This window comes from Bidens hawaiensis, unplaced genomic scaffold, assembly GCF_021521415.1.
Source record: "Bidens hawaiensis isolate Kalapana, Puna unplaced genomic scaffold, B.hawaiensis_p1.1 tig00014333_1, whole genome shotgun sequence".
Lineage (NCBI taxonomy): Eukaryota > Viridiplantae > Streptophyta > Magnoliopsida > Asterales > Asteraceae > Bidens > Bidens hawaiensis.
In genome coordinates this window covers 348,356-492,534 of record NW_027492231.1, presented here as the reverse complement: position 1 = coordinate 492,534, position 144,179 = coordinate 348,356, and the positions used below count along the sequence as shown (strand labels likewise).

Sequence of the window (144,179 nt, the reverse complement as noted above, 5' to 3'; positions counted from 1 at the left end):
CATTGTGATGCAAAGTAATGTAATGAAGATCCACTAACACCACCTAAAATTTCAATCCGTATAATCAGTTTAAGACATAATAATAAAATCGATCTATAATTGTTTCACTAAGCTTTTGAGCAAAATGTACGTTACTCCTGTTTTCACATGTTGATATTAAAAATTGATAAATCATAAGTCTTAAACCGATGAGTTGGATCAAATAACGGGTTCAAGTCAAACTATGTTCGGTTCAAGACGGATTTTAAAAAGTATCAAAATGGATTGTCACAAAATGGGATGGTGAAACAAGTCTTTTAAAAAGAGTATCAACAGAGGCCCACCACACAATATTCTTTTTTAATGACTAATGACAATGGAAGAGGAGGTGGTGCGTGGCAAGACTGAGTTGGTGGTGAAGCCAATGATGTATGGTAGTGGTGACAACGGTCGTGGTTCCGACAACAATGGTGGAGGTGGCGGTAGTGATTGTGCGAGCGCTAGGTTTGGTGTTATTTGAGTGCTAGTGTGATGAGAGTCACGTCTGCATGATCGAGCTATAAGTGGCAGCATACAAATTTTAACAGCGGCATATTTTTATCTTTTTTCAAAAACACTACTTAACCTTAACAAACCTCATTAATAAAATGTTATATTTTTGTGTAATGTTAACCTTCACAAACCTCATTAATAAAATATTATATTTGTGTGTAATATTTGTATATGTAAACGTGCGTGGGGTGGTCGGCGTAGAGCCCGTGAGCAAGTTCTTTAGCACTAACCTCCGTCTGCGAACTTCTTCCCACATCGCCACCCCATTGCTCCCATTCGTCCGACGCCACATCACCATAGACCTCACGGCACTCACATCGCATTATGGGTGCTTAGTATATAGAGTAAATTCTCATTTTGGTCCTTATGGTTTTGTCTATTTGATTCTTTCCCTCAAAAAGAATGTTTTATCAAACCAGAACATAGAACATGAGGGTTTAAAGTTTAAACTATATAACCATTTTGTTTCCTGATTGTAACGTGTTAATAATGCTCACACACCTCACATGAGGATTGAGGGGCACACATTTGGATTGTATATTTAATATTTGTATTATATTTATTTTAAATATTTGTATTAAACATAAATTTGTATGTAACTTTTATATATTTTAAATATTTTTATTTAACATAAATTTGTATGTAGCTTTTTATTTCAATAAATGGTATTGTTTATATAAACTATCAGTTTTTATAATCGTTTTGAAAATAAAACATGCTTATATAATTATTTTTCAAAATTGTTATGTTCATAATCATTGATCACGACATTAACATATGCTATAATATATACAGACATATGCGAAACCGTTGTGGCACCCATTCACACTTCCAAAATTGTTGTTGCCTTCAATTAAAAAAAACCAGTGAGTGATTTCTATTAGCTATCTAAACGCGACGTCCCGCCTAAAAAATGTTCACGATGACGTGTTTGGACCGGACATTTTTGAAAGTTTTTGGAATTTAGGAATATGTTGTTGATTGTCCTTTTTTTAAAAAAAAAAATAGACTTTGGGAATTTACTCTCAAATGAATCTATTTGAATTTTTAAGTTTGTGTGTCTAGAAATGAAATTGAAAACAACTTATGATTTATTAATTTTTTTTAAAAACCAATAATATAAAAAAATGTTTGACAATAAAAAAGTCTTTTTCATTTTACCCGATAAGTTTAAAAATCTGTTTTAAAAAAGCCACAAATTTTTGGTTTTATAATGACATTTTGAGAAAGCTAATAACTGCAAGTTATTTTCAAAATCAATTCAAAGATTGTCCCTAAAGGCTCAGTTAAAGAATGCATAAAGAATAGTTAATTGAAAACTTGTCGACTTAACCGATCTCCTTTCGTCATTACATTCAAGAAAATACGTCTGACCAAAACGGTAGTCCGATTCTAGAAGTCTGGAACTCAAGCATCTTTTCCAATTATTTGTACTCTTTAGTTCAAGACCATGATGGTTATTTATCGTCAAAACTATTTAAAGTTAAATTTATTAAAGTGATGTTTGGTTTGTTGAAATTTAATAAAAAACATAATCCAATCTAAATTTATTTGTCTGTTCTTATCAGAATTCATATCTGAATTCAAGAGATAATTTACTTAGTGGGATACAAAATTAGAATAAATTTTCTAAATTTCTTTTTCAAGTAATCAACATTCCTTTCAAGTTTCAATTAAACAAACTCAACTAAATAAGTCATTAAGCTGGAAGCTTCTTATCCTTTACCAATGTCATTGTCGCTAATTCGCTATCATCTTCATTTTCACCGTCAAAGCCACGACCACAACTACCATAATCACCGTTCTCATCACCTTCACAAATCACAAGTCACAACCAACACCATGCAATCATGAATCATCATTGTTGCCACAATGATAACGGTTCAATTGTCGTTATAGCTACGCGCTGGAGGGCTGCCATAACTATAACTTATGTGACAAACTTTCATACCAAATTATAATATATTTATCATCCAAATGCTTCAAAGATTTACGTTAATAGATTTGAACAACTTTTTTACAAGGTTTATTACAAAATTGGAAAATTTTCAATTTTTTTTTTAGAGGTTAATCGAAGTTTTATATAATTTACTATAAAACGATTACAATAAAGTGGCAGGCAAACGGGCAACAAGCTGCGCCGTTTCTTTTACTTCTAAAAGAAGCTGCGCCGTTTCCACTTGCAAGGAAGTGGTACCACTTGTGAGGCGACTTGGTTGATTGCACACTGAACAATTACTTCAAACATAAGGCAAGTTGGTCTTTTGCCGATTAGTATTTGTCCAAAATAGATAATCATTTTTGTAATTAGTTGCATGTGTTCATATTATTCAAGTCAAGTTGAAATAAATCAACATCGTGTCAACATACTGACAAGTTATATTGTGAATGTTACAATATATATATATATATATATATATATATATATATTATACAATTATATATTCTTGTCGGGCAATCGAGTATACAGCCGCAGCAAAGTGGTTGTTCAAGGGGCCGGATGACCCGATCAAGATAGTCAAGCTTCCATGTTTGAAGCCAAGGGTCAAGATGGTGCGTTGTGACCGTTGTCATCTTGGATTGAACAACATATGTGTAGGTGCATTCTTTTTTTATATATTTCTAATAATTTGTTTGTAATTGCATATAACCTCTTGTTCTCTACGTAATTACATACATAACATAAATTTTGCTTGTTGGTGCCATAATTAGTTAGAAATATTTTGGTAATTTAGTTGATGTCTAAACACAATTAATGTATGCATGCGGCTTGATGGCTATTGATGTGTTTCTTTAAGCAATTTTTACTTTTCCGATTTTCCCTGTGCATGGTCGAATCCCTAATGTTGATACGGTTCTTTTTCTTTTACAATGAATTTTATCTCTTTTTTTCTTTTAATATGTGACATTTTTTAGTTCGAGTATCATAACGAACGTAAAAAAAGCGATCGAATTCGCGTCAAGTACCCTCACAACGCCCAGGTTTTACCAACCGAATAAACGTTGTTTGAAATGTGTTGTAACCGAGACCGACCGAATTCTTGTCAAGTCACCACCGCGCCTTTTACCGACCGAATAAATACAGTTTGAAATGCGTCGTAACCGAGATCGACCGAATTTGTGTCGAGTTGTCACCGAAACATCCGGGTTTTGCTGATAACATCACTTTAAACATGTTATTATTTGTATCATAAGTTATACAAGTTTTTTTTTGTTTCTATACCGTAATGAACGTAATCAAACCCGGCAGAATTCACGAATGGTACATAACCATATTTCAGCTGCCCCAGCGCAACGAACATGAGAAAAAATCTAGTTTAATATTTAAGCGTAAAATAAATCAAATCTCATTAATCTATGCTAAACTAGTGTTCTACATTATATTTTGTTTATTAAGAGAATGAATCATAAATGCTCAAAAATTGAATCTAAAACTAATTATGAATTTGTTACAAATAATTCCCCTAAATTACTTAAATGCGGATGAAAACTATAAACTATATTCATATATAGATAAAGTTTATAGATAAAAGTTTACTTGATGAAGAATTTGTGAGTGTTCCAAATTCCAATGTTACAAGATGATGATAATCATAGAATCATCGATAAATATCCTAAATTTTTTTAATTTCTCTTAACAGCATAACTATCCTAATAATCTTTGATATTTTAATAATGTAATAATATCTCATTACTTGGTAAACCAACCAAACCATGTATAATAATAATAATAATTGGAGAATTATCGGATAATATTCACGTACTAATAAAAAAGATTGAGTTTTTATAAAAGAAAAAAATAATAACTTGTAGTTATTATTTCTAATTAACAATCGTGTTGATGATAACAACACATTAAATATCAGTTAATGGACTTGAAGAAACATGGGTCTAAACCCAAATATGTTAGATCTATATTCCACCATGTATAGGTTATGCAATGGGAATTAGATTAACTTCGGTCTAGAACCAAATCACTTCCGACGAATATGACCTGGAAAACAGAACCACCGTGAGCTCGTTACGTAAAGAACAAGATGGGTAGGGGTCTTCCCGTAACCACCCTCCGGCGTTAAAACAATATGATTTGATTTTTTACATATTCATTCATTGTCTGTGGTCTAACACCCTAGCTAATATTATATGATTATAATAATAGCTTGTTCCTTAACCTAGTTATTTTCTAAGTAATTTTATATAATCACGTTTAACGGTTGATCATTCCATGAACTATAGCATTCTTTCAGTTACTGTAAATACAAATAAATAAATATTATTGTTTCTTTATATGTATTTGATTAACGAGTTAGCAAACTCCCGGTTAAACTAACTAGACAGAGACCATCGTGTGTTAAAAAAATCATCTTAGTTAATTGAAAAAACAAACTTTAAAAATGTATGAAGTTATGAGTGGGCTCATATGTATTGAACGAAGACATATCAATGGCCAAAATCATGTGATAAGCGGTCATAGGTGTTTGCTCCAAGCCTCCAACTATCAAAACATGAATTTTAATATTTGAATAGATTAGTCGTTTATGTAGAATTTGAACCCAATGCATTTCAAACCCTTCTCATGATATTAAAAGGCTTTTGCCACAACCCATTGGTGGTTATATATGTAGCTAGCAAGTTAACTTCACTTCTATAAATTTGGCTCAATTTGTCGTATTTTGATTTTATTTATAAAAGAGTGTTTGATATAATAATTTAATTATTCAATCAGCTTCCGCAATGTCCCTTGCAAATTTGGACGTTCCCGCATTCGCAACAGTTGGTCTGAAAGTTTTGGAGAAGTCACGTGGGTTTCCCCCCGTATTCTTTGGTTTGTAGGTTCCCTCGAAATTTCTTCTCGAGTGGAAGTCTGCTTCTTTACGCTTCCCTTTCGCCTAATGACGAGGGTTTGCGTCACTGTCGGATTCTTCCCAATCTTCATCATCCAAATACTCGCAATCATTGCTCATGTTGAGCTGTTGTCGAGTGCTTCTGAATTCATCATTGGCCTGTTGGAGTGAACGTAAACGTTCGTGCAACTCGGCTTGGAATTCTTTCTGACGTGCTTCCGCCCAAGCTTTAACTTGATCTAGTGTTTGTCGGGGAAGCCTCGTCTGTTGTTTCTCCACCTGGGTATCAATGAATCCCAGGGGAGGATTGTTTAATGCACTTGCCCCGGCTTGGGTAACCGGGGTAGTGTTCGTAAAAATCGTGTATTCACCGGTGTTCCCCCCAGTAGCTGGGGTTGTGGTTACCGGAGTTTCTTGGTCACTCGGTGGCCTTGGGATCGGAGTAACTTTAACCATCTTTCCAGAAGTTTGAAAAAACTGAGAAAAAGAATTAGTTCTAGCTTAATGCACGGATGGCGCCAATGAAGAAAACACTAGATCACCCCGGCAGATTAAGGATAATCTTAGGGTTAAGTAGATGTTTCCCCACGAGGGTTAGGCCCGGCAAAGATGGTTATTCTTCTCGACCTGCAAAACAGACACCGTGAGCTCGTCACTGAGAAGGGGGGGGGGGTTCCTCCTTGTGACCACCCTCCGGGGTGAGAATCAGACTAGATTGCTCTGAATATAAGTGTATATAGAGAGAAATAGCTAGAGAGAAGATTATGATACCGTTCCAAGGTGTTGGAGTATTTATAGCCGAAGGTAGGTTTCCAAGCAGGTATGGCCAGCTGTATATAATATTCCTTTTCCACCAACCATGGGCTATGTTCGTGCCACGATGGGTGTTGGTGGGTAGGCAGCGGCTGATAGTGACATTTTGTACTGGAGCGTGCTCCTCCTCGTACTATTGTCGGTGAGCTGTCACCCTGTGATTGGTTCATGGGTCGCTTTTGTCAGATCTTGTCTATTTGTCCATACCTTGGTAGGTATAGTACAAAAGATCTTCTAGAAGCGTACGGACTGGCTCTTTTGGGCGGGAATATTCCCGCCCTGCTCATTCCTTCTTCAGGTGACATTACTGAAGTATTAAGAGTTAGTGCCTTATGCGTGTAGCCTTACTGTTAGTGCGGGTGGCCTTCCTTCTTGGCTTGTACCCACAACTGCGGGGACAGGCAGGGTACTGTACCAAGGGAGGCTTTCCTGCGGGAACAGCTGGCTTACTGCGTGTAAGGTCTTCATCTCTGAGCATGGTGGGTCCTGCGGATCCAGTTGGTCTTTGCGCAGACGTACCTCTTCAAGGTGAGTCTTGCGGGTCCAACTGGGCTTTGCGGGGACCTACCTCTTCAATAATCAAACAATAATTTCCGTGGGTCATGGGTTTCAGCAAACCCGGATAGCCCTTAAAAGAGTTATAACGTCTCCTATTTATTTGTGAAACACTTTTATAATTAAACCATAATTTAATTTCTTTCCTCTACATATTCTCCGTCTCTGGTCTATCATCTCCATTACCGGTTAAATTTCGATTACTACCCACCTTCGTCAACATCTCCTCTCATGCATCAACCACCATCATCACATACATCAACCGCCCTTTTTTCATAAGACAAATATTTGTGTTTATGTTTGTTTGTTTAAAAAAATCAACATGTTTGTGTTCATTTATGTTCATTCGTTAATAATCTAAAAAGCTACACATCTCAACCGAAATAGCCCAAACATTTAAAAATATAATGAAAGTAAAAAAATAATATGTACGTATTAAATCAAAACAAAAAATTACGTTAAAATATATAATAAATAATTATTAAATATAAAATAACATAACAATTAAAAACAAAAATTTAGATTAACCCAACAATACAGGCGCTCAAACTAGTATTATACTAAATTAAGTAATAAGTATATGACCAACCAAAATTCTTAATAATATAAAGGTCCCATCGTTCATGATCCTAATAATATTTTAAGAATAGTCGGCGGTTTTCTTTTTAGTAAAGAGCATCTAGAACTCCACTCGTAAGATTCAGATATCTTGGAATACCAGGGTTCAATTTCTCTTGCAAAATGTAAAATTGAAAATTCTTTCAACATTAAATTGAAAGACCCAAAAAATCATGTTGAGTGGGAATTGGGGAAAGGGGATAATTTTGTCAACCATCCATTAATAATATGTGAGGAGACAAATTTGAATATAACTTTTTTTATTAATGGTCATTTAAATTACTGACATGCTATTGGTTAATCTGATTATCTTCACTTGAATATAATTATCAAACCAATCTTTTTAAAGGCATCGAACCAAAAAGTTAAATGTGATTTTATTTTGCGAATTATATAATAAATATACAACATATTACAAATACTAATTATCAATAACAATTTGCGATATTTTATAAAATTGTTAACTTAAAAATGGATTGACCAGACGGATTGCCACAACTCAGCTGATCCAACTGATTGTTTTTAAATCATCTTCATTTGGGTTATCCGCAAATGGTACGGACCGATTTTATGGTTTAACCAAAATTTTAAAAATCAATCTTTATTTCCCCTCAAAATCCCATTTATTGATTCAATTATATTTCTTGCTCCGCATTTAGTTTATCTAAAACTTCTTTGCAAATCCAAACTACGGATTCCAATCGAGCCTGATGGGCAAAACCTGAAACATAAAATACTCGGGATGGGTATTCGGATATGAGACCTAGTATAGGATTAGTTGTACCCGACCCGATTACCTGAAAATATAAACCTATTTACCCAAATCATATATATAATGAAAAGTTTTAATTTATGGTTTCCATTATTAGCCTTGATCTACTAGCAATTCCTTCAAGTAGTTTTATTATGTGTGAAAATGAAGCTTTTCATTTCGAATATTTAATTGATAATATATATTTTTTAAAAATATTTTTAGGATATAAACTATTAACATATCTTTAGAGATATCTATATTATATTGAAATTCAACATATTTTAAACACTTGAAACTTTTTATAGTGTTATAGTGTCGATGATATATTTTATCATAATTTTATAAAGTATATAAAATTTAGAATGGTAAATAAAAGAAATTAGTTAAAAGTATTAATGGATAATTGAATATACCTTGTATCTAATGAATAATCACTTGACGATTTAGAATGGTAAATAAAAGAAATTAGTTAAAAGTATTAATGGATAATTGAATATACCTGATATCTAATGAATAATCACTTGACGTATAGTCAAAGAGTATTGGGCAGAGTGTAAGACAAAAATTTACAATCGGGTACGTGTATCAAACCCGTTACATTGTCATTCTTAATCTAAACAAGATTAAATTTATAGTTCCATGTTTTATAAAACCATTATAAACTATAAAGCCGTTATGGAATATGAAACTTCTATTTGAAAAGAGTGGTTTGGTCAAAAAGTTTCTTTTATATTTCTAAAAGCTTGAAATGTGCTTTTCGTCTAGAAGCTTTTATATGAGGAGTTTTGTACCGATAAGACTTATCTCGGGTATATTGTAGTTTCTAATGTGAGGTCGAGTGATTGTTTAGGTGTTTTATGACTTTCAGTGTTGATGTTTGACTTTTTTAATAGTATATTTATGATATTCGTCTAGATAATTTTGCAACCTTACCACAAGATAGTAGATTTATGATATTCGCCCCTTAGAATTTTTTTTTTAACAAAAATACCCATGTTTTAAATGAATCCCAGTTTCTCACCAGCGTCATATACTTTTGATTCATTAAAGATTACATCAAAATTGAATAGAATCAGGTAACAAGCTGTGTCGTATGTTTTCTTTATTTTTATTTCTGCTTAAAGTTATTCACTTCTATAATTCATCCGGGGTGTTTATCCACACACATAGTAGACTTTGATTCTGTTGATAATTGCCAAAAGTTAATATTTGTCCGATTCCCACATGTAATCATCATATTTGATATTTCAACTACAAGTTGCATAATGTGGAGCTAGATTCATATTACGTCAAAACTGGGGCTCAGTACATGGCCATGAGGTTTTACTTTTATAAATTTTATGAAATTCATTAATGAACTTAAATACTTTCCTGTACATAAGTTGTATATATATATATGGAACTTGTCTTCAAGCGGCATTTTGACAACATTGTAGCCATTCGTTGATGCAGTCAACATAAGTTTAACCGCTACAACGTATTCAATCAAGCTTGGGAATACATAATAAAGATAAAATTAAGTACTTACACACATCTTTTTTTCTACACTAGCAGATGATCTCTTAAGAATATATGGAATTGTGGGTAAATAACAGATGTTTTGTTTCACGTACATCATAATTTATTTGGTAATGATGCCCAGTTAAGATGTCGATCAACGTACATGTCGATCACCTGATAACACGACATCAATTATATGATTTATTTCTTTGTTATCTTCTTTTTCTGTTTCCATTTCGGTCACTGAATTAGGACCTTCTTGTTCCTATAGTGTATTCCAACCCATATGTCTTTGAGCTTGCAAGATATCCATGCATATACTGGTATACACAAATTAATATCTTTTGTGTACGTATCTATGTATCTTTGTACACTAGCAAAGCAATTAATTAAGACATAGTTAATCTATACTATATATAATACACCAAATAAGGGCAAATTAAGACACTCATTTTAAAGTAATTTACAACACTTAAAACATGAGGTACATGTGTTAGTAAGGGTAAACATGTCATTTAAACACAATCAATTCAACTTACAAGTTTGGTCCATCATCTTTAACCATATTATGTTTTTAATTTAACTTGTAAACTAACTTCCCACCCATAATTTTTAAACAACTATAGCCTTTTCATACGTTAATATTTTTATAAATAAATTGCACCATAAAAACGAGCATTTTATTCTCTTTAATTTGGATATGATATTGTTGTAATTTTTTCATTTTAAATAAATTAATATGTTACGTAGGGGTGTTCAGTGTCGATTTTGATGGTTTTTAAGTTAAACTTGTGAGTCCAACCGTTAATACTGATTTTTTGTCGTCCAAAACCAAACTCAACCATTGAAAGTTGAAACCGAATCGTTGTTAACGGCCTTGTTCCAGTTTGGTTTCACAGTTTAAACTTTAATAATAAATTTAATTTAAAATAATTAATAATTTAAATGCACCATCAATTTTAACTAATAACCAACATAATATGATATTTGAGATGATCATAAATAAAAAATGATAATTTTAGTCACATAAATGGTAAATATTAATGAAAAATCTAGGACGTGAAATAATAACAACAAAGATTACAAAAGGAATCATATTGCAATTACGTTAATTTACAGTTTTTTCTAGTTTCATATGGTTAGTTGGCGATATAAACCACGAACCAGCCAGACGTTCACTACGTTTTGAAAATTTTGAAACCGACCAACAAACCGAAAGTAAAAAAGAAAAAGAAAAAAGTAGTCAAACCAATGACCGATTTAAACGATTTCAAGGTTTTAACCGAACTATAAACACTTATATTTGTACGTGATTAACATGTTCAAACACCCGCTGCATCGCGCGGGCACCCGTCTAGTTAATTATGATACAAAAGTCTTTTCTTCAACAAAGTATTAATTAATTAAGTTTATCTATTATTTAGTTTGCTTATTTTGTTCTAGTTAGGCTTCCTTATTGTTTAGCTTTTCAATTTTTTTGCATTGTTTGCCTATAAATTGTAATTCGTTTGGAGAAAAAATAATAAGATAAAAATTCCGAAAATTATACCAACTTTCGGTTTCTTTTCTCTTCTTGTTTCTTGAAGCCTAACTCATTCAATGGGTCTTTATTGTTTTTATTATATATTTCAGATACATCATTAATAGCGTATAGTACACAACTAATGCTACAAAGTAATTAAAATATATCTGTTAAATTTAGAGGTGTATATATAACCTAATCTTGATTTTATGTGTTGTATTGCATTGTGATGCAAAGTAATGTAATGAAGATCCACTAACCCAACCTAAAATTTCAATCCGTATAATCAGTTTAAGACATAATAATAAAATCGATCTATAATTGTTTCACTAAGCTTTTGAGCAAAATGTACGTTACTCCTGTTTTCACATGTTGATATTAAAAATTGATAAATCATAAGTCTTAAACCGATGAGTTGGATCAAATAACGGGTTCAAGTCAAACTATGTTCGGTTCAAGACGGATTTTAAAAAGTATCAAAATGGATTGTCACAAAATGGGATGGTGAAACAAGTCTTTTAAAAAGAGTATCAATAGAGGCCCACCACACAATATTCTTTTTTAATGACTAATGACAATGGAAGAGGAGGTGGTGCGTGGCAAGACTGAGTTGGTGGTGAAGCCAATGATGTATGGTAGTGGTGACAACGGTCGTGGTTCCGACAACAATGGTGGAGGTGGCGGTAGTGATTGTGCGAGCGCTAGGTTTGGTGTTATTTGAGTGCTAGTGTGATGAGAGTCACGTCTGCATGATCGAGCTATAAGTGGCAGCATACAAATTTTAACAGCGGCATATTTTAATCTTTTTTCAAAAACACTACTTAACCTTAACAAACCTCATTAATAAAATGTTATATTTTTGTGTAATGTTAACCTTCACAAACCTTATTAATAAAATATTATATTTGTGTGTAATATTTGTATATGTAAACGTGCGTGGGGTGGTCGGCGTAGAGCCCGTGAGCAAGTTCTTTAGCACTAACCTCCGTCTGCGAACTTCTTCCCACATCGTCACCCCATTGCTCCCATTCGTCCGACGCCACATCACCATAGACCTCACGGCACTCACATCGCATTATGGGTGCTTAGTATATAGAGTAAATTCTCATTTTGGTCCTTATGGTTTTGTCTATTTGATTCTCTCCCTCAAAAAGAATGTTTTATCAAACCAGAACATAGAACATGAGGGTTTAAAGTTTAAACTATATAACCATTTTGTTTCCTGATTGTAACGTGTTAATAATGCTCACACACCTCACATGAGGATTGAGGGGCACACATTTGGATTGTATATTTAATATTTGTATTATATTTATTTTAAATATTTGTATTAAACATAAATTTGTATGTAACTTTTATATATTTTAAATATTTTTATTTAACATAAATTTGTATGTAGCTTTTTATTTCAATAAATGGTATTGTTTATATAAACTATCAGTTTTTATAATCGTTTTGAAAATAAAACATGCTTATATAATTATTTTTCAAAATTGTTATGTTCATAATCATTGATCACGACATTAACATATGCTATAATATATACAGACATATGCGAAACCGTTGTGGCACCCATTCACACTTCCAAAATTGTTGTTGCCTTCAATTAAAAAAAACCAGTGAGTGATTTCTATTAGCTATCTAAACGCGACGTCCCACCTAAAAATTGTTCACGATGACGTGTTTGGACCGGACATTTTTGAAAGTTTTTGGAATTTAGGAATATGCTGTTGATTGTCCTTTTTTAAAAAAAAAATAGACTTTGGGAATTTACTCTCAAATGAATCTATTTGAATTTTTAAGTTTGTGTGTCTAGAAATGAAATTGAAAACAACTTATGATTTATTAATTTTTTTTAAAAACCAATAATATAAAAAAATGTTTGACAATAAAAAAGTCTTTTTCATTTTACCCGATAAGTTTAAAAATCTGTTTTCAAAAAGCCACAAATTTTTGGTTTTATAATGACATTTTGAGAAAGCTAATAACTGCAAGTTATTTTCAAAATCAATTCAAAGATTGTCCCTAAAGGCTCAGTTAAAGAATGCATAAAGAATAGTTAATTGAAAACTTGTCGACTTAACCGATCTCCTTTCGTCATTACATTCAAGAAAATACGTCTGACCAAAACGGTAGTCCGATTCTAGAAGTCTGGAACTCAACCATCTTTTCCAATTATTTGTACTCTTTAGTTCAAGACCATGATGGTTATTTATCGTCAAAACTATTTAAAGTTAAATTTATTAAAGTGATGTTTGGTTTGTTGAAATTTAATAAAAAACATAATCCAATCTAAATTTATTTGTCTGTTCTTATCAGAATTCATATCTGAATTCAAGAGATAATTTACTTAGTGGGATACAAAATTAGAATAAATTTTCTAAATTTCTTTTTCAAGTAATCAACATTCCTTTCATGTTTCAATTAAACAAACTCAACTAAATAAGTCATTAAGCTGGAAGCTTCTTATCCTTTACCAATGTCATTGTCGCTAATTCGCTATCATCTTCATTTTCACCGTCAAAGCCACGACCACAACTACCATAATCACCGTTCTCATCACCTTCACAAATCACAAGTCACAACCAACACCATGCAATCATGAATCATCATTGTTGCCACAATGATAACGGTTCAATTGTCGTTATCGCTACGCGCTGGAGGGCTGCCATAACTATAACTTATGTGACAAACTTTCATACCAAATTATAATATATTTATCATCCAAATGCTTCAAAGATTTACGTTAATAGATTTGAACAACTTTTTTACAAGGTTTATTACAAAATTGGAAAATTTTCAATTAGCAGTTTCTTTTACTTCTAAAAATATCAGTGGAGCATTAGCCCCTAGAATAATCCACGTACGTAGTGACATAATTAGACAAATTAGTTTTATGCTATTTTTTCTATAGTACTTGGAAACTTCGTTGTAGGCCTCACGGATGTAATCCATTTGGTTATTACAAAGAATTTGCAATGGTTTGTACTTCATTTATGAAGCTGTCGGTGTATATCAAACTATATTTATAGGAGTGGCGGTGGAAGTTTTAACCTGTTTAAGTAAAAAATTATTAATTGAGTTTTAAGTTTTGTGCTTACTGATAAAAATTAAACTTAAACAGATAAGTACAATTGAATCGGTTCAAATGAATTACAAGCAAGACATACAAACAAAACGAACTTAAAGCTTACGCTCATTTAAATCAAACTAGGTATGCGTTGGTTGTGTCGGTGCGACGAGGTATCAGTTAGGTTCATTATGGTAACAACAATAAATTCAACAAATAAATTAGTAAACACCCATAACAATTTTGAAACTCATATAAGTTATGACAAAAAAAACATATTTAAAATGTATTCGGTTGGCAGTAAACATATTTAAGAAAATTAAAGTTAATATCCACAATTATGCCTTAGGGATTGGAAAACTTGGATTTTCTATTGACGACTCAAGTTTGATATCTACCAGTGTCATTTTTGGTGGATTATGGTAATGAAAGATTTGAGCCAGGTTATGAAGTTGTCAGTTCGAATCCCGAACTCACTCGGGTTTTCGTACCACCGTGTGTTACGCCAGAGAGTTATGCCCTTGTGGTGGCACAACGACTGTTAACTGGCAGCCGATGGTATGGTTTCTAGGGAGAACGCTCAAGACAGACTCTTAAATCAGTGTGGGTCCGGTTAAGACAACATAGTCTGACCAGTGACCAGAGTAGGGTAATGAGTCTTTCCAATTTAGACAAAAACGGTGGCTAAATACAGCAAAGTCGGCGTTCTAAAAAAAATTACTATTTAACAAATTCATTTAGCATTTAAAGAAGAATAGAAAAGGCAAGGTTTTTGACCCCGCGTTACCGGGGCGGTCGATTTAAATAGTCAACAATAGACGACAACTGGTAAAGCCACTACGACTCCAACGCCACTAGGGTGGAATCCAACTACGATATATGATTATACTGAAACGTAATTAAAATGAACATGTCCTAACTACATATTCGGAATTTAAAAAAAACATAGTATTTTAAAATTTGTAAGAGAAAATAATATATGCTAAAAATTGATTATCATCATCATCATCGTACTCAATATATCCCACCAATAGCAAAGCTATGGTAGGGTCTGAGGAGGGTAAGATGTAGACAGCCTTACCTCTACCCCATAAGGATAGAGAGGCTGCTTCCTGTGAGACCCCCGGCTCGATAGTAGTTTTGCATCAAGTCTTGGACATAAGGCACATAGCACTCAATCATCGGGACACCGGCCGATCGGTGTATGTACCCTTGTCTTTCGGCTATCAACGCCACTACATGATGCCTGATTAACCGTCCGTCACTTTTAACGTTATTTTCACGAGATTAGTAAAATAACGTCAAAATTAGTGCAATTTCACTTTTGCCCACCCGAGGGTTCACACATATATACATCATATGTGCGCACCGCAAGCAGGGCTTTCATAAAAATTGATTATGAAAATAAAAATTAAAATCAAACTTGAAAATAAAATGAAAATATGGAATTAATCTTGAAAAAAAGAAATAGAGAGGTGTGTAATTTAAAAAATTCGTTAACTACCATTGAAAAAGACTTATACATGTATGAAAAACTAATTGGTTTATTTCATGAATAATGTTTATTATGAGATAACTAATATTTGGTTTTTAATATATATATAACTAGCTGAGTGCCCGCGCAATGCAGTGGGGTGTGCACGTAACTCGACATTGAACGTATAGTATGTGTTAGTACATACGTCATCTGATGACAGTGTGCACGTAGCCCAAAATTTGACACGTAGCTCGTGCAAAGCCAGTTGCGTGTAATCGAAGATTGAACACGCGTAACCGGCCCGGAATGCACGATTCTGACATTAAAACATGATTAACCAACACACGCGTGTAATTCATAACGATTACCGGTGCAAGGCCCTATGTTGAGCGCTTTCTAATATTTGGTTATGTGCGTTACGTGGTGCTGAACACGCGCTTATCGGCCCCGGTACATGTAAACAACGACATCTGCATAACCGGTGACGAAAATCAAGAAGTAAACCCAAAATATACAGTTTTTTCAAATAAATCACTTTTGTAAACCAACCTGTTTTGGCCCTAAACCCGTTCCGACTCAACATCGGTATGACCTGGCCCCTATCTACTCGAACCCGAACCAAATTAACCATTTTTCTTGTATCGACTTGTTCTGATCCTAATCCACTTTTACAAATGACCCTAGCTCACTCGACTCGACCTGTTACCAGTTCTACACGGTAATCGCGTAACATGTTAACTTTTTAAAACCTAAAAACTATAGCAATATCATACACAAATTAAAGAGAATAAAATACTCGTTTTTATGATGTAGTTATTTTAAGAAAAATATTAACGTGTGAAAAGTTATGGCCGTTAAAAAGTCGAGGGGTAATTGGTTTTGAAGTAGGGGGCATATGTGTAACTATTATCTAAGTTTACAAAAAAGTACTGAAGTTGATGGACCAAAATTATAAATATATTTTAAAGGAATGAAAAGACTTAATTACCCTTAATTTTTATATTTTGATGCATTATATGTTGTACAAAAAGCATTGAGTTTGGTACCTCTTAAAATTTAAAAGGTCCCTCACTCATACTTTATATACAGTGTAGATATAGATATAAGAAAAGGAAGAACAAATGGTAAAGTAAACATAACAAACATATTTTTACAACTAAACTATCATTAAAAACATTTCAAATTATGTTTTCATCTCACTTTCTACACACACATGTAAAATAATAATCAATAACATATCTAAAAAATTGCTTTGTGACAGCAAAACATGTTTTTTTCTATATATATATATATATATATATATATATATATATATATATATATATATATATATTTAATTGGATGTGACTATGTACTACTACTGAACCGAGTATTGTCAATTAAAAATCACCAATATAAATATCCGGCGTAATTTTATCGCTAAAGATGTCCGTCATTAAAACATGGTAAAACCCGTCGGTAATTTGTAGGGAATCAGATTACCCAAGCCATGGAACGTCACAAATGTGTTTCCGTTGGTATAGATCTTTATAGACGGATATATTTGTTTATTTGTTTTGAGAAGGTTATAGTTAACATATTAAATGTTTATAAAAATTTTAAAAAGAAGATAAAATATATTGGCATATATTCATACCCGACCCGACCCATATTTTTTTAACCCACCAACGTATACGGCCCTGTACTATTTGCTACCCAAACTTGGGAACACAAAAATGATTAGAATTGATTAAAAAACACTATTGAGTTGTGAACGAGCAACAGATTTTCAAGTCATGTGTTTCAAAGTTAGAAAATTCTTCCACTAAATAATAAGTCTAACGACCTCCTCACCCATTCCAAGTCGTCTTGTAGACCCAACTCAAAACGCTACCAATATTTTTGAGACCATGACCAAGTCAACCCAACCCAACGTATCCAATAGATTACAAATACTTTGAATCCTTTCTTTTATTCTTAACCCCTTTTACCCATTTCTTCAAATTCCTTTACTTCATATACAGATACATATACAAATCATCACATCTACACCATACCATTTTTGTTGTATATGCTCTAAAATCTTTACAAAAAAACCGAAAAAATCGACCACCATTAATGGAGGAAATTGCTTCTTTGATCTTTAAAGGGTGTAACCTAGCCAATGATCTTGAACAAACCCTACCCAACATGACAAGAGAGCCACATGTACTTATTAGTTCATGTGATGAGATCAGTAAGGTTTTCGCTGACGTGAGGGACCAGTTGAGAATGGCTGTGCAGGAGTACGGGCACCATGATAAGCCGCCACCGGCAATGGAGGCCGGTGGCAGCGGATCGGTGTCCGAGTGGCTGAGGAGTTCACATGCTATGAATATGGTGGTGCATGAACAACTGGCTCAACACCAACAACAAAGGTTTGATCAAGCTATTGTTGGCCAAGAATTGGGTGGTGGAAATGTGGAGGTTATGGAGCTAGATGCTGCTCATTCGTTGTTGCAACGAACACGAAGAAGGTACCAAGAAATTATAATTTGAAGACATGTGGTTAATTAATTTTTTATATGTTTAAATCATGCTTTTAATTAAAAACCTTTCAATGAGTTCATATTTGGAGGGAAAGTAAGTTAAGAGTCCACAAAATCTTACATGCATACACTTTTTTGTGTTAATATTTTAAAATGGGTCCTACGTAAGCCCTACATGTCAAAGATGCGAATCTATAAATGCATGCATGATAAAAAAAAAGATTTATATTTATTTAAGATTCAAAAGCTTAAAACACATGAACATGTAAACATGAAAATTGTAATTAGTATTTCCCTTGTAAAATTTGATGAGAACTACACCACCATACCAAGCCTTTTGAGATTCATTGGTTCGATTGGTTGGCTTAGTCTTGAATGGGTAAAAGCCGATAATAGAAGGCAATATCAATAGTTTTGACAATGTTTTCATCGATTTGTTGAAACATACTGTTTTAATTTGTATAATCCAACAGCTAGCACATTAATAAACTAGCAATACCGATTGTTCTCATTAAATTGGTAACACAACCCTTCAATTTTCAAAATGATTATTTGCTAATGTTTGTTTTATTATGATTTTCAAAATGCAGAAAACATGAAGCAGATAGACGAACGATAAGAGTGGCTGCTCCTAGAATGGGGAACACAGAAGTTCCACCGGAAGATGGCTATATTTGGAGAAAATATGGTCAAAAAGAAATTCTAGGTTCTAAATATCCAAGGTATAAGTTAATATATATAAATCCATAAATATCAATGTTTAATTCCAAAAAAGAAAAGTAAAAAAACATAGTCGGGTTTTCCTAATCATATATTCAAATTTTGAGTGTTACACGTCAGATTGAAAGTTTGTTGCCACAAATCTTGAAAGTCCACAATTTCTATTATTGCATTATGGGTTAAGAGCGACCTTTTTAATAGGTTGAATTCAAAGGTTTTGTATACGAGGTGGTCCTCTTGCCACCACATATGTTTAGTTGTTTACCATCCTTTGAATATTCAACATTTCAAATATTTAATTCCATAACTTAATAATAACATTTTAGTCCTTTATATTTCAGGGGATATTTTAGATGTACCCACCAAAAGTTATACAACTGCCCGGCAAAAAAACAAGTCCAAAGACTTGACAATGACCGCTACACTTTTGAAGTAGCATATCGGGGTGATCATACATGTACCATGTCCGCTACCGCGCCGTCTATGCCACCACCGCCACCACCACTGCCAGAGGCGATAACCACCCAATCTCCGCCTATTCATTTAGCTCCAACGGCTTCACAATCACTCCCTCAATGGTTATCCATCGATATCAAAAAGTCGGTTGAAGATCTTTATAGCATTACACATCCTACCATGCAACCCTTCAGGAACCAGACGAATGTTAACGAGGCAGGCCCATCGTCACCGACTCACTATGTTGATTATCCGAGGGTGACGGATCTAGCTGATACCATGTTCAATTCTGGTAGCAGCAGCAACAATAGTATGGAGCTAATTTTTTCTTCTAATGAAGAAAAGAAGGATGGTGGAGAAAACACAAATTAAATACGTTAAAAAAGATAATCAAGGTTTTGTACTTTAGGATGGCTATACATTAACAAATAAATAGGTTATCTTCGGTAAGGTTCTAAGTGGACAAACATATAAGTTTCCTTTCATTATTAATTTGCCACACGTACTATAAATAATTTATGTTTTACATTTTACCCTTTTATTGCAATTTATTTTTTTAGCTTTTTTGTAAATTTGTGTTTAATAAAATATATTGACATGTTTATCTAATTTTCTGAATTGTTTTTTTTAGAATTATGTTTATATATATATATATGTGTGTGTGTGTTTGTGTATAGCTTTAGAACCTGTGTAATGCACCGTAAACCCAAAAGATATACAATTAAACTATAGAAATTAAATAATTAAATTAAAAAAAACTTATATTTTATCAAATTAAATAATTTAATAAGTTCAAATTATATTTTTCAAATGAAATATTTATACGAATATGTGGTGCATTCTCATGCAGTTTTTTCAGGATCACGAAAGAAATACACATAGTGATATAAGTTATAATATTATTTTTTAAAGAAATAGCGAATTCTAAGAAAAAACGATAAGATTTTTCATTATAAATGACATAAAAATATAACATCATATATAAAATTAGCATGAATAAAATACGTTGTTGTATTACATATTTGAAAAAAAGATGGATGAGAAATAAATCCACGTAGGTTGAATGAATACGGGAGAATAAGATTGCTATTCATTCATAGTTTCTTCTTGTTTTTATTTTCTTAGACTTATAAATATCGATTATTAATTTTTACCACAGTTATCTTCTAAACAGAAAAATGTTTATAAATTGATTTAATATAAAAAAAAGGTAAATTTGATTTTATTAAAGATATAAATATTTTATCATACTAACATAAATACCAACATATTTTTAATCTATATAATTTAGGTAATTAGCTGTTTGATATGTTTTGATTACAATATAGTTTGAGCGGGAAAATTTGGCTAAGAATGAATCCCAAGTAACATGTGCCGTAGTTATTTTACTTTATTATAATAGGAAGATAGATATGCATGTATGTATACATACATTAACGAGACAAAATATATGTATAATAGGAGATAGATATGCATGTATGTATACATACATTAACGAGACGAAATATATTTATATATGTATATAACTATATATGAATTTAACGTAATATATGCATTTTCCTATCTTGTGCAATATAGGGCTCAACCAAAACATAAACAAAAAATATCTTAACACTGAATTAAAATAACTGACCCAAACTAATAACTGTTGGAAATATTTATAGTGAGAATAAGTTTTCATTATTATTAGACATTAATATTTATATATATTTATGAGTTATGCAAATAATTATTTCCGGGTTTGTGTTATGTTTGGTAAGAGCATCACAACGAATTAAATCACGCCTAAAACAAAGCTAAGATGAATGAGATATCAATGCTCGTAGTTGTTTGATAGAAATGAATAATATGAATTTTTGGTTTTTTTAGTAGAAATTGTGATTTTCTTAATTACTTTTTGTCATTAATAAATATGGACCTATTGTTTTCACTTATAATTCATGAAATAACTCAAACTAGAGGTTTTGGTTTGTAAATTTGTATCATAATTCATTTGTGGTTAATACACAGGACAGTGAAAACAATGTTGTCATACACCTAAGTTTAGATATGAAACATTTCAAAGCTATGTTGTTTTACATAAAAACCCTAAACGATAAGACTGCAAGTCACAATTTGCATCCATTATTTTCTTGACGAGTTAAATTTCTTCGATTTTCGTAAATTACAATCCCCGGCTTAATCCAAACTATTGTTTTTCGTAAATTCCATCCACTGACTTTGGCAAATCTAAAACTACTTTTCTTGTTTTTCTTCATGAATCTCTCTACTTTCGTTATGTGTATATTTATGTCTCCTGGATGTACAGTTTCATTTTCTGGGTGAAATCATAACATGATTGGTTGTTTATATATTATGAGACTCGTCATGGTAAGAATTTATGATATAAGTGAAAATTAAAAACGAAGTGTATGTGAGTTTTAGTTGCTATAAATTTTAATTTATTAAAAATGAAGAAGTGTAACTAGCCATGGAAATAGTGGAATTAGATTCAAGTTTTACTTCTAATTTTTAGGGTTTTAATTAGAACGACATAATTGGAAAGGTTTCACGTCTAAACTTGGGTACATTGTGATAACACAATATTTACTTTCGCCTATTACAAATCAATATATGGACTTTTGGTATGTATGTGTGTGAATATCAAATGAATTTCAATGTTCATTTTTACTTGAGGGTGAAAAATACCGTCATACGACACAACAGAAATTGGTAGATCGTAGCAAATTGTTGCAATTAAGTAGAGAGAACTCTTACGTTTTTGTTACATGTATATTTAGAAAGGAGCATTCTCTAAATTCGTATTCACCAACTTCATTCCTATGTTTTCACAAACTCAAGAACATCATTAAGACTGGTGCTTTCTCCGACAATACACATATTATTCTGGTTGTTGTGCCCTATGAGATAGACGCACTCGTCTAAAGTGGTGCGCAAAATCTGTTTTATGAGATATGTGATGAACTCGAATCTTCACCCAACGCTAACAAATTTAGTTTGTTTAAGTGTTGCAGTCAAGAACAAACTAGAAGACTCCATGTTGGTTATTTTAGTGTAATTGAGGATTAACTTGTTGAATAGGTTAATCGTAATTTGAATCGAAATAAGTCGGTGAGTGCACACTTATTTAATCTTATTATGATTTAGCAATCCTATTGATATTTAGGGGCTTCACCCTTAAGTAATGAGGGTTCCAAGGGGGCATCGCCTCTTTGACATGGATCCAGGGGCATTGCCTCTAGGAGTGGGGCGCAAGGCTCAGAGCCCCTAGCTTAGTTGACTTGCCAGGTCAGTTTGAAATTCTTTTATTTAGACATAAAATGCTTTATAAAAATGCATTAGAAATTTAATTCTATTAAATTCCATATGCATTTATTAATGTCTAAACAGGAGCGTATCTAATGTATTTTGAAATTCAAAATACATGATAACTACCAACACCCCTATCATTAAAAACAAATGGTTGATTATATGACGTTCTTATGGTTCATTTAAAAACTCTCTCAATATCATACTCGAATTCTCACTTAATTAAATATAAGTTTTATCTTATTAAAATATTTAAAAACTACAAATAGTTTTGATCTGAAAATGTAAATCACAACTCTCAGATATATCTAATAGAACTTATTTTCATTAATTTCCTCAACACTCCACTTAGAAAAGATATAAGAGGTTGAATCATCTTACATTCAAATAAGTTTTATTTTCTTATATTTATTCATTTATGTAAATGGTATGTTTCTATTAAAATTTTCACATGAATAAAGAAAGTATCTTAATTTATTAATTTTATAATTATTTTAAATTAAAGGTTAAAGTTTCTACGATAACCGATGTTTCGGTTTTGGTTTTTTTTATCATCGAACATTACGGTTCATTTTCGGATATGCATCGTTTCAAAAGCGAACCGGACCATGGATCACCGAACTTGCTTAAAACACGTGTTTATTAATTAGTTTATGACCACAAATTATTACAAAAGAAGTTGTTAACATACACTAGCACTAGTAACCAAGAGTGCTTACCACCCAAAATCCCACCACTCAAATAAAACACATGTTAAATCTACTTTCTCTCGAACTCTAAACACAAAGTCAAATTGATGAGGTCACGATACCATACAAATTTACCCCACGCTTTAATCACCAATTAGCTAGGAATCTGGGATATATACCTTGAGAAAACGTAATAGTATCAAGATATATCTTATTATTTTAAAAACCAGACTAATTAGTATGAACATTAAATCGGGAACCGTGAGCGCTGTCATTCTACTCTAGAGAATTTAAACTCACAACCAGGGGCGGATACAGCTTGTAACGACGGTGGGCCGGTGCCCACCGTCCGGCCGCCGGAATGTCGCGTTTGTAGGCACGAGTTAGTATATTATAACTCGCCAATCAGTCTATGCCCACCGTCCGACACCCGTTCGTGCCTACCGTCAGTTATTGTCATCTTTGGATTTACAACGAAGTCTTGATCTGCGGTTGTCCGGAAAAGTTGTGGAAGGTGAAAACAAAAAGATAATGGGGAAGAAGAATTAAATGGCTTTTGTTTGTTTTGAATGCAAACATGAATTACAACCATATATTATTTAATTAAAAGACCTAACATTATTTTATAATATTATTTTTGACGTCTTAACTAATAGTTTACTTTTGTCATTTTATTATTTTTTTAATAATATTAATAGAACTCTACATTTATATTTTACAATTATATTATTTATTAATCTGTTAAAAAATAACATTATTATATGTAAAAATATTATATGTAAAAAGTTCTTTTTTAAAATATAATTTGTTATCCTTCTATTATTATCAATTACTTTCAGTAAGTTCACGAAACACATATAAACAAAAAGTATATTGTGGTTTTTCGACTAAAAGTTTTCGGTTTCATCACCGAAGATCATAAGAGATGGGTCCAAAATTTCAACTTACTTATTATATGTTTATATTATATAAAATATAGAATGTGTTTTAACTTTTAAAGATGGTGTGTAAAAAGACCAAATTTATCTTCAAGTGCTCCAAAAGCTCATTCGGCTCTGAGCCCCCAAAATTGTTGGCCGGCCTTGTTCTCATTGACCCGACCCACTTTAACACAATCAATTTTGTGCCCCTCGTAACGAAAATTTCTGAATCCGCCTCTGCTCACAACCATCGAACAAGGATAAATCAGATGGTTTATTTCTGTGTGTTAGAAAATATTTTGTTGGCTCACAAATCAGGAATGAAATTATGCAATGAAATTCGAATACTAATCTTCTAGATTAGCATGTCTAGTAAAACCTCAATTTGTCGATTAGTATTATTAAATTTCCGAACACAGCATGTATTATTAAAAAAGAAAAAATATTTTGAAGACATGAAACTAATATTATGTTTATTGAACCATGTGTAGTGGTAATGCTTCATCCATGGGTGTTTTTTTGACATGTGATGTCCTAGTCAGCGATAAAGTGTTATAAAGCCCATGCAATCATTACCCATTATATACTTAATTTTATAATAGAGTTAATGGCCATTTTCGTCCCTGTGGTTTGCTATTTTCGCCACTTCAGTCCAAAATTTGTATTTTTGTCAATTTAGTCCTCATAGTTTTAAATATTAGCCAATTACGTCCTATCCGTCTAACGGCATCCAGCTATACCGTTAGTTTAAGGGTATTTTTGTCTTTCTCCTTTTTATTTTGAGTTATTGGTCATTTTCGTCCCTGTGGTTTGATACTTTTGCCAATTCAGTCCAAAGTTTGAAATTTTGTCAATTTAAGTCAGTTTTTTTTTTCTATAACCCTAGAGAACGTTATCCAAGCCCAAAACAAGTCTGCATTTACTCTGTCGACAACAGTAATCATACCCCCCCTCTCGTATTTAGTTCCTAGACGGTTCCTAAACTCTCCCCCATGGTGGAATTCAATGGTAAAGTGGTCAAAGCAATTCCGTGAAACCGAATTGTACGGAAAAAACTAAAAATCGTTTCTTTGATGAATGCATAATATTTAGGGTTTAGAGATTAACATATCATAATGAAATCAGGGTCGTAATCAACTATTATTATACATTAATCAACAAAACAATTTTTAGTTTTTTCTGTATAATTCGGTTTTAGGGAATTACCTTGACTACTTTACCATTGAATTCCACCATGGAGAAGATTTTAGGAAATGTCAAAAAACTAAATATAAGGGGGGGGGGTATGATTACTGTTGTCAACAGAGTAAATGCATACCAGTATTTGAGGTTGCTCGATGGTTTTGGGCTTGAATTATGCTCTTCAGGGTTATAATCCAAAAACATAAAAAATAAAAAAAACTGAATTAAACTGAACATTAAATTGACAAATTTTCAAACTTTGAACTGAATTGGCAAAGATATCAAACCACAAGGACTAAAATGACCATTAACTCAAAATTAAAAGAAGAAAGACAAAAATACCTTTAAACTAACGGCATAGCTGAATGCCGTTAGATGGATGGGACGTAATTGACTAATATTTAAAACTATGATGACTAAATTGACAAAATTAAAAATTTTGGACTGAAGTGGCGAAAGTAGCAAACTACAGGGACGAAAATGGCCATTAACTCTTTATAATATAAATAGTATAAATATTTCATTAGTTAGAGTTTATTGGAGAAAAAATGATTGGTTGAAGAGAACTATGGGTAGGTTTTTTTTCGAGATGGTGAGGGGGGGTGCGGTGTTCCATGGCGGTTTGTGAGAGGCATAGCATTTTCTTACTTCATAAATAAATATTTTATTTTTTCTAGTAACCAAAATTTTACATTATATAGGTTTGAACCCATGACCACCTGTCCTCGTATTACGTACTTTAACCCCCCTGTTACTATACCAAAAGGCAATGGAAAATAATAATAATAATAATAATAATAATATTAAATGGCCTCAAGAATATTTCGTGAAGTTGTTTATTTATAATAATTATAATAATAATAATAATAATAATAATAGACTCGAATATTTAAGGAAATTGCACACACATACTCTCAATGAATTGTAACTACCAGGTTTCAGCATCTTGGCCCTGGTTTGTAACAAAGGGAGGTGTATTTTTTATCTGAATTGGGCCACTTCCAAAATGAAAACTAACTTAAATTTTATTTAGATATTAAAGATTTTTGTCAATACTAACTATTTAAGTTTCTCTTTTGAACGATTAATGAATAAAGTCAGCCATCCAGAGTAACCTCATGATAAAAGGCCACTTTACAAACCCAGGATCAACTCTTAGCCCAAACCCATCATCATCTTCTTTTTCGAGCAGTACCACCGGCGGGAGACTCAGTAGTTGGAGGTAGGGTTTGGTGGGGGAGAGAGTGGAATGGAGTTGGGGTTTGAGTGTTTGACTGTTTGAGAGATATTGCCCGTTAAAGTGATGCTGGTGATGATTGATGAAGAAGAATTTCATGACTCTTGTGTTTTGGGTTTTCATTATAAAGAAAGATGGACAAAATGACATTGAGAGATGGGTATGAATTATATATTTGAGTTGTTATAAGGTGGACGAAACCTCTACACTCTACAAGAATAAAATTGTTTATTTTAGTGTCTACGGATTGCTAAAATAAACTTTTTAGAATAACTATTCAACCAAAGACAAGAACTTTATATATATATCATGCAATTCAATTCTAAATAATAATCAATAAAAGCCCTAATAATTCAATATTAACCAAAACACAAAAACTTTTTAATTCTAAAAAAGATTATGGGCAGTGCGGCATTGCAGGGGAAGGGCAGCGACGGTGAAAGGGGGGTGCGGCGGCGGTGGTACATAGGGGGGGGGGGGGCTATGAGAAAGTGAAGAGTGAAATATTTTAGGGGTTGAGATATGAGATAAGGGTGGGAGACTTTAGAAGTGGTTGGTCTATTTATGCTTTAATTTGTATCGTCGAAATGGAAATGTTTGATAATGTAAAAGAAGTTGATGTAATGGCTAGCTTTCGAAAACCGAAGAGGAGAAATTTATAACCCATGTATTTAGATTTATTTATTATCATGTTTCGTTTACATTGTATATATGAAACACAGTAATAAAACATTTTTTAACGTTACCCCTGAAATTTTTTTTATAGATCCGCCACCACTGTTGGGTTATGTTCAGTTTTGAATAAAACATTGATTGAATTATCTACTTCATTTTTTATATTTGTTCGTTTATATTCGTTTGTTATAATTTGGATATTATTTCTGAAACTGTTCAATCTAGTTAAACTTAAAAGAAAATAGAATCGCTAATGTAACTGATCCATATTAAGAAATTAAATTAGGGTTTGATGATTATATGGTTTCACAAATAAATAAGATGTTATAACCTGTTTAAAAGTTATCCGGTTTTGGTGAGACCTATAACCCGCTTATTTTTTTTACTACAAAATTGTTTCTTCATTATAAACAATATAATCTTTTTTATAAAAAAATTTTATATTAATTTTAGTGTTAACCCTAATTTATAGGATTTGCATATCAAATCTATGGTGAGATTACTATTTAATTTAATGAGATGTTATAACTCGTTTGATAGTTATCTGAGTTTGGTGAGACCCATACTCATGAAATTAGGTCAAACATATGAGAGGCCTCCAAGAAATCCGGCGGCTTGAGAGATTATGAGGAGCGACCACAAAGCTTCTAGAATTTTTATTTATATATATTTAAGATGTTATTATCGCATGTGAAATAAATCCACAAACATGAAAAGAAAATAATAAATGGACTTAAAGTGAAGATACCTACGAAAAAGGGATTCAACTTTCAAACTCATCTTTATCGAAACATTCAAATTCATACATCGATGTCTCTTTCAGTCTTTTCAACCATAGCCGGGGATGATTGTGCGTCCTTACCTGATGAAATATTATTAGATTGGTCTATTTCAAGGGGTCCAATTGTCTGTTTGTAATAGGTAAAGGACTTCTTGGTTCTTTGATGTGTTCTTTGAATTTTAACAACCGAGGACACTTCTAGGAAAAATATGTGATATTAACATGTTTTATTCATTTTCCAATTCTGTTTTAATGATTTGCACCATTGGAACTGATTGTGTGGATATCTTATATAACACACCCAAAATGCAATGGCAATTGATAAAGATAAATCGAATATAAATGAGTCGAGTCATCTAACACATCAAAGAACCATTTTAGAAGCACATAGGTTAGTATAAGAGTGGCATGTTGGCAAAAGTTTACAACGGTTTTATGTTGATGAGGGATTTTTCCTCAACAAAGGTAAATTAATATCGTAACATAATTTAAAAAAATTTATGTAGATAGAGATTTTCACCCAAAAGGTGATTCATAATTTCATATGTTGCTGTTGTATTCTAATATTTTTAGATGATTTCGTCACATGTACTTTTAAGATATCATCTACACGGTCAAGACAAATTGATGAAGCAATGTAACGAATAAAAATGCATGTGCAGCATGTTAATGTCACAAGTGGGATGAGAGCATTATGCCCCTAGCTAATAGTGATGTTTACTAAGAGAGAAATCATATGTCATATATTCAAGTGTAACGCTATTACGCTGCATAGGTCAAGAACATCTATATACGATCTTATGTTGGGACTCAGTTGATACAACACTTCAAATAGTGCTAGCATCTATATAACTGATTGAGCTACTTACATGAACCCAACCTAGCTTTTCTAGCTGGTTTATTTATGTCTTCTCGACTTCTCCTATTTATGTATATGGTTTGTAACTTTAGTTCATGTATATAAATCACCATCAATTAAAAGTAAAAAAAAAAACTAAAAATGAACAACTTCTACAAACAAATTACTGAAGGTTTAAGTTCTTTCTGGTGAGACGGAAATATATGAGAAATAACTTAACAGGATACATAGTCATCCATATATCCGATGATCATTTTTTTATTCTAGAATTACAAATGTTCCTTTTATTAATAACAATAATTCTTGTCGAAGCAGGAAATGAATCTGACCTGATCCATGACGATGTTTCCACGGATTTTCGAGATGAACGAACCACGTCTTGATCTTCTTCTGCGGCTGTGCTTGAGACCTGCAATGGCTTTATGGAGGTGTGGAGGTGACTGCTAAGAAATCCTGAGGAATCTCTTGTTCACAGACACAAAAAAGTGGTGGTGGCTCTTATTGAGCATGACCCTTTAATAAGGAGGTGGAGACCTCCTTATATAGAGAGTCTCATGGCCACCATCATGGTACCCTAATGGGCCTAGCCCAATTAGGGTTACCTCCACAAAACCCCCTCAGCCCAATAACATTGTATTAGTCCATGTAATAAAATAAGCCCAAACATAATAGAATTAGGGTCGTAGAACCGGGTTTTAGTACCATACCCCTACAAGCCCCCCAAGTCCAGCGTTGCTCCTGGGCGCGCAAGCGTCTAGGTGGAGCGCTGGACTTTATAAGGTGTGAGGGGGTTTTTTCCCTTTTCTTTGGCCTTGTCTTTATTGTCTTTTGAGTTTTGGGAGGTTTTCTTCATGATGGTGACATGTTGTAATAAAAGCCTGCGCGCGAGGCGACTTACAAGCTATGAGAATGATAATGAAGCTTGCGCGTGAGGCGTCTTACGAGCTATAATAATAATGAAGCTTGCGCGTGAGGCGACTTACGAGCTATAATAATAACAGCTTGCGCGTGAGGCGACTTACGAGCTATAATAATAACAGCTTGCGCACGAGGCGTCTTATGAGCTGTAATAATAATGAAGCTTGCGCGTGAGGCGACTTACAAGCTATAATAATAATAACAGCTTGCGCGCGAGGCGTCTTATGAGCTGTATGAATAATAAAAGCTTGCGCGCGAGGCGACTTACGAGCTATAATAATGATGAAGCTTGCGCGTGAGGCGACTTACGGGCTATAAGAATAATAAAGCTTGCGCGTGAGGCGACTTACGAGCTATAATAATAACAGCTTGCGCGCGAGGCGTCTTATGAGCTGTAATAATAATGAAGCTTGCGCGTGAGGCGACTTACGAGCTATAATAATAATAACAGCTTGCGCGCGAGGCGTCTTATGAGCTGTATGAATAATAAAAGCTTGCGCGCGAGGCGACTTACGAGCTATAATAATAATGACAGCTTGCGCGCGAGGCGTCTTATGAGCTGTATGAATAATAAAAGCTTGCGCGCGAGGCGACTTACGAGCTATAAGAATAATGACAGCTTGCGCGCGAGGCGTCTTATGAGCTGTATGAATAATAAAGCCTGCGCGCGAGGCGTCTTACGAGCTATAAGAATAATAACAGCTTGCGCGCGAGGCGACTTACGAGCTATAAGAATAATGACAGCTTGCGCGCGAGGCGTCTTAAGAGCTGTATGAATAATAAAGCCTGCGCGCGAGGCGTCTTAAGAGCTGTATGAATAATAAAGCCTGCGCGCGAGGCGTCTTACGAGCTGTATGAATAATAAAGCCTGCGCGCGAGGCGACTTATGAGCTGTATGAATAATAAAGCTTGCGCGCGAGGCGTCTTATGAGCTGTATGAATAATGAAGCTTGCGCGTGAGGCGTCTTACGAGCTATAATAATAATAAAGCTTGCGCGTGAGGCGACTTACGAGCTATAATAATAACAGCTTGCGCGCGAGGCGACTTACGAGCTATAATAATAACAGCTTGCGCGCGAGGCGTCTTATGAGCTGTAATAATAGTGGAGCTTGCGCGTGAGGCGGCTTACGAGCTACTTTTATGTCGCGCGCCACGCGCAGATGTTGCACGCGCGTGCGCGTGGACTTTGGTATGTGTTATGCGCCACGCGCAGATGTTGCATGCTCGTGCGTGTAGACTGTGATATGTGTGAGCATGTGATGCGTAAGCATGTGTAATATGCGTGAGCATATGGTATAAGGATTCCCAACCCTTAAGTTTGGCGCGTAGCCATATGGGATATTATGAGGATTCTCAACCTTGAAGTTTGGCGCGTAGCCATATGGGATATTATGAGGATTCCCAACCTTGAAGTTTGGCGCGTAACCATATGGGACATTATGAGGATTCCCATCCTTTAAGTTTGGCGCGTAGCCATATGGGATATTATGTGGATTCCCAACCTTGAAGTTTGGCGCGTAGCCATATGGGATATTATGAGGATTCCCAACCTTGAAGTTTGGCGCGTAGCCATATGGGATATTATGAGGATTCCCATCCTTTAAGTTTGGCGCGTAGCCATATGGGATATTATGAGGATTCCCAACCTTGAAGTTTGGCGCGTAGCCATATGGGATATTATGAGGATTCCCAACCTTGAAGTTTGGCGCGTGAGGCCTGATGCGCGTATGCACGGCGATGGAGTGGTGACTCGCGAGTGCGCGTGCATGGCGGAGGTCTCTTGCGCAAAACCCAGATGGTGGTTTCCGCGGCGGCACATGCACGGCTGCGGAGTGAGAATCCGCGGGGGCGCGTACATGGCGGCGGAAATCTGGTGATTTCTGGATCTGCAATTTTAGAGTCAGATCTGCAACTTTAGACCTAAAATCCAGGTCTGTAATCTAGACCTAGATCTGTAAATCAGACCTAGATAGATCTGAAGCTCGGAGCAGATTTAAAACCATCACAGACCCGGAGACCTGATCATTTGAATCAGGCCGTTTCCTCTTGCCCAGATCTGGAAGCCTCTTTTTAGATCTATGGATCTTTTTGAGCTTTAATAGAACAAGCCTTGAAGCCTTTTTCTGTAAACTTCCAGATCTGGGTTTTTCCTGGGAGAGATCCGACAGCCAAGATGAAGATCGAAGGGTAGTTCGTTGCCGTCCCACGGATGGCGCCAATGTCGAAGCATGAAATGAATCTGACCTGATCCATGACGATGTTTCCACGGATTTTCGAGATGAACGAACCACGTCTTGATCTTCTTCTGCGACTGTGCTTGAGACCTGCGATGGCTTTATGGAGGTGTGGAGGTGACTGCTAAGAAATCCTGAGGAATCTCTTGTTCACAGACACAAAAAAGTGGTGGTGGCTCTTATTGAGCATGACCCTTTAATAAGGAGGTGGAGACCTCCTTATATAGAGAATCTCATGGCCACCATCATGGTACCCTAATGGGCCTAGCCCAATTAGGGTTACCTCCACAAAACCCCCTCAGCCCAATAACATTGTATTAGTCCATGTAATAAAATAAGCCCAAACATAATAGAATTAGGGTCGTAGAACCGGGTTTTCGTACCATACCCCTACAATTCTCACTACCCATGTATGAAATATGAATCTGCAACCTCTAGCCCAACATTAGCATTCACTTATCATATTTGCTTCATGCTTTTATATGTTTTTCTATAGTATATACATATGACAGACCTTGAGACTCACGTAATTAATGAGTGCCATTGATTACTAGACAAAAGTAGTATTGAAAAGGAGGTAACATTTGTTATTCCCATCCTAATTCCTAAGAAAAGTGTGAGGAACCAAATAATAATAATAATAATAATAATAAATAAATAAATAAATAAAATAAAAAAATGGTACCACTTGTAAACGAAACCACTTGCAAGGAAGTGGTACCACTTGTGAGGCGACTTGGTTGATTGCACACTGAACAATTACTTCAAACATAAGGCAAGTTGGTCTTTTGCCGATTAGTATTTGTCCAAAATAGATAATCATTTTTGTAATTAGTTGCATGTGTTCATATTATTCAAGTCAAGTTGAAATAAATCAACATCGTGTCAACATACTGACAAGTTATATTGTGAATGTTACAATATATATATATATATATTATACAATTATATATTCTTGTCGGGCAATCGAGTATACAGCCGCAGCAAAGTGGTTGTTCAAGGGGCCGGATGACCCGATCAAGATAGTCAAGCTTCCATGTTTGAAGCCAAGGGTCAAGATGGTGCGTTGTGACCGTTGTCATCTTGGATTGAACAACATATGTGTAGGTGCATTCTTTTTTTATATATTTCTAATAATTTGTTTGTAATTGCATATAACCTCTTGTTCTCTACGTAATTACATACATAACATAAATTTTGCTTGTTGGTGCCATAATTAGTTAGAAATATTTTGGTAATTTAGTTGATGTCTAAACACAATTAATGTATGCATGCGGCTTGATGGCTATTGATGTGTTTCTTTAAGCAATTTTTACTTTTCCGATTTTCCCTGTGCATGGTCGAATCCCTAATGTTGATACGGTTCTTTTTCTTTTACAATGAATTTTATCTCTTTTTTTCTTTTAATATGTGACATTTTTTTAGTTCCGAGTATCATAACCAACGTAAAAAAAACGATCGAATTCACGTCAAGTACCCTCACAACGCCCAGGTTTTACCAACCGAATAAACGTTGTTTGAAATGTGTTGTAACCGAGACCGACCGAATTCTTGTCAAGTCACCACCGCGCCTTTTACCGACCGAATAAATACAGTTTGAAATGCGTCGTAACCGAGATCGACCGAATTTGTGTCGAGTTGTCACCGAAACATCCGGGTTTTGCTGATAACATCACTTTAAACATGTTATTATTTGTATCATAAGTTATACAAGTTTTTTTTTGTTTCTATACCGTAATGAACGTAACCAAACCCGGCAGAATTCACGAATGGTACATAACCATATTTCAGCTGCCCCAGCGCAACGAACATGAGAAAAAATCTAGTTTAATATTTAAGCGTAAAATAAATCAAATCTCATTAATCTATGCTAAACTAGTGTTCTACATTATATTTTGTTTATTAAGAGAATGAATCATAAATGCTCAAAAATTGAATCTAAAACTAATTATGAATTTGTTACAAATAATTCCCCTAAATTACTTAAATGCGGATGAAAACTATAAACTATATTCATATATAGATAAAGTTTATAGATAAAGTTTACTTGATGAAGAATTTGTGAGTGTTCCAAATTCCAATGTTACAAGATGATGATAATCATAGAATCATCGATAAATATCTTAAATTTTTTTAATTTCTCTTATCAGCATAACTATCCTAATAATCTTTGATATTTTAATAATGTAATAATATCTCATTACTTGGTAAACCAACCAAACCATGTATAATAATAATAATAATTGGAGAATTATCGGATAATATTCACGTACCAATAAAAAAGATTGAGTTTTTATAAAAGAAAAAAAAATAATAACTTGTAGTTATTATTTCTAATTAACAATCGTGTTGATGATAACAACACATTAAATATCAGTTAATGGACTTGAAGAAACATGGGTCTAAACCCAAATATGTTAGATCTATATTCCACCATGTATAGGTTATGCAATGGGAATTAGATTAACTTCAGTCTAGAACCAAATCACTTCCGACGAATATGACCTGCAAAACAGAACCACCGTGAGCTCGTTACGTAAAGAACAAGATGGGTGGGGGTGGGGGTCTTCCCGTAACCACCCTCCGGCGTTAAAACAATATGATTTGATTTTTTACATATTCATTCATTGTCTGTGGTCTAACACCCTAGCTAATATTATATGATTATAATAATAGCTTGTTCCTTAACCTAGTTATTTTCTAAGTAATTTTATATAATCACGTTTAACTGTTGATCATTCCATGAACTATAGCATTCTTTCAGTTACTGTAAATACAAATAAATAAATATTATTGTTTCTTTATATGTATTTGATTAACGAGTTAGCAAACTCCCGGTTAAACTAACTAGACAGAGACCATCGTGTGTTAAAAAAATCATCTTAGTTAATTGAAAAAACAAACTTTAAAAATGTATGAAGTTATGAGTGGGCTCATATGTATTGAACGAAGACATATCAATGGCCAAAATCATGTGATAAGCGGTCATAGGTGTTTGCTCCAAGCCTCCAACTATCAAAACATGAATTTTAATATTTGAATAGATTAGTCGTTTACGTAGAATTTGAACCCAATACATTTCAAACCCTTCTCATGATGTTAAAAGGCTTTTGCCACAACCCATTGGTGGTTATATATGTAGCTAGCAAGTTAACTTCACTTCTATAAATTTGGCTCAATTTGTCGTATTTTGATTTTATTTATAAAAGAGTGTTTGATATAATAATTTAATTATTCAATCAGTTTTCATTTAAAAAAAATATGTTATATATATCTTTTTTATGTGTATCCTTCGTATATTATGCGGGTACTGTAGATGACCTATGGATGTCTTATGAGAAGATCTTGAATGATCCGCAAGTGTTACTTTATGGATTTACGAGTCTTTTTGCTACTCTACATTTATAGAACTAGATGAGGTGAAGAAAAATATATATTAACATGTTGGAAATCAAAACCAAGAACACAAACATAGGATTTGAATGGAATTATGATGAACTATTTCTGTTTATAAATGATTCTTGGCTCGCCATTTACATAATCCTAACTATCTTTTATATTGAATAACTTTCTAAACATACTAGGACTTTAACCCATTAATTTTACTTTCTTTTAACTTGTTCAATTTAAAATTAACTTTCAACAGTATATCACTATTACGATTTACGATCACAACATGTTAACTTAGACATAAAATGATGATTAGTCTATATTATAATAGCTCTATGCATTATGTCATACACGCCATTTGATTATAATTCGGCCAGCCGTGTAGTTATGGGCCTACGTATATGCATGACATTGGAATGAGCTTATAATAACATTTATTATAGGAACATCTTTTTTTTTCTTAATAGCTAAAGTTAGTATTTTTTTTTTCATCTGTTTAATTTACTTTATGTCTCAAGCGATACTAAAACTTATAATTATTTAATTGTAAGTCATACATCTTTGTTATTAGACCAAGTTATTGGTTGTGTTTTTCTTTTCTTTTTTTGGTATTTATGTAAGGCAATATTTGTGACTTGCGATATCAAATTACGAAAACCGTTATATATTAATGGTCAAGTTAATAATTAAAGCGAGCGGAAAATCCGGATACGAGACGAGAGCTTCGACACGCGTCTAACTTCAACGGGGAGATCTTCTAGTTTATTTATGTTGTGTTAGGCTATAAATATAGACTTGTATGTCATGTTTGTGTGTGTGTTTTGTATGGTGTTTTCACCCACCTAAGGGGAGCTCACCTTGGGTGAGGTCGGTACTTTGTTATCAACGTTATTAATCTTTTAACTGATAACGAGATCGTTTATTTATATCTTATTGTTATATTATTTATGTTCGGTCGTTTGAATTCACCGCACCCGTCTCAAAAACCGTGTCAAGAGCAAAACTGTTCGGTGTTCGTTTTAGGACCTAGAATTTACTTGCTAATACATACAACTCTTAAATAATGGCAACTTTCCAAGAGCATATGATTTTATTAACCTCTTTTGTTTTTATAAAAAAATGAGATTTTTATTTTGTTTGGAAGATTTGAACAACAAATTATACATGTATAACCATATATAAATGCGTATATATGTGAAGTGGAGAGAGAAAAACTTGATAAATAAGGTGATTACCTGGTAAGTATGAAATGAAAAAAAAAATTAGAATGGTGAAAAAGTTAGTATGACAGGATGGTCGCAGGTCGGTTTGCAGCCGATCCCGGTTTGAAAAACCAAAAGAGTTTCTCCCAAATAGTATAACTCATGGTTCCCTGGTTCTCCTCGCATCCTTGAATAAACCTTAATTCTCTTATAACGTGACTTGACACCAGTTGCGCCGCCACAAGAGTCGAAACCTTATGACGTAACACATGCTGAGAAAAACCATGCGTGGCTTGGATTTGAATCGATGACCTTCCGAATAAAGCCTAATTCTTATATTCATTTCCATAACCAAATGATGATGTCCTAGGATCTTTCTTTTTTTGTACTGCTGGAATTTTATAATGCATTGTCTAGCGGAATAAGAGAAAGAAACAATTGCAAAATAATAATAATAATAATAGTAAAACCAAAAGGTTTTGTAACCAATTCACCCATGCAATATTCGGTTTTAACCACCCAGAGACATATATGAACAAGAAATTTAAGCTAATTTTTGGTCTATTTGGAAATTCTTTTGAAGGTTACAAGGCACGAAAGTAAAGAGTAGCAAAATCCAAGCAATCTCGATTTACAAAAATACAAAGTTGTAAGACTTTACAACTTAATTGAAAGTTAACTAAAAAGAAGCTTTGAATAGTTAGCAATTACAACTAAAGACATGAAATTAGCTAGTTTGATATACATCATATATAGTCTGTAAATACTTTGACGAATGGGTTAAAATTAAGTTGTTCTTTGTTTAGATTAAAACAAACTTTCGATGTAGCTTATACTTCAACTAATTTCACATATTATACATATATATTCAAATAGGCACACTAGTCAAAATCACAATACAATGTATTGAATGCACCACTTGTACATAAAAGAAAATCTGAAATGATTGAACTAGTACAATTCAAATACTTTAATAAACAACTTTTCATATATATATATATATATTTACTTTTAAAGCCACTGTATACTCACCACTTTTTTCTTTTTAATAGCAAACCTTTAAAACAATAACTTTCCGGTTAGCAAACCGCTAACTCGGAGAAAAACAATCAATTAAAGACGAGGTTTTTTAATCCCCCGTCCAACCAAACATACATTTAGCGTTACAACTAGTACACTAAAAAAAGACATGGAAATAATGAAATCATATAGTTAACCCATAGTTGTAAATTAGCACTAGTTTTATAACCAAAACCATTGCACACTCATAATTTTAAATCTATGACCCTTATCTTTTTTTCATAAAACATTTAGTTCAATATTTCTTCATATATCCGCATGGATTAAGGTTATTAATTAACCTAAGTTTAGCCTTTAGGACAGGTAATCAATATTATTTATCACACTTCTTCAATTGTACTACTTACAAGACATTATTATATTTTTTGTTTGTAAGGGTGAGGGGTGTGGGGCTTCAACGGGGCCGCTAGAGCCCCTCCGCTCGCGCCCCCAGGCGCTAGCACCACACCACCGGGGCGCGAGAGGGGCGCTATCGGGGCGCGAGCACGAAAAACAAAGCAGGCGCAAGCCTGTTAGCGGGTGAGGATGGGCGTAAAGAGACATGGGAAAGTGTGATCTAGCCGTTGGACATTTAAAATGAGCCGTTGGGCTCTTATTTAATAAAAAAAAAAGTTTTTTCTTCCTATATATAACCCATTTCACATAAAACAATTACCACAACTTCAAAAAAAAAACCCAAAATCAACCCATCTTCCAAACTTTTTTAAAAAAAAATCCGAAAGAGGTTGATCGAAGAAGACCAAGCCGAAGAATAAGAATAATGTTTTTTTTTAGTACTTTTATTTTTATTTTATTTTTAGATATTAATGTGTTTTTTCATTAATGTGTGTTTTTTTAATAATTTATGAGTTTTTTTAATAATACCTTTTTTGAATATATTTATAAAAAAATAAAAAAAAAATCCGCTGAAGCCCCTGCTGGAGCTCCTCCACACCAGGGCCAGGGGCTCCAACGGGGGCTCCAACACCCCCTTATCCAGTTTCTCTCTCTGCCACACGTCATAATATTATTGGCTGGAGCCCCCACTCGCGCCCCCATTAGAGCCCCCCACACCCCTCAGCCTAACATAAACTGATAAAAAACGGTATCATCAAGCATAAAATATATGATAAAGAGGATTCACTGTCGGCATTGTTAACATTAATAATAGATTATATATATAATTTTTGAAAAGAAAGGATCGATGATTTATTACATGATTATTATACATTGTGCATTTGGTGTTGTACACCTCTAACAAGCCTATTCTTGAGGTCACAATATAACTAAAATGCACCTTATACAATAAAACTAAAGGAAATGTCACACTAATCACAATTACATGTATTTACAAAACTTTTGCAATATGATTACTTCTAGACAAGTGATGAGAGACTATAACTCGAACGACATAATCATATATGGATCGATAGGAATGCAGAAGAAGGGTGAATAAGCAGTTGATCGACCACGATACGGTGTGTGGACTAATCTCTATGGCTTTAGTGACTTTAGTGGTGTTGATAACTCAAAAGGGAAGTTGGGTTAATCTTTAAAGTTTGGTTCTTTAAACCAAGATAACCAAATCCGGAACTGATTTGCTATGATGGCATTTACCTTTTGCATTACAAGGTGTACTTTACCATATATGCGACTAATATATTATATGACCTATGAAAACACTCCATCAAATAGAATATCACTAATTAGCAAATCACCATTGTTGAGAAAATCCATATTAAAATAGGCATTTGAGCTAGTGGATGCACAAGAATCTTCATGGTCAAACCTCATGAATGATCCATCTTCATGACATGATCCTAAATCACCCCTCAATACCTCATTCCACCTTAAAGCTGAGGATGAATGGTCATCATTGCCTGATGAAATGTTGTCGGAGACATCCGTACTTTGATCCTTGGACTCAACTGCCTCTTGTTTTACAGTGGGTTCAATGTGAATAGTTGAGGGGCTGTTGGGAAAAAGGTTATGGTTTTTGGAAGCTTCAAAGTCAAGAACAACTTCACGGTGTGTGAGTGTATGATCTGGTGGAGGGCAAGTGTGATGACCAAAATATGTGATGTGGAACATGTTTGATTCATCTTCTTGTTTCTGAACCTGTTTGACTGCTTTGCACCCATGGAAATGTTTGTGTGTGCACCTAAAGTAGCACCTACAACACACAAAATAAATTATCACTATTTGAAAAAATCACAAAAAATATAAACTTTAATTTAGAAAAAAATAAGTGTAAACGATGTTTCTAAACAAACCCATTTTTTGAATATTCGGGCTAACATCGATATATACAAGATCAAACAGATCTTGATCATATCATCGTCACAAGCCCGATAGAGTTTTTGATAAAATTACCTTGGGAATTTGGAGTTGAGGATCTCCTTTTGTCCATATTTCCTCCATGCATAACCATCTTCAATTGTACTACTAATTGTGACCCTAGAATCAACTGTCCTTCTGCAAAAGTTTAATCAAGCAAAAGAAAAAAAAACATCACTAAGTTGTACGATGTACTAAATCAATATAATACCCTAGACAATATATCTAGTAAAAATATTGTTTTCCTAGTTGGTTAATAAAGACATTGTATTGCTAAATGTCATAGATCTTGTGTAGGATCTTTCAAAAACATTTAAGATTTTCACATGTGCAACAAAAACATGTACTTATATTTTCTTTATAGCTTTTTTTCACCTATAGGTAAAAAAAACTTATTCAACACCTTAATAACATCAGCCCAAATACATTTTGGTAACATATACGAATGTAACGTATATTATATATGTTATATGTACCTTCTTTTGTAACAACCTCTTCGTTCCTTAACAATCGGCACCGGTCTCTTCCCGGTGAGAACGTCCAGTATGTGGTTAACCAGAGAACCCAAACCCGTACCCGTACCCGGACTCGCTGGAGCCGCACAAATCTCAGCCGAATCGGAAGAATTCAACATCGATAGACCACCGGAGAAAGATTCGAGTATCTCGGTCAGTAGATCTTTAACCGGAACCGACCCGTCAACATTAACTTTCCTGCGAAGTAGTTTCTGCAGTCTGGTTGCAGAATCTCTTCCCTTAATTAGGGTTTCAATCAATCTCTCCTTGTTTTCTTCCATTTCTGATAATATTATTATTATAGGATTGAGTGTAAAGTGATACTAACTGACAGCTAGCTAGCTGCTTTATATATGCATATTAAATATAAATAATAAAGTGATACTAACTGACAGCTAGCTAGCTGCTTTATATATGCATATAAATATAAATAATAATATAAAGAAATTAGTGTGCAACCTAGAGAGAGAAAGTGTGTAACCTAGAGAGAGAAAGTGAGGTGGTAAACATGAAGGAGCTAGGAAGTATCTTATTAATCTCCACGAAATTTCAAGGTAAAGGTAAAAGTCTAGAACACTAGTATCATGACGTCATGTTAAAACACCATGACGTCATCTTGGTGCCTGATTTTTGCTCTTTGTTTTATCCAAGAAAGTGGGTATTGTACGGATGGGTTACCATAAAAGATCCGGCCCACGTTTAGTTGTGGCAGTTTTGGAAATAACAAGAAATTCGTGTCTGACAATTTAACTGTTTTCTTTTTGGGTACAATATTGATACATGCAATGACAAGATGGTTGGACCCATTCATTTAACTTGCATTCAAGTTTCTATCTACCATTTTTCTTTTCTCACGTTTTGTCTTTATTTGCAGCAATACTTAAACTAGCTCACAATCAATAATATTAATTTATTATATAAATTATATAATCATACCAAGGAAAATTTTAAAACTATAATTATATGATAAGTAATTATAAATATTTGAGCATTGTTTTGGATGAGTTTTAAGATCGGGCATCGACTAATCAAATTAAGTAACTTTTTTATATACATTAAAAATTACCCTTTTTATATTAAAGACATGTGGACGCTTACTTGTTCCTTGTCTATATATATCATTTCACTTTTGTTCCATTGGCTGAGGGGTGTGGAGCGCTAGAAAGGGCGCAAGAGGCCAGCCGCTCGCGCCCCGGGGCGCGAGCACCACACCACCGAGGCGCGAGAGGGGCGCGAGAGGGGCGCGAGCGCGGAAAAAGAGGCAGGCGCAAGGGGGTTAGCGGGATCTGTGGGGCGTAAATGGGCTTGGGAATGGTGAAAAGAGCCGTTGGAATGGTGAAAATGAGCCGTTGGCTCTTTATTTAATAAAAAAAAAATTTTTTTACTATATATATATCTATATCAAATACAAACCAACAACAATATAAAACATACAATTTTCTCTCAATTAAACCTATATCAAACCCAAACCAACACCAATATCACATACCAATATCACATACCAATATCACATGGCTGGAAATTGGTACCCAAACCTAGATTCAGATTACAGTTACGACGATTTATGGTCGGCACCGGACCAAGCGATGTTTTATTCGGGGTCGCAACAACCATCCGGCTTTCAAGCATCCAACATACAACCGTCTCCTAACTTTGTAGTTCCGGAGACACAAGAACCAGAAGGTGAAGCTGCGGGACAAAGAAGACGCGTCCACCGGAAAAAACAAGTTGCAACGGACGGGTCGGGTTCGGCTTCGACCGGAAGGACGAAACGGAAAATCACTCCGTGGTCATCGGATGAGAAGGAAGCCCTGTGTCGGGCTTGGATAGTCAGCTCTGAGGATCGGCGTTGCGGTAATTGTTTTAACGTTTTTAAAAATGATTTTTAATAAAAAAGTTAAATAAAAAAGTTAAATGACTTACAAATTTATTTATGCATTTTGCAGCGGACTACCAAAAGAGCAAGGTCTTTTGGACAAAGGTTAGGGAGACGTTCTATTCGCTCGTTGGGAGTCGCGAGCGGAACGCCGATATGATTTCGGGTCGGTGGACCGAAATCAGAAAATTTGTCGGCTTGTTTACTAATCTGTTCAACAGGAACGCCGGTCGTATGAGACCAAGTGGCAGTGACGATTTGGCGGTTTATAATTTCACTGTCGAAGAGTGGAAGCAGGAGTGCCTGCGGAGGTATGGGACGGTGAAGACGTGGGACGATGTAAAGGTGTGGGAGAGGTTGAGAAGGTGTTCTAAGTGGGTTGAGCTGGTGGCGCCGGACGTTGATGCGGAAGTAGGGCCGAAACGGACTAAAACTAGTTCGTCTGGAGCGTACAGCACTTCCGCCGGGTCGGATTGCCGGGTTGGATTCGACCTAAACGTTGCGGGGGAGGAAACGTCTTCACCGCCGAGGAGGCGGCCATTGGGAAGGGACGCCAGGGGCAAAAAACCGGCTGAGGGGGAAGCCGTAAACATCAACGATCTTGTTGAATCCCTCAATAAATTCAACAAAACCATGGAGGTGGTCTCTAATGACAAAAAGGAAAAAAAAAGAATGAGAGATTTGGAATTCCTTACAAGAGACTTCAGTAACCTAAATCCGGTCGACCAAATGCTGATGGAAAAACAAAAGGAACGTATCCGGAAGAGGTTGATCGAAGAAGACCAAGCCGAAGAATAAGAATAATGTTTTTTTTTAGTACTTTAATTTTTTTTTAGATATTAATGTGTTTTTTTAATTAATGTGTGTTTTTTTAAATAATTTTTGAGTTTTTTTAATAATACGTTTTTTAATACATTTATAAAAAAATAAAAAAAAAAACCGCTCGCGCCCCTCTCGCGCCCCTCCACACCATGTCCCGGGGCGCGAGCACCACTACCAACACCCATCTTATCAAGTTTCTCTCTCTGCCACACGTCACAATATTATTGGTTGGCGCCCCCACTCGCGCCCCCTCTCGCGCCCCCCACACCCCTCAGCCTTAGCTGTAACCTATCAAAACAATATGATTTGATTTTTTACATATTCATTCGTTGTCTGTGGTCTAACACCCTAGCTAATATTATATGATTATAATAATAGCTTGTTCCTTAACCTAGTTAATTTCTAAGTAATTTTATATAATCACGTTTAACTGTTGATCATTCCATGAACTATAGCATTCTTTCAGTTACTGTAAATACAAATAAATAAATATTATTGTTTCTTTATATGTATTTGATTAACGAGTTAGCAAACTCCCGGTTAAACTAACTAGACAGAGACCATCGTGTGTTAAAAAAATCATCTTAGTTAATTGAAAAAACAAACTTTAAAAATGTATGAAGTTATGAGTGGGCTCATATGTATTGAACGAAGACATATCAATGGCCAAAATCATGTGATAAGCGGTCATAGGTGTTTGCTCCAAGCCTCCAACCATCAAAACATGACTTTTAATATTTGAATAGATTAGTCGTTTATGTAGGATTTGAACCCAACACATTTCAAACCCTTCTCATGATGTTAAAAGGCTTTTGCCACAACCCATTGGTGGTTATATATGTAGCTAGCAAGTTAACTTCACTTCTATAAATTTGGCACAATTTGTCGTATTTTGATTTTATTTATAAAAGAGTGTTTGATATAATAATTTAATTATTCAATCAGTTTTCATTTAAAAAAAATATGTTATATATATGTTTCTTTTTCCAATTATCAGTACTTTGAATGATTCTTCCCTTTATATATTTGAATCTATGTTTTTAAATTTAAATGTGATCGTTCTATCCTAAGTTCTAGAATGAAGGATGATTATAACGTGGAAAGTTCGAAGAAACATCATATGTTTAAGACTTTAGGGCCATCATCTACTTCCACAAAGTAAAATCAAGTAAACAATATTTTACACTGTATGGCCACTAGTACGCCCCGATTCTAACTATTAGAAAACTGTAATTTATTAACGTCTTTTTAAAAAGTAAAAGTGAGTATTATTCTGAGAAAAGTAATCAAATTTTCGTTCTTAGGGTTTGGAAATGATGTATATGGACGATTTCCAGATTTTATTTTTTAAGAACTCCTAAAAATGGTGTGATATAAGGGAATGGTAAATAATATTATATAAAATAAAAATAATATAAAATTAGTTTTAAGTCCAGAGTAGTGATGGTCTGAGCATTCGATTTGACACTTTAATGTTCTCGGTATACTTATTTGTTCAATGATGTTTAGTTCAATCGTTGATTAGGCCCTTTGAAGCTATCATTATTTGGCTCAAATTAACTTTAAACGTTAAAGTTATTTTCTACTAATTAACTACTTTATTCGGTGTGATTCGAAACGATTTTGTTTCAACTTTCAACATGATGCTTGGTTCTTCAGGCGTTCTTAAGGTAGTTGAGAGCCAATTAATAATGGCATAGTGGATGAGTTTATAAAATAACAAGTCATATATATATATTATGTTAACTTAAAAGAGTTTTAAAATGGTAGTATTAGATTTAGAAAATAACAAGTTAAGAGAAGCCATTTCCGGTTGGGGTATAAAATAATAGGTCAAGAGTTATATTAAATTCTTTATTTGTGTTTGCCATGGCTCTTTATTTTCCTGCAGCCAAATAAAGTTTCATGGTTGGTGAGTTATTTGTATTCTTATAGTTACAAATCATTAATTTGGTTTTGTACGGTTTTAATTTCTTCTCTTGGCGGTTGGATTTTTTGACTTTTGTTCTTCAACTCCGGTTGTTATTTCACGGAAATTAACAAGCTTCATGCAAATTATTTGTAATGAAAAAGAAAAGGAAAGAAAGAAATAAGACGTCACTAAAAGACAGAAGCGTAGGATATAAAGATATGGCATGAATAATTGTAGATATTTCTATTTTTAAAAAAATCATATTACTACTTAAAACGAATTTTACAAGGTGTTTATCATACATTTGCATATTAAAAGGTAAATTACTTTCTAATTTTTTTTTTTGAATGGCCTACTAATTAAGAAAGAAAAAAAATGAAGCTTCTGATAACTAGTATTTTGGATATGGAAATTAGCAGGGATTTTTCATCATTCTAGATGTTCACTCGTTGCCTAAATCGTTAAACCCCCATACTTGAACATCTAGATACGTGGGAGGTGAATTTTTTTTAATTCTTTATTTTCTCTTCTCATAAACAGAACAATGAAATTGGAAACACCAAATAGATTAAAAAAAAGAAAAGAAAAAGAGGAGGGGGGGGGGAGTGGGTTTGATGTTCACAAGTGTTCATATTTTATACAAGTTAGTACACCTATACAACCTATTATCTTATATTTTTAACAAGTGCTTTTTAAAATATCGATGTTCGTGCGAAGCAACGGGCGTTTAAACACAAACACGGGTAATCATATAACTATAATTGGTGTTCATAGTTCAGTTTGAAACCTTAAAAACGTTTTAACCGGTCATTTGTTAGGATTCACGTTGATTTTTTCTTTAACTTACGGTTTCAATTTTTAACGGTTCAACTTCGCTGTTTGATAACCAAAATTTAAATTTCCTAACGATTTGGCTCAAAGGTTTAGCTTAAAAACATTCAAAACCGAAACGTGAAAATCCATACGTAATATGTTTTTTAATAGAAAAAAATTACAATAATATCATACTTAAATTAAAAAGAATAAACTAGTCGTTTTTATAGTGTAACTTTTCTTAAATATATATATTAATGTGTAAAAAAGTTATGATAATTTAAACATTATAGGAGAGAAATTGGTTTAAAGTTAAAATAAAAAGTAATACATAGTTAAAAAAGATGTTGGAGAAAACTTGCAACAATCTTTTAATATATAGTTAAAGATGTTGGTGAAAAATTTATAGAGTATGGTTAACGTAAAAAAAACAATAGTTTTTTTAGAAGCATAACAATAGATCTAGTCCTTTAGATTTAAGCTCTAGTGGTTGAGAATAATAGTTTATAAAAACTGTATAATTTCCTGGGTACATGGTACATTGTCCTATTTTAGTATTGTACGTGCTTAATTTTAAAACATTCTTACATTTCTCACAAAACAATTATTTTTTATTTGAACCATCTTCAAAATTGTAAACATATTAAATGAACGTGAGATTATTTTACTTGAAAGACTATATTACTAATTTTCAATATGCATTATAGTTGTACCTTGTGCTAAACATTTTATAAATTATTTAGAAACTGAGGTGTCTTAATTTTTCCCATCCATAGTTACCTAATTCACGTTTCGTTTCGGTATGGGTACGGGGTTCGCTAAGGTTAACGTATTCGATACAGAAGGATGTAACTTCATTTCGGTACGAACCGGTACGGTGTACCATGTGGTTCGGAAGGGTAGGCTCATTATAGTGTACTAGTTCGAAAGGGGGCTGACTCATTATAGTGTAATGTAATTACAATATAGTGTAATTACATAATTACACTACGTTGTAGTTACACAATTACACTACTTGATTCTCACAGTTAGCATGTTAATATAATTTATACGTTAACTTTCCCCTATGCATGGAAATGAAAAATTAAAAATCAGGTTTTGCAACTCAAAAGAGAGTAGCGCGCAACACAATTTGTTGCTCAATTGCCTTTTATTTCGATATAAATATTATTTTTATTTTGATATTCAAATAAATAATTTCAGGATAAAATGCTAAACTTTGTAATAATAAAATCTGAAAAAAGCCTTCAAATTTTCATTTAAAGAAAACAGAACCAAAATATAAAACCGTAATGAACAACTTTCATCAAACTAAACCATAATTAAATACATGTGTAGGCATTAAAGTATTGCATTACTTAATTGTATTATGAGCGAACGGCCCATCAACCCAACCACAATTGATATGTTGAAAACCTTGACCATGATGATTGAAACAAAGGAACGATAATTGCTAGTCCAATCCAAACCTTGATCATGACTGAAATTGAACAGACCGAACCTCATCAAACAGGTTCTTGTCCAAACCATACCCTAGTCTAACATTCTAATCCACATTCTAAATTGTTTGAAATCTTATTGAAGTTTGAACAATCTTAACCACATTCTAGTCAATGATGCATGTCACTTTCTTTCTCCATTACATTTGCATGTTCACACTTCATACTTTCATATACTAATCTTTGACCGAATATATTATTTGGAAAGAATCAATAATATTGTTCTTTGAACTTTGACTAGTTAGTAACTTCATTCTTATCAAAATTATGACGAATTGAAGGTGTTTTGATTTACTTACATTTACACACAAGTTCCTATATTTTATAACCTAGCTTATAAAAAAGAATTATCCTAAAAATTCAGAATGTACGTGTATGCATGTTAAGAATGAATTTATTATGTTAGGCTTATGTTATGGTCATTTGTAGATGAAAAATTAAACGGCTTAGTTGTCTCACTTGACAAATAAAACAGAGTGTATGAAAGGAATAATTCGACATGATAACATTCTTAAGGTTATTGAATATTGATTCAAGTGGCTAATGATTTAAGCTCCAAAACCTCACAAAACGTTTTTACTTTAGCTATCCATCGATCTGGTAAGTTGCCACAGAAAAGTGGTTAAAAATAAAATTCAAGCCAACTCATTGTGCTAGTTGGATAGACCATTGGAGTTTGTAGGTCCGAGTCCAAACGTCTGACTAAAAAAAAGTAAAATATGATTGGTTCACAAAATTGAATCATACCACCACTACTAGAAAAACACCTTTAACGACATGCAATGCGCGTCATTAAAGGGAACAGATGACACGCAAATGCGTGTCGTTGAAGCCCCAGTCATAAATAGAATATGACAAGCATCCGCGTGTCATAATTTATGACATGCATTAATGACACGTGTTTATGACATGCTCTTACGACTCCCATATACGACTTACATTTATGCGTGTCATCGTATTATTTGTTTTTAAATACTTTTTTTTGCATAATTACTAATTTTTATATTAATGACGATAATTAAATTTTCATGGCAAACAACCGAATATATAAATAGCAAAACTATTAATTTCATTTCACAATTAAACATCTCAAGTCAAAATATTACAAATATTCACAAGTTAACAAAATTTTGATTTAATAGTAAATAAAATACATCACCGGAAAACAAATTGTGCTACATAACTCGACCATTCTACTCGACTTCCATCAAATCCTCCTCCGTGTATTCATGTTTGCCTCTCCCCAACCTGAGAAGAACATTAAACCAAGATATGTTAAGAAATTTGGTCATGTTAAAACAAATTGGGTCAAGACAAACCAATATAAACATAATCAAACCCGATACTCAACTGGCCCGTTTTGCTACCTCAATGCCATAGAACTATCATTAATTCGTTTTTTACTTGAGTGTTGGTTTTGAAATCCTGCCATGATCCATGCATGAGAAATTATCCCCAGTGTTGAATACCATGGCTTCCAAAACTGCAAAAAAACTATAAAAAAAATGGTTAGCAGCAAAAACAACAATTAACCAAGAAGACATTTTCCTATATACTACTTCTAACAATTCTATGTTTTTAATAACTTTAAGTTTCTAACTAGTATAAACATCATAATACTATATATCACTGTATCACACTTCTTTTGGATATTATATAATAAGTATTTAGTATTTTAGTTCTAATGTAGGTAAACAGGTATGGATCGGGCTCGGTTAATCAAGAATGTATTACCTAAAACCATACCCATCCCAAACCCGCAAATAATATTATAATTAATAATCTAATTCCCGGTCCCATGTCATAAATATTTCGGGCTTTTCCACCGTCCCTAATCTAGTTACAAGCAATGTTTTAGTGTTTTGTCATAATATTATTTTAGATATTTGACAAATATTCAAGCACTTGCTGAAAATTTGTGCATGCTCACAGATGCAGGCTTCAAGACATATATTTAACCCGCAAACCCACCCGTTTAGCACCACCAAATAACTACATAACTTTCACTGAAACTTTTAAGAAAATAACTGTTGATGCATTTATTTGAGACAAACATATTGTATTCGATACAGAAGGATGTAACTTCATTTCGGTACGAACCGGTACGGTGTACCATGTGGTTCGGAAGGGTAGGCTCATTATAGTGTACTAGTTCGAAAGGGGGCTGACTCATTATAGTGTAATGTAATTACAATATAGTGTAATTACATAATTACACTACGTTGTAGTTACACAATTACACTACTTGATTCTCACAGTTAGCATGTTAATATAATTTATACGTTAACTTTCCCCTATGCATGGAAATGAAAAATTAAAAATCAGGTTTTGCAACTCAAAAGAGAGTAGCGCGCAACACAATTTGTTGCTCAATTGCCTTTTATTTCGATATAAATATTATTTTTATTTTGATATTCAAATAAATAATTTCAGGATAAAATGCTAAACTTTGTAATAATAAAATCTGAAAAAAGCCTTCAAATTTTCATTTAAAGAAAACAGAACCAAAATATAAAACCGTAATGAACAACTTTCATCAAACTAAACCATAATTAAATACATGTGTAGGCATTAAAGTATTGCATTACTTAATTGTATTATGAGCGAACGGCCCATCAACCCAACCACAATTGATATGTTGAAAACCTTGACCATGATGATTGAAACAAAGGAACGATAATTGCTAGTCCAATCCAAACCTTGATCATGACTGAAATTGAACAGACCGAACCTCATCAAACAGGTTCTTGTCCAAACCATACCCTAGTCTAACATTCTAATCCACATTCTAAATTGTTTGAAATCTTATTGAAGTTTGAACAATCTTAACCACATTCTAGTCAATGATGCATGTCACTTTCTTTCTCCATTACATTTGCATGTTCACACTTCATACTTTCATATACTAATCTTTGACCGAATATATTATTTGGAAAGAATCAATAATATTGTTCTTTGAACTTTGACTAGTTAGTAACTTCATTCTTATCAAAATTATGACGAATTGAAGGTGTTTTGATTTACTTACATTTACACACAAGTTCCTATATTTTATAACCTAGCTTATAAAAAAGAATTATCCTAAAAATTCAGAATGTACGTGTATGCATGTTAAGAATGAATTTATTATGTTAGGCTTATGTTATGGTCATTTGTAGATGAAAAATTAAACGGCTTAGTTGTCTCACTTGACAAATAAAACAGAGTGTATGAAAGGAATAATTCGACATGATAACATTCTTAAGGTTATTGAATATTGATTCAAGTGGCTAATGATTTAAGCTCCAAAACCTCACAAAACGTTGTTACTTTAGCTATCCATCGATCTGGTAAGTTGCCACAGAAAAGTGGTTAAAAATAAAATTCAAGCCAACTCATTGTGCTAGTTGGATAGACCATTGGAGTTTGTAGGTCCGAGTCCAAACGTCTGACTAAAAAAAAGTAAAATATGATTGGTTCACAAAATTGAATCATACCACCACTACTAGAAAAACACCTTTAACGACATGCAATGCGCGTCATTAAAGGGTACAGATGACACGCAAATGCGTGTCGTTGAAGCCCCAGTCATAAATAGAATATGACATGCATCCGCGTGTCATAATTTATGACATGCATTAATGACACGTGTTTATGACATGGTCTTACGACTCCCATATACGACTTACATTTATGCGTGTCATCGTATTATTTGTTTTTAAATACTTTTTTTTGCATAATTACTAATTTTTATATTAATGACGATAATTAAATTTTCATGGCAAACAACCGAATATATAAATAGCAAAACTATTAATTTCATTTCACAATTAAACATCTCAAGTCAAAATATTACAAATATTCACAAGTTAACAAAATTTTGATTTAATAGTAAATAAAATACATCACCGGAAAACAAATTGTGCTACATAACTCGACCATTCTACTCGACTTCCATCAAATCCTCCTCCGTGTATTCATGTTTGCCTCTCCCCAACCTGAGAAGAACATTAAACCAAGATATGTTAAGAAATTTGGTCATGTTAAAACAAATTGGGTCAAGACAAACCAATATAAACATAATCAAACCCGATACTCAACTGGCCCGTTTTGCTACCTCAATGCCATAGAACTATCATTAATTCGTTTTTTACTTGAGTGTTGGTTTTGAAATCCTGCCATGATCCATGCATGAGAAATTATCCCCAGTGTTGAATACCATGGCTTCCAAAACTGCAAAAAAACTATAAAAAAAATGGTTAGCAGCAAAAACAACAATTAACCAAGAAGACATTTTCCTATATACTACTTCTAACAATTCTATGTTTTTAATAACTTTAAGTTTCTAACTAGTATAAACATCATAATACTATATATCACTGTATCACACTTCTTTTGGATATTATATAATAAGTATTTAGTATTTTAGTTCTAATGTAGGTAAACAGGTATTGATCGGGCTCGGTTAATCAAGAATGTATTACCTAAAACCATACCCATCCCAAACCCGCAAATAATATTATAATTAATAATCTAATTCCCGGTCCCATGTCATAAATATTTCGGGCTTTTCCACTGTCCCTAATCTAGTTACAAGCAATGTTTTAGTGTTTTGTCATAATATTATTTTAGATATTTGACAAATATTCAAGCACTTGCTGAAAATTTGTGCATGCTCACAGATGCAGGCTTCAAGACATATATTTAACCCGCAAACCCACCCGTTTAGCACCACCAAATAACTACATAACTTTCACTGAAACTTTTAAGAAAATAACTGTTGATGCATTTATTTGAGACAAACATAATTTATAAAAGTAGCTAGTAAGTACCTGTTGTCATAGAGCTCAAGTTGGAACAAGAACTATTACAGTAGTTGAAATCTCCATTATTAGATAATGTTGAAGGCGCGCTTCTCAAAACAAAGTTTAGCTGCAGAACAACTACGTGAGAGCGGTTTTAACATAATTTGAAAAGAAAAATAAGACAACTCCTTTGAAAAATAGAGAGAAAAGTTTAACATAAATTAAGCTAATTACAAAGTAACCTTATAGTATGTTTGTTGCTTTCCATTATCCCTATCAATTGTATCTAAAACAAGACTACCCGTTACATATATTTGCTGCTCTTTTTCCACATGCTGAGAAGCTACATGTCCCTTTTCATCCCAAAATGTCAAATTGATCCTGGAAATACACATAAATGTTCATAATCATAAAAACCAACCGTTTGTCTCTATGTTTTTTGTTTAATCCAATTTTTTGGTTCCAGTTTAAGTAACAAAAAAACGAACCAAAACAACTAAACCCAATTTAAAACAATACTGCTTGTTTAAAGAACCAGTTTTTCAATTCAATTTCGGATAAGCAAAAACCGAACACAAAAACCAATTTCAACCAACTTACACGAAACTAATAGATAGTGTAGCCCAAATACTTTATTAAATAACAAAGAAAATTAGGCTCAAAGTATTTATTCTAACCCATATTTTTCAGCGGAAAATTATAATTTGATGTGCATATTGTTTGAAACAGTTATTGGTGCTATATCCTGTTAGAGCTCGTTAGGGATAGTAATTATCATAACACACTGAAAATAAACGGTTTTCTAATCTAAATAGTTACTAAACAATAGCAAAATCAGATAAGAATTCATCTTACAATATTAACAATTAGAAGCCAGAACAATCGATAAGTATATACAGAGATTAGAGTAAACTAATTAAATATGCTTATTTAGGTAGTTATTATCAGTTAATGATAAATCAAAAGAAATAAAAAAGATTGATAATGTGAAGGTTCAACTTCAATAATCATAATGACATCTCAAACACTTAATCTGAAAATAAGTCAGATACACGAAAACAAGATCCAGAAATAAAATTGAAAATGTTTAAAATTTATAAATCAAGTGTAAACAAATGATCTGAATAGGAGAAATCTTACGAATTAGAGTGACCTGCTCCAGAAATTAGAAAGCAACAACGAAAACCCTAGAATTTGGGGATTTTATTAGCAGCGATGGCATGAGATCTGTCACCAGGTTTGTTGTGCGGATTTAATCGATTGTCCAGAGGCGAAAGCGGCAGCGAAGGTGGTCGCTGGTGATGGTGATCGACAGCGAGAAGCGATTTTTGAATTAGGGATCTTGAGAAGTGGGCGGGGTGCTGGGAGGGTTCAGGAGAATGAGAGATCAGTTGATAAATGTGATATGGATAAGGTTTGATAAATATATTTTAAATCATAAGATGACATGCATAACTTTATATATTTATTTATGACACTGAATTAATGACGTATTTTTAAATACGTGTCATAAATTTTTCAAAATTTTAAAAATATGACGTTTTTTAATGACATGCGCATTTGCATGTCATAAATCCTCGCGTGTCATAGTGTACATGTCATTAAAGGTGTTTTTTCTAGTAGTGCACCGAAGTTCAAGGGTCATGGTCTAGCCTGTATATGTCCTATGTATAACAATTATCAGTTACCATATTTTTTATCTACACCATTCCATCATTCCATGTACTTTGGCTTTGTTTTTGAAATTTCAAAAATCATGAATTGTGGTAATTTGGTTAAAAAGTTACTTTTGATTACAAGAACTGGCCAAATTATCAACCCTCAAGTAAACTTTTTCAAAACTTGTAATGTCTTTATGTTTTATGAAAATTTACCCGTCCTTATCCATGTTACATCAAGTTATGCTACATAATTGATAACTAAAATATCCCGTCAAATTATACACATAATTGGAAAACATTTACTTACATGCATAAATTTACCTAAAAATTTTTAAAGGTACATATCGCAACACATGAACCATAGTTTCAAATTATACACATAGTTTCAAATTTGCAATTTTCTTCCTTATGGTTTCATTTCACTTGCAATATTTAAACCCGGATTTATTAATCTTGTTAAGTCTTGTCGTTAACCCATTTGCATGCCCCTCATGTGACGATCAATTTTGTCTTTTTTTCTCTCCAAATAAACCTCAACCCTGATTTGCAACCCCCTCACGTGAGGGGCTGGGGTGTATTTGGGGAAAAAGGGAAAAAAGAAGGAACAAAATTGCCCCTCACGTGAAGGGCACACTGATGGGTCACGTGAAGGGCACTTAATGAGATTAGGGAATTCGAGTTTAATTGCAAGTAAAATGAAACCATAGGAAAGATAATTGTAAACTTAAAACCATTAGACTAAAACCGCATATTTGGACAAACCACAAGGACGAAAACCGCAGTTCACTGAAATAAGTATTATAATAAAGAAATAGTGAAAAGACATGTCTACCCCTGACTTAACGATAAAATTTAACGGGGTTAGTGATTTGGATGTAATTGGCAAGAACTGGGAAACATGGAGGGTCCATATGCAAAAATAAACCTTTTGGACTAAATTCGCATTATTTGCCAAATCACAAGGACTAAAATGGCACTTTACTCAAACTAGTTTTATACCCGTCCGGTGGACGGGTTGTTTAAAGTAAAGAATAAGCGTTTCCAAGTCAACCCGGTTGGCCTGTTTAAAAGTGAAAAAAGAAAAGGTGAGTTTCTTCAATCTAACCCGCTTTGAATTAAAAATTTCAAACTATAAACTGTCATAATGAAATGATTTCTCCATATCAACGACATTTCTTGTTTTTTATTTTCAAAAGTCATAAAACTTTAATTTTTTTCAATTAATTTATATTAAACTATGCTCTTAATTTAGAGAATGGTAGATTTTATTTTCCACCCCCATGAAATGAAAAAACGACAATAAAATGAACCATCCTTTTTATTGTAAATAACATAAAATTAAATCGAATTAGAATTTATAATTTCTGGTTACAATAGTTTACATATTTTGAAAATATAAAACAATTGTCAAAAACCATCTTTAGTTTAGATTAAGTTCATTGACAAAATTTGGTGGAGAGGAACTCAGCCTTCGAACAACTTCACATATATAAGGCCTGCAGATCAGGAGGCAAACAACATTAAAATAAGAGATGATTAGAATATTTTGTTACTTTTTTATATTAATCAACAATTAATACATAAGATGTGAATTTAATTTAAGAATACTTACCGGAATTGAAATCCGCCTATCATGAAATACGATATCAGATCCAAGGAACATATCAATTATTGTAGCACTTTTCACCTGAAATTCACAACATAATAGATAATATACTTACCAAAACATAATTACAAATGTATTAAACAAACTTAAAATTAATATGATAGTCGTTTTCAATTCCGAGTTCTAACTTTCTGATCTTTTCCGAGTTCTAACTTACCACCTGAACTCGGAAGTAAAACTTAAAATGCATTAATATACTTACCAAGGAACATATCAATTCCGAGTTCTAACTTTCTGGTTTTTGGCAGCGTTTCACTCCCTGCGTCGGTTCACACGCCCAATGCCGAGTGGGCGCCCGACGCTGATTACGCGTCTGACTCGGAAGTAAAACTGAAATGTAGAATAATTATCAGAAAACATTTTTAAAACCAACTATTTTGACCAAAAGCTATCCTTACCTAAACCAAAATTGCCCCTTTTGAATCGGTCCGTTGAGAACCATTACCTAGCCTGACCCGCCCAGCCCATTTTGTTTGGCATAAATACATGGAATGAAAAACAACATAATTCAAATGTGATACCTTGCAATCTTGTGTGGTTGGTAGGAGCACACAAAAGAATTTGCAAGTGATACTCAAGAGAGGATGTAGTCATGTTTCCATCAATTTGCAAATGATACCCAAAAGAGGATGTATTCATGTTTCCATCAACTTGAGCTTAAGGAGGTTCATTTGTAAGAAAGATACATGGCCATTATATTGAAGAACATCTTTGTTTTCATCATAAGCATCCTTGAAAACTGCAATTATCATATTTACTATCATTTAGAAAGAAAAACAAAACAAAATAATTGGAAAAAAGTTAACAGAAAAATATATTTACCTCGCTAACGAAGGAACCATATAAACTAAAAAATTTTCCGGTTTACATGAGGCCAAGGTGTTTGCCACAAAACTTAACATTATCGCCTGCAAATTAAAAAAAAGGTTGAATTTTTAATCATACATGATAACCGAACTTCTAAATCTTTAAAAAATATACAAGATTATACCTCTCATGGGCATCACGAAGCTGCTTGTTCATCTTATTATAGCTTTCAAAATTAGCAGTTGGAACAGCAAGCTGATTACTCCACTTGTCAAAATAAGTTGTAAATTAGGAAGGGACAATAGTATATTCAACAATAATCACAAGTCCTTACATTTCAAAATCAGGGTATAATAGTAAAATCTTCACGGACTGCGGGGTTTTATCAGTAGCATGAACCGGATGTGATTTATGTACATGCCTCAATATCCTAGCTTTTTCTTTCCATGTTACAAGTCATCACATGTCAGTTATAATTTGCAAAAACAACACGCCTTGAACTAAATAACCCATAGGAGCTTTTTATCGAACACATGGTGGGCATAAAATAGGCATTTAGGAATTACACACCAACACATGTTGTTATCTGATTACGGAAACACACGCAGATGAAATGAAAACAAACTCATCCAATCACTAATCCCAATGGAGATATGATCAACAAAATTCACTAGGAAAACTTGGTGTCAGCGATGGCTAACCGAGAATTGTAATCACAAACTCTGTTTTGATACAAATTGGAAAGCAAAAGTGAAAATACATAAACCTAATAGAATCCAAATTTCGAATTAATAATTGGCATTACCTGTAGCCATGAGAGAAAATGGTTGAGGCAGAGAGAAATGAACGATGATGGGATTCAACTTCAAGCGAAATAGGCTAACCACAACTGCGTTCAGTTGGAGGGAGAAATCGGAGGAAACCAAAACCCTCCACAATCGCTGCTTCTACAAGGTTTTAATGGGTCCAGATTTGTCCTCAGGATGATCAGACGGTGTGCATTTAACATTGGATTGCTAGCTTAGGGTTTGTTGTGGTTTCCTTTGAAGGTAAATCTCATCCTGGTTTTTTAACAGGGTTCCTCGTTAGTATCATATGTATATGCCGTGAAATAATAGCATTAGATGCATTTATAAAAAGGAAAATTGGTTTTAAACAATCCCAACTGTAGCATATTGGTAAATATTCATCCCAACTTTACACTTGCCTGCTGGCAGTACCAACTACCTGTGCATTTGTTTTTAAAGGGCCGCGACTAACGGATCCGTTAGTCTTTGTCTGACGTGGCCATCCCAGTTGGCAAAATCTTGATTACGTGGAACGCGACGTGGCGGCTGACTGTGTATTATTATTATTATTATTATTATTATTATTATTATTATTATTATTATTATTATTATTCTTCTTCTTCTTCTTCTTGGTCCAGTACCCCACCCCCACCCCTCGTTTCCCGGCGAGCCACCACAACCACCCCTCCCGGCGAGCCACCACCACAACCACCCTATCAGACACAATCTCTTCATTCTCTCCATTATCAGACACCAAACCAAACAAAACCTCTTCACCTTTCAACATTTCCCCCCAAATCCACCTGATACGAAACCAACGGCTCGACCGGCTTCGGGTGACCAAACTCAGTAACCCTAACTTCTACCCGCTTCAAAATCGCAATGTAATCAACCCACGACGTTAATTTCACTCCAGTTTTCAAATCATGAGTCATAATCGAAACACTGCTAACCCTAGAAGACGAAATTGTGCATAAATTTGAACCAAACTCGACATTAACGAGCTGGGTTTCATCCAATTGTTCAAAAGATACATTTTTAGCTAATTTGGAAGCAAACCCAGATGGGATTATTACCAGTGAGATACGATTGCCGATCTTGAACGTGAAGTTGGCTGAAAACGACGTCGTTGTGGTGGTGGCTCGCGGGGAGGGGTGGTTGTGGTGGCTCGCCGGGAAACGAGGGGTGGTGGTGGGGTACTGGACCAAGAAGAAGAAGAAGAAGAAGAAGAAGAATAATAATAATAATAATACACAGTCAGTCGCCACGTCGCGTTCCACGTAATCAAGTTTTTGCCAACTGGGATGGCCACGTCAGACAAAGACTAACGGAGTTAACATCCGTTAGTCGCGGCCCGTTAAAAACAAATGCACAGGTAGTTGGTACCGCCAGCAGGCAAGTGTAAAATTGGAATGGATATTTACCAATAGGTCATAGTTGGGATTATTTAAAACCAATTTTCCTAATAAAAATTATGTTGTTTATATAGCTAAAGATAAATACTGACTAGAACATAAACGGTAGACCTTAATAGGGGTACGTGTTTGTTATTGACAAGGACAGAGGACAATGATGGATGATTAGTAATGTCATGGACAGACAAGACAAGGTGACGATGACTAGCAATGTATTTTCAATCTTTTTGTTTGTTCATTTTTAGATATACACGGAACAGGTCTCAATATAATTGTTATGCTACTTCTTATCTAATTATTCTTAATCTAAACCAATAATTAGGCAACATGGTTATGCAAATAAAGAGTCTGATTAAGATGCTAAGAAAAATAAAACATATGGGCGTCCACATGGACCACATGTTCACTTGAATGTTATGCTTTCTATTGGGCTTATTCAGGCCTTAGTTATATCATATATGGGCTTTTTCTGTAAATTTTTTTAAGTCTTCTTCATATTTTCATCTTCCAATATAATTAGTTTACCGTTTCTCCCCGTCAGAATTAATTTATAGACGTGTAAAAATTCAGGGTACGAGACCGGATATGAAAATGGTTTGTAACCCGGAATTAAACCCCACTAAGAACCGGTTTGACAAGAACCGGAACAAGTTCTAACTCGAATCGTAGTGTTGAACCCAGATTCGGGAGCCCCTATGCGGAAATCGGTTCGAAACTAACTAAAACCGTAATGGATAAAACATCTAGTTAAAAGCCAAAACTGGTTTGAAATAAAATCAAACTTTTTCCACTTGCAAAACCGGTGTGGGGAAAAGTAGTTTTGTGCTACATTTATCTATGATACCGGATTTCAAATCTTGCAATGTGTAGGAATATGTGGCTAATAGGAATAGTTAGGAGCTGCTCTAAAAGATAAATGTATATAAATTACGAGTTCCGTTTAAAAACTACTAATCCGTTAGTAACTATATACTGCTCTGTATTCATATGTATTGTTTTGAAAGTAATATATAAGATGACCATGTAACCACATACGTGAGTAATAAGAGTAATTTGACCCCACTTTATGACCATTACATCCTCACGTTCCCAACACAGGGCCGACCCATAGGGGTGGCGGGGAGGTCGACGGTCACATGCCCGACACCATTTTGTTTTAAAAAGCATTATATTTATTTATATTAAAAGCAATATGTATATTTAATGTTTAAACTCAATTACATGACCACTAGCTTGGTCTAGACGTGCACAAATCGGGTTCAACTGGAAAACCCGAACCGGTTCGGAACCGGTTTTTTCACACCGAGTTGTAAAATGGCACCGGTTCCAATCAAGAACCGGTTCGGTTCCCGACCCGAACCGATGCCCAGATATGCTAACTTTTAGGAACCGGGTAGGGTATGAACCGGAACCGGTTTTTACGTAAAAACCGGTTCCACCGGTTTTTTTTTGAAATTTAAATATTATAGCCGTTAGGAACCGGTTCCAACGGCTATATAGCCGTTTTTGACCGTTGGAACCGGTTTTTTAACTATAAATAGGTTATTTTTTTACTCTAAATAGCAAGGTTTGTTTGTGTACTTGTTAAACCACTCCCAAAACTATAAAACACACTCCAAACCACAATTAACCTTAAACCGACAACAAATGGCTACTAATGATGACGTTGTTATGGTGATCGAAACAACAAGATGCCCCGATGTTTGGGTTCATTACGATTTGTGTCTCATGACCGACTCACATGAGTTGGCACGTTGCAAATATTGCTCGAAGTTTCTTAAAGCAGGGTCCAACTCGACGTTACGAAAACATACGAATAAGTATTGTCGAGAGAAAAGAAGTTTGGTTGCTAAAAAAACGGAAGTGGGAGAGTCGTCCGGCTCTACAACCCAAAAATAAGTATTCCCGGATTAAAACAACGGACTTTGTATTTTAAGTTTTAGTTGTTATGTTTAGTATCGTTTATGTTTTAATAATATTTGTAATAGTTATTTTTTAAATAAATAAAATGTTCGTCGTTATTAAAAAAGTAACAAAAAATTAATCATGAGTAACAAAAGTAATTATAATAAAACAAATCAAAACTAAATATTAGTTGAACAAGTTACAAATAATTTTACTAAAACAAATAATTACAACTCTTTTTCGTCTTCATTCTCGTCTTCACCCTCGTCTTCGTTATCGGAAGAAACCCCGTCATCCGCCTCCTCATCATGAATATGACGCTCTATTGATATTTCGTCTTCAAAGTTCGCCTTGTGTTGTACATGATCCACCGCATCCAAATGGTCCTTTAGGCAAATGCAAACCTCTAGAGACTCGTGAGTTAGTTTTGTTCTTCACATAGATAACACCCTCCCACTAATAGAAAAAACCGATTCGGAAGCAACCGTTGAGGCTTGTACGGAAAGCAAATCACGAGCCATGGCGGATAGAATGAGAAATTCGTTTTGTTTACCTTGCCACCAAGCCAACAAATCAATATTGCGAATTTCGTCGACCGTTGCGCCCTCAACATAGTTTGCTCCACTATATCGACCAAGTTCGCTAGTTGGTGTGTTTCCTCTTTGCCTCTTAGATGTCGATTCACGAATCCCATTCATCAAGTTTATAAGTGGGTCATTGCACGGCCTACTAGTTGTTGTTTTTTTCACAAAAGACGATCTCGTGCTTGGACAATACATTTGAAAATAATGGTCATAAAGGTCTTGAAGGTTTTTGTTGAACTTTTCCTTCGCTTCCGTCGACAACTTCGGGTCGATCTCGTGCATACCTAAGTTGTCGAATATTTCCTCAATCGTTGTTTCAACCCCATTAACATTCCAATAGGGGTTTAATGCGGCGGCACAAGTAAAGACCGGCGGTATGTTTTCAAAATATTTTATGAACTTTTCTTTCATCGCCGCAACAATATTTTCGAAGAGTTTGTTATTCTCCGCAAAGCTTTTAAAAACACAAGACATATAGTACAATTCTTGCAAAACCCAACAACTAGTAGGGTAATAGACTTCCGATAATTTTGTTGTTGACTTTTTGAACACGTCAAGATACTCCAACAAATAACCGACTTGGACCCAAACACTTTCCGGAAACATATCGGCCTCGCGTTCTTCAACAAGATTGTTATGAAAAGCTTGTAAAGTTTGGCGTTGGGCAAAAGCACACTTTAACATATGACAAGTTGAGTTCCAACGGGTTGGAACGTCCCAATTCGGCCTCAAATACTTTCTTTCAACCGACTTGCAATAGTTCTTATATTCAAGATGTCTTCTTTTACCACTTTTGAAGACATCTTGTAATATAAGTCTAAAGTACTTTAAATCATCACAAATGTTTTCATTGTCAAGACCTATTTGAACAACCAAGTTGATGATATGTGCAACACATCGAACATGAAAAAAATCCCCGAAACAAGGTGGTGAATATTTAATGATAAATTTTTCAGCCGACTTAGTATTGTTTGAAGCGTTGTCAAACGAAATCGAAAATATTTTATTTCTCAAGTTGTAAGTCGTTATAACTTCATCAAGTAATTCAAACAATTTTTCGGCGGTATGTGGGAACGGGAAGTTTTCAAAAGCGATGGTGCGTTTCATCAATTGTCATGTCACCGGATCAACCCAATGAGCGGTGACACATATGTATGATTCGGGCAACCCGTGTGGTGCCGACCAAACATCGGTAGTTAAACTAACAATGGCTTCTAAAGAATGAAAAGACTCGATTAACTCTTTTTTAGCACACTCCCACAACCTGATACAATGACGTCTTAAGGTAGTACGACTTACATGTGTGTATCTCGGTTGTAGAGTTTCGCGAATCAACGACGTCAACTCCGGGTCATCAAAGTGGTTAAACGGCAAAGTTCGTTAGGCAAACCTCGTTGAATAACGAACTTTGCCATTCTATCTTGAACTTGAGTCCTGTTGTAACGAAATAGTGTACCATCTTTACCCAAGTCAATTTGATCGGTCGCGCCAATCCCTTTCAACGCCTTGCAATATGGCTTCTCGATGTGTTTTCTCAAAGTAGAGTTGGAATCGTGCTTTAATATTGAACCACATAGTTTGCAATGAGCCTTTTGATAACCTTCGTCATCCACAATCAAACCCCAATTCTTCCATATGTCTTGGTTGCGGTTATGGTTGACTACCGTAACAACCCTTGGGTCCTCCGTAACAGGAACGGGGGCAACAAAAACACTCTTCTTAGCCTTCTTGTTAGTTTTTTTGATGGGTGCCATAATAATATTTAGTTGGATGGTCGGGTAACGGAACGGGTTTGCTAAAGGAGTAGTATTTTAGTTTGTTTTTGAGTTTGGTGGTGAAACAAGTGGTGGAAAACAAGTTATATATAGGTTTGGGCATCAAAAACCGGTTCCAACGGCTATATTACCGTTGGAACCGGTTCCAACGGATCTATTGTCTCAAAAACCGGTTCCAACGGCTATATTACCGTTGGAACCGGTTCCAACGGCTAATTGGTGTCTAAAAAACCGGTTCCAACGGCTATATTACCGTTGGAACCGGTTCCAACGGCTAGTTTGACTTTGTTTGACTCTTCAAAAAAAACCCGTTGGAACCGGTTTTTCCGGGTACGAACCGAACCGGTTCCAATTAAGAACCGGGTAGGAACCAGGTTGGAACTGATACTGATATACAAATAGGAGAACCGGGTACGATTTTCGGGTACAAAAATACCCAAACCGGGTATTGTACCAACCGGGTTGGAACTGGAACCGGTTCCGGTTCGGTTCCACCATTTAGGTTCCGGAACCGGTTTTTTTGTGCACGTCTAGCTTGATCTAGTGGCAAAGAAGCATTGCTCTCAACCAAAAAGTTACGGTTATAGTCTCATTTGAGACATGTTTAATATTTAATTGTTTAAACCAATAAAATACTCCTTTTAAATTAAGGCCAAAAAAAAAAATTCGCCTTCGGACCAAAACTTTTTTTGCTTTCTCGGAGCCAGGTCTGTCCCAACATTAATGCCCAACAACAAATTATCTCTTTACCGTCGCCATTTTGAAGCCCCAGCGTGATTTTGGAGGCTTTGAAGCCCTGCCATCTCACTTTGCGAGGGCCCTTCATGTCCCACAACGACCTGTCTTACAAGCCAAATTTAAGGGCGCAAACAAGCCGGGCTATTCAAGATCGGCTTGTGTAAAAGCTTGATCGAGTTGAGTTTAATCGAGCCCGAGCTCGAACCTAAAAGTAAGCATCTTCCCTAAGTTTCACTTATTTAGCTCGATCGGCCCGTGAGCTTAATCGAGTCTGTCATTTATATAACCTTGTTAGTAATTAATTTATATATATAACTATTAATTCATGTAACTCAGACCAGACTTGTTTGCACCTGGTCAAAATCCTACACATTGTTCATCTATCTCGCTCATCCACCGCACGATCAAATTTTCACACAGATCAATCAACGGTCATGATCTCTTTACTATATCTATACGGCCCACATTAAAACACCTCTCTGGAGTTTTCTCTATTCCACCACCATGGAGACGGAGCTCAAACAACTGTTCGAGACGGCCAAGAAAGCCGCCGAAGACGCGGCGGTTGACGGCGGTCAGTTGGAATCATTGCCGGCAGAAGATCGATGCATTGATGCCTTAAACACCCTCAAAAAATTCCCTGTTAATTATCAAGTTCTTGTTTCCACTCAGGTTCATTTCGATTTCGATTTCTGGGTTTTTATTATAATTTAATGAATTTGTATTATTGATCATAATCTTGTGTTATGGGTTCGAATTTGTGTGATTTTGATTTTGGGTTCTGGGTTTTGAATATTATTATTGTTATTATTATTATTATTATTATTATTATTTGTGATTGGTAAATAAGATTATGAAATTGTTAAATGGGGTATGGAATTCAAGGTTGAACATTTTAGTAAGAAACTGGTGTTATTAGTATCCTAATTTGAATATTGGCTTATTTATTTTGCTTATGTTGATTAACGAAGTACTTATTTAGATAGTGTGCATGGTTAGTGGTTAATGTGATGCTGTATTCGCGTACACGTTCTAAATGGTATGTTATGTACGCGTTAACGTGTTAACGTGACGTGCTTTGTTATTTTGAATAATGTTGTTTCAGGTTTACTGTCGAAGGCATGAGGTGAATAATGTGACGTTTAGGTTCTGTGTTGCGTTTGTCTTTGTTTAACTTTAGGCTTCAAGATACATTACTTATAAGTTATTTAGATTTATGTAAGCTTATGGAAGTAAAACGTTGTTGTTGACCTGCGTCGAAATTAGACATTACAGTTTGAAAAATTACACAAATGCCGTTGTTTCAGGTGGGAAAGCGGCTCCGTCAACTAACGAAACACCCTAGAAAGAAGATCCAGTCATTGGCTACTGAGCTAGTTGAAATTTGGAAAAACATAATAGTTGAAGAAACATTAAAGAATAAGAAAAATGGAAGCTTGGAAGCAAAACAATCTTTAAAGCCCGTGCACGTGCTTGGAGCCGATACATCCAACAAGAAAGTAGAGAGAGTCAACTCCATCAAGGTTGAAAAGCGCGTCACGTCATCATCTTCAGACAAAAAAGTTCATGTTGTCAAAGCCGATAAGCGGGAAGATGTTAAAGTGGGCCCACCAAAACTTACTTCCCTTGTTTATTGTAAAGATCCAGTACGAGACAAGATTCGCGAGATTCTTTCCGAGGCATTATGCAAAGTCTCGGGAGAGGTTGAGGATGGGTTAAGGGATGAAGCGGAAGCTTCCGACCCGTTCCGTGTTGTGGTTTCAGTGGAGTCTGCAATGTATGAAAAGTGGGGGCGATCCAACGGTGCGCAGAAGTTTAAATACCGATCTATAATGTTCAATATCAAGGATCCGAAAAACCCGGATTTTAGAAGGAAAGTGTTGCTTGGGCATGTGAAGCCCGAAAGGATTTTGGAGTTGACACCTGAAGAGATGGCGAGTACCGAGAGACAGATGGAGAATGTGAAGATTAAGGAGAAAGCTTTGTTTGATTGTGAACGTGGGGGCCCACCGAAGGCTACGACCGATCAGTTTAAGTGTGGTCGGTGTGGGAAACGGAAGTGCACTTATTATCAGCTGCAGACTCGGAGTGCGGATGAACCGATGACCACGTTTGTAACTTGTGTAAACTGTGATAATCATTGGAAATTCTGTTAAGAAATCGCGAGCTTGTAAGGTTCAGATAGAATCAAGTTTCAAACTGCTATAGTTTTTTATTTTTATTTTTATTTTTAGGTTTTCAGAAAGATTTGTTTGTTGATCATAGTTAGATTTAGATGTTTATATTGTAACAGCTTTTTATATTTGAAGCATTTAGTAATATGCTTTTTTAACTTTGATTCTGTTTATGTTGCTTGCTATGTTTCTTTCTAGTTATGTAGCAGTGTGTTTTGATGTAGAAACTTTTCTACAGAATTTATGTTGTGAAACTTGATATAGTCTACCTTTATTCGACGCAGCGGTCATGACCATCATCAAATACTATGGTTGCTTTTAATCACTCCTTTTCTGTTTAAATCTATATAATTCTTCTTAGGGATTTGGCAAAGCCAAAGATCAATCACCAAGGTTCTGAAGGTTTACCGTTTATGTATATGTGTTCAATCTCAACATGCAGTTTCATTGTTTCGCTGCTTCACGTTGTTCCAATACTAATAATTGGGTTTTCCAAGTTTTAAACAGTAAAATTGCAGTATCATTCAAGATGTCTTTACGATCTACGATCACAATATGATTTTGAATTTAGATGATTATGTTTTATGCAACTTGAACAAGCAAGCAACAACTATAAGCGAACACCCAATCTTTTAAAGTACTATAAGGTATTCAACCATCTTTTCATTCTACACTTGTTAGCTTTTGAACAATGGTTCGCAAACGGGAATCTTTTTCTACATTTGGGATCCGGGGTAGTAAATTCTCAAAAGTAGCAGAATCAGGCATAAAACCTCGGTTTATCATTTCTTCAAGAAATATCTCAGCCTCTCCACACTCGTTTTTCTTCAATAACTCTTGAACAGTGACATTGTACGTGACCCTATCTGGCAAACAGCCATTCCCTTCCATCTTTCCAAGCAATTCTTTACCTTTACCCAATAACCCTTCTTGGAAATATATACCTATCATCACATTATAGGTCCTAACATTAGGTTTCAATCCTTTCAGTAAAAGTTCATCAAACAGATCCATAGCCAAGTTGGGCTTCCCACATTTGCTGCAACCATAAATCAATACATTATACAAACCTACATCATTCTTCATTTCATTACTATCCAGCAAACGGAAGAGAGTCAATGCATCAAAACACTGGAGTTTTTACACATTCCACGGAACAAGATACGGTAAGTGCATATATCGGGAACCTGGCCCATTGCTTGCATCTTGTTAAACAGTTCTCTAGCAGCAGCAGGATTTCCCGATTCAAACAAACCTTGTATCAAGCTACTGTAAGTTATAACATCAGGAATCAAACCCTTGTTTTGGATTTCTTGAAAAAGATGTCTAGCCTTATCAATTTGCTTCTTCTTACAGTATCCATTTATCAGGCTGCTATATGTGATGATGCCGGGCACAATATCCCTCTCCACCATGCCGTCAAGAACTTTCTCTGCTTCATCCATTTCCCCACGTAAACAGTATCCATCGATTAGTGCACTATAAGTGATTACATTTGGACGTAGACCTCTTTGTACCATTGCTTGAACAGCAAGCTCTGCATCTTTTACACAACCTTGCTTGCAAAAGGAATCTACCAGGATAGTAAAGGTAACGACTCCAGGAGATACACCTTCCTTGTCCATATCCATCAACATTTTTGCAGCTTCCGTCTCTCGACCAAAGTTACATAGACCCTGAATCAAACAGCTGTAAGTGATAACATTTGCACGGACACCCTTTCTAGTCATTTCGGCAAATAGTTGTAATGCATGATCAACCATTTTGTCTTTACAAAGGCTATCAATGACTGCAGTGTACTGTTCCACCCATGGTTTACACGAGCCTGCTTCCATGAACTTGAGTAAATCAAGGGCCTTGATAGTGTTAGCTGCTTTACAAAGCCCATTAATAACGGTTCCATACATAATCTGATTAGGCTGACAGAGTTTGTGTGTAAGCAGTTTCTTGAACAAGTTAAGGGCTTGAGAAACGCGATCAGCAAGAACAAGCCCATGAAGGAGAGTGGTATAGGTTGCCAGATCAGGTGGAAGACCTTGCTTGAAGAGGGTTGCTAGTAAGGCGAAGCCATAATCAACTTGATTGAGGCGACAATGGCAGTTAATAGAGATGTTGATGGTATAGATATTAGGAGGAATACCCATCAGCTTCATTTGGTTAAGGAGCATAAGCGCGGTGGAATAGTGTTTCATCTTTACAATAGGAGCAATGAGCTTAGTAAATTCGACAACGGAAGGTGGAGGTTTTGTTTGAAGCATTTCATCCAACACTTGGAGTGCATCATCCAACTTCACCTTGGAAGCATTTTGGAGATTCAGAATTCTTTGTGTGGAATGAGAGGTGCGTAGTATGCTTGTGAAGCATTTCATCAGGCAGAAAATAGAGTGTTGCAGGTAGTGAATTACGTGGATAGAAGATGAATGAATGAATGAATGTTTCAAACCCTAATTAATAATTATTATTCATCGACTGGAACCAAAAGCTCTGTATTACCAACCAACATGTTGAAAATCAATTCTACTACATTATCATTCATTTACAGGAGATGACAAGTGGTGGAGAGACGGGGTAGTTTTGGTCATTTTTAAAAATTTAACTAATCAATTTTCGATTCTGTAACAATATCAGTACCCATTTTATGAGAGTTTTCGAAATCGGTAACTTGTGTACCCGTTAAATGAACCAAAAAGACCACTTACATTAAATGACAAGAGGTTTTGATCATAAAAGTTCCTAATCTTCTTGTTAACACTTTGAAACACTTCATATAAATCCATTAAATTATATTAAAAATAGTTCCAATTACAATAAAGAGGCAGGTAAGCGGACAACAAGCTGCGCCGTCACCCCCTTTTGAATGGCAAAACCGATCCTACTGAAAACAAAGTTATCGTTCTTCGGCATCGATGAGTTACTGTGCACGACCCGCTGAACTCTTTTTAGAAACGCAACAACATCGGGGGCAAGAGACCCAAATGTGTCAAAAGCAAAAGGAATGAAGGCGTGTTGATTCTCCACACACGCCTTCTCGTGCTTAGCAATTTTTCCTGCTTCTGCCTTTAGCACGGCATGCCTAGCAATAAACCCGGTGTCCCTAAGCCCGACAAGAGGGGACACCCTAGTAAGGTCCACACAAGCATGTTTCCCCCCGCCCATCCAAACACAAGAATGTCCGCTAGTCGGAGAGTAGACCTTCCTTCACGTGGATCCGACAAGAAATTCACAGGAGCCTCTTTTCTTGCCGAGATTCCCGCCCGTTTTAACACATCACAAAGGACATCTCTGACCAAATCATGTCTATATTTGAACCCAGGGAGTTCTTTGCAATGAATCGTGTGTTCACCAAAATTATCTAAACAAACCTTACGACAGACCGGGCATGCTCATCAACTGGGAACAGTGGGATCATTAAACGATATTTAAGAATGGCTCGGTACTCCACTGCTAACATGTGCTGGCCTAACCCTTCGATTGGGGTAACAGTCAAAAAGTCTTGAGCATGAGGAGCCTGAAGACATTCTAATACCGCTCTTTGACGAGAGGACATGCCAAACTTTTCTCCCAAACTTTGGACGGTTTTACTATAAAGGGCACTCGCCAAAGCATTTTGGGCTTTAAGGGGGGCGGGGGGCGGTGTCCTTATTAGCGAACCCGCCAAAATCAAAATCGGGAATAGAGTTGTGCAAATAATCCATCGCACACCCAAAATCAGAATCCAACCCATCACCACTACAATCACGCAAAATGTGGTCCTGTAACTTCCAAGATTGTACTCTCGAGGCGACGAAAGCATAGGTGGAAACATCCTCAGCTGAATATAACCCTAAACCACTTTATGGATAGGGAGAGAGACTAGTCTCCATTGAAAATCCCCAAAAAACGGACCCCCACATACCACAATATCCTCAATCGCCGCCTGAAGCCCTTTGTCAAAAACAGAGACAGCTTTCTTAACAAACATAGGCTGACATGTTCGGAGTCCAAACAACAATTTAGCCACCCCCATACATGAGCGAAGCAAGAGAAGCTCACATTGAGGGTCACGCAGACGAGTAAGACATCTCATTAGTTCCACGGCTCTTGAAGCTCTGGTAATGGCCAAACTACTGATAAACCCAGCATCCCGGCTAACCGCACATCCATGGAGTTTTTCCCCTAACTCCGGTCTCCTAATCCCTATAGGGAATAAACCTACTTTTGCCTTTACCCCATTGCACGACGGCCAGTATACTTCTGTCTTTTTAATATTAAGCTCAAGCTCTAAACTTGGCCCCTTAGATATAATTATATCCAAGGCTTTAGCCACTTCAATGACGTCTCCTATAATCGTGCCATCATCTAAGTACCATGCATGGAAAAGTAACTTGCAACCATCTCGTACTTGATGAATGAGGGGGTGTAAAGCTAAAGCAAAGAGAAGGGGTCCTAAAGGATCGCCTTGTTGAACCCCAGTAGTTGACTGGATACAATCATTCCCTACATATAGCCTTGCAGGTTGCCCGTAAAGAAAATTAACCCATAGGGAAATAGATGGGCATCTGGCACGAACTTCCTGCAGGAGGGTGGTCCTATCCACCAGGTTGAAGGCATTAGAAAAATCTACTGTAAGCAAAGCCAACGACCCATCCGAGTGGAACATATTAAGAAATCTATTCGCGCTATGAAGCACCGCCTCCGCTCCACTCGGGACCCCCACCCCGAATTGAAAATCACCAAGGTATTTTGCCATCTCTTTCCCAACACTCCTCATAGCCACTTTGGATACAAGTCTTCTCCAAATCGCGCCAACAACAATAGGCCTAACCCCATTGTCGGGCTTAAGCAGTGGCGTTAGAGGGGCCGAGGCCACAAACTCCGCCAAAGAAACAGGGCATCTCCCCCCTAACCACAAGTTAACCACCTCAGTGATAACCTTAAGCAACCCCACGGCAATCGCGGATCCTTCCCCACATAGGGCATCCAAAATATGTTGGGCCCTAAGCCCATCTCTACCACATGAAGTCCCTTTAGAAAACGATTTAATACACCCTAGGACACTTTCAACGTCCACAACCAAAGGGGCCACCGAGAGTAAGGAATCAGGCAAGGCGGGCGGGGGCAAGACGAGATGCTTATCAAGCAACGCTTTCATAGTAGCGTCACCAAGAGGAGCAACACCCGAAGAGCACAAAACTTTAACTGCGGCCGTGAAGTGCCCATCGACAACTTTCCGAATACATTGCTTAGCATTGAGGCCCTCCCTCGAATGATCACCCCCGAAGGAGCCCTCATCGGCTCTGGAGCCCATATCCATCGGTTGGTTAAAGAGCGATTGGATAAGATCAAAACATCCGCTTCCATCACCCCAACTTGCTAGGGCCTGCCGAATAGAATGGCATTGTAAGGATTTCCTATTCCCCGACCTACGCTCCTGTCGGTTGGAAGGCTTGACAACTTGTAATGTGCAACGGGGTAATATCAAAAGTTTAACCCACGCTTCAATGGACTCTGGTCTAGACACCACCTTGCACAATGAAGCAGATAAGACATGGGCAAATGCCATGCGACAGCTAGAAGGGATGATTTTAACTGTCTTTACCGGAAGTGCGAAAATACGGTCAAGGAGGGTCGCGTCCAAAACTATCCCACCCAAAGGAGCTACATCTATCGCAAGTTGTGGCTTAGGGATCCCGACAATGAAGTCTTCCACCCCTCCCGTATCACCTTTGAACTTGATAACTTTGTCTACATGGTGACAATGCCGATTGAGGGCCTGTAAAGACATGCACTCACCGCACAACCATAGTTTTTTGCAACCTTTAGAGCATCTGTCAACGCAACAAAAAGCGCACAATCCTCGGATACCGCATCCCGCATAGTGCATTTTTTGTCATCCGAATATAGGTGTAACCGCTTTATATGTGCCCCTAACCTTTGGATCCCCTTGGACCCAACCAATCCATCCGGGCAGCAATGGAATCCTCTAAACGGGCACGGCCAATAGCCCGTGCCCACCTCCCCCGATGGGGCTCCGTTGACAATCCGAGCCCTAGTCATAACCCCACAAGACGAAAGACCAACAAACAAACTCGAGCTGAGTTTGGAAGTAAAAACCCGAACTAAGAGGCGAAAGGAGAGCAACCCACAGTTGCTCTCCCCTCCGTAAACCCGAAAAAACCGATTAACTCATTGAGACATTTTATCGAACACCTGGTGGGCAGACCGAAAACCTTGATCGGGTGTTGATGTAGAAGCTGATCTAGCTGTGGTGCTGAAATCGTGAGAGAGGGAGGGTGAAGCTGGGTTGACGGTTGACGGCGGTGGTGCAGGCGTGCAGCAACACGACGGCAGGTGCTCGTGACCGGTGGAAGCTGCAACGGACTGCCGGAATTGAACGGTGGTTTGAGGCGGCGGTGGTGGCTGGGTGGTTTCTATTTATAATTCATAACCCTTTTGGACCTATATTACGATGTCAGATGGATGCGGAGGACGACGACGACGGAACTCGGTGTCCGGCGGTAGACGGAATCCAGAGAGCAACAAACTAAACTGGGTGGTTTCTATCTATAATTAATAAAATAGGAAGTACCATTGGAAATCTTTGTAGATAAAATCATCATGCTCACCATACCGCCATGTTGACTAACGGCACAAAGCAATATTATATTCAAATCTTGTCTTCTACTGTTCCAAGCATTTTTTTTAACTCCGCTAACTATAAACTTTTTAGTTTATTATTTTATGTCCTAAGCCTGGGTAACTCAGTAAGGGATGGAGGTTTATATGTTAAAAATGTTCTCGTACCCGATTCACATGTGTCCGATTAACATGTATAAACTCGGATACCCTAAAACCGTTTGTTATTACTTATTAGGGTTGGGTATTGTTACACCTTTAAAAATCAAAAACCCAAATAACAAGAACGGTGCCCGCTTTTAATTAGTTTTAACTTTTTTTTAAAAACATTGGGTCATAAATGCTAATTTGTTCAAGAAACAAACAAACAAACTCTTTTAAATGTCTTCTAGGTTTTTATTTAAAATAAAAAGTAATACACTAATGTATTCTTTTAACATTTTAAATATTTTTGTAATTTTTTTCGCATTTTTTTTATAAATTTAGTAATATATTCTTTATTCGTTCTTACAACCATTATGAAAGTGAAATTGTTCATTCTACACCGGTATTTTGAAAGTAAAATCTTTATTTTTGTTGAATTTTTTATAGGACAATTTGCTTGATGACAGGATGGTTTTATGCAACTACGAATGTTGGTATTTTGACTTTACAAAGTCAAGCTCGAACTTGAGGTGCAAGTTCTTCATTTTACTCTTGGTGACAAACTGAATGGCTTTGTTCAACTATGAATGTTGATTTTGGAAAGTCAAACTAGAATAACTGCAAATTATAATTTTTTTGTTAATTTTTACAATACTGAATATATTTCAAAACTATTAATAAGTTTATCTTGAATGTTATTATTATGTTTAGCCTATTGATATTCACCTCCTCGAGTGTGTTCGCTTTAATAACCAAGAAATGGATAATATTTTAAGCCATTTGACCAAATGAATGGTATTTAAACAAAGTATGAGATTGAGAACTGGAAATTGACTAGAGCTGCTGTTATGAAGAAGATATGCAGCAACATAATCTGAAAGTCAACAGGTAGGGATGAGTTAAAATTAAATGACAATTAAGAAAGTGAACAATTCTGTGTTCAGAATATATTCTCACATCTTTTTTTCTACACTTGTTAGCTTTTGAAGGATAGTTTGTAAACGAGAATCTTTACCAACATTAGGGATCCGCATGAGTAAGTTCTCTAAAGTACCACAATCAGGCATAAAACCTCGAATAATCATTTCTTCAAGAAAACTCTCAGCCTCTTGACACTCGTTTTTCTTCAACAGCTCCCGAGCAATAATATTGTATGTGAAGCTATTTGGCGAACAACCATTCCCTTCCATCTTTCTAAGCAATTCTTTACCTTTATCCAATAACCCTTCTTGGATATATAGACATATCATCACATTATAGGTCCTAACATTAGGTTTCAATCTTTTCAGTAAAAGTTCATCAAACAGATCCATAGCCAAGTTGGGTTTCCCACATTTTCTACAACCATCAATCAATATATTATACAACACTACATCATTCTTCATTTCATTAATTTCCAGCAAACGGAAGAGAGTCAATGCATCAGAACATAGGGAGTTTTTGCACATTCCATGCAACAAGATTCGATAGGTGCATATATTGGGAGGAATTTGGCGGCCCTTTGTTTGCATCTTGTTGAAGAGTTCTCTAGCTTCTGCAGGATTCCCTGACTCAAACAAACCTTGTAACATGGTGCTATAAGTAATAACATCAGGAATCAAACCCTTGTTTTGGATTTCTTGAAAAAGATGCCTAGCCTTGTCAATTTGCTTCTTCTTACAATATCCATTTATCAAGCTGTTATATGTGAAGATGTCAGGCATAATATCCTTGTTCATCATGCCATCAAGAACTTTCTCTGCCTCTTCCATTTCACCACGTAAACAATATCCATCGATTAGTGCATTGTAAGTGATTACATTTGGATGTAGACCTCTTTGTACCATTGCTTGAACAGCAAGCTCTGCATCTTTTGCAGATCCTTGCTTGCAAAAGGAATCTACCAATATATTAAATGTATCAACTCCTGGAGACACTCCTTCCTTGTCCATATCCATCAACAGTTTTGCAGCTTCTGTCTCTCGATCAAAGTTACATAGACCCTGAATCAAACAGTTGTAAGTGATAACATTTGCACGGACACCCTTTTCAGTCATTTCAGCAAATAGTTGTAATGCATCGTCAACCATTCGATCTTTGCATAAGCTATCAATGACTGAAGTGTACTGTTCTACCCGAGGTTTACAAGAGCCTCCTGATTCCATGAACCTGAGTAATTGAAGGGCCTTGGTAGTGTTAGCTGCTTTACAAAGCCCATTAATAATGGTTCCGAACATAACCTCATTAGGCTGACAGAGTTTCTGTGTAACGAGTTTTTTGAATAACTCGACAGCTTCAAAGACCCGATCAGCAAGAACAAGGCCATGAAGGAGAGTGGTATAGGTGGCTGGATCAGGTGGATGACCTTGCTTGAAGAGGGTTGCTAGTAATGCAAAAGCATAAGGAAGTTGATTAAGGCGGCAAAGACAGTTAATAGAGATGGTCATTGTATAGATATTAGGAGGTATACCCATGAGATTAATTTTCTTAAAAAGTGAAAGGGCAGTGGAATAATGTTTCATCTTGACAATAACATTAATGAGCTGATTAAACTGGATGGTGGAAGGTGGAGGCTTTCTTAGAAGCATTTCATCGAACACTTGGAGTGCATCTTCTACCTTATTTGCTCCTGAGCCATTTTGGAGATGCAGGATTCTTGCATTGAGATTGTAGGGTGAAGCAGAGTAATAACGAGACCCAATTCTTGTAAAGCAGCTCATCATCATCCTGAAACCTTCACTTTCATGTATCAAAAACCAACCATTTGAATGAGCACTAACTGATAAAGCCACAGTAATACATGAAGGAAATTGATCATGATAGGTACATATAATTTCATCAATCTTTAAAAAGGTGTTTTGAGATACTATTTTCCTCTCTACCTATATACATATATCTTTTTTCATGAAATACAATACATCTTTAATACTTGATAATAAAACTCTTGATGAATTTATTATGTTTGATGCTTAAAATTGTCTTAGGTAAATAACTTGTATCACCATGGGTAGATGAACACAAACGTGAATCACCCTGGGTATGTGAATATTAATGTGCATCATCGTGGATAGCTAGATAGGTGAATATAACCGTGAGTATAATAATAACAATAATAACATGTATTATCGCGGGTATGTGAACATAAACGAATCACAATATGTGAATAATAACATGTATTTGTCGCGGGTAGGTGAACATAAACACGAATGACCATGGGTGTGTGAATAATAACATGTATTATTATGGGAATATTAGTATATATGTGAACATCAATGCGAATCATTGTTTGTAGCCTTGTAGGTGAATAAAGTGAATCATCGTTGGTAGGTGAATAATAAAGTGAATCGTGAATCAAGTAATTGTAAAAATGAGGATACATCTATAAACACACAATAGATTATCATGATGGTTATGATATAAAGCTTGGTTTATTGGGTTATAACTTTATAATACACTAACCCTGTTCTTGAATTTTTTTTAAGTAGGGAAATGAAAGGAAAGGAAAACTAAGGATAGTTAAAACATGGGTGTTCTTGAGTTTTTTTTAGAATTGAAAGGAAAGGAGTACGAGGAGTTAGGATGGATTAAATTGATGTTTTTTTCCAAAAAATTATCCTCCCAAAAATGGGATGATTATTAAGGATAAGTTTTCTCCCAATAAGTTATCATTTCCTTTCCTCCAATTTCCTTCCAACACAAAAACACACCTATTAAAAAAAATTTCCTTCCCATCCCTTCCCTTTCTTATCCTTCTCTCTCCTTGGTTAAAAAACTCAAGAACAAGGCGTAATTGTATTTTATTATTGAGATTACTCTATAGAATAGTAATCAAGTTTTGAAATTGTTTCAATTAGGTCACCCATAAAATCTTTTGTTTCAATTATGCCACTAAAGTTTTTTTTTGTTCTAATCCTATATATTTTACATGGATTACAGGTTTTATAGGTTTTTTTATGTTTAAGTAGTTTAACATTGTAAAATATTTTTTTAAGTGACAACACTAGTAAAAATTGAGAAACAAAATTTAACTGTGAAAAAATGCAAAAAAATAAATAAATAAAAAATAAAATTTTCAAGTTTTTTTTTGTTGCAATTTTCTAGATTATTACTATTTTTTACATTTTTCGCAAAAACAAAGAAAAACTGGAATATTGCAAAAAAAAAGATTTTCTTTAAAAATTTTCCAGTTTTTTCTTTTTTTAATTTTTCAGTTTTTTTTTTTTTATATTTTTCATGGTTTTTTTTTTGTTGCAATTTTCCAAATTATTAGTATTTTTTGTAATTTTTCACAATTTAAAATTTATTTTCTCAATATTTAAAAAATGTTTTACAATGTCAAACTACTTAAAAATAAAAAAAAAACTGCATAACCTGCTATCCAGGTAAAATATCTAAGATTATACCAAAAAAAAAAATTTAATGATCTGATTGGAACAAAAGATTTTATGATTGACCTGAAACAGTTTCAAAACTTTATTACCATTCTATAGAGTTGCCCCTTTATTATTCACCTATACCACATGAAAGAATCATAACAAATAGGAAATTAATTAACAATAGAATTCTTATCTAAAAACAATACAATATTTCAAACGTTTCATTCTTAACTATACATATGTGCTAAAGTAGTTATGGAATTGGAAATGTCATGACTGGGCGGCACATAATAGTCCATCTTGTCACTAGCGACCCATAAGTTATTTTAAGGGCCGATAGGTGGCCTAACACTAACTTTGAGAGGTGCGAAAGCAGTTCATCTTTTTTGGGATCAATAAAAATTATACTCCCTCCTTCACATTTTAAATGTCCATTTTTCCATTTTTGGTTGTCCCAATTTAACTGTCATTTCTATACATATAAATTCAATTTTCAATTGTGTCCTTACTATTACATACTAGATGTTTCATTTTACAAAACAATTATTACATTAAATGACATTATTGTCATTTTACAGCTCATAAAATAAAATGATATTATTACATCAAATATTATTGTGTGTTTTGGGTCCCATAACATTTAAAATGAGACGAAGGAAGTAGTAATTCTTTATTGATCAAGTTTAGGTTCCATTCTCATTATGCAGTTTCTTTATTTTACTGCTTCCAGATGTTCCAATGCCTACAAGACAGTTCATTTCAAGTTGGTGATTGTAATACTACTGTACATCTTTGCATCTTCTATGATTCGAATTAAGGATTTAACATACTAGATCGGTTGGGTTCTGAATAGGTAGGTCCCAGCAGAGCCCAGTTGGACCCGCAAGACTCACCTTGAAGAGGGACGTCTGCGCAAAGACCAACTGGATCCGCAGGACCCACCATGCTCAGAGAGATGAAGACCTTACGCATAGTACGCTAGCTGTTCCCGCAGGAAAAGCCTCCCAATGGTAAAGTACCCCGCCTGTTCCCGCAGCTGCGGATACAAGCCATCAGGGAAGGCTACCCGCACTAATAGTAAGGCTACACGCACAAGGCACTAACTCTTAATACTTCAGCAATGTCACCTGAAGAAGGAATGAGCAAGGCGGGAATACTCCCGCCCAAATGAGCCAGTCCATACGCTTCTGGAAGATCTTTTGTACTATACCTGCCAAGGTATGGACAAAATAGACAATATCTGACCAAAGCAGCCCATGAACCAATCACAGGGTGACAGCTCACCGACAACAGTATGAGGAGGAGCACGCTCTAGTACAAAATGTCACTATCAGCCGCTGCCTACCCACCAACTCCCATCGTGGCACGTACACAGCCCATGGTTGGTGAAAAAGGAATTTTATACAGCTGGCCATGTCACTATCAGCCGCTGCCTACTCACCAACTCCCATCGTGGCATGTGCGTAGCCTGTAGTTGGTGGAAAAAGAATATTATACAGCTGGCCGTACCTGCTTGGAAACCTACATTCGGCTATAAATACTCCAACACCTTGGAACGGTATCATTATCTATTATCTTATATCATCTTATATCATCTGATATTATCTTATCTAGCTATTTCTCTTAATATACACTTATATTCAGAGCAATCTAGTCTGATTCTCACGCCGGAGGGTGTTCACAAGGAGGAACCCCCCCCCTTCTCAGTGACGAGCTCACGGTGTCTGTTTTGCAGGTCATCGGAAGAATAACCATCTTTGCCGGACCTAACCCTCGTGGGAAACATCTACTTAACCCTAAGATTATCCGTAATCTGCCAGGGTCACTTAGTGTTTCTTCATTGGCGCCATCCGTGCATAAAAGCTAGAACTAATTCTTTTTCAGTTTTTTCAAAACCTCTGGAAAGATGGTTAAGGTTACTCCGATGCCAAGGCCAACGAGTGATCAAGAAACTCCGGTAACCACAACCCCAGCTACTGGGGGAACACCGGCGAGTACACAATTTTTACGAACACTACCCCGGTTACCCAAGCGGGGGCAAGTGCAGTAAACAATCCTCCCCTGGGATTCATTGATACCTAGTTGGAGAAACAACAAACGAGGCTCCCCCGCCAAACACTTGATGAAGTTAAAGCGTGGGCAGAAGCACGTCAGAAAGAATTCCAAGCTGAGTTGGATGAACGTTTACGTTCACTCCAACAGGCTAATGACGAGTTCGGAAACACTCGACAACAGCTCAACATGAGTAATGAGTGCGAGTATGATGAAGATTGGGAAGAATCTGACAGTGACGCAAACCCGCGCCATAGGGCGAAAGGGAAGCGTAAACAAGCAGATTTCCACAGAATAAATTTTGGAGAAACCTTTAAACCAAAAAACGCGGGTGGAAACCCACGTGACTTCTCTAAAACCTTCAGACCAACTGTTGCAAATGCGGGAACCTCCAAATTTGCAAGGGACATTGCGGAAGCAATTGCCCCGAAAAGTGCCAAACAAATGTCCAACATAGGCACATATGATGGTATATCTGACCTAGACGATCATTTGAACAGATTCATAGTGGGGGCAACCGTCAGCAATTGGACGGAACCCACGTGGTGTTACATGTTCCAAATGACGCTTGTTGGGGCAGCCAGAGCGTGGTTTGACCGTCTATCGGTCCACCACATCTACGATTGGGCAGACTTCCAGCAGAAGTTCAGCCAACACTTCAGTCAACAAAGAAAGTATACCGAAGGGCAATGGACGATCCTCAACTGCATCCGAGAGGAAGATGAGTCTTTACTAAACTTCATCACGCGCTTCAATTCAAAGAAGCTAAGTCTGGGCACTATTAGCGAAGATCTTGTTCGCGCTGCTTTCATCCAGGGCGCGGAAGACCCAGAGCTCATCCGCACCTTGACGGGTAAAGATGGCATGCCATCCACATGGGATGCCATCATGACAGCAGCTAAACGCTTCGCGGAAACGGAAAAGCAACTGGGTAGAGATCTTCCCCAGAGCACAAACCTCTACACTCAAAAAACAAGAGAAAACAACGTCCTTACCGCCCGACAAAACAAAAAGAGGAAGCTTGGTATTTGGCAGTCAAGGGTAAACTTTGACACCTCATCCGGCTCTCACCCTCGGTTAGGCGGAAGGGATAACATGCAGTTGTCGAACCGGAACTCCAGATGGACGCCACTCACCAAAAGCGTCACCGAGATATTTGCCACCGAAAGGCTCCCATGGCCAGAGGCTCCAATAATCCGACAGCGTCTAAACGCTGATCAAAGCAAATCCTGTGACTTCCACAGGACAAAAGGCCACACCACGGAGGAATGCGTATCCTTGAAGGACGTCGTCAAAGCATTCGTCAAAGATGGGAAACTCACTCACCTCGTGGCGTAATGGACGCTAAGCAGGCTAATGCGTGTAGAACCCCAGTTGGGGAAAACACGGATGAAATTGCAGCTTCAATGTTGGAGGCTACATACTGCGTAAACAACGAGATTCCGAACCAGGTGCATATCGGCTCGAAAGGCTCGATGACACCCCCATCCCAAGAACATGGAAGGGAGCTCAATTACACAGGCTGCATGTAGATCAAATCCAAACTTGAAAAGAAAAGGCTTAGAGCCACTTCTAATGGAAATGATTCTCCTTATCACATTGACGCTGATAGTCTTACATTTACTTATGATCTGACCACACTGATATGCCGGTATTCACCGCATAAATAAGTGGGAAAGTAAGTCGTTGCGTGTGGAAGGCGGCAAAACCCGCATAAACACAAAAAACGGGAAAAATTTCTAAGGAAAAGATGAGGAAAACCTTCACGCAGGTCAGTTATGGGTGAAGTTCGGTCATCCCACTAAATGAAAGTGACGGTCCTACCCGCACAATCATGATAGAGGAAACCGAACATTAACCTATTGACAACCACGCGTCGAAAGGTTAACTTATTCAAAACACTTAGAAAATTTCTAAAAAGATGAGGAAAACCTTCACGCATGTCAGTTATAGGTAAAGTTTGGTCATCCCACTAAATGTAAGTGACGGTCCTACCCGCACAATCATGATAGAGGAAACTGAACATTAACCTATTGACAACCACGCGTCGAAAGGTTAACTTATTCAAAACACTTGGAAAATTGCTAAGTTAAACTAAAGTATGCATGAGCGAATCATATATTGTTTATGAGGCAAAACAAGTGCCAAATTAAACTATAATATGCATGAGCAAGTCATATAACGTTTATAAAGCAAGTCATTAAGTGAAAGTGACGGTCCTACCCGCACAAACATTTATATTTCATAAAAAAATCAAACATTACAAGAATGGCCAGGTATCTACCCGCCTACAGAAATGTAAATCTATCCTAACGGTGGGAAGGGATCTCAAGGTTCAAACTTCAGGACCACTCCCTCCAAACCCACTTGAACCCGCACCATCAGTTGGCTGTAGCGGTTCAAGGAAAGCCTTGAGAATAGTTAGCCCATCATCAGCAGCAGCAATTTCGTTCACCTTCTCCACCACCGGATGCGGGAAGGCAGCATACTGGTTCACTGCTTGGTCGTAAGCAGCTTCAGTGTCCACGTCATAAAGAGGGAAGTTGGAAGGCGGGATGCCCTTCTCAACAAACCCCAGACCAAGCAGGAAACCATCCTTTTCCCCATCCTCATGGGAAGCGTTGAGGGCTGCGCTCATGGCATCGTCATAAGATGTGTTCGTGAAGTTCCGATGCACAACCTACAAAAAAAAATATGTATCAAAAACTTTTATAAGTATAAAGAAAAGCGTAAAGATATTATGAAGCTACGCATACCTGCGACAACGCTTCTCGTAGAAGCCACTCCCGAGTGACCAGAGCCTCCTGGAGGGCAGCTTGAGCTTTATCACGGGCGCGTTCGGCTTCGTTTTTAGTAAGGTTGGCAAGCAACACATCTTTAGATTCAAAAAGATTCAAAGATTCAAAAATAAGAGGGAATATACCCCCTTACCTTGGAAAGCGAGAAACCATAAGACGAGTGCGGGTACAGTGTCAAGGCGAAACCCTTCACATACTTAGCACTTGCAGGGAATCAAAGCTAACAAGATACCTTGGGAAACAAGAAATCGTAAGACAAGTGCGGGTACAGTGTCAAGGCGAAACCCTTCACATACTTAGTACTTGCAGGGAATTGAAGCCAAGAAGGATCTTATGGACCGTGCTTGCGGAAAGGGAAATAACACCTCCGCATAGCGGGAACGTTGAGAACTAGCTTGTTTGAAACTTCAAGGCGGAATTGGTGGTTTAACATAACTGATCACTATGTCCAAAACTACCAAAACCTCGTGAAGAATCTATGCAAGTGAAACTCAACGCTCCCGACGTGCGAAGGGGTTAAACACCTACCCGCATCATAACCAAAGATCAGGCAGAAAAGTCGGGAATTTCTGCGAGTGACATTAGGAAAACCGCGGGAAGAATCCCCACGGAAAACCTTAAAACTAAAAACCCTTTTCAAAACCCCTTGCTTAAGTCCAAAAGTTCACCTCACTTATTAACAATTCATGAGAAGAACAATGGACTGGGGGGACTTGAAGAGGTAGGTCCAAAAGTTCACCTTAAAACTAAAAACCCTTTTCAAAACCCCTTGATCAAGTTTAGGTTCCATTCTCATTATGCGGTTTCTTTATTTTACTGCTTCCAGATGTTCCAATGCCTACAAGACAGATCATTTCAAGTTGGTGATTGTAATACTACTGTACATTTTTGCATCTTCTATGATTCGAATTAAGGATTTAACATACTAGATCGGTTGGGTTCGGTTTTATTTGGTTTTGTTGAGGTTCATAACCTAAACTGAACCGAAACATTCAGTTTTTAAAAATGTTAAAACAAGCATCCCAAATATTTAAATACAAAGCTTCATCAATGCCTATAGGGCAGTTCATTTCAAGTTGATGAGTGCAATATTAAAGTACGTTAGTATCATCTAACAAGATGTATTTTGAGATCTAAAATCAACATGTACTATGTAAGTTAAACAAGCAAGAAAGTAACAACTATAAGAAAACCCCCAAACTGGAGTTACAGAGGTTCAGGATATAAACCCAGATGTCATATTAGATATTCTCCCATCTTTTCTTTTTCATTTTTTTTTCTGTATTTGTTAGCTTTTGAAGGATAGTTCGCAAACGAGAATCCTTTTCAACATTTGGGATGCGAGAAAGTAAGTACTCAAAAGTAGCATGATTAGCCATAAAACCTTCTTGAGTTGGGTTTCGAACCTGAGACCATAAGATCTCAAGCTTTAACCATCATCCTGTGTCATTGGACCAAAAGGCCAACTGCGGTGCTAATATGAACTTAGTAAAATTTTTAGTATGGATAAATTTTAGTGAGAATTGTGTTTGAAAATCACAACATATAATAAATTTTTCAATAAATATTGAGCAAAGTATCAAATTCATAATCAAATATGTAACTGGGATTACCCATGCATCTCATGTTGTCATCCTTGCAACCATGGGGTCACTTTCGACATTCATGTAATCTAGTCGTTAGGTGTATCATACAGTTTACACATTCTCATACAAAATAATCAAATGTGTCAGTCTTTAAAATCATTTTATTTGTCATTATTTTTTAACATGTCTTTTCAATAAGATCAGATGTGCGTCTCAGTGTACATTCATAGTGATCCTATGATATATTTTTATTTTTACCAAAATATAACACCTTTCATTCTTTATTTCTAATCTACTCGTTGAATGTTTTTGATAATCCGTGTGATGTACCATGTAAATTTATCAGCGTGAAACATGTAAACACTGCTTATCACCAATACCGCATCCTTAAGTCACCTCAAGTTTGACTTTCTCAGTCAACATTGGATTTTGGACCTTCTAAAGAGTCATATATAAATTCTTTTTCAAGTACCCATGTCAAATTCTATGTTTGTATGACATACATGAATGTTAGGGTGCACTTTTCTTACTAGACAAACTAATTCGTTAGTCAGTCAAATAAGAAACATTTAGAACTTTTTCTTAGAACTGCTTTTATTATAAGCTAGAGACTAGCAAAAGCTAGAACAGAACTAGAAAACGGTACATGGCAGAACTTTTTAAACAACAAAGAGTTACATAAATTTTATGTCCACCAAAACCTCTTAATCATCATCATCGTACTCAGTATATCCCACCAATAGCAATGCTATGGTAGGGTCTGAGGAGGGTAAGATGTAGACAACCTTACCTCTACCCCATTGGGATAGAGAGGCTGCTTCCGATGAGACCCCCGGCTCGATAGTAGTTTTGCATCAAGCCTTGGACATAAGGCACATAGCACTCAATCATCGGGACACCGGCTGATTGGTGCATGTGCCCTTGTCTTTCGGCTATCAACGCCACCACATGATGCCTGATTAACCTTCCCCCACTTTTAACGTTATTTTCACGAGATTAGTAAAATACGTCAAAATTAGTGCAATTTTACTTTTGCCCACCCGAGAGTTCACACATATATACATTATATGCGTGCACCGCCAGCAGGGCATACTCACACCTTGTCTATCTACACTTGTTAGTGTTTGAACGATGTTCATTGCATAAATTTCAAGAAGTTATTAGGTTCTAATCTACTTGTTGAATGTGTTTGCTAACATGTATGATGTATCAAGTAATTTGATCAGCAAGATTGTTTTCCCATCTTAACAGTTAACACTGCTTATCTTGCATCACACATCCTTAAGTCACCTAAAGTTTGACTTTCTCAGTCAACATTGGTCATTTGACCTTGTAAGTTAAAACCTTGTTTAAGCACCAAGTTAAAATCTATGTTTTTTATGACATACATGTCTGCGGGTGCAGTTTTCATACTAGACACCTAGTTAGCTAAACATTAATATGGCAACAAAAAACCTAATGGCAAAAGTTACATAACCTCCATGTCCACCAAAGCCACTGAATGGGGCACACATTAATGCCAACCATCTATGAAAAATCACAGAAATTTTCCCGTTTTATTTATTTATCTATTATTTTATTTTGTGTGTTTATTAGTAACAGAAGATATTGAATTCTCCATTTTGACAAATTTGCAAAAAACGGAATCTCTAAAGTTTTCAGTTTCCTTTAAATGTAGAATAACATATATTATACTTTTAGTTTTCTCTCATCTTTTTTCTTCTGCACTTGTTAGCTTTTGAATGATAGTTCGCATACGAGAATCTTGTCCTACACTTGGAATTAGCTGTAGCACCATCGAGAAAGTAGAAGCATCAGGCAGGAAGCCTCGGTTGGTCATTTCTTCAAGAAGAATCTCACCCTCTTCAATCTCGTTTTTCTTCAATAACTCTTGAACAATGACATTGTATGTGACACTATCTGGCAAACAACCATCCTCTTCCATCTTTCTTACCAATTCTTTACCTTTAACCAAAAACCCTTCTTGGAAATACACACGTATCATCACTGTGTATGTCTTTACATTCGGTTTCAATCCTTTAAATACAAGCTCATTAAACAGTTCCATAGCCAACTTAGGCTTCCCACATTTTCTACAACCATCAATCAGTATAGTATACAACCATGTATCTTTCCTCAGTTCTTTGTTCCCCAGCGAACGAAAAAGAACCAAGGCATCAGAACACTGACCATTATCAAACATTCCATGGAACAAGATACGATAGGTGCATGTATTGGGAGGAATTTGGCCCTTTGTTTGCATCTTGTTAAACAGTTCTCTAGCGGCTGCTGGATGCGCTGATTCAAACAAACCTTGTAACATGGTATTGTAAGTAACTACATCAGGAATCAAACCCTTGTCTTGGATTTCTTGAAAAAGATGCCTAGCCTTATCAATTTCCTTCTTCTTACAATATCCATTTATCAAGTTGCTATATGTGAAGATATCGGGCATAATATCCTTCTTCATCATGTCATCGAGAACTTTCTCTGCTTCATCCATTTCACGACGTAAACAGTATCCATCGATCAGTGCATTATAAGTGATTACATCTGGGTGTAGACCTCTTTGTACCATTGCTTGAACAGCAAGCTCTGCATCTTTTACACAACCTTGCTTGCAAAAGGAATTCACCAAAGTATTGAAGGTAACAACTGATGGAGGTATTCCTTCGTCCTCCATACCCATTAACATTTTTGCAGCTTCCTTCTCTCGACCAAAGTTACACAGACCCTGAATCAAACAGTTGTAAGTGATAACATCTGCACGGACACCCTTTTCAGTCATTTCAGTAAATAGTTGAAGTGCATGATCAACCATACGATCTTTGCAGAGGCTATCAATGACTGTGTTGTAATGTTGTACACGAGGTTTACATGAGCTTCCTGATTCCATGAACCTGAGAAGTTCAAGGGCCTTGGTAGTGTTAGCTGCTTTACAAAGCCCATTAATAATGGTTGCATATGTAAATTGATCAGGGTCACAGAGCTTATCTCTAATAAGTTTCTTGAACAAGTCAAGGGCTTCAGAAACGCGATCAGCAAGAACAAGGCCATGAACGAGAGTGTTATAGGTGGCCACATTAGGTGTATGACCCTGCTTGAAGACGATTGCTAGTAAGGCGAAAGCATAAGGAACCTGATGAAGGCGACAATGACAGTTAATAGAGATGGTGATGGCATAAAGATCAGAAGGAATACCCATCAGCCTTATTCTCTTATAAAGCGAAAGGGCAGTGGAATAATGCTTCATCTTGACAATAACATTAATGAGCTGATTAAACCGGATGATGGAAGGTGGAGGCTTTCTTTGATGCATTTCATCGAACACTTGGAGTGGAGATTCACATTGGAAGCATATTTGAGGTATAGAATTCTTCGACTGAAATCATAGGGTGAAGCAGAAGCAGTGGAGTAGTAACAACGCAGTTGAATTCTTGTACAGTTCATCCTGAAAGAAAGTTTAAGTTTAAATTTAAAGTCAGCAGTAAAAAGAGTGTTCTCGTATAACTAACTATATGCTAAAAAGAGTAAAAAGTCATCTTAAAAGCAACATATACTATACCAAACAACTCTAAACAAAAAATTAAATAAATTAGCAATATAGATTATGATATAAAAAATAAGAAAAACTCAAAATGGGACCACTCGTTTAACTTGTATAAAAAATTAACATTATTTTATAATATTTTATATGACACCAACCCTAACACAAAAATATAAATTTGTGAACGTCCAAAATAGTGTTTGACACTCAGGGCCGGCTCATAGGGGTGGCGGGGTGGTCGACGGCCACAGATCCGATACCACGTTAGGCCCGAATTTTTTTTTTAAATATATTTGTATTTATAAAAAACAATATGTATATATATAATATTTTAACTTAATTACATGACCACTAGTTTAATCTAGTGGCAAATGAGTATTACTTTCAACAATGGGTTCAAGTCTCATTTAAGACATTTTTAATCTTATTTCCAAAAGTGTCCTTGCAACATGAAAACCAAAATGAGAAGTGAGATCTTGGCTATTCAATCTTGACATTGACTGTTTTGACCTTTTGAGTCAATGTGTTCGTAAATATGAAATCTCAAATTTCCCAAACCGAAATCAATCTAGAACTAATTAATTCCAAAACCACCCTTGGCCGCGGAAAAGCCAAATGTTAGGTGAATGCATACAGAGTCAATAATATATAACATGGCAGCCACTATAATATATCAGCAATGCAATTTGAATCCATAAGGGTACTAGAGACATTTAATAATTATTGTTGTAAAATAGATAAACAAGAATGTTGGACTTATGGAATAACATGGCATTCTGTTTTTCATAATATACGTTTCTTTAAAGGGAAAATTAATTTAAATGGCCATTTTGGTGAAGACATGTAAACTCCTATATGTTCAAACATTTTTATCTTTTTCACCAAGCAAGTGGCTCACAAAATCAATTAGTTTCGTTGGAATTAAAAAGCCCATTGTTTCTGGAACGTTAGTACATCTATGGCCTGTGTAGAAGGGGTGCAATTGTTACGTGGTCGACATCTTTACTATTCATATATGGTGTAAAAATATTTACCAACAACAATTTTAAGAGGTTACCAGAAGAAATTCACATCAAATAGCAAATTTGACTGTTGGTAGGTTAACGATAGCTCATAGGTCAACGAACCCTCGGACCCCTAGCAAGTCATTGGAGTCGTTGATTATGTCTTTAGGAGTTAAATACACATATATACATGGGCGTAGGCGGCATTAGGAGAACGGGTTCGGCCGAACCCATACAAAATTTGGTTTTAGTGTTATATATTAGTGAATTTTGACATCAAATCCGTAGAAATTTCAACACCGTACCCGTAGATTACCCAAATCTAATTGATAAACAATTGGTCGTCCGTCCCTCGAAGTTTTTCGAACCCATATCGTAACATATGATTTTTAATAATATTGATGTGTAAGATTACGTGTTACATGGGTCATGTCATTCATGATTCTATGATTGAAATAACTCATTCATTTTTATCCAAGGAGAACCTTTTTTTATCACATTTTTATTTCCACCTAAAATCCCCGCGGAGAACCTGGTGTTTAGTGTTTAAACTGAAGTGTTCCAGTTTCAGTTACAAAACCATTTGATTGAACATTAAAAGAAGCCGGAGTTGCTTGCTAACTTTGCATTAAGGGGGTGTTTGGGATTCCTTATTTCACCTCCTTATAACTTTTTATTAAATTAATAAGTTACAAAAGTGTAAGTTATGAAACTTTTCCTCTCACGATATAAGCAATCCCAAACACCTTATTACTTTTCAAAAAGTTAATAAGTTCTATGTTGATAAAAATAAGCAATTCCAAACACCCCCTTAAACCATTAGTCTAGTCATGATTGCAAGTGAATTTTAAAATAATGTAACATATGTTTATAGGATAAAATATCCCTCTTTATATATACAAACACGTTTACTATTTATTCAAAACAATAATTCTCGTGCCGTGATTAAAATAATTATATATAAAAAAAAGATTAGAAAGAACATTGAAACCTTATCTCAAATGACACAAGAGGTGTATTGTATGTATAGCACTATAGGTCTATAGCCAACTTTAATACGGTGGATTGGTTTGCTATAAATGAGTAGGTCCCATCAAATTGTTTGTCTTATGCTTGACTCACATACACATATACATACATATATACGCTTATATACATGCATGTGTATATGTGTGTGACGAGAGTGTATTTGCCCGTTAAATACAAGAGGTTCTTAGGCAAAGGCTTTTATACAACACGTATATTTCAGAAGAGTGGTAGTTTTCTAAACCTAGAATGCGTTTCGTTGGCCGGTTAAAAAAATCCGTTAGATTTGTAATTTTGGTTTTCTTTCCCTAGGGTTTTCATATTATCGAAGCAAACAATAAAAGAAGAGTAGTTTCATCCGTTGTGTGCACGTTTTCCCACCTTATAGTTTTTAATTTTATAATATCATGATTTTATATAAGAACCTTTAATGAAAACTAACAAATCGCACCATTTGTTGACTATTTAACACAAAACACCTCTACATTCCTTAACTACTTCATGCAAGACTCCACGTATATGTATATTATGATAAATTAATATTAGTAACATATTATAAAGCACGGGCTATTCTTCTGGGTATTAATTTATTACTTAGTTATTGTTAATCTAATCAAAAGACATCATGTTTATTACTTTTGCTTTTGATCTGAACTAATTTTAAGTATTTATATATCTAATAATGTAGCACACATACATTTACGGCTTAATTACTTATTAAGTTCTATAGGCCGGTGATCGAGTTTGGTGGTAAAAACATAAATTGCATTCGTTACTTTATTTTACGGCATTCGGCCTTTGGTTAAATAATAACAAAAAGAAAAAAAAATACTACTATATCGTATAACACTTTAATACTAGAATAAAGTTCAAAGCTCGCGTCCACTTTTAGGTGAGGATTTGTACAAGTGAGATTTGATGGAACATGGCCGTCATTTTCTTTTAAGGCATCATTTTTCGGATACCTCGATCTTAACAGTATATCGTTGTAACCAACGATCCTTTGCTTAAGTGCGTGGTTGAGGCGAGACACACTCAAAAAATTTAATTTGAAAAGTGGGTTCGAGGTTGGGTCAGAGGGTCTTCTCACCTATGATTGGTTTCTCCTGAGGGCGTTCTCTGGTACTCGAGTAACGGATATGATCGGATGGGTCAGTGTCCCCTCAGTGCTCCAAATTAGCTGTAAGAAAAATAGAAAGAATAAACCAACTTATGGTGTAGGATATCATCCCCAAGATTCATTGTGTTTGAGTACTCGGTCCCTAGGAAACTTTATCATTTAACACGTTTCAAAGAACGCTATTTAAGTGATATTTTCATTACTTGTTGGTTCGTATATAGGAAGCACCAAATTAATAGTTTTCAATAATAGTATTTTCTTCATTCAAAGTACGAGTTCATTTCTTTAGGTAAAAGAAAGGGTAAAACTTTTAAGTTCCATTATCTCCTTTTGAGTTGATTGTTAATTGTATATATTTTATGTTTCTAGATCTTTGCTAAGCATTTAAGCAATCGGAATAATATTATTCTTGTGTTTAGAAATATGTATGAACAAAATTCTATGTTTGAAAAGGAGAAAAAAAGAAAGAACGTTGCATATGAAAGGAAATCAAGGGAAACATTTGACCTATTGTCTTGGGTGGCACGTGTTCTAGATGTTTGTATGGCATCATCATAACATAAGCAAGCTGTCATATTTGTCGTGCCACATGGCATGATGTCACTGGCCAAGTTATCAACCAAGTCATCATATGGCCCACGTGTTAATGAAGCTGCGACTTGGACCACAAGCATATTTCTAGAAACTTTTGTATCAATATCATTAAATAGTAATAGAAGAGGTTGCATTTTTTAATTTATACAAAACTAACACCTAACCGATTGATTGATGAGTACGGTTGCACTGAAATAAATAGGACAATGATAAGCTCAAGAACAAAATCATAACGATGCAAAATATAACCTTAAAATGGTCTTGGCGTCTATGATAACTTTAACAAAAAGTCTTAAAAAGGGCTAAGGTTTGAACGGCATACCCAACATCCACGTGATTGGTATATTATATCGAAGGGCTAACACCGAATCTGTAAGAGTGACACTGAATGTTAACAAATTCATCTTTCATACACCCATCAACCTTACTAATTAAATTTTCTCTTTATTACTAATGTCTATCTAATTTAGTAGATATCGTCATCAACATGTTCTGCTAATATGATAGCGATCACAAGTTCATCTCACTGAGGTGCAAGTGGTCACCAATTCGTCTTGTATATAGTATATACTATACTACTTGTATAGGTTTTAGAATTTCTTTTGTTAAATTATCAAATAATGTATTTTTTAACTATATTTTTATTAAACTAAACAATCGGGTAAATACAACCAACTTTTTGTTTTTGTTTTTATAATTATACGTCTTTTATATATGACTCGTAGGTATTGACATAAGTGATTCAATCAACGTTGATACTCAATTATGTTTTTCTGACAATTAAATCGTCGAAAAATATAATCAAAAAGTTTTTGAGTGAAAGATGAGAATTTTACTTTGTGCCTTTGTTTTATAGGACTTCAGCATGTGAGAGCAATGTGATTTATGAGTTATTTTTATTTAATTAAAATAATGTTTTAAAACGGTACCGTATCGATCAATTTTTGATTTAAAAGTCCCACGACAAGATTCTTGGTTTATACTTTTGATCTGGAAGGATTTTATATATTTTTTAGGATTATAATAAAAACAAAGGTTGTGATCCTAGTAGGCTACGTGGCACAACGTTAGTGGTTGAGGGCTGCCGTGGTCATTAGGAAGTAGAATTAGGACGATACAAGTGTACCCCACATTACAGCTAGACGTCAATGCGATTGACTTTGACCTATACTCACAAATAATCTAACGAACATTTTTTAGCTTAAAAAATAATAAATCATGAATTTCAACTAATACACAAATAATAATAATAATAATAACAATTATTATTAAGGTCTGTTAGCATGAATTCTTTTACGAAGTTTACACAATTATAAAATTTATTGTAATTGGATCCTTTTATTTAAAACGAAAACATATATAAATGAGTTTTAAAATTACCATCCGATGTATCTAATTTGTTAAAACTTACTAAACTACACAACCATCCGGGGATGGGGTGCTACTCTCATATACATTAAATTCCATCAATTGTACACCATCTAACTGTCATGTCATTTATATTCTTAACTACTCTAAAACACCTTAATACAACAATTATCTCAAGTACCCTAAAACCGTTATTCTTTCTCTCTTTTTTATAAAAATATATTAAAAAGATGGTGAATGATTGGTTGGGGGCTCACTTGCACTTACCCATCCACTATGCTAAAGCGGTGAAGGATACCCGATTGTTGAAGCCACACACCCTACCCGAATAGCTGATGGCCACTTATCCGTGAAAGGTAAGGTACTCATAAGGGTACCCGAATGGTGTCCCCTCCCCTTTACTACCAACAACACTGGTTCCAAACACAACCCAATGTCCCAAACACACAACAAAAAACTAACTGGTACTACTACTAAGATGTCAATAATGTATTGTATGACACGTGTACTTCGATGATTTTTTTTTCGTAAAAACTAATTAACAGTTAATAGGCGTTTGTCTACGCAACTTTTAGAAGTTACAAAGTGTTGGAATTAAGTTGAGTAATTGTATAAAATATGTAAGACATGTTTTGTTAATAAGCTTGTTTAAGAAAGTAAAATGTTCCAAAGTATTACTAGGACAAAACTAAGCATATCTATACGAGTACTTAATTAAATCTATCCGTTAACACTCATACCATTTGATGTTATGTATTTAAGATAGAACCCATCCTTAGGCCATCCTCAGAATCCAGAGGAATTTTGTGGACTGTGGGAGTAAAAAATGGGACTTCAATCACTGTCGATCTCATTCGAAGTCAAACATAAACCAGGCTAGAAATAGCTCGAGTTTGGCTCGACGTGGTCAAATTCTTCCAATAGATGGAAACTAATATTTACAGGAAGTGTGAATGATTGGATTTACTTACATTGGCGATGTGAGAAAACCTTAAAAAGAAATAAAATAGGAGAAAAGATAGAATGCGTGAAAATAACCTCTGCCTTTAAATCATTTTTCCAACTACACTTATAAAACGTTGATGTATTGTAAATGGATGTTTAAACTATATTATTTAAATTTTAGATAATTTTTTGTAAAAAGTTCAAGCTTCCCTATAGATTAGGTCATGGGTGGTCGCGCGCCTCACTTCTCCCTTGGGCCGGTACTACCCGTCTTATTGAACATTGTAAGTGTGATAACATTGTTTATATAATAAATTGTTATGTAATAAAGTAAAAGAGGTGATTATATAACTTCAAATTTTACAAGTGTTTATTGGGTTGTGTTACGGTTTTCTTGGTTTGTCATTTTCTTTGATTACAATAGAAAATTTGATCAAATTCAAGTTGTCAAAAACCAAACCGAAAATCAAGTTCAAATTAAGTTTGGATTTTAAACCAAAAACCAGATTTTAACGCAAGAAAACAAAATATTTAATAATAAAATAGGCTATGGGTTTCTGAGTTATGACGAATGCACCTTATTCTTATAATTAAATCATATATATGTGTGACTTACATTTACATGATTTGAACTTTTAATCTCCAAGTTAGATAATAAGTGCCAAATATACCACACATTTATTTATTTATTTTTATTTTATTTTTTTATATAACTAACACTTCTAGTTCTATAAGTAATACTGACAAAATTCTCCATTTCAAGATTCAAACCAATGACCTTTCTTTAAAAAAAAACTTTTAAAAAAACCTCCATGGTCACCCACCAAGGTGTTGATGGTATATTAGACTTTTATTTATTTATTATTTTTTAGAGCGATAACTTTCTTGTATTTAAGCTACCGCACTCTCTAAATTTAGAGAGCCCTGTTGCCCCACTATGTTCAGACTATGTTGTCTTAACCGAGCTCACATTGGCTTTAGAATTTGGTTTAGGCGTCCCCCCTTGGGAAATCATACCGTTGGCTGTCACTTGACAATCATTATGCCGCTACAAGAGCTGAACTCTATGACGTAACACACGGTGAGACAAAAACCCAGATGAGCTCGGATTTCAAACGACCAACCTTACACAACATTTATTGTCATAATCTATAAAAATAACACAAGTGAAGATCAAACTTAAATCCACACTAAAGAACACAAGTCTTCTTTTACTAAGCTACAGTTAGATATCAAACTTTTATTAAATCATAAAATTATATTTAATCATATTATATCTTTTGTTAATTTAATATTGAAGAATTTATGTAATTTGATGTAGTTGTTTGGTTGTTATGCAGCTTTAAATGATTCACCGCCGACTTCATCCTCTCTCTCTGTCTCATAATTCTAGAGAGAGAGAGAGAGACATAATAATATTCACCAGTCCAGCAGAAGACTTCTCTGAAGCTTTCATACTCATTTCTTCTTCATTACCATCAAAACTTCATCTTCTTTTCATATAGACATATATAACACATCTCTGCAGATCATGGAATTCATGTTCACATGAACAACAACAACATCATTTATATAACAAAGTTAAATTCAGGTACTTCAACTTCACTCTATTTTATTAATACCCACTTCTTGATTTAATCATATGTTTCAAAATTTTGATTTTTTTTAAATAAAAATGAGATTTTTCTCCAAACCCAGTTCTTGATTTAACTGGTTTTGGATCTTTTGACAAAAAGGGCAAGAATATATGATTCCAATTTCCAGAAATGAATTCACAGTTTCAAGATTTTTTTATCCTTTTTGAGTGGGTGCTTCTTTTTATTTTTTATCCAATTTTTTGCATGAAAAAACAACTTTTTAGTAGGTTAAATTAAAAATTGAGCTGAAAGTTTATAGCTTTCATCAAGAACTTAATTATTGGTTAGTGGTTCTTGATCAAGATCTTGATAAATCTTCATTATCATCACTATTTGACCAAGAAAAAGTCAAAACGTGTGATTGAATACCATTTAATTGTTACCTGACATAGATTTCTTTTTTCTTTTTTTATTCATTGTTTCATTCATGAACCATTAAAAGAGAGACATTTTTTTCAATTTAAAGTCAGAAGTTAGAATCAATATTTGACAACCAAAGTCAAATAACAAGTCTTTACTAATTAGTATTTGTTGATATGAACTTTTCTTAGTTTGATTCAATATTTGTTCAAATAATTTCAGGTTTTCATAAGTGATTTAACATTTCTTAATTATGTCCGATAAGATAAACATTTCTTAAGGCTGTCTACATCTTACCCTCCTCAGACCCTACCATAGCATTGCTATTGGTGGGATATACTGAGTACGATGATGATGATGATGATGATGAAGAAGATAAACACCAAACCGCGATTTGTTCGCTGCCCAAAATGCCTGAATGTTCTGCGCGAGCCGCCTGATGTCCCGGTGTACAAATGTGGAGGCTGTAATGCAACACTTCAAGGTTCTAAAATATTACTAATTCTGTTTTCTTTCATTGAAACATTTTGTATGTTTTTTGTTACTTGCTTTAACAATTTAATTTATTAATGCAGCAAAGAAGCGGAATAACAGTACAGTTAACACCACATCACACAAACCGGACGATGATTCGTCAGGAAAATCGAAGGTGGATCAAGTGTTTAGTGATCAAATTCCAGAAGCTGGCAGCAGCTCAAATCAACGGTTGCTGGTTAAATCTACGGATGAATCAGATCAAAACCGTGATTATGATGCGGCTAACATAGCTAAAAACGGTTCGATTGATGCACCGAAACAGAAATTAAAGCAAGTTTATGATGATCATGAAGCCAGCAACAGCAGCAGCTTAATCCAACAATCAGTAGTTAATTCGATTGATGAACCACATCGAATCGTTCATAATGACCCTCGTAGCTCGACTGAGCTTTCTGGTAACGAGGATCCCGAGTCATCGCCTGAAGCCACAGGTCATATCAGAATAGATCAAGAACTTAAACAAAATACAAAACCAGATAATACCGATCTCGAGCAGCTTTCTGATAATAAAGAAACATGTAGCGGCTTATTGATTGTTAATTCAAATTCAATCAATAACAGTTATCACAATGAAGATCCAGAGTCATCACCGGATGCAATAGTCGATAACAGAATCGATGAAGATTACATTGATAATGATGACAGTGATCAGGTGTTTTTAAGCTGTAGACGCGAGACTGACTTTGAAGACAGCAGCAGTGAATTTGAAGAAGCTTTAGTTAATAAAAGGATTGTTAGGGATTCTGATGGCGGCTCGAAGTCGAGCTTTAAAAGCTTGACTGCTAAGAAAATGCTTGATACAAAGCTTAAAAAACCGATGCGTCTGGATGAAAACGACGAGTTATCAGAAGATGACAATGCAGATATGCATCGTCGTCGAATATTCAATCATATTAGCTCGATAGAGACTACGAAAACCGAACGTTTTGGTGGATATGAGAGCAGTGTATCCTCTTTTAACAACCGAGCGGGTAAAGTCAAGCACCGATCGACTGATATTCGATCATATTACGGTTTGAATGAGTTTCATCAAAACCGCAGGCATCGTTCTCATATATCAATCAATCAATCATGCCCAGTAAAATCCCACCGACAGCAAAGCTATAAGTAGGGTCTGGGGAGGGTGGGATGTAGGCACACCGTACCTCTATCCAAAGGAATAAAGAGGTGGCTTCCAGAGAGACCCTCGGCTCTAAGTACATGTGTATGAAGCAAAATAAAGGAAATCAAAGTTTAACAGTTATATAAAAACTACTACTAATTATAATAATATTAATAATAAGATCACAGTTTAACAGCTATATAAAAGCTAATAATAATTATAATATTAATAATAATATATGTAAGGGAAATACCGTTATGGTATGTGACCTAAATAAGTTAAGTCTAAGCCCTAACGAATTCAATTCTCTCTAAAAAACCTTAACTTTAATTCTACTTCTCCACGAATTCCTATCCTCAACCATTTCCTCGGAGAGGTTTAGGTCTATCAAATCATGCCTAATCCTCTCATCCCAAGTCAATTTCGGTCGTCCTCTACCCCTCCTCCCCTCTATAGTAATGTTTTCTACGGATCTAACAGGATTCGTCGTCTGTCTTCTCTTTACATGTCCAAACCATCTCAATCTCCACTCTCTTATCTTGTCTGCTATGTTCGCCACCCCTAATCTCTCGCGAAACACAACGTTTCTTATTCGGTCTAGCCTTGTGTGCCCACACATCCAACGTAGCATTCTCATTTCTGCTACCTCCATCTTCCGCACTTGTGCCTTCTTGATGGCCCAACAATCTGTTCCATATAGCATTGCAGGTCTAACTGCCACCCTATAGAATTTTCCCTTTAGTTTAGTCGGGAAACACTTGTCGCACAATATACCTGTGGCTGCTTTCTATCTACACCATCCTACCTGAACTCGGTGGGTCACATCACTGTCTAATTCCCCATCGCTCTGTACAAATGATCCTAAATACTTGAACTTCGTTACCTGCGGGACCACCTGCCCTTCAGTTGTGATCTGTGCGTCTTCATTGTCGTTTATCCCACCAAAATCACAGTGGAGGTACTCCGTCTTAGATCGGCTAATCTTTAAACCTTTTGTCTCTAAGGTTGTTCGCCACTCCTCAAGCCTCATGTTTAGATCTTGTTTTTTCTCAGCAAGTAACACAATATCGTCTGCGAACATCATGCACCACGGGAGAGTCCCCTGAATCGACTTTGACAACTCATCCAAGACTACTGCAAAAAGAAACGGGCTCAACGCTGACCCCTGGTGAAGACCTACCTCTACAGGAAAGAAATCAGTATCCCCCACTGGCGCACGGACACTTGTTAAACAGGCATCGTTCTCATATGATATCAAAAAAACCCCAAGTCGGAGAGAATAGAGTTGTTGAAGAAGGTTAAAGAGCTTCAAGATCAGCTCGAGAGAACGAATATGTCGAATCATGTTTTGAACAATCCGGGAAGGTTTGGCCAGCGAATGGCGTTTTCGGGTGAAACAACCTGCGTGAACAGACGACTAGACGGCGGCACGTGCCACCATTGCTGTCCACAAGACCGTCGTTTCTCGGCCCAGCTTCCCCGCTCACATGTTTGTTGTAACGGGCCTCGTTACACCTCTGGCCCGTACTACAGCCCGCGGGTTTCGATACCTTCTAGCCCGATACACAACTTTACAGAGTCTGAGTTCTCGGCACCTGATGATTACCGACACCGAAACGACATCACCAAATCGTTTCATTCCCCGAAGAAGAAACGATATGTCCGGCCCATTGCAAACGGGTCACCATGGATCACTTGTTACCGGTGCTTGAACCTTCTTGAGCTGCCTCAAAGCTTCCTTGTTTTCCACAAAAGATATCATAGTTTAAGATGTCGAGCTTGTATGAAGGTACTCAACTTCACACTATTAAACGGGACGCATGTTAGTCGGTACTACCCGGAAGAAACGATTGCAGCCCCACCAAGCAGTGAGGTGGAAGACTATATTGACTTAAACGGGTCACGGGCCGAGCCCGTTTCGTGTTCAGACCGTTCGTTTCAAAATAGTTACTCTACAGAAACAGACAGAAATTTTTGGGAGTTTAGTGAGGAAAGAAGAAAGGCGACTATGTCGAGGGACCCGTCGGGCTCAAGTCAACCGTCTTGTTCAAAGGTATCGGGGCCAAGAAAGATGACATCAGAGATCGAGGCTGTGCACAGGCCCAACGGGTCACCATTGCATCGGCTCATGGGGTATGCGTCACCGAGTAAGGTCATAAGAGGTAGTGATGGAGTAAAGTTTTGAGAAGAGAAAGTTATGTTATAGTGTGTACAGTTATAATGTTGTATCCATTTGTTTTATATGGTTTTGCTGGTAAGCATGGTTGATTATTGATAAATATATATAGAATTTTGTATATTGTGTTATGAACTTATGATTGATTGCGAACCCGTGAAGCGCGCTTAGATATAAAAACATTTTAAAAACTATGTTTAAATGTTTTAAAATAACTAATCTATAATTTACATTAGTTATATTGACCTTAAGAGTGGATTATCACACCTAACACATGGATGAATGTTGATTGATGCCAATTTTTTTGTTTCTTTAGTTTCTACTTGTACAGGTCAAACCTACACAATGTCACTATTCAAGTCATATACAATTAACATTTTTTCACAACAAAGTTATAGAGATTTAAGCAAAGTTTACATGATTCATTTCCAATTTAAATCATATTAAATACCGCGATATAAATTGTAATTATTTTTTTTTAACCTTGAATCTACTTCAAAAGTTTTAACTAAAAGAAACAAGAATCATGGTGTTAGTAAAATTACGCACTTTAACAACAATCACTTATGTTTCATGTGTAAAGATTTGAGTAAATACACAAAATAACATCACACCTCATTTTATCCACATGCTTTTCTGAAAATTAGCTATGAAAATTGTCAATGTTTTTACTCCTTTAGCATCAGTAATCTGAAGTTACAATGAAAATTAAACGGTCAACGTGAATGTGATGAGCAAGCGTTGTTATACCTTAATCAGATTGCAGCCTTGCATAGAAACAACTTGCATAAGGCATTGGCCATGTTGATTATTGATAAATACATACAGAATTTTGTATGTGGAAATGACTACACTATAATAATAATAATAATAATAATAATAATAATAATCCACCATCTAACCTTACTCGTAGCAACATATAAGGGTGAGCATGGCTTGTTTGGTAACTTTGGTTATTGGCTATAAGCCTAACCGATGTTTCAGTTTTTAAAATTTCATAAATGATCAATTTGGTTAATTTGGTTAACCATCGGCTTATGATAGGGATGAGCACGGTACTGTACCGAAAATACCGATCCCGAAATAATCAATTCTTGGTACCAATAGCACTACCGAAATATTCGGTTCGGTACCGGTATTGTAGGTCAAATTTTGGGAAATACCGGTACCATACAAATCTCGAAACTCAAAACGTTGGTACCGATTTTGATACCGCTATCGAATTTACAAGCAAATTATAATTAATAAGAATTAGCAACTACTGACCAAAATTTTATGGTATTCTATAAAAAAACAATAATAATAATAAAAAAATAAAAATGTTAGTTTCTGAATGTTTTTTTTGTGTCCAGATATGTTTTTTTAGTCGGGGGTTTCTTTAAAAACAGTTTCTCTTTCACGTGAGATATAGTCGGTTTGTCCACTACTTATCCTCTAATTTCCATATTCTGCTAATAGCTTTGCTTTAAGTGATATTTCGCTGGGTATGGTTGTTATAACTTGTTTTTGATGACATTTGACTACTTTAAAATATTAATATATTATATACACTTGTTAACAAACCCAATGAACACGGACAATTAAACAAACAAACAAGGTCTCTGGTTCATGTTCGTTTATATCCGTTTGCTACTAAATATCATGGGTTGTTGTTAGTTCAACTGGTGTTCTCCCCCAATTCTTCTACGCCCTAAATCAATTTTGAAGGTTCAATCAATTCAAAAAAACAGAGTTTGAATCGTATGTTTGAGATGAGTCTTCGTATCTTACCTTGAAAGTTGCAGACTTGAATTTGAAACTATTTGCTTTGCTTGCCAGATGAACTGCACAAGACCTCTCCGTCTTTATTACTCCACATATCATTTTAATCAAAGATTTTTTTCTCTCAAAAACACTCCTGCAGTCACTAAGGTTGATGATGCACTCCAAGTGTTCAATGAAATGCTTCTAAGAAAACCTCCGCCTTCCATCATCCGGTTTAATCAGCTCATTAATGTTATTGTCAAGATGAAGCAATATTCCACCGCCCTTTCACTTTTTAAGAGAATTAATCTCTTGGGTATTCCTACTGATATCTATACAATCAACATCTCGATTAACTGTCATTGCCGCCTTAATCAACATCCGGTTTACTAACGTTCGAGTTTTAACGGCCATATAAACAGCATTTTATATATTTTATTTGTTTTAACGCTTGCGTCTTAAGATTTCGAGTAACGTGACGGCAATATAAGCATATCTGACCAGTACATGCGCAACATGCCGGGTAATTTACTAGTTTGCAATAAAAAGAAAATATAGATTGATTTGTTTGTGGATGTCGTTATTTACCAAGATACAATTAAGACAATGTTTTCTTTGTCATTATAAAGTTTTGCAAACATAAAAGAGATATTTTGAAAGGAATAAAATATGTGTTAGTAAATATAAATGGTTCGTTACTTATATGAGAAGTGACATGTCAGATGATACCAAATACAAACTTAGTGAGTGAATTAAAATGTACTTCCTCCGTCCCATTATAAGTGTTCACATTTTCTTTTTTATTTGTCCCATTACAAATGTCTACTTTCAAAATTTATTAGTTAATTTTCAAGTTTACCCCTAGACACACACAGCTAATGTTAATAAACAATATTGATAGACCCACTTTACAAGAATATTATTGTCATTTGGTAAAAAAAAGTAATCATTCAATCGATCTTATTGTGTTTTTCAAACCTAAACACTTATAAAATGGGACGGAGGGAGTAATACACAAGAAAGAGATATATCATTCAACGTGAGAGATCAACATGAAAATGTACAAGCCAATAAAATATGACTTTCAGTGGGTGTTAAAAAGTAGGTTTCCAAAGACTTGATCTTCATTCATGTTCATGTATGTATGTGCTTATTCACCTTTGTCATCACAATTACATGGCGGAACGGATGATGAACTGCTGCATAAGATTTATTGGACTTCGTTCTCACTACTCCACTGCTTCACCTTCATCCTATGATTTCAATCAAAGAATTCTGCACCTCAAAAATGCTTCCAATGTGAAGTTGGATGATGCACTCCAAGTGTTTGATGAAATGCTTCTAAGAAAACCAACACCTTCCATCATCCAGTTTAATCAGCTCATTAATGTTATTGTCAAGATGAAACATTATTCCACTGCTCTTTCGCTTTATAAGAGAATTAAGGTCATGGGTATTCCTAGTGATATGTATTCAATGACCATCTCTATTAACTGTCATTGCCGCCTTAATCAAGTTGATTATGCTTTCTCCTTACTAGCAACCCTCTTCAAGCAAGGTCATCCACCTGATCCGGCCACCTATAACACTCTCCTTCATGGCCTTGTTCTTGCTGATCGCGTTTCTGAAGCTATTAAGTTGTTCAAGAAACTGATTACAGAGAAACTTTGTCAGCCTAATCAGATTATGTATGGAGTAGTTATTAATGGGCTTTGTAAAGCAGGTAACACTACCAAGGCCCTTCAATTACTCAGGCTCATGGAAGCAGGCTCTTGCAAACCCCGTGTACAACATTACAGCACAGTCATTGATAGCCTCTGCAAAGATCGTATGGTTGATGATGCACTACAACTATTAACTGAAATGACTGAAAAGGGTGTCCGCGCAGATGTTATCACTTACAACTGTTTGATACAAGGTCTATGTAACTTTGGTCGAGAGGCAGAAGCTGCAAAATTGTTAATGGATATGGACAAGGAAGGAGTATCTCCATCAGTCGTTACCTTCAATACTTTGGTGAATTCCTTTTGCAAGCAAGGTTGTGTAAAAGATGCAGAGCTTGCTGTTCAAGCAATGGTACGGAGAGGAATGCTTCCAAATGTAATAACTTATAATGCACTAATCGATGGATATTGTTTACGTGGTGAAATAGATGAAGCAGAGAATGTTCTTGATGGTATGATGGAGAGGGATATTGTGCCCAACATCATCACATATAACAGCCTTATAAATGGATATTGTAAGAAGAAGAGAATCAACAACGCCATGAATCTTTTTCAAGAAATCCAAGACAAGGGTTTGATTCCTGATGTTATCACTTACAATAGCATGTTACAAGGTTTTTTTGAATCAAGGCATCCTGCAATGGCTATAGAACTCTTTAAGAAGATGCAAGCAAAGGGCCAGAATCCCAATATATGCACCTACCGTATCTTGTTATGTGGAATGTGTGATAACGGTCAGTATTCTGATGCATTGGCTCACTTTCGTTCATTGGGAAACGAAGAACTACTAAAAGATGTAAGGTTGTATACAATATTGATTGATGGTTGTAGAAAATGTGGGAAACCTAAGTTGGCTATGGATCTGTTTGATGAACTTATATTAAAAGGATTGAGACCGAATGTTAAGACCTATACTGTGATGATACGCGTATATTGCCAGGAAGGGTTATTGGGTAAAGGCAAAGAATTGCTTAGAGAAATGGTAGATGATGGTTGTTTGCCGGATAGTGTCACGTACAATGTCATTGTTCAAGAGTTGTGTAAGAAAAACGAGTGTCAAGAGGCTGCAATTTTTCTTGAAGAAATGATTAGCCAAGGTTTCTTCCCCGATGCGTCCACTTTTTCAATGGTGTTAGACCTTATACCAAACATCGGACAAGACTCTTGTTTGCGAACAGTCGTTCAAAAGCTGACAAGTATAGACAGAAAAGATGGCAGAATACCTTTTTAACAACTCGGTTTGTTTCCTATACTTGTCAAAATCCAGCTTGTTTATGTTGCAGAAAACACAATTGTCTAAATCTGTCTACTGAATATTATGTTCTGCAACTTGGTGTCATAGATGGTTGTCGTACAATCTGACAGATGGAAGACATGAACATTATTATGTAACTCTTCATTGTTTAACAAGTTTTAAGTGACGGTGTTTTATCCAAAAAAAATTTATTTATAAATTAGTAATATAACAAATATGATTACAAAATATTTAAAGTTAAACTTACAAATAACTGGTTTGTTGATAAAAGAATTATAATGTTTGAGCATTTGAGAACACACTCTTTCCTTTTTAGTTCACTTTTACCAGTCGTTGGAGATTATAAAAATAAACCAAAATTAACCCCCAAACGGCCAAACATGTTGAGCATGTCTTGACCTAGTCAGAAAGTTTGACCAATTCCAGGTTTGTTCCTAACCCATGTAAAGCCCCGATTTTAGAACCTCGGACCAGGCCTGGTAGTTATATCATTAAACGGTTGAATTTTATAATCCTTCACTTATATATTTCATGTCACTCTTTCAAAAATGTTAGGTTAGTAATAGGTTTAGCTAAAGAAGGTCAAGCTGTAATAGTGTAGGGGCGTAACAAACGCAGCTGTTAATCCAACTACTTAAACACCTGTGTGGCTGTGTAAATGCACTAATGCAGTTTTAATTTTAAACTATATGAAATATGAAAAACAAAACATTTTTACACCATAATTTGACCAAAAAGTTGCTCTTCATGTTTCAGTTTGTTTTCCGTCTTCAGTTTTTGCAAAACCTGACAAAATAAGCAGGTCAAGTAAGAGGACTAACAAGTGATACCGGGTTGAGTCGTTTCAAAAAAAAATTCAACTTTGTGGGTCAAAATGACTTCTGACCAAAATAGATTCAAACTAAAACCGTTCGTTTAAAAAGAAAATTTATCAAATAAATAACATTAATAGTTATAGTAAATATAGCTAACATAGAACCAATGGAATTGCAGATCACATATTTTCTAAACCAGAAGAGTTTGTTGTCTTTAATTCAAAGCTAGATACCTGTGTATAGTTTCTTCACTTAAGATAACAAATGTATTGCATAAAATAATAAAGATAGCTGAAATACCGCTTTCACAAATAGTTTCTTCAATAAGTAAAATTATTGCTTGAAAAATCATAATAAAAGTAGAAGCAACTAGCTACCACCTTATGAAACTTTAAAAGGTAAAAATAGGACGCCTTCGGTTTCCAACAACAAACGCTTGACGAAGTTGCTTGTATCCTGACATGTAATGTTCCAGTGAGAAAGATAACTGCCTTATTGCTTCCCTTTTCTCTTCTGCTCTAACCGACATAACTTCCCTCTGCATGTCCACCTCACTTTCCAATTCGGTCACTTTAAGTTTCAGTTCATTTATAACCTTTTGTGCGTTGTCAAATGACGAAAGTACCCTCTCGTGCTCAAGCTGTAATGAATTCAAACGGGTCTCTAGTTCTCGGACTAAATCTTCCTGACAACTTTTCTCAGCTCGAAGGGTATCAAGCTGAGCTGTCAGTCCATCTTTCTCTAACTTCAAACCATCCAAGTTTTTATTCAAATCGTCGACTGACTGACTTTTTTCCATTATCTCCATTTGCAGCCTTTCAATATCAGCCTTGTGTGTGCTTTTGAGTAGTGAAATTTCATACATTGACTGGTCAATCTTTGTGTTTAGCTCTGTGATTTGATCATCACGCACCGAAATATCGGCTGCAGATACAGATACTTCTTCTTGCAATTCTAGATTAGTTTTTTGTGCAGAATCAAGTTCACGCATCAGTTTTGAGATTTCATTTTCTGCTGTTAATAGTTTCTTTCTAGATGCATCTAACTCATCTCCCATTGTTTTGATTTGAAGATTAGAGTCAGATATTACAAGTTTAAGGTCAGAAACTTGTTTCTCTAACTCAATCGCCTTCGTTTTCTCCATTTCAAAATGGGAATTTTGAGTTTTGATGTCTGATTCATTTTCTTGGATCTTTTGTTTCAAATTAGTGTTTTCGTGAGATAAAGTTTGAAACTTTTTGTTCAAGGAAACCAGCTCATCTTCTAAAGTTGAAATCTTTTGAAGTAAAACGGTTGTTTGCTTGCTGTCTTTGACTTTCAATGAATCTTCACCACCATTGACTGGTGAAATCAGAAGCTTGTTGGTAGAGATGAAAGATTCTGAATCAGAATCTGACGATATTGAGAAGGAAGACTCGGAGCCATCTCTTCTAGAAGCATAAGAACCGCCACCACACGAGCTCAAGACATCAAAACCGATAGGTGTTCTGAATTTTTGTGTGTTGCTCATCTGATCAGGTGTAAACATTTGAGTAACTTGAGGAGAGCTTGAATCAGATACATCAAGATGCTGCTTTTTGATCAACTGAACATGTTGGTTAACCAACACACCATGCATGCGCAATAACTCTGTTACGTGCGTTGACAATTTAGACTTTTTGTCGTCATAAACTTCAGCTGTCATTTCAGAGAAGTTCCCATCTTGTTCTATCAGCTTAAGGATTTCTTTGGCACATTGCTCGAACCCTAGTTGTCAAGAAATTTCAAGCTCAATTAGAGTAAAGAATGAAGTATTATGTCTGTAAATGAATGAACTAATGAAGTAAGATGCCCAAGTTCACTGATGTCTGATTTATTTATTTCATACTCATTTTGAAACTATTATTTTAATTTACCATATGCCAAAATATATGAAAAATGTCTAAACCAATAAACCCTCACCTTGGACATTTTCTTCAAGAGATATAGAAATTGCAGGATTAATCTGACTGCCATCCCCTGTCACCAGTGCTTTTGATTCAACGCCCTCCATATAACCAGACTAACTGCCCTGCAATGAATATCATACAAATGATACAATAATGTTAACAAGATTATATAATTATATGATTGTGTGATGTTTTAAGTCAACAGTTCACACACAAATGCAAGAACATAGAAACAACATGAGAAAAACTTCTGAACTTATCGGTTCAGAATCAGAACCTTTATCTTTTTAAACATTTTTTTCAGTATCACCTGACTACTTGAATGATGGTTGTTGCTATAGATTGACTAATCAAAGTATCTAAGTCACGCAAAAGCAAAGTTTGAAAAATCACGGCTAGGCACTCATTAAATCGTCAATTAACCAGCCTTCGGGGGTGTTTGGGAAATTTTATTTTAGCTCCTTATAGCCTATAACTTATGGGTTATAAGTTATAAGGTTTTTGGGAAAGTTAAGCTTTCTGAGTGTATAAGTATAAGTTACAACTTTGTAACTTATGACTTATATAAGTTATAAAAAGGTTAAAATAGGAATCCCAAACACCCCCTTCGACGTTGGGAAATCCAACACTTTAATTGGTCAAATTTTAGACAAAATTGGTGAAACTTTGGTCAAAATTGAAAATTTATATTATATACATATATGCAAAAAAAACATGTAAAATTCCAATCCGATTAAGCGCTTGTCAGTAGCCCACCGCCTGACCAGCGCCTATTGAGTTCTACAACACGGTTCGCCATAAGTCCATAACAAATAACTGGCCGAACTATAGCCAACACATGCACACATGAAAAGCAAACTAGACAAACTGGTTTAAGCTTTTTGAATCCACTGCAAGTTCTAGATCTCGTACAACACAATAAACAAAGCCAATAAAGAACACAAACCATACACCAGATTTATTTGATCATCAAGTCATTCGAATCGGTACTAACCCTAACTAACATATGAGATAATGATAATAACAAAACACAACAGTCACTTCTGAATTGATTACGTCTGTTCAGTATTCAAATCGGACTCGAAACACCCGAAATTCAAAACCGGAAGTAATCGAATTTCGAATCAGATACGAATTAAAAACAAGAGCCAAAATTAAACACAGATTTAACTAGCCTTACACGAAAACTGAACTCGCTGCAACCGATCAACAACACTTGCAAAAAAACAAACTATTAAAAGCTTATAGAGTTTAAAATTTAACAAATGGTTACAAACTTATAATAAAATAAAATGAAGACAAGTAGAAATGTGTGATATAGAGGATCCGAACATCAAGAAAATTGCGGATTTTAGGGACCGGATGTTACCCGCCTTTTGGCCGTTTGAATTTGAAGTCACTGAAATACCCCTCTGGTTTTTAAAATTATTAGAGGATTAAGGGTGAGAAGTGAGGGGTAGTTATGGTATTTCAGTTGAAGACAGCTAAGTGACATCAATAATTGAATGGCCCACTAGTGATTTGGGCCGCTCAATGCGTATATTTCGAAATTTTGGAATTTGTAAAGCGGGAAGAAATGTTTTTTAATATTAGTGGTAATTATTTTTCCTATTTTGTGATTGTGATTTAATGATTAAATATATATTTGTGAATATTTTGTGCAAATGAAATAAATACATGGATCAAAACAAATTATATTTTGTGATTTTGTAACGACTAGAAATCATCAAATAAAGATTGACATAATAAATCACTAAATTGATTTTTATTTTTTAATGGCTAAGTTTATTGATGAGATTAAAATATCTAGACTAGCAAGTTGCTACGCTAGACACAACATTACACCTTGATGGCTTGATACTAGTAAACCGATGCAACAATTAACTAAAGAAAAAGCACAATAATTCTCCCAAATCAAACTTGTGAATTTTCTTTTATTATTCATCCAAAGGTCTCTTAATGTTATCTTTTAGGTGCTGTTTGTTTTTTCAAAGGTAAAATGTTTTCAGTCTGCGAACCACATCTTCAAACATATGTAGCAGAAGAGGTGGACCAAACGTTTGCAGTTTGCAACTAAAAGACTGTTTTTTAACGTCTGCAAACTGCTAAAAAACTGAAATTTAAACTGAAACTTAAATTAAAAAGGTCTTCAATATCGAAATTTAAATAATAGTTAACAACATCAAAATAATATATATAACTTGCGCTGTAAATTGCAGCCTCTAATTATCATATCATCATCAAACAACTGTATTGACATGTTAATTCAAAAATTATAATATATATAACAATGTAAAAATAATATCAAATAACTACCGTGATGATGCAAAGGGTAAAGCAGGTGCAGCTTGAATTCCAACTTTTTGATTCAATTCAATCGGCCAATCTTCAGCATTCCGAGCGGACCCAGTTGCAATCCTTCGGATCGGTGTCACCTTCCTGGAGCGGCAACACCGAACCAAATTCTTCCGCCAGAGAAGTACCGGATCCACCTCCGGCCGCCGCAGCCGCAATCCAAACGCCGACGGATTAGAGAGGAGTGCGGCAGTGGAGGAGTGCGGTGGCTGTGAGGCTGTGGAGCGCGGTGGTGGAGGAGTGCGGTGGGTGTGCGGCTGTGGAGTGCGGTGGTGGAGGAGTGCAGCTGTGAGTGGAACAGCGGCTGCGAGTGGAGTGCGGCGGTGGAGTGGAGGCCGCCGGCGGGGTTGCGGCTGCGGAGGAGTGGGGTGTGGAATGGAGGGTTGGAGATGATTAGGGTTTGGCTTTGGTTGGAGCATGATGAAGGAAATGAAGGAAACAAGAAGAAGGGGGAGAAGAGGTGAGAAGTAACAAGAATAACACTTCTAAGAACAGAGGACGCGAAGAGGTTTTTTAATGAAATGTCTTCAAGAAAACAAACACAATGCAGACTACAACGTCTGCGCGTGATCTACGCGGCGCAGACAAGAGTGGTTTGGAAGAGCTTTTGAGGAAAAACAAACAGCCCCATTGTGACTTTTTTATTTTTGAATACCATCTCATTTTATTTTTTTATAGACGTCAACATATCGTGAGTATTATCGATTGGATGACTCTTATTATCGATTGGATGACTCTTGCTTTCATCTTATATTGGATGATGATGAGGTGATACTTCAGAAGGTCTTATGTCAACACGGAACCTCTTCAGCTTCTAGGTCCCAAAGCTTCGTTTTTAGCAGGATTGGCTTTGCTATTCAAAAGGGGTTGCGACGCAGCTTGTTGCCCGTTTGCCTGCCACTTTATTGTAATTGATTTATAGTAAATTATATAAAATGAAAAAAAAAATATGATTTGTGTTAAAAATTGATTATATTATAATATGAAGTTGGTTTTAATTCGATGTAATTTATAGTGTGCATTTGATATGGTATTATCATTGTGCTTTAAAACTCAAATTAAAAATAAAATTTTTTGGTGAAAGTTGTGAAGAAATTTAAATACCGTCAAATTAGAAAAAAAAAGTAGTGAAGATTTTTAATAAAGTATTAGTACTTTATTGTGTTGAATTAAACAAATATGGCATACCTATTAACATTATGTATTTTACTTAAGGTTGCCTTCACCAAAACATGGCTAGTTGTGAAATTCCCTCTATATAATATGTTTTTATGTAATTATTACTTATTTCGTCTCATTATAAGTGTTAATGTTTGAAAAACACAAATTTTTAGGTGGATTGAATGATTACTTTTTTTTTTGTCAAATGACAATAATGCATTTGAAAAATGGGTTCATCAATATTATTTATTAATTTTAGTTGTGTGTGTTTAAGGGTAAACTTAAAAATTAACTAATTAATTTTGAAATTGGACACCTGTAATAAGACAAATAAAAAAAATATGGACACTTATAATGGGACGAATGGAGTACTTATTTTTAATTAAAATTAGAAACAAAAAAACTAAGAAATTTATAGATTGTTTTTTAAGTTTATTACATTTCTTATCTCCTATTCATAGTCAATTTGGGAAAAGCAAAATTATTTTTAAATATATTTATTACACGAATATTTATTTATAACATGATTTATTTTGTCTTGGTCATATATAACATATATTATATAAATAAATAATACATTATATAGATATTATTGTATTTAAATATGTAATAGACTCGTTTAGACTCGCGATAATGATAAACTCGACTATTCGAGTCTCCTTATTAAATGAATTTGTGATTTTAACAAACTGTTTTCATGTAGCTTTGACGTTTGACTTATTCATACTCCATAGACACCTTTGATAGTGAACTATTTTTATTCAAAATATGTCGATTTACGTGTGAACATTTATAATCAAGATTATTGTGAATCTTCGCATGCAAGTCAAATTTTGGCATGAAAATTACGAGGAATGAGGAAAAATTATATTAAAGTTATAAAGATATAAAAAAATAAAATAAACTTTTTTAAAGGATAGTGAAACATCATTATTCCAAATTGAGAGTTACGGTTACGATATAGGGATTGTGTGCAATCGTCAATGAACTAATAAAATTATAGTATACATAAACTTTATACATTCAAAAGATCAATAAAACTTTGTAATTGGTACACGTACATGATCAAAATTTTCAAACCAACTAATAATTTAAAAATGGTCATACATCCTTTAATCCTTACGTTTGTAACATCTAATTCTTTAAAGAGTTAAAGAATTATTTTCATACATATAGTTTGTTATTTTGCTTTGATTATATAATGTGTCAAAGAGCTACTATTATCATACTTGGATTTTTGAACAAAATAATGGCTAAAATGAACCCGGATATCTTGAATTTACTGGAAAAAAATTGGTAATCAAGAACAAAAGGCTAAAAATTATGTTATGCATGTCATGGTTGATTTTCATTTTCTACCATGTATTTTAGTGACCTTTTTACTTGCTATATGCAATATGTAATGTCTCTTTTAGTTTGTTATGTATCTAAAACTAATCCAAATATTCAGTTACAATAAATTCAAAACAAGGTACTATAGTTGTGTAATCAAACAAACCATAGGTATAAAAATAACACTTAACTATGAAATTACCAATTAACAAACGGGACTAGAAAAAAAATATACTGAAATGACATTTTTTGAAGTGTCAATTATCCATTATCCAGTTGCAATAAATTCAAAATTGGTACAAAAATTACGTAATTAAGTAAACCACAAGTATGAAAATGTTAATTTAACTCTTCTTTAATTCGATTCACAGTTTGGATTCTGTACGAATATATAGTTAATGCTGATCAGTATGCACTCGTGGAGAGTAGACAAGCGAAGGTGGCTGAACCACATGATATCCATAGTATAGTGGTTCCTGGAAAACACTAAAATCCACACACAACACAACCATACAACCTTCTAGCTATGTGCGGCAGCAGTTGGACCACGTACGTACACTGTTCTATAGATTCCCAATGCCCATATTGCTCTTTCTTTTTAACTACTCTTCTCTGCCACGGCCACCTTCCACTATGCATGCATGCAAGGTTAAAAATAACTTTTGTAATCGTTATCTCAATGGTTAAAGGCAGCACTATGACCTTTTGAGTTACATGCACCAAGTCTTAACCATCTTATAACTACTCTTTTTTAACAACAATTTCTCCGAGTCTATATCTATATCTAAATCTTACAGGATTACAACCGTCCCAGTTATCTACGTTAATTGTCCGTTTTTAATTTGATGAGTATTATAAGAAGGGAAAACCTTTAAATCCAACTTTTCTAAAATATGCATCACTACTAAAGTTTTCAAGATAAACATTAACCAAAAACGCACGTACTTCACTTGGACACCTGATATTGACAAATACTCTTTGCAGGGCCGGCTTTGAGAAAGAAAAACAAATTTTGGACCGAAGGCGAAATTTTTTTTGCACCTTAAGTAAAAAGAGTCTTTAATGTGCTCAACTGCTCACGATCAGCTAGCTAGCTGGTAGGTGTAGCTGGTCTCGACGTCCTCCTGGGGCCTGATTTCACAGAGACCCGAAATTTCAAATATATATTTAGAAAGTTTTAAAACAAAAACAAACAATTAAACCCATGTATCATTTTTTTTAAATGCACTTTTTCCTTAAAAAAAATAAATAACATATAAACATAGCCCAATAATCTAATGCACGGCACACATTTAGGTAGCCGGTTACACAAAAGAGCCCAATAAACATTTAAAATTTTAAACTAAGTAGTAATTTCACAATTTGGTATTTCAATTTGACTTGACTTCAGTGGGAATCAAAATTCGAACTTGAATTGTCGTTAGATGGTTGAAGCAAACGGACTCGAAGAATGCTAGGATAGTCTTACGATTTGTTTAACTTTGTTTATTGCTACAATAACTTTACTATTATCGACATAGATGCTTTATAAAGTCTCAATTATTAGACCTTGTTTAGGACATTCAAAATCTCACATACGGACATATGTCGTGACACAGCAGGATTAACCCAACTGACCGTCGTTTAATATGTGGATATGATTCTAGAATAATATACACTTTTTAACAAACCGTTTTCAGATGTTAGTTATTAAAGTCGACATATATATGACTTTAAAATATTAATTGTAAATTCAAATCGCCATATATGACTAAGATATTTAATAATTCATAGAAAGTATAGAAGAGTGAATACATAAAACTCAATTATATGTCGGGTAGTGGTGTAGGTGAATTTGTAATTATTAATCTCAACCACTATACCTATTGTGTTACCTTTCTTCTTTATACTTCTTTTACTTTTTATCTAATTGATAACCATCAGTCCATCACAATAACACTATCATCAATATAAAAATTATAGTTAATATTTATAAAATGTTTCTTACGTCCTAAAATTTCGACTCAGCTTAAACAATTGTGTCTTTTTTTCTCTTTTTATATATGTATTTTAAATCTACTAAACTTTATTTAAGTTATTCAATGCATCTAGTGATTTATATTATAATAATGATCCAATTTATTTAAAAGTTAATTACTTACTTGGATGCTTCATCTGGTTTGCTCGAATTATAGGCATATTGCCCACCTTTCTAAAATTACAAGTATGCTACTCAATAGTTTGTAACACGTTAATTACACTAATACTCCCTAACGTGGACAGACAAACTAACGGTCACTCGAGTAATTAAGTCTTTATTTATATATATACTAAGGAAATACAAATATAGAAAGAAGAAAGAGGGTTATAAAATGGGTGTAGTTTTGTACATATATCATGTATGTTTGTATGTATGCTATAATTGGGGTGTTTACTATATATTTCATATTTTGGACCACAACTTTACGTGTGCTGATCAAGTTAAGGTTAGTATACGTAATATTCTTCCTACCCACATGTGGTCCATATGTTTGCGTGTTATGAGTCACTTCTAATTAATTTGGGCTTATTCATAAATAGATTATGTTCATAAAATATAAATCAAGAATATTTTACCATACCTACAAAAAGTCAAAAACCCATAAAAACTTCATTTACAAATAAAGATTGTCAGAAAAAGTGGTAAGCATACAACTGTTTTTGATATTAGTGCAATGGTAACATGGATGGTGATACCCTTGGGGCATATATACCAATATAAATGCTCAAAAAGATGAAAGAAAGTGAATATAGGATGGCAGATAAAGAGTCAAATAAGCCACACTTTGTGTTCATCCATGGTGTGGGTGGTGGAAGCTGGTGTTGGTACAAGATTAAATGTCTTTTGACCAACTCTAGCTACAACGTCACGTGTATAGACTTGAAAGGCGCTGGGATCGACACCTCTGATCCCAATAAGATCCTCTCTTTTGATTATTACAATAAGCCACTTATTGACTTCTTGTCATCATTGCCTGACCATGATCAAGTGGTTTTGGTCGGCATAGTGCGGGAGGTCTAAGCGTGACGGATGCTAGTCACAAATTTCTTGAGAAAATTTGCCTTGCGATTTATATCGCCGCCACCATGTTAAAACACGGATTTTTGACTCAACAAGATATTGAAGATGTAAGTTACTTGTTTTTTCTTTGATAGTTATTCGTCCATCCTAAAAGCATCGTTTCACATATATATATATATATATATATATATATAACTTTGTTAGGGCGTCCCTGATGTATCCGAGTTTGGAGAGGTTTATGATTACGAATTCGGATTAGGCCCCGATGAACCTCCCACCAGTGCAATTGTCAAACAAGAATTACAACGAAAACTTATCTACAATATGAGTCCTTTAGAGGTACGTGTACGTTATAATTAATAAGCTTTACCTATATAAATAATTGAATAAAATTTGTTACATTTAATTAATGATTTCTAGGACGTTACGTTGGCTGCAATGCTACTAAGACCAACACCGGTTTATGCATTACAAAGAGCCAGGTTCAAAGAAGGAACCGAGGGTGTTGAAAAGGTGCCTCGTGTATACATCAAGACGGTGTATGATAGAGTTGTTAAACCCGAGCAACAAGATAGGATGATTGCAAAATGGGCACCTTCAAATGTATATGTTATAGAAAGTGACCATAGTCCAAATTTATCTAATCCTTTTGTGTTGTGTGGCATATTAATAATGCTTATGTATCTACGGGTCATACTTGTACTTGTACCGAGAAGATCTGATACGGTTATAGTTTAGTTCTCTTGTATCATGTCTTGTACACAATAAAAACAATTTTTGAAAATGGGAATCACAGGAAGTCCCTTTTTGTGGCACATTGTATACATACAAGCCTCATGCGTGCACACATATAGAAATCTAAATATAGAATAAAAATAGAAAGTGATTCTTTTATCCTAAAGTTCAGTTATTAACAAGACTTGATTAGACTATAAAAAAATTACTAAATAAATAAATAGAACGCTACAAATGACCAGAAAAAATGAACATTGCCAACTCCTAGGAGCCAAAAGACACAAACGGATGTCAAAAGGCACAAACGAACGTCAAAAGGCACAAACGGAGTCCAACATGTACAAACGGAGCCAAAAGGCACAAATAGATGTCAAAAGGCATAAACGAAGCCCAAAATGCATGAATGAAACCTAAAATGCACAAATTGATTCCAAAAGGTACAACCGAATCCTAAAAGGTACGAATGAAAACGAAAGGCACAAACGGGGCCCAAAAAGCAGAAAGAGACGTAAAAAGGCACAAACGGATCCCAAAAAACACAAATGGAACCCAAAAGGCACAAACAGGCCGGAAAGACACAAACGAGTCCCAAAAAGTACAAACATAGCCCAAAGGCACAAACAAATGTCAAAATGCACAAACAGAGCCCAAAAGGCACAAACAAATCCTAAAAGGCACGAGTGGATCCCAAAAAGCACAAACGTGGCCCCAAAAAACAGAATTAGTCATAATAAGACACAAACGGGGCCAAAAAGGCACAAAGAGGCGTAAAAAGGCACAAACGGAGCTCACAAGGCACAAACAAAGCCTAAAATGCACAAATGGGTCCCAAAAGGCCTAAACGGAAGTCAAAATGTACAAACGGAGCCCCGAAGACACAAATGGAGCCAAAAAGACACAAAATAGCCCAAAAAGTACAAACGGGGCCCAAAAGGCATAGATAGTATGTTGTGCAATTACAACGTCGTGTAGAAGTTGCTTTACGCAAACAAATTGTGCAATTATTATAATGCGTGCATACTATTAACGATGCATCTAAAATCACCTTTCATTTCATGTACCAATACACCCTCGTCTGTAAATATACATTCCGCCACCTAAATACTTTACAAATACTTGGTATAGAAACCGAGATTTAAATATACATATGTTGTACGCATGCTTGTTTGAAAAAAATATTATAATTAATAGTCAAGTAGCCATGATCGTACACATCAATAGGTATTACGTTTGACCTGAGTTATGCGTTGTACAAGTTGGTATACATATATGTTTTTTTTTTAGTTTGACCAACTAAATTTTCGTGAAATCTTAATCAAGTCAATGCTCTAAATATTACTCCATGAAAGTCAGCCATTGACCCAGGTGAAGTGAAGGACCAAAAGAGCACAAGCTTTTAAAGTCAATTTTTTTCAATTTGGTAAAGATATTATTTTTTTAAACTGAGTGTCATTGCTTAAAAATCAGCTTGGCTGTAAACAAGCTGGATCAGGCTCGGTTTGTAAACATTTGAGTTGATGCTTAAGTGCTTAACCATGGCTTACCTCGGATCAACTTGTTTAAGTTATGTTAAACTTTATTTTAATCTTAGTTTAAATATAATATATTTTGTTATTGTAGCTTGTTTTAATCTTGAAATGTTGTCCTACATTTATTATATCTTTTTAAGGATTATATGTAATTTTATGTTTATTTCCCTTTAAAATGCCTTTTTACAAGGCATATTGGTAGAGTCAATACTCCTAGTCAAAATTGTATTGAGTTATGGTTGTTAAGATAGTTCAAAATCTCAAGCATAGTCGCTTGAAAGCGACTTGGTGGGAAACGAGCTAGATTGGATTGATTTGTAATCGATCCGAGTTCAAGCATAAATCCGGTTCGGCTTGTCAACAACCTTACTGCTGACCCTAACAATCCACCAACTCAAATATATTTGATAATACAATCGGTCTATCAATTCTGTTATTTGAGTAATGTAATCTAAGAAATAACAAACTGGCCTATTAGCTCAGTTGGTTAGAGCGTCGTGCTAATAACGCGAAGGTCGCAGGTTAGAGTCCTGCATGGGCTAAGTTTAATTTTTTAGCAATATTACTTGAAAATTAAACGATTCATACTTTTTGTAACATAAGATTATGCAATAACATTTACTCAAATATAACTTAAATGAAGGAAGAGTATATATAAATAGGAACTAGTTTTTATCCCCCGTATTACGGGGGTTGTTTTATATTGTTTGTTTAAATATTTATTTATTTTTTGAATTTATATTTTTTTATTGTATGAAAATTAATAATATACTTATGGTTTGATGATAAATTGTTTCACAAATAAATGAGACGTTATAACCCGGTTTAAAAGCTATATGATTTTGATGAGATCCAAGACCCGTTAATTTTTTTTACTATAAAATTGGTTTTTTAATTATAAATAATATGTATGAAAGTTAATAATATACATATGGTTTGATGAGACCCAACACCCGTTTATTTTTTTACTATCAAACTGGTTTTTTAATTTAAATAATATATATATATATATATCTTTTTTAAAATAAATAAGATATTAATTTTTATTATATCCTATTTTATAGGATTTTTACATCAATAATTGGGTGAGAATAAATTTTAATTCAATGAGATGTTATAACCCGTTTAAGGAATATCTGGGTTTGGTAAGACCCATAACCATGAATTCGGGTCAAATGCATGAGAATCCTCCATTTAAAAATCAAGCAAATCTGATAACTCTAAAAAATGGGGAGTGACCACATCACGACACGTAGGATTTTTATGTTTTCGTTTATATATATTATTATAGATATTATACAACCAAATTTCAAACCAACAAAACTGAAAATCCTAACAATAACATAACAACTTAATTTCATCAACTACCAACCCAACCCAACCCAACCCAACCCAACCCAAACCAATTATTCACGGAGTTTGCGCATTCGATCCTTTAGACCGATTATCCTCCGAAGAATACCTATGTTCGGAAGAATCCGACGAGCGCAAGTCACCAATCATTTTAACAACATCATCCATAGACGGTCTCATATCAGGAACCCGAGCCACACACGCCAGCCCAATCTGAAGCATCTGCACCATCTCTTCTTCAACATGCAGGTGCTTCGTAGCTAGGAGCCGAAGATGCACATGGGGTTAATGGGATCCCACATAAGAATGCATTCCCTGAAAATGAAGAAACTGGAAAGTTTTGAAGGGAAGACGGTATTGACCCGTTAAGCGAATTATGACTAACGTTTAAAAGCCGAAGCCTAGTAATGTTTAGCTCAGGAACATGTCCTGTAAACGAGTTGAACTGGAGGTTTAACGAAGTCAAACGGGTCAAATTGGTCAGCGTTCGAGGGATGTTTCCGGAAAACGAGTTAAACGAGAGGTCTAATATGCTTAACTGAGGTGAAAGAGGGGTAGAAATGTCACCCGAAAAGTTATTGTTTTGAAGGTAAAGAAACTGGAGAGAAGGAATGGAGAGTATATCATTCGGAAGCGACCAGTTAAGGAAATTGGATCTTAGACTTAATATTCTAAGAGCATCTAGTTTTCCTATGCTGTTTTGAGGAATCGGGCCGAATAGCCCGTGACCAGGGAGATGAATGGCGATAACGCGTGTTCCTTCATTGTTGCATGTGATTCCAACCCATGAAGTGCATATGGGAATTGTGGAATTCCAGTTAAGTTTTCTTACGTGTGGGACCGACGAAGCGAATTGTTGAAGAGCCCGCGCATCAGAGCGGATGTCACCAATTGCCACATAAAGATTTTGCAGTTGGAAGATAATAGTACCAATTGCTAAAATATGTAATATAATTGAGTTCTTCATTGTGCATATATGTAACTACATAAAGATGAACTTAGCTCTAAGCTCTACTACATCTTGGCTGAAAAACAAAACAAAAAATTCTTTTTAACATATTATATTAAGCAAATGAAATTTATATGCAATCATTAATTTAAAACAAATAGACAAAAGACTGCAATGAAATGGTTGTTACCTTCAAGAACTGAAAAATAGAAGCTTCAAACTTTGGTAGAAGATAGCTCCTACTGTGAACAAGTACTTGCTTTTTTTTTCAAATGGGAAAAAAGTAGAGAACAATTATTTAAGCTTTAGCTTTACATTAAAAAGTGCAAACTTTAATTTTCCAAGAATAAACAAACTTAAAGAAATAAAGAATCATTTTCAATGAAAAAGATAAAGGTAGTTTAAGTTTAGATCTTTCTCATCCATTCAACTAATAATTAAGTCTGATAGATTAACAAGCAAGAAATGAACAGAGAGAACAGAACATACTGAAAATTAAGACGTAATAATAATAATAAAAATAAACTTTATAAAGTAAATCAAACAAGAAAAGAGAATAATAAACAGAGAGAATCTGAAAGCCTTAAGAAAAGAAGAATCACTGAGGAAAGAAAAAGCAAAAGGTCACTAAATTCTTAGTCATAAAGAAAACAATATTATTATATTATTTTCAAGAATCCAATGCATACTCTTTGTTACAATAAAGGGTAAGCTTACTTAACAATATTAACACTACTGTCTATACAATATTTGTATGATGAATTGACTTCACAGCTAAAATCATGCTATATCAACACACCGGGACAAAAAGTGGACACACCAGGCGTGCATGTTTCATTGGGACCAAATATGGAAACAAAGCTGCTGACAGACAAATAACTGTCATCATTTGGTCATGTCCTATGTTTTGTAAATTAATCAAGTAGTTGTGAAATATATATCATAACATCATATTAAGTATTAATAGCATCAACTCAGCCTACTCATTATACAAAGTGCTAGTGATCAGGCTACCATGAGATCTCCTAAAAGCTTGCCAGTCTGGCCTCATCATGGTTCTCTTATTTTGTGCCATTTTTAGCTCCAGTTTGATCCAACCAAATGATGTTGTGTTGCTATGAGTCATGTGATCTTATATCTGATAGCAAGCATATAGAGATTACTAATATAGTTAAACTTATAACACCAAGTACAGTGTGAAGAGAACAATGTAAAGTTACAAGAAGTTAAATTATGCACGCAGTACAACTGGTAACGAGAATACATTATGTAGGGGTGTGAGCGAGCCAAGCCACTCGTGAGGTACTGGAGATCGACTCATTAAAAGCTTGAATCAAGCCGAGCTTAAATGAGCTCGAGCCTAAAAATAAACATGTTAAATTAACGAGCACGAGCTTCATTGTCGAGATCGATCCGGCTCGTGAGCCTAAACGAGCTTAACATTTATATTATTTTTTATTTAATATATTAGATATTTAAAAATAATAAATTATTTATCATTATATATAAAACTATGAGAAAAAATAATAATATTATATATAAAATATATACAAAAAGAAATATTAATATAAAAAAATAATAAACGATAGAGCCTCAGCCAAGATCGAAAAACTACTAATGAGCCTAGCATGTGATCTGCTCGGCTTGGTTTGTTTACACCATGCAGTTGCCTTCCAATAAAGTTAGGGATCTGCATTCCGAACAAATTGACCTTGATAAGCCTCCATAGTTATATTATGCACACATTCACTGGTAGATTGGAAACAAATCAGTATCAAATTATAAATATTATTACTCTAGTTGTTTTTTTTCCAGTAATTACGAAAATGTCACCGCCTACACGTGCTATTAGTTCTAATTTTGTTGGACTTAACTACGAAACAAATCTTTGTTTCTTCTGATCTCGAAAACAACGAACATTGACAATATCAATGGCACTTCTATATATGCATACAACAATTAATTAACATACTCTTAATCATCTCTACATGTAATGACAATATCAATTGCAACTTTCAGTACCTCATTCGTCGGATCAATCAGAGACGTAAACAACGTCAAATCTACATTATGCAGCAATCTATCGAATACTTCTACTACATTTGCTACTCTTTACTTTCCTGGTCATAAAACAACAAGGCGGTCGAAAGCCGTGTCTGCAAAGTTTAAGGGGAGAGAAGAAGCTGGCGGAGATGATAGAGAGCAAAGTGACGGAAGCGAAGGAGGTGTGTGCGGGAGATGAAGGCTCGGATGAGTGTAAGGTGGCGTGGGACGAGGTGGAGGAAATTAGTCAGGCGAAAGCGCATTTACGAGTGAAGTTAGAGCATGAAGAGGATCCATTAGAAGCGTTTTTCTCCGGGAACCCGGAGACGGAAGAGTGTATGGTTTGTGATGATGATTGATTGATGATCGGAGAAGTGCAACGTTGGTAAACCGGCGGGAAGGTTTATGTGTTTGACTTTTGGTTGACTTTTTCTCTTTGGTTTTTGAATATGTATCCTTTGTTAAATAAATAAATGTATAATTAAAACTTTGTTTGCAAATTTCAGAAAATAATAGTAAAAAGAAATTATAAATTTTTTTTATTTTCAATGATATGGGTAGCAATGACAAATTTACGCGTCATTAAAAGACTTCTTGTAAACCATAAGCGACCTACATTGATTTGGTATTTTAGGCTATAGGGCTATAGGCCATGTATGTATATGCTCGTTGAGAAGCACTCAAGGATCAAGGGTATGACATGCTCGTATAGCCTGTGCGTTTGATTAATGTTTGTGCATGTAGTGAAATCCGTTTTTCAAGAATGCGCATATTTGTACAACCATAAGTAGTCATATTTGAACGAAAAGTTACATTTTTGTTCAACTCATTATCTAAAATATATTATATCTTTAAATGAATAAAGATAATGTTACTTAAATCGAAAACCAATAAGCTACCCTTGTCAGCTACAAGGAAAATACAAAAAAAATGTTCGTGTGAATTTGGACTCGATCATTGACCGAAGATTGGGGAAGAGCAAACCTGCGGTAATCTATTTTACATGCAAGTTGTAACATGATTCAACCTAAACCCGATTTGGCTCGTTAACACGCTAGATACACTCATGGAGCTAGCTTTCTTTTCTTTTATTTTTTGTTTTTTACTCATTTTAGCATTATATACATAACATTCTTGATATTTATACCAGTTAAGTGACATAATATAGAACTTCTTGTTCTAAAAAAATTACAATTTTCGTTTAATACATTGTTGAAAAGTCATGTTAGCACTTGATTCTTGCCTGATATTTGTTCATTTTCATACAAACTAACAAAGAGCTCTACCATACTGCATATTTTGTTTAATACATTGTTGAAAAGCCATGTTAGCATTTGATTCTTTTCCAGAAATTGTTCAATTTCATACAAACTAACAAATGTTGTCAACCAAATCTGTAATGCAGCCAACTTCATACTTATTTTTACCTGTTTCTCAAGAGTCGGGCTAACCGACTCAAAAGCCGATATTCCAATATACCCTAACAAGCAACAACATTTGTGACTCTATTCAATCCGGCCTTTGTTCCAATTACAATGGTACGAAGTATGAACAGCTGGTTGTAAAGAAAACATCAAAAAACAACAAATCGGGTTGGAAAAAAGGGATCACTATGAGCCCTCTCTTTCAATCTTTTCAAGTTCTTCACGGTGTTTTCTCTCGGCGTCCTCGAGTTCTCTTTCTGCATCTTCTCTGTCCTCTTTGATGTCACGTGCTTCAAATTCTTTAGCTGCTGCCATTGCTTTAACCACGGGATCTCTTAGTTCTGATATCAACCCACCACCGACTTTGTATTCTTCTTCATCTCCGATCAGGAATATCCGCTGATCGGGCCCACTTGCCATTGGAATGTCAACTGATAGCAACTTCATATCATACTGCCAAAAGCAGTAGAAACTAGTTACAACATGAACAATTAATAATTACTTCTTGTAAATAATATAAATTAATAATAATATATGTTCAAAATGTATTACAGAGAATGGGAAGAAGAAAAGAAGAAATCACCAAAACTGCCTTTCTTACCATGAAAATTACCCTCTAGCCTTCAACTTCTCTTTTCAACAAAATGACCATTGAATGAATTTTCAAATACAGTACATTAAAAGAAAAATCAATTAATATAATATTTACTTGTACTTATTTGCTTTTAACATTATTAAGAAACAATAAACCAAGTAATTCTCACTACATATACTCATGTAATAAAACAATTTATAAAATCTAATTAATCTTCATTATTTTTCATGCAACTTAATGACGTACTTAAAAGAGTGATATGTAACTAGCTTGTTCTTTATTACGTCAATTTAGCTTCGTTAATAAATTTTGAATTGTACTTCAATTCACGAATATTAACTAAATCTTCTTATACTTATGCAATATAAAAAAATGTTACCATTTTAAAGCTAGTATCTAAAAAAAATTTAATAGAATATAGAAACTCGTATATTATCGTATCATATTTAGTTTAACTAGTGAGATTATGAAGCTAACTACCTGAAAGAGAATGTGAAGTCAGAGAATTAAATAAAATAAAATATAATAAGATACGAGCTTTAAATCCATCAGTTTTTTCAATATTGGTTTTAAAAACATATGTTTTTCAAAATTTCATAAGTATATGAAGAATAGGTTATATATCCATGAATCAAAATCCAATTCAAAGTTCATCATATAGCCTAAACTGACACTATAAAAAGAAATTAAATAGTTAGTTGCATATCACTCTTTTAAGTATGCTAGCATACTAACAATATACACATCATTAACAATAATAATATAAATGTCACTAACTTTTAAGAAAACTAATGAAGGTATTTTATATTCTAATCTAAACTATTTTATTATATGAGTATACAGAGTAACAACTAATTCAAAGGCACATGTAACACAACTAGAAAGATTTAGGAAAAGTAATCAAAGGCATTAAAATGTTTAAAACCACAACTAAGCACTAACCTGGCCTTTTTTGTTCTTGACTTCAACACTGACTAAACCTTTCATTTCTGCACCTCGTATCGGAAAAATAAGAAAACACCTTTTGCTTCTGAGACCTGCTTTAAAGTTTTTCAATGTTATACCACCACCTGACATAACATATGCTCTTAGATCCGATCCAGTTAGTGGAGCACCCATGATTTCAAGAATGTCTGCTGATGTGTTAAGTTTTCTCATTGCCATTCGGTAAACCTTGTCAGGGTTTATTGTGAATCTTGAACGAAGATATAATCCCTTAAGAAACGCAAAAAATAAGGTCAAACAACTCTTCATTACATAGCGTATTGGAAGGATATTTTAATAAACTTTAACGAGTCATAATAGGAGCCTATAACAATTATGCACCGAAGCAAGCCACCTTATAAAGTAACTATGGTTGGCAATTTTGACCAGAACGGATAAATATGGATTAATTTGTGGGTAAAGACGAGCAGACGTAGAAATAAAAAAAAGGAGTGGGCTGAATTAAATAAAAAAGAATGGGTGGTTTTTATCTACGTGACTACGTCAAAAAAGCCATCGGCTTCCATCCATCTCGTCTCCCTCCAACACAGTCGCTCAACACCCCTTCAACTCTATAATTAACCGTGTTTTCTTTTTGGTTGTTTCTAGATCAATGTGGTTTTAGGGTTCTTATTGTTCATTTAAATCCACAATAAAATAAAATTAAACAACGATGGAGAATTAAACAACTTCATGTTCTCCATGGCTGGTAGTAATGGAATCAACACAAATGAACCCAAAGAATTTTTTTGTTTACGGATTTGAGTTTTATGCCCCCTTTTCTTCGTCACATTCGTCCCAAAAAAGATTAAATTCTTGTGTTGATTCTTTAAGTTTTCTAAAGGAATCATAAGGTCTCAATGACGAAAACAGCTTTGTCGTTGTTCAAAATCATACAAAGAACCTAGTAATTTTGTTTAAATTTTTGTAGTTTTTTTTTCTGTTGCTTTTCTAAAATTGATTTCTAAGGTTTTCTAGTTTCTACTGATTTTCTTTGCTTCATTTAAATCATAAAAACTATCCCTTTTTTTTTGTAAAATTTTGTTTTTATATTTGAGTGAGATTTCTTTCAATTATTGTGTTTGCATTGTAATGATTTTGTGGATGCCAAACATTCCTTGAATCTAACTATCTGAATCTTAAAATTTCATTATCTAATACTATATAGTCAAAGTTTAAAATTCATTGATTTAAAGAACAGTATCCAGTTGAATATAAACATAGGTTGTATTATCTTGACATTATTATGACAACTATACACATTCGCCTTTCTCTAAGCTTATTATACTATGGTCTAAATCATGGACCGTTTTAACACGAACCTATATTGATGAGAACTCGTTCTGACCAAAATTAAACTGAACCCTTTTGTTTTGGCCTATTCTGACCAGAATCCACCCTGAACCAAACCCATTTTGACCCGCCAGGTGCCACCACCCAAAGCTAAAAGTAACTGAGCAAGAATACCAAAACTAATGATGACCTTTCTCAAAAGCGTTTTAAGTTTAAGATTGAGTGTCACTGCGACAATGTGGAGAGAGGTTCGGTTGCAATTTTCTTTGAACATTAAAAATTTATTAAACTTCTAATCAATGAGGGAATACATGACTCCTTCGTATAGATAATATGCTAAGTACTTACCATTAAATTCACACGCGTATGATAGATACATGAAATTTAAGCTTAAGATTGAGTGCAATTTTTTTTACACCATTCTCAAAGTCCGATCCTCACGCTATATATGTCTAACGGACTGACCTATAACGGGCTGAGTGCTAGACAAATAAACTCAAATAGTGTTTAATGCCTAATTGCAGTATTGCACAAATAATATCATCAATCAACAATGAAACCGAAACTCACAGCAAACGCGACGATAGCGGTTGAAAGCGCAAGATACCCATATTTCGCCATCCCCTCAGACAACCCAACAAAAGTATTAGCAATCCCAAACATAATCCTCCAAAGCAAAATACACACAAACACCCCACCAGCACCCACCAACACCAAACTATTCCTCCTCCAAAACGCATCAACCTGCAACCCGACCGCCTGCTTATACCGCCCGAACGCATTCGTCACAGCCTTCGTAGGCTCCTTCATCCTACCCTTCAACAACCCCACATCCAATTTCCCCAATTTCGAACCCTCAGTCGAAATGCACCTAAACCCTAGAAAAACCCTAGATAGATTCGTTTCAGTTAGTGGGTGTTGATGAATCTTGGAATTGATTGAGGGGAATTTGTGGGTTTCGTGTGGTGATGGAATCCGTGGGGTTAATTTAGGGTTTGATGAGCGAATTTGACGAATTTGATGGTGAAGGTATCGAATAAAGACTTTGGAAGATGAAGGTTTTGACATGGTTTAGATTCAGGAATGCACAAACTCGAAGAAGAGATCAAAGGAATCAGATCAAAATGGGTTGATCGATTGCTTGATTGACCTTACTTGATTAGTCCACGGAGAAGTTGATTATATTATATAGACATACAAATACACTGGCTAGTGACTGTGTACTGTGTAGTGTGATATGAGTTTGTTGGGTCCTGTTATTTTTGGGCTATAGAATTTTGTCTTTGCCATACTAGAGGCCCAATTATGATTACAGAGGGTGTAAACGAGCTGACCCTGAGCTTCCTTAGCTTCAGCTCGGCTTGTTTTGAGCTTTTTTTTTTCTAAAGCCCTAAATCGGCTCGTAAGCTGTTTCTTTAAGTTTGGGCTTAGCTCATTAGTTATATATGATTTGATTTCTTTTGAGAACCACTTTGAGTTTTAAGAACTCGAATAAACTTAACGTAACAAATTTTTTTTTGAATTTTTTTACACATGTGTAATACGTAAGTGTAAGTGATGTACAAAAAATTACGGTATTTTTTACACACCGAATCAACTTTTTACACATGTGTAACTAACGTTTAAACTTGTGTAGTTATCAAAAATACTTACTCTCTCTTCTGCTTCATTTTTTAATTAAATTTAATCTCAGCCACATATTTCATATCATTTAATTAAATGTGTGGTTCAAAATTGAGTTCTTAAAGTTTTTAAAACTCACCATGGTTCTCAAAATACCCCTCCCCAGTTATATATTAATTAATTTATATATGTTTTTAGTATTCTCTATGTACTTTGAGAAAAACCTTAAACGAGCTTAAACTCGGATACAACTCGTGTGGTACATTAAAACTCCAAAGAAACCACACTCAAACTTCTATTAAACAGTATAGTTCGAGTTTAGCAAACAATAACTTTAAAGTAAGCATCAATAGTGGTCTTTTTTAAGTCGTATGTGATTAATGTGAAGAAGATGACAAGTGACGCGGAGAAGAGAAAACTGGTTAATTGGGACTTCCACTCTCTTATGGATTATGTGAGATTTGGAGAGAGAGAGAGAGAGAGAGAGGAGCATTTTTAGGTGTTTATGAAATATGTTTGGGTGTTGCTTACGTGGATCCATTCGTCCTCACATCCATATCAAATGCTTCTAGATTAAGTGACAAAACCAAAACCTTTTAGTTAGAGGATCGTCATTAAGGTTTTCTTCTCTTTCTACTAAAACGAAGAGGTTAAACTCATGTTTTTTTTTTAACGAACTTTTGTGTCAGACAAACTTTGATGACTGCAGGGTCAATAGACCCTCTTTGATCCTCCCCTGGTTTCGCACTTTCGCCCATGTCTAGATGTACGATGAGCATGCTATATAACTACATATTAAAAGCTTAATTTCCTTAAGTAAAAAACCAAAAAAAAGTCGACAATAATGACATTATTTTCTAGCCTACATTTTTTTTGTCAGTTTCCTTCTAATGTAGTGTGTTTAGAATACTCAGCTATCAAAATATATAAGTTTAACCAATTTAATATGTATATGAGACTTACCGTTTGTTTTTTTAGAGATTTAAGTCTGAATCTGAATACCACATCTGAATGTTAAGAGGTGGTTCAAATGTCTGAAATCTGAATCATTAAGAGGTGGAGGCTAGAGACGAACCTCTAGTCGTCGGAGATGGAGCATAGTCTCCGGGTTAGAAGTTAATGGAGGCCGGAGACAAACGTATGTTTTTTTGGGTTAAGATGTTTTCAGACCCACTAAAAGCTCTTACTGGTTCAGATGCTATTAAGACGCTGAACCTCTTAATGCCAGAAAAAAACAAACAGCCCCACGTCTGATTACGTCTGACCGAATCAGACGTTTTCCTCTATTCAGAGAAAAGAGGCAAAAACAAACAGGGCCTTAAAAGTTAAAAGTTCGGAGGGCCCATAATGAATTGCCGAGGAAGCCCACACTATAAGGTTACCGGACGTGGGCCCAAAATCTAGGCCGATTATTTTGATCAATTTTTTTTCTTTGATTATTTTGATCAATTTACTTGTAACAATCGATCACACCATGAAGATTAAGGGGGTTCAATCCCTTGCTTGGAGAGCAACTAATCTTACCTAAGGTTAATGATTCACATTCGTTGCTTGGAAGACAACTTCTCTTATGTGGGATTAAACAAGACAATCCACTTAAAATGAGCCGATGGCCTCTTAGTCTAATGGCATAATGTTTAATGCTTATTCTTACAAAATTGACACGGGTTTGAATCATAATATAGGTGAATTTTAAGAATAAATTTTAAGGGAGGTGTTTTTGTCAAAAGCTCAAACCAAGTTGAGTTCATCAAACTCGTCTAAAAATAAGTTTGTTTAGCAAACAAACTTGCACCTGAGCTTTATGTAAAAATTCTAGGCTGACATACCTAAACAAATATGTTACTTGTATAAATACAATATTTTATCTAATATAACTATTTTGCATGAGAAAAATAACTATGTGTGTATTTATGATAAAAATAACATATTATATTATTTGTAAAATAATTAAATTTTAAATAAATAAAGAAACATGTCTATTTGCACCTCCACATGTTTTCTTGTATGAACTTCAATTTAATTATTTTAAAGTCTAGTTAATATCGTTTTTTGTTGAGCGTTATAAAACGTTGTTTTTAGAAAAACCGGTTTATAGTTTCTTCTTTCTTTCTTGTGACTTCTTTCACTCTAGCATATTGTAGCGAATGTTCGTAATCAAAAGTGAAATTTTAACTTATCAAGGGAACCATCTATTTGATGAATCTTGGCGCTTAAGGAATTGTAGATGTTATATTTTCTTTATCTATACTTTGTTTGATATGAATTTGAACAAGTTATGTATGGCTTTAAATGTTGTCTAGGTTTTTTTAGTGTTGAAGAGGTAGGTCTCCGCAAAGCCCAGTTGGACCCGCAAGACACACCTTGAAGAGGTATGTCTGCGCAAAGACTAACTGGTCCCGCAGGACCAACCATGCTCAGAGAGATGAAGACCTTACACGCAGTAAGCCAGCTGTTCCCGCAGGAAAGCCTCCCTTGGTACAGTACCCTGCCTGTTCCCGCAGCTATGGGTACAAGCCAAGAAGGAAGGCTACCCGCACTAACGGTAAGGCTACACGCATAAGGCACTAACTCATACTTCAGCAATGTCACCTGAAGAATGAATGAGCAAGGCGGGAATATTCCCGCCCAAAAGAGCCAGTCCGTACGCTTCTGGAAGATCTTTTGTACTATACCTGCCAATGTATGGACAAAATAGACAAGATCTGACCAAAGCAGCCCATGAACCAATCACAGGGTGACAGCTCACCGACAATAGTACGAGGAGGAGCACTCTCTAGTACAAAATGTCACTATCAGCCGCTGCCTACCCACCAACTCCCATCGTGGCACGTACATAGCCCGTAGTTGGTGGAAAAGGAATAGTACACAGCCGGCCATGTCACTATCAGCCGCTGCCTACCCACCAACTCCCATCGTGACACGTACATAGCCCGTAGTTGGTGGAAAAGGAATATTATACAGCTTGCCGTACCTGCTTGGAAACCTACCTTCGGCTATAAATACTCCAACACCTTGGAACGGTATGATCATCTTATCTCCTCTCTAGCTATTTCTCTCAATATACACTTATATTCAGAGCAATATAGTCTGATTCTCACGCCGGAGGGTGGTCACAAGGAGGAACCCCCCCCTTCTCAGTGACGAGCTCACGGTGTCTGTTTTGCAGGTCGAGAAGAATAACCATCTTTGCCGAACCTAACCCTCATGGGAAACACCTACTTAACCCTAAGATTATCCATAATCTGCCCGGGTCACTTAGTGTTTCTTCAAGTGCCATATTAAATAAGTTGTGTTGCTTGCAACGATAAACAACGTATTAATAAATGCTGACAGTTATGAGAATTCATTTCACACATGTTAATATAATACGGAGTATGTTAGGTTGTACAAATATGAAGTAACTTACTCATGTGGCACTCCTAACTTCCTAATAAGTTCGGGTGTCTTTTCTTCCTAATTTCTTTCTTCCATTATATGCAGTTGTATAATTCAATTCTGGAAACATTAAGCCAGACAAGTATATCTAAATGAAAGTTATATGTCAATTCCGGTTGCTATTATAAGTGTTTTTTTAACGACGAATTGTTATCATTTGGAAGACTTGAATCCAAGACTTCCACACTCTTAATTGTTTTGAAGGCTTTGCCTTTAGCAATAAGTCAACAACCCCATCGATGGTTGCTATTATAAGTAGCACTTATTTTCCTTTCTAGTCAAGAGGTTTATATTTATATATTATTTAATAATACAAAATTACCATCTTTTTTCGTACAATCTAACTATGTTGCAGTATATAATATATATAAACTACCGTTATGAAATGTTTTTCACATTTTGGTTCTCATTATCCTCGCACGTTGTTAAGTGTAGGCATGCAACCGAACCGAATTTGGCTTGATATCATTTAAGCCTTAGATTGATTATAAGTTATCTCACAATTCTTAGTATCTACCTAAGTTATGTATATAATGTTTCAAATTTTTGTAATTAATAAATGAAGATGTACCATGCTAACTATTTTATTAAAACAATTCAATCTTGGGATTAACATTAACTTATATATGATAGGGTTCATATATAAACACCTTATATTTTGTAAAGCATGTTTTCTAAAAATATAAAATTTTATAACTTTGTTTTGTTTTAAAGTTAGTAAACCTTAAATATGCTTAGGAATCTTCATATGATTGAAAAGTGTCGACATAATGACAATCAAGTTGGCCATCTTTCTAATCAAGCAATGCCCCATCTTAATTATTAATTACAACAAGGTAAAATGCACATCAAAAACTGCATACGACGTTGCAACCACTTCATTTTGGCCTTTGTGTTCATGTAACCACTATTTTTATTTAATGAAATGAAGTACTATATGCTGGCCCTCAATAATTGTCTGTTTTGTGATAAAATGACATATTTATACTATTATCTTTGTAAAAAGTATGATTGATGATAACAAACTATAAGTTTTATACTAATCTAAATCTAAATATTACTAATTTGTGATAAAATTACTTATTTGTTCTTTCAACCTTTTATTGTTAGGTAATTATTTATCTTGAGTTTTTAAGCTAATAAAATGACGACTTTAGATACTCATAGAGCATGTTTGAGATTTAGTTTGAAAAATGTTTATTGACTTATTGGATTTTTCAAAAAGTCATTTTGAAAAATCAGGATTTGGGGTTTTTGGAAAACTTCTTTTTAACCATTTTAAAAAGATAAAGTAATAAAGTTTTTGTGATTGTCAAAAAGATTTAAAATTATTGGCTTTTTGAAAACACTAATAAGTTAATAAGCATTTTTCAAACTCAATCCCAAACATGCCCTAATTAAAAAATTTTCGATCAGAAAATCAACAAATTCTAGAACACCAATGCACTTAGTTTAATTAATGAATTATATAAGATATTGAATTTTTTCGGCAAGAAAAATGTTATACATTTTAATGAGATAATATAAATATAGAAAAAGAGGAACACTCATTTTATGATCGATAATATGCTGAGAACCATATAATCTCTTTGTATAATAAGATTTGAACGCAAAACACATAACATAACCATCATGTTTCTATTTTTCTCTTTCACATTACTTATGATCATCTTCTATTCATTCGTGACACACAATTTCATTACTCATATTTAATGATTATCCATGTAATTATGTATCCAATCAGGGCCGTCTTTGAGGCATGGCAGGGTAGTCGACGGTCATAGGCCCGACACCCCGCTAGGCCCGAAATTGTTTTTTTTTCAAAAAAAATTTATATGTATTTTTAACAAAAACATGTGTATAATCAATGTTTCAACACAATTACATAACCACTAGCTTGGTCTAATGGTAAAGGGGTATGACATCTAACCAAAATGTTGTGGGTTCTAGTCTTATTTGAGACAATTTTAAGCTTATTTTTATACAAAAGTTTTTTACACAACTTAAATCATAATCAAATAAGCCCATTTATAATTAAATTGTTTAAACCCAACAAAATGTTTCTTTTACTTAAGGCTCAAAAAAAGTTCGCCTTTGACCAAAATTTTTTTTCGTCTTTTCGAAACCGACACTGTATTCAATATCCGAAAAATTTAGTATATCTAAAACTCTGGATATTCTACTTTAAACACCCTTAACTAAATATCATATTTTTAAATCTACATATTTCAGATGAGACACCTTTCCGAGTATTTTGAGTTTTGGAGGAGGGGTGCTTATATTTAATAAAGGAGGTAAAACTTGCATATCAAAAAGATTGGTGGTCCTTACTCCTATGGAAACTGGGAAGGGTGTCCATATGTCGGTGGTGTATGAACTCCTCTCATTATATTGAATAGATAACTTGCACCCTGAATTTTATTCGAATTTAATTTCGGGACCATAACTTCTTACACATCTCTACGTGTAAGTTGTAACTCCATGTAGCCATGTTAGGTGAGAAAAATATATATGAAAAGAAATTACAAAATTTAGTATATTTATTACATAAGTTTTGCCTCAAAAATGTTTTATAATACAGAAAGTTGTCCCCCTTCTTATTTTTCTATTTATTCACAAACTTTATTATTACCTTTTTCTTATTTTGTTTTCTTACAATGTGAGTTGGGTTCGTATATTTCAAATATTGCATTATATGAACAATAATATACAATTATATACGGGAAATTAATATTCACTTCAATACATGTATTTATTGTAAACATGATTTTTCTTTCACTTTTTGTCTCCAATTTATTCTTTAAAACATACTCATCGCTCTTTTGAAAATCAAACCGATTGAACCTTTTTTATAATATTTTTTCTTTAATTTTTCTAACAGTTTTCGAGAACTCTATCAGAAAGATATATACCAGACTTTTGTACCATCTACAAAATGATAATAAAATACTATTTGTAAACATTTTTGATGATAGACCACAATGTATTTTATATCCATACAGTTAAAACTTATGGGATAAAAATACATTTCTTTTCATATATATTTTTTCTTACCTACATGGCTACATGGAGTTACAACTTACACGTAGAGATGTGTTAGAACTAATGGTCCCAAAACTAAATTCGAATAAAATTCAGGGTGCAATTTGTCCATTCAATATACCTGTAGACACTCAAGTTTACTAGTGTGTGAGAATCCAGGACTATGTGTAAGAACCAAGATACATTTGCATGGTGTAGAGTTTTTTTTATCAAAATTTTACCTTTTTATAAACTTTTTTTCGGACTGTGTACTTAGTGAGAGGTAAATATAGTTACTCATGTATAATTAGTTCATCTCAAGTTAATTCAAGTCCGCCTCTTTTTCTATCCCTTTTATAATGATAATTTATACTGCTTTAACTACCTATGTCGACCGCCTATCTTCACATGCACAAATCATCTTAATATTCTCTTTTATCTTATGTTATAAAATTATTATTACGTCACCTTATTCTTTTTTTAAACGACAGCTCGCAAACCAGAAGGATTGGAGCTCTTAGATGTCGCTGAGTGCTGCTATAAACAACTAAAAAGCTTTGCGTCGAACTCCAAAGTCTTTTCCTGGAAGTTTCAACCTCGTTGACCTCTAAAGCGAACCAATAAAAAAATGTATTTAGTAACCGACATGACTATAAAACGTATGCTTAAAACTAAAATATATTTAAAAAGTATATCTATACATATACACTTGAATTATAATCTCTCTCTCATTCAAATAAAAATATTTAATTTCCAAGAAAGAAATATGCAGCGATGATTACTTTACCCCTCCAATTTTAATGCAAAATCAGTCCTTTGCCAATATACTAATTTCATTGTCTTTCTTAATTCACGAATCCAATTGAATCCTTCATTTCGATTCCAACCAAAATCACAAACCCTAGCCTACAATTTGGGGATTTTGTTGATTGAACCTGTAATCGAAGCCAATTCAATCATCATATTATCTTATATCTATCACAAAACCCTATACATACATACATTCACCTCCAATGGAAACCACAGGTGTTAGCGTTGATCCTCCAACTCCTGATAATAATAATAATAATCCGTCGAATTCATCAATTCCTTCATCGCCGGTGAGAACGACGTCGTCTCCGCCGTTTCCGATAATCCGGTTTCTACAGGCACCGGTAACTACATTAATCGAATACTCAGGCGTTCTTCGACCTCGGTCGAACACCGATTATCCCGAAACCGAGAGTTTGATTTCTAATAATAATCGTAGCTCTAGTGGTTCCGGTACGGTTAGTAATCGTGGTAGTAATGGTAATGGTAATGGTGAGAATAGTAATGGCAATAGTGAGGTTTCGATTCGGATAGTGAGCGGTGGTGATCAAGTAGAGGAACCGAATCCGGTGGACCGTGAAGAAATCGGAGGAGAGAGGGAGGGGGAAGTGGCTGGTTCTGGTGTGAATAATAATAATAATAATGATAATGATAACAGTAATAATAATAATAATTCTAATAATGTGGATTCGGGGTATCAGCAACGGTATGATTTGCAGCAGGTTTCTAGGTGGATTGAACAAATTCTTCCGTTTTCGTTGCTGTTGTTGGTTGTTTTCGTTCGTCAACACTTACAAGGTACTTTCTGCTTGAATCTGTTTTGTTTAACGGATGATAGTTACAGGAACAGGAATCAGATTTTTATGTCATTTAGAATGAAATTTCATGTTGATGATTACTGCCTATTGTGTAAACAAGCTAAGCCGAGCTCGAGTGCGTCTAGGCTCGTGAGTGGTTGTTCAAGCTCGGGCTCGGCTCAGTTTGTTTATTATTTATTAATTATTTTACCAATATTTATATCTATTTTTTGTATATATGTTGATTATAGTTTTTGTGTATCACATAATATATATTATTTACTTATTTGTATCATAATTATTCATATATAAAAATATATGTATATATATATATTATATTAAAATTAACATTTTGCGAGTCGGATCGAGCTCGATAAGTGAAGCTCGGGCTCGTTTATTAAACAAGCTTATTATTAAGCTCAAGCTTGTACTCGGGTTCGTTTAAGCTCGGCTCTATTCAAGTTTCTAACGAGCCGATCTAGAGAAGCTCACGAGCCGCTCGGCTCTGCTCGTTTACATCCCTACTGAATAATTTACTTAATTTTGTGCTTATTAGATATGTTGTGGTTCTTGACTTCTTTATCTTTAGAACAGCATGAGTTCTTGCATTAACTGGTTTTTTGGCATGGTTGTTTGAAGGTCTCTTTGTTGCAATCTATATAACTGCTTTCATGTACAAGTCAAATGATATTCTACGGAAGCAAACAGCTTTAAAGGTATAAATATGGTGTTAAATACACATATGAATATAAACTCTTGTTTAGCATTTTATAGCTTAACGATTGAAGAACTTTTGTAGGGGGAGAGAAAGTTATATGTTCTTGTTGGGTACTGCATAATTTTCATGCTTCATGTGATTGGAGTTTACTGGTGGTTCCGAAAAGATGATATTTGCAACCCCTTGTTCATGATTCCACCAAAAGAAATCCCACCATTTTGGAATGCCGTATTCACCATCATTGTAAATGGTACATATATTCCTATATTTACCTCCTCTATAGCGATATTATTTCATTTTAAATGGTATTTCATGTTCTAATTTGTTGCTTGTAGATACGATGGCGCGACAAGCAGCAATGGCATTTAAGTTGGTATTGCTTATGTACTACAAAAATGGCAGGGGCCACAGTTTTCGTAGGCAGGTAATGTGATGCAACATGATAATGTATACCATGTCCGTATGTTATAATAAGTTTTAAAAATACCTGCCTATTGCATTTCAGGGTCAAATGTTGACTCTGGTTGAGTACACACTTCTGTTATACCGTGCGTTTTTACCCGCTCCAGTTTGGTACCGATTCTTTTTGAACAAAGAATATGGGAGCCTATTTTCATCTTTGACGACCGGGTTGTATTTGACCTTAAAGCTCACATCAGTTGTTGAAAAGGTATGACTTATGAGTTGCTTGTCTTCCTTTAGTGCTCAACTTTATTCATCTGAGAATTAATTTATAGTTTTTAATTTTTTTTTCACTTAATATTTCAGATTGGATCCTTCTATGCTGCGTTAAGGGCTCTATCGCGGAAAGAGGTCAATTATGGATCTCATGCAACAGCCGAACAGGTACAATAGAATTTTAGCTTTTGTAATTTTAGCTTTTGTAAACGAACATGAACGGAGCGTGCCTGTGTTTGTTTGTTTCATTCTAACCGAACAAGTCACCAAACATATTGACACCAACAATAAACGAACGGGGTTTTCTTATTAATGTTCATTCTTGAAGACTGAAGAGAATGAGTGCTCGTGTTCATTTGTTAACAGTATAAACAAACGGTTCACGGATGAGCACATAACTGAACATCGATGAAACACACAATTGAGGGAACAACATTTAAAAGTGAACATGTAGATAATTCTGTCAGGCCTAAAAATTTATCAAAACTAGACTAAATTGTAATGAGTAAAGCATAAAAACTGGCCTAAAAGTTTTAACTTAAACAAGCATTAACTAATGAACTTATATGAATGTATGCAAATGAGCTTTCACGAACATAGATGAACAAACGAGAAGTGTTCATGTTCGTTCGTTTAACTAAACGGACATAACTTTTTGTTCATGCTCGGTTGTGTATTAAATAAATGAACAATAACAAACTTCCTACCGAACGGTTCACGAACAATTTACTGAATTTTCAGTTCGTTTACAGGCCTAGAAATTAGGAAAAGAAAAAAAAAGGCTCTTTGTGTAACTTATCACTTAAAAAAAATGCATTTAACTCAACTTGGTAAGTGGAATGAAAAAAACATGTGACATTTTGGTAAGTATAGAACTACTTAAACCACATAAACACCTATACATATTGCTTTCACTGTGACACATAAAACTGTTATCTAAAGTACAAGTTCTAATTAAATTTGTTATGAACACAACATGTTTGTATATATAAGGACACATTCTTTTCTTAACATGTTTTATGTTGAGAACTGCGAGAACGCATAAAGTACCTGTACATTGTGTGTTAATGATTATTAAATGAGACAGTGAAGGCAATAATGCCCTGTACCTCTTGCTTTGAGAGTTATACGAAAGACGGTTACATAACCGTCTACCCACTATTTCGTAAAATCATTAATGCACAACGTACAAGTGCTTTATGTGTTCTCGCAGTTCTTAACATAAAACAGGTTCAGAAAAGAATGTGTCTTTATATATCTAATGCAAATTTTGCCAGCATGATGTCCTTGCTTTTTAAAGTTAAAAGCAAAGTATGATATTCATATTCATAAAATATTTGACTATTTGTAGTCAAATATGTTGGTTTAATTTATGTTTGTAATTTAATCTCTCTTTAAACTAGCAGGTGAGTGAGGCAGGAGACTTGTGTGCTATTTGCCAGGAAAAGATGCAGGCTCCAATTATATTGCGCTGTAAACATATTTTCTGTGAAGACTGTGTATCAGAATGGTCAGCAACTTCTATTTTTTTTATTGATATCCTTCTTAATCTTAATATATATTTTCATATTAATGCCTTATACGATTTACAGGTTTGAAAGAGAAAGAACTTGTCCATTATGCAGAGCGTTAGTGAGACCGGCCGATATACGAACATTCGGGGACGGGTCAACGACATTGTTCTTCCAGTTGTTCTAAAAGTTCCCGTATAGAAGTTTAACGCAAAATTGGCATTCTTTTCCCTCAAATTGTACAGTTGAGCTTATACATTGATATATAGACAATATACAAACAACAATATAACACATGTGAGAGGTTTCTTTTTCAATAATTATCTTACCAATACATGACGGATATTGAGCTTGATATGTTCCATTGTCATCCATACACGCAACTACTTGATTTTTTTTTCTTACAATCGATCTTTTGTATCAAATGAAATAATACATGTACATTAGTACATAATTTTTACAGTCGATCTTTTGTATTGAATGAAATAATACATATACATTAGTACATAAGGTCATTAATGCACTTACTTAGTAGACTCGCAACTTGAGTCTGTATACGAACACAAGATGATCTTCTCGATTCACAAGAGAAATTATGACTTGCTAAATAGCTTGAAATGATTTACACATAATAATGTTTTAATATAATTAATCACGTTCGCCATAATACTATCATGCCTGACAAATAGACACAATATACTAATGTTTTACATAAGAACTAATCAACTAAACATACTTTTCAACTCACAAAAATGATTTATAGGACAGATTTTTGAAGACAGAATTGGATTTGAGGTTGTTGTATATGCATTGATGATCGGAGAACCAAGTAAACGTCGTATTCTTCTCTGTATGTTTTTTAATAAGATTTGAGAATCAACGGAAGTCGCATATAGACTTCACTCACGGTCATGCATGGATTATATTAACCCCAATTCAATTAATTAGTAGCCCAATTAATCATATACTTAAGCCCAAGTGTCCATTATATAAACCCAATGCTATTATAGAGCAAAATAACATTTAGAATTAAATTGAGTCCGCACTCGCGTGTAACATAATTCGTTTACTCTCTAAAGTTATTTTCTTGACCAACAAGTTAATTCAATAACATTAAAATCACCAACAAATCTATATGTAGGATCGATATGCTTGAAGCCGATCATTTGAATAAGAAATCAAGTAAACACACTAAAATCAGTAGAAACCCCAAAATTTGATTTAACAATTAAGACTCCAAATCTTACAAATGCGTGTTCCCTCCAAAACTAATCTTTTTCTGTTTATAGCTAATGACAACTTTGGCCTAATGACGAAATAAAACCATCGAGTTTAACTAACAAAAATGACTAAAACTAATGAAAAATCAATTAATATGTTTAGTCAAAACTAAATATATTCATATAATCGGATGATCACTTTTCAATCTTCATAACTGGATTATTTGTCCGAACGTACATCTTGTTGTCACTCCCCGACGAAAAATGGCGAATCATACATCGAGACGTAAAGATTGTCCTTAACACATGACACAATTGAAATGACAATATTTGTTAATATCATTTTCATACGTCACACATTACACATTGTTCAAACATGACAAAATAAACGAAAGCAAATTAACAACTTAAAGTCCACCAAATTATCTTCAATCTTGAAATATCATCAATTTTTTGTACATGTAGCATTTATAAAAATAAAAAGGTTAACCGCAGGTAGTTGATGAGTGTGTGTGTATATATATATGGGAAAGCTAAAATACAAAAGGGATACAAAAATAAGAAGCGTGAGAAGGATTTGTGACCACACATAAAACTCTTTAAACAAAAAAAATTCAAAAAAAAAAACATAACTCAAAATATAAATAAAAAAAGAAAAAAAATTGACCCAATTACAAATTTTGTCCTTTAAAAAAAGCCAAATTACGGTTCGTGTCCTTTCCTTGCAGGCGGTGTCCTTTAAACTTTTTTTTCCTACAAGTTTTGTCCTTTACGCTAACTGGGTTAGAAAAAGTCAGTTAAGTATGACATGTGCCAGACATGTGATGGGCATAATTGTAATTTTAACAGGGGAATATATTATATATATTTTCTTTTCTTTCTCTCTTCTTTCTCTCTAAGCCATAAATTCCGGCCACCATAACAGCCACCACCGTCGGCCGTACAAAACAGTAAATAATAATAATAATATGTTGCATACCTATCTCCGGCCATCTCATCTTCCTCCTCCCTCCTCCTCATTGCCGCCGGAACCCTAGCCTTCGGCTCTCTCCTCTTCCTCTCCCGCCGCCTCCTCCCACCACCAACCTCCAACAGCCGCCTCCACCGCCAGTACCACACCAACCTCCCTCAACGCCGCTTCAACGTCCGCCGCCTCGATCTCAGCTTCCGAGTCGGCGCCGTTTTCCGGCAGCCGGAGAGCCCACCGGAAAAACGCTCCGCCTGTACCTCCCATTCCATCATCACCACCGCCATACAACCGCCGTAGATCTATTACCGGCGGCTAACTGTTCTTCACAAGGTACGATTCAATTTCTACATCGATCGATTTATGCATCGTTTTAGGTTACCATTCGATTTAATCTTTGTGGGTCAATTTCATCTGGGTGTTATTGATTTTTGTTTGTTAAAGCTTGGATCTTTACGGGTGTTCTTGATTTTTGTTAAAGCTTGGATCTTTATTGTTTCTGGGTCGTTTGTTCTGGGTCGTTTGCAATCTGTGTGTTTTTGATTTTTGTTAAATGTTGGATTTTGAGTGTTTCTTGTTGTTTATGAACCATTGATTTATGTTTGGGATCTGTGAAAATGTATAAGTGATGTCATTGTTGATTGGATTAGGTTTTGATTGAATTTGGATCTGAATCGGTTGGGGGAAATGGAGCCTGAGGGGGTTAAGCGTCGAGGGAGGAAGAGGAAGAGAAGGAAGGAGTTGCAGGTGGTGAAAAGACAAAAATGCCCTCACATGCGTCTCACGTGAGGGCATTTAACTGAGTTTTTCTAACCCAGTTAGCGTAAAGGACATAACGTGTAGAAAAAAAAAGTTTAAAGTACACCGCCTGCAAGGAAACTTAGAAAAGGACACGAACCGGTTTTTGGCTTTTTTTAAAGGACAAAATTTGTAATTCTGTCAAAAAAATTAAAAACTAAAAGGTTTCCCCCATCATTCCGTTAAAAAAAACGACGAAAAGACACAATGCCGAAAATAAACAAAAACACGATGATAACTAAAAGAAGACACAATAGATAACAGAATATAACATAGTGCTAAATAAAATATAATACAATGTTGAGTAATATTACACAAAATCAAGAAAAAAAGACATAATGTTAAGGAAAAAAGACACAATCAATGACGAAAATATACACAAAACATAATAATAAACAAAAAGACACAATAACTTTCCCCCTCAACATTGTGTGTTTTATTTAAAACGGGGAATACGGTGGAAACATTTTTGTGTTTTTAATATTTTTTTGTTTTTGATTGAGTTTCGAGTTATGATTTTTTTAATTAATTATTTTATATTTTTTTCAAGGTACTATTTTGTGTTGCTATAAAACCTTCTCATTATTTTCATTTTTGTCCTTTTTAGTAGAATAACTTGACTCCATGCATATAGTACTGAAAAATTATGCAGTTTTCATATGGTCGGGGTAACTACAAGCATATATGAAAATGTAAAACAATAAATAACTATATGCGTCTTCATTATCGTTGGCACAAGCAAAACATATATGAATAGATAAAAATAAATAGATACGTATTCATTGTCGTTAGCACCAGCTAAAAGTTTATGAATAGAGTGGTATGATCATATTCGAGTTTTAACGAAAATGGTAAATAAACGAGTTAACTTTATTACAGAAAAATATTTGAGTTGTATTATTATTATTATTAGTAAAATAAAACTTAGGGTTTAATTTAAACGAGCCACGAGCCGAGTCAACTCACCCCTGGCTCGAGCTTAATTGGCTCGTTTAGATTCAAGCTTTTTTCGAGCCGAGCTTTTCAATTCTTGAGTTATTTTAGAGCGAGCCGTAAGGCACAGACTTTTTGAAGGATCCTAATTAAAAGCGACTGTAATGCGTCTAGAAACATGAGAGCTGTCCACCATAGCACATTAGCTCTATCTCGTGTTGTGTCTGCCACCAAATCGCATTTATAAAAGAAAATCCACCCAAGCCAAAATGGTTGATTCTCCTCAGTTGACTTTTCCTTTTAAGCAAAATAAAATACTAAGTTGACTAAATTCAGAATTCAGCAACCCATGCTCCGAACCATTCATATTCTAACATGTGTGATATATTTTGTAAATAAATGAAAGTGATTATAACTTGGACACCAAAGAAATGAGATATAATTATGGTGCTCAAAGTGGCATATCTTGGTGTTATCAAGAATCACCAATTCTCATTACATTATGTTATCGAGATAAAAAGAAGAGGAAGTGGTAGCTCATATTATGTTATAGATGTGGTGGATCGATCGGTATGTATGATGAATTGGTTGAAATAATAATCGATGTAGAATTAAAGTTGTTTTAAATTCAAGGCAGACAGAATTATAATTAAGTAGGATATTATGTTTTTAATTGGGTTTTATGTTATTTATTTTTTAGTTTAAGTATTAAGTATTGTTATTGTTAGGCCACGATTTTCTTAGTGAGGATCATTTATCCTTAACTGTTTTATAGATAGTTTATCCTTGAAATATATGTAGCAGGATATAAAGGATCGACAATTCTCGGTATTACTTGTTTACTAATGATTGCATTTAGTATGGTGATGTGTTAGACATGTGTAGCAAGTTTAAGACGTACTTGTACGAATTATCCTCACGGGACATCCTATAGCTGGAACGTGGATCCAGGATCCTAATTCAACATAGCTGATTATGGATAAATTCTCTAGAAGATTGATGTTTAAATAACAACGGTATCTAGACTTGGTCTACCGCTTATATCGCTACTGGAGGGTTATTGGCACATGGTCAAAGATCGTGGAGCGGCTAAGTGGAAGACTTCCGTGTAATTAGGAGATATTGTTATTATTGTTATCTTATTTAAACAAGCTATGATCGAGTAGGATGAGACACATGTACTTACATACACTAGAGGAGAGTTAAACACTCTCTCTACACTAGCTTTCTTTGTAATCTCGATCATATACTCCATAAACATTTGTAATCACTTATTGTTCATTAATAACTCGACAGTGTTAGTTTTCACCGTCCGGGGATTTTTGTGCCGGAGACCACGATAGCCATATACTCATCGACTAAGGGTTATCTTGTTGATCATTGACTAAAGTTCTTCGACCAAAGATTATCCTATTAATCCTTGACCGGAGTTATTTTACCAACGATTACCTCGATAAGTTTTGATCAAAGTAAGACTATCGTGATTAAGGGCTTTTTCCCTCGTGATCAAACCATTGTGTTCACCGATATCACGCTTATACACTTGTCATTATCACGTTAGCACCTCACCTCACATAACAGATTTGGATACTTGATCCTTAGTTGATTTTTGTCCAAAACAGTTATTTTCTTAGTTTTATTGTTAAAAAAAGAATTTAAAGCCCATCGGGGCGGCAAACCACAAAGGGGCAACATGGGGAGGGACTTTGTCCCCCCCCAAAGTGTCCACGTGCCCAGTGAGGTGGCGCTATGGAAGAACTTTGTTACCACCTCCGCAATTAATGGTCTAACTACACACGTAAATGAACTGAAAGTTTATTAAACAATTGGACGAGAAGTTAAACAAAAGAGCATGAATTTCTTTTCATTTAATTAATTGAACATACATAAACAAATGTTTACTTATTTATTTACGTTCAAGTAAGTTTGTTCATTTACGTTCGTTTAGAATATAAACGAGTGTGCATGTACACAAACCCATTTACTTTCTTAATGAAAGAGAATGCATAAAAATAACTTAATCTGTTTGGTTTTTAGTTAAACGAAGGAACATGAAAACAACCATATCTCATATTAGTTTGGTTCATTTGGAGACCCAACTATAAACTTAGGCTATTTTCTTATATTTGTAATTACATTTCAAATGTTTCTTTTTCTTCAAATCTTGAGATTTATATTACTTTAAATTCGTTTTATTATAGGTGATGAATATAAAACATATTTTATTATTTCTTGTACATAAAAGGTTGTTCGTATACGAATCACCTCCCACAATGTATGGAGGACATAAAAATATCCTCACTTGATTATAGATTTGAAGAAGTAAGTTGCAAAACCTAAGGACCACCGAAACCTAGAAAAAGCCGTTATAATCATAAAAACCATGAAAACCAGCCATTTAAATCTTTCAGATTGACAACTAAAAGACTTTGATTTGAACTTTGGGACCACATAATTTGTAATGATTCAAATATACTGCAAATTGATGTGTACACTTTAAATATATATATCAAAGATAAATATTAATTAACAAAATGAATGATAAAA

The 144,179-nt window shown here is 34.9% G+C and overlaps 9 protein-coding genes, 1 long non-coding RNA gene, 1 other non-coding gene and 3 pseudogenes across 13 annotated transcripts; 7 read left to right on the top strand and 7 right to left on the bottom strand.

The window, feature by feature from the left end:
• Nucleotides 1-17,321: 17,321 nt before the first annotated feature.
• LOC143546298 (WRKY transcription factor 55-like) lies at nt 17,322-19,893 on the top strand. Its single transcript, XM_077037993.1, has 3 exons — nt 17,322-18,179; nt 18,782-18,913; nt 19,253-19,893. The coding sequence occupies exons 1-3, from the start codon at nt 17,782-17,784 to the stop codon at nt 19,737-19,739; spliced, it is 1,017 nt and encodes a 338-aa protein (XP_076894108.1). The 5' UTR covers nt 17,322-17,781; the 3' UTR covers nt 19,740-19,893.
• Nucleotides 19,894-39,024: 19,131 nt separating this feature from the next.
• Nucleotides 39,025-41,033, bottom strand: LOC143546321 (WRKY DNA-binding transcription factor 70-like). The gene is made up of 3 exons (XM_077038014.1): nt 40,637-41,033; nt 40,197-40,298; nt 39,025-39,996 (listed from the first exon to the last, which is right to left on the bottom strand). The coding sequence occupies exons 1-3, from the start codon at nt 40,954-40,956 to the stop codon at nt 39,495-39,497; spliced, it is 924 nt and encodes a 307-aa protein (XP_076894129.1). The 5' UTR covers nt 40,957-41,033; the 3' UTR covers nt 39,025-39,494.
• A 14,303-nt stretch (nt 41,034-55,336) lies between these two features.
• Nucleotides 55,337-57,063, bottom strand: LOC143546297 (uncharacterized). The gene is made up of 3 exons (XR_013137573.1): nt 55,911-57,063; nt 55,655-55,729; nt 55,337-55,538 (listed from the first exon to the last, which is right to left on the bottom strand). It is a non-coding gene; the product is annotated as an uncharacterized LOC143546297 (long non-coding RNA).
• A 7,069-nt stretch (nt 57,064-64,132) lies between these two features.
• On the top strand, nt 64,133-66,058 carry LOC143546320 (transcription elongation factor TFIIS-like). Its single transcript, XM_077038013.1, has 2 exons — nt 64,133-64,392; nt 65,028-66,058. Exons 1-2 carry the CDS (start codon nt 64,225-64,227, stop codon nt 65,874-65,876), a joined length of 1,017 nt encoding a protein of 338 aa, XP_076894128.1. The 5' UTR covers nt 64,133-64,224; the 3' UTR covers nt 65,877-66,058.
• A 498-nt stretch (nt 66,059-66,556) lies between these two features.
• On the bottom strand, nt 66,557-68,411 carry LOC143546319 (uncharacterized; annotated as a pseudogene).
• A 4,716-nt stretch (nt 68,412-73,127) lies between these two features.
• Nucleotides 73,128-75,398, bottom strand: LOC143546317 (uncharacterized). Its single transcript, XM_077038012.1, has one exon. The coding sequence runs from the start codon at nt 75,356-75,358 to the stop codon at nt 73,607-73,609; it is 1,752 nt and encodes a 583-aa protein (XP_076894127.1). The 5' UTR covers nt 75,359-75,398; the 3' UTR covers nt 73,128-73,606.
• Nucleotides 75,399-85,012: 9,614 nt separating this feature from the next.
• Nucleotides 85,013-86,938, bottom strand: LOC143546318 (uncharacterized; annotated as a pseudogene).
• An 8,470-nt stretch (nt 86,939-95,408) lies between these two features.
• Nucleotides 95,409-98,963, top strand: LOC143546322 (uncharacterized). The gene is made up of 3 exons (XM_077038015.1): nt 95,409-95,529; nt 95,621-96,655; nt 97,950-98,963. The coding sequence occupies exons 1-3, from the start codon at nt 95,409-95,411 to the stop codon at nt 98,867-98,869; spliced, it is 2,076 nt and encodes a 691-aa protein (XP_076894130.1). The 3' UTR covers nt 98,870-98,963.
• A 2,790-nt stretch (nt 98,964-101,753) lies between these two features.
• On the top strand, nt 101,754-103,626 carry LOC143546316 (uncharacterized). The gene has a single exon (XM_077038011.1). It carries the CDS (start codon nt 101,780-101,782, stop codon nt 103,556-103,558), a length of 1,779 nt encoding a protein of 592 aa, XP_076894126.1. The 5' UTR covers nt 101,754-101,779; the 3' UTR covers nt 103,559-103,626.
• A 565-nt stretch (nt 103,627-104,191) lies between these two features.
• Nucleotides 104,192-107,526, bottom strand: LOC143546313 (uncharacterized). Of its 2 annotated transcripts, XM_077038010.1 has the most exons (3): nt 107,497-107,526; nt 106,339-106,442; nt 104,192-106,143 (listed from the first exon to the last, which is right to left on the bottom strand). In XM_077038010.1, the coding sequence occupies exons 2-3, from the start codon at nt 106,427-106,429 to the stop codon at nt 104,789-104,791; spliced, it is 1,446 nt and encodes a 481-aa protein (XP_076894125.1). In that variant the 5' UTR covers nt 106,430-106,442; nt 107,497-107,526; the 3' UTR covers nt 104,192-104,788. The 2 variants fall into 2 exon arrangements, with proteins under 2 accessions (XP_076894125.1, XP_076894124.1); XM_077038009.1 differs by lacking the exon at nt 107,497-107,526 and having other exon boundaries at nt 106,339-106,453.
• A 6,052-nt stretch (nt 107,527-113,578) lies between these two features.
• Nucleotides 113,579-114,951, top strand: LOC143546296 (methylesterase 17-like; annotated as a pseudogene). Its single transcript, XR_013137572.1, has 3 exons — nt 113,579-114,320; nt 114,418-114,552; nt 114,634-114,951. The product of XR_013137572.1 is annotated as a methylesterase 17-like (transcript).
• Nucleotides 114,952-116,945: 1,994 nt separating this feature from the next.
• TRNAI-AAU (transfer RNA isoleucine (anticodon AAU)) lies at nt 116,946-117,019 on the top strand. Its single transcript has one exon. It is a non-coding gene; the product is annotated as a tRNA-Ile (tRNA).
• A 5,122-nt stretch (nt 117,020-122,141) lies between these two features.
• LOC143546312 (uncharacterized) lies at nt 122,142-126,303 on the bottom strand. The gene is made up of 3 exons (XM_077038008.1): nt 125,689-126,303; nt 123,784-124,056; nt 122,142-122,699 (listed from the first exon to the last, which is right to left on the bottom strand). The coding sequence occupies exons 1-3, from the start codon at nt 126,184-126,186 to the stop codon at nt 122,433-122,435; spliced, it is 1,038 nt and encodes a 345-aa protein (XP_076894123.1). The 5' UTR covers nt 126,187-126,303; the 3' UTR covers nt 122,142-122,432.
• A 7,616-nt stretch (nt 126,304-133,919) lies between these two features.
• On the top strand, nt 133,920-138,030 carry LOC143546295 (uncharacterized). Its single transcript, XM_077037992.1, has 8 exons — nt 133,920-134,808; nt 135,447-135,523; nt 135,607-135,775; nt 135,861-135,949; nt 136,031-136,195; nt 136,294-136,371; nt 137,610-137,713; nt 137,796-138,030. Exons 1-8 carry the CDS (start codon nt 134,214-134,216, stop codon nt 137,899-137,901), a joined length of 1,383 nt encoding a protein of 460 aa, XP_076894107.1. The 5' UTR covers nt 133,920-134,213; the 3' UTR covers nt 137,902-138,030.
• The last annotated feature ends 6,149 nt before the right edge of the window (nt 138,031-144,179 follow it).

Bases quoted from the DNA above. Each gene is read 5' to 3' on its own strand.
- LOC143546298 (XM_077037993.1), top strand. From the start codon at position 17,782: ATGGAGGAAATTGCTTCTTTGATCTTTAAAGGGTGTAACCTAGCCAAT. The intron at 18,180-18,781 runs GTACCAAGAAAT...TTCAAAATGCAG, and splicing joins TTGCAACGAACACGAAGAAG to AAAACATGAAGCAGATAGAC. The intron at 18,914-19,252 runs GTATAAGTTAAT...TTTATATTTCAG, and splicing joins CTAGGTTCTAAATATCCAAG to GGGATATTTTAGATGTACCC.
- LOC143546321 (XM_077038014.1), bottom strand. From the start codon at position 40,956: ATGGAAGAAAACAAGGAGAGATTGATTGAAACCCTAATTAAGGGAAGA. The intron at 40,299-40,636 runs GTACATATAACA...AAACTTTTGCAG, and splicing joins AGAGGTTGTTACAAAAGAAG to AAGGACAGTTGATTCTAGGG. The intron at 39,997-40,196 runs GTAATTTTATCA...TGTGTGTTGTAG, and splicing joins CTCAACTCCAAATTCCCAAG to GTGCTACTTTAGGTGCACAC.
- LOC143546320 (XM_077038013.1), top strand. From the start codon at position 64,225: ATGGAGACGGAGCTCAAACAACTGTTCGAGACGGCCAAGAAAGCCGCC. The intron at 64,393-65,027 runs GTTCATTTCGAT...CCGTTGTTTCAG, and splicing joins AAGTTCTTGTTTCCACTCAG to GTGGGAAAGCGGCTCCGTCA.
- LOC143546317 (XM_077038012.1), bottom strand. From the start codon at position 75,358: ATGATGATGAGCTGCTTTACAAGAATTGGGTCTCGTTATTACTCTGCT.
- LOC143546322 (XM_077038015.1), top strand. From the start codon at position 95,409: ATGATGAAGAAGATAAACACCAAACCGCGATTTGTTCGCTGCCCAAAA. The intron at 95,530-95,620 runs GTTCTAAAATAT...TTATTAATGCAG, and splicing joins CTGTAATGCAACACTTCAAG to CAAAGAAGCGGAATAACAGT. The intron at 96,656-97,949 runs GCCCAGTAAAAT...ATCAAAAAAACC, and splicing joins TATATCAATCAATCAATCAT to CCAAGTCGGAGAGAATAGAG.
- LOC143546316 (XM_077038011.1), top strand. From the start codon at position 101,780: ATGGCGGAACGGATGATGAACTGCTGCATAAGATTTATTGGACTTCGT.
- LOC143546313 (XM_077038010.1), bottom strand. From the start codon at position 106,429: ATGGAGGGCGTTGAATCAAAAGCACTGGTGACAGGGGATGGCAGTCAG. The intron at 106,144-106,338 runs GTGAGGGTTTAT...CTTGACAACTAG, and splicing joins TCTTGAAGAAAATGTCCAAG to GGTTCGAGCAATGTGCCAAA.
- LOC143546312 (XM_077038008.1), bottom strand. From the start codon at position 126,186: ATGTCAAAACCTTCATCTTCCAAAGTCTTTATTCGATACCTTCACCAT. The intron at 124,057-125,688 runs GTGAGTTTCGGT...GCGTTTCTTAAG, and splicing joins CCGCTATCGTCGCGTTTGCT to GGATTATATCTTCGTTCAAG. The intron at 122,700-123,783 runs GTTAGTGCTTAG...TGCTTTTGGCAG, and splicing joins TCAAGAACAAAAAAGGCCAG to TATGATATGAAGTTGCTATC.
- LOC143546295 (XM_077037992.1), top strand. From the start codon at position 134,214: ATGGAAACCACAGGTGTTAGCGTTGATCCTCCAACTCCTGATAATAAT. The intron at 135,776-135,860 runs GTACATATATTC...TGTTGCTTGTAG, and splicing joins ATTCACCATCATTGTAAATG to ATACGATGGCGCGACAAGCA. The intron at 135,950-136,030 runs GTAATGTGATGC...ATTGCATTTCAG, and splicing joins GCCACAGTTTTCGTAGGCAG to GGTCAAATGTTGACTCTGGT.